Raw genomic sequence first — 136,791 nt, 5'->3', positions numbered from 1 at the left:
AACACGGTGAAACCCCGTCTCTACTAAAAATACAAAAACTAGCCGGGCGAAGTGGCGGGCGCCTGTAGTCCCAGCTACTCGGGAGGCTGAGGCAAGAGAATGGCGTAAACCCGGGAGGCGGAGCTTGCAGTGAGCTGAGATCCGGCCACTGCACTCCAGCCTGGGCGACAGAGCGAGACTCTGCCTCAAAAAAAAAAAAAAAAAAAAAAAAAAAAAAAAAAAAAAAAAGTCCCTCTCTATTCCCATTTCTCTGAGCGTTTTTGTCATAAATGGGTGTTGAATTTTATCAAATGCTTTTTTTCTGCATCAACTAATATGATCATGTGATTTTTCTTCTTTTGCTTGTCAGCACATTTATTTTTCAAATATTGAACTAGCCTTGTATCCCTGGAATAAGCCCCACTTGCTCATGGTGTATAATTCTTTTTATATATTGCTGGATTCTACTTGAAAATATTTTGTTAAGGATTATTGCACCTATATTTATGATGAATATTTATCTGTAGTTTCCTTTTTGTACTGTCTTTCTGTGGTTTGTGTATCATCAGGATAACACTAATTTCATAAAATGAATTGGGAAGTGTTACCTCCTTTTCCATTTTCTGGAAGAGATCGTGTAAAATTGATGTTAATTTTTCTTTAAATGTTTGCTGGATTTCTCCAGTGAAACTACCTGGGCCTGGAGATTTATTTTTTGGATGTTTTAAAATTGAAGATTTAATTTTCTTAACAGTTATGGGACTATTCAAGAGATCTATTTCAAATTGGGTGATTATAATAGTTTGCTTTTCAAGGAGTTGGCCAGTTTCTCTTATGTTGTAAAATTTATTTGTGTAGAGTTGTTTTGTAATATTCTCATATTATCCTTTTGATATCTGTAGAATATGTAGTGACACCTTTATTTCATTCCTGATACTATTAATTTGTGATTTCTTTCTCTCCCTTTTATTGCCAGTCTTGCTAGATAGAAGTTTGCCAATTTTATTGATGTTTTCAAAGAACCAGCTCTTTTTTTTATTGATATTTTTCCTATTTTTTTCTGTTTTCAATTTCATGAATTTCTGCTCTTATCTTCATTATTTCATTGTGCTGCTTGTTTTGGATTTATTTTGCACTGTTTTTTACAGGTTTGTGAGGGGGATGCTTAGATTATTGGTTGGACACTTTTCTCTCTTTCTTTTTTTTGGGGGGGGATGGAGTCTTGATCTGTCACCCAGGCTGGAGTGCAGTGGTGCAATCTAGGCTCACTGCAACCTCTGCTTCCCAGGTTCAAACAGTTCTCTGCCTCAGCCTCCCTAGTAGCTGGGATTACAGGTGCCTGCCACCACGTCCAGCTATTTTTTTTGTATTTTTAGTAGAGATGGGGTTTGACCATCTTGGCCAGGCTGGTCTTGAACTCCTGACCTCGTGATCCACCTGCCTTGGCCTCCCAAAGTGCTGGGATTACAAGCATAAGCCATCGTGCCCGGCCTCCTCTTTTCTAATATATGCATTTAGTGCTATAAATGTTCCTCCCAGCATACTTTAGCAGTCACCCACAAATCTTGATGTGCTATGTCTCCATTTTCATTCAATTATTATGTATTTTAAAAATTTCCCTTGAAACTTCATCTTTGACCAACATGAATTTTTTAAAGAAGCGTGTTAATTTCCAAATGTTTGCAGATTTCCCTGTTATCTTTTTCATTTATTTATTTTTTAAAATGTGACAGGGTCTCACTCTGTCACCCAGGCTGTAGTTAAGTGGTGGACTTACAGCTAACTGCAGCCTTGACCTCCCAGGCTCAAGTGATCCTCCCACCTCAGCTTCCCAAGTAGCTGGGACTACAGGTGTACATCACCATGCTTGGCTAATTTTTGTATTTTTTGTAGAGATGGGGTCTTGCCCTGTTGCCCAGGCTGGTCTTGAACTCCTGAGCTCAAGTGATCCACCCACCTTGGCCTCCCAAAGTGCTGGGATTATAAACATGAACCACCATGCCCACCCTCCTGTTATCTTTGTGCTATTGATTTCAACATTGATTCAATTATACTTGGGGAAGGTACTCTATATTATTTTAATTATTTAAAAGTGTTGAGGTTTGTTTTGTAGCTCAGGATGTGGTCTATGTCAGTGTACATTCTATGGGCACTATAAAAGAATGTGTATTCTGCTGTTATTGGGTGAAGGGTTCTATAAATGTTAGTCTATTGGTTAAAATTGTTTTTTTTTTTTTTTTTGAGGCGGAGTCTCGCTCTGTCGCCCGGACGAGAGTGCAGTGGCCGGATCTCAGCTCACTGCAAGCTCCGCCTCCCAGGTTTACGCCATTCTCCTGCCTCAGCCTCCTGAGTAGCTGGGACTACAGGCATGTGCCACCACGCCCAGCTGATTTTTTGTATTTTTTAGCAGATATGGAGTTTCACTGTGTTAGCCAGGATGGTCTCGATCTCCTGACCTCATGATCCACCTGCCTTGGTCTCCCAAAGTGCTGGGATTACAGGCGTGAGCCACCATGCCTGGCCATTATAGCTTTAATTTGCATTTCTTTACTGAGTGAGGTTGAATTTTCATGTGTTTAAATGTTATTTGTATACATTTTTGTGACCTCTGTTCATTTTTCTGTTGGTTTGTTAGTTCGTATATGGATAGATGGATTTATTTATTAGAGAGATTATCACTTTGTAGTATGAATAATTAAAATACTTTTTTTTCTAGCTTGTTGTTTTCCTTTTGACTTTGCCTATGCAGTGAAGTCTCTTGCTAAACTGCTACTCTGCTGAGGACTTACTCAGCTGCCTTTGGAGGTCAGAGAGGGTAGCTCATTTAAACCCACTCTGCTTTGGCGGGCTCTCATTAAACCCCATGAAAGATTCCACAGAACAGAGGCCAGAAGCCTGGGCTCCAGAGATACTCAGGCCTGCCATTCTCTATGTGATCTTAAACCAAATTTTGATAACTCTTGACATCAGTTTCCTCATTTACAGAAATAATAATTATTCTAACTTTATGTAGTTATTTGATGATTAAATAAGATAATGCATGTAAGGTCATCTAGCCACAGAGTGTGATCCACAGTAAAGGTTTGATGCATGGTATTTGCTTTTTAATTATTAGTGTTTACCAAGATCAAGCTAATATTTTGTGAATGGCTGCTATTTTATCCTGATGCCACTCCCCATCAGTGTACAGGAGAAAATTCTGTGACCACATGCCGTTGGCTCACCTGCTATGTCTGGTTTGCTTTGTGCATGGAGTTCTGGATTGCAGTCAGTACCATTGAGTCCTTTGATGAAGGTTGGCTGCTCTGAGAGTTTGAGTTTTTGCCAGGCTCTTTGGGTACATCTACCATAGCATTCTTTGTGCCTTTATTGTCCTGAGCTCTGCATGACTAGCCTTCTGATGGTCTTTCAGAAAAGAGAAAAGGAAAGAATGGAGGCATGGTTAAAGACCCCACATGGCTCACTCACCTGTTTCCCCTGGGATGATCAAAGTTACCTAGTTACCTGTCATCTGACCAGGACTCACAGCTGTGGAGCTGACAGGTATAGACTGGTCTAAGCCAGCCACTCAACTGGAATAGCAGGCATCAGAGTAGAGAGAATAAGCCTGAGCTCTCCAGAACATCCAAGGTCATAGAACAAAATGGCCTTAGGGGAACAAAACTGGGTCCCTGTACCTAGTTCTCCTCCTGTACTCTCTCTTAGAACCCAATAATGCTTACAATTTTATACATCTCTTCTGCAAGTCTGTAAGTTCCAAGAGGTCAGAGACCACATTTGTCTTGTTCACTACCAAGAATAGGGCCTTGATCTATGTGGTGGTTACCTAGGTATGTTTGCTTTGTGTTAATTCATTAGGCTCTTGGCACAGTGCCTGATGCCCAGTATTCACTGAATGGATGAATACGTGAGTCATAGAGTCTCAGGTATTCATTCAGATCATTCATCTACTACATGCTTAAATCCTTGCCTCATTCCTACCAACAGTTTGCCAGCATTTATCATTTAAACACCTCTAATGACAACAAGCTCTCTACTGCTCAAGGCTGCTGTTCATTTTCTGTTTAGGTCTCTTGCCTAGAAAGTTCTTCTTAATATTGAACTGAAATATGCCTCCTTGAGGCTTCTGGTTGGTATTCTTGTTCTATCCTTTATGGCCACACAAATCAAGTCTGGGTCTTCTTCACTATGACAACTCTTCAGACATTTGTGGTTAGTTCTCACACCCACTTCTCTAGATAACCACAAAATCATTGATTATATACACATTTGTTGAATGTCTGTAACATGGAATAGATTAGAGAACATACAGGTGAAAAGATATAATATCATCGTCTAGCGGTTACTGGTCTTGAGGGAGCCGGAGAAATTAAGACTTAATGTGCTAAATGTTAGGGAAATGGAGACACAGGAAAAGAGAATTCAAGCCTACCTAGGGGTCTTGGGGAAGGTTACAAAGTAGACTAAGGAGAGAAGGATGTTCCAAGAAAAGGGAATAGTACATACAAAAGTCTGGAGCTATAAAAGCCCAGGGCATGTTATGGGAACTCCAAGTTGTTCTAGATTGCTAGGGAGACCAGAAGACCCAGATTGTTAGAACAGATCAATTTATGCTTGCTGTCCCAGAAAACTTAATAATATGTCCTTAGTTTCAAAATCATCCAGATAGTCACTGTGAGTATGGTTGGGACATACAGTCTGAGAGTGAGGTGGAAATGGGGGACATGAAGGTGGAGAGAAGCAGCGGCTGATCATAGGGGTCGTTGTGGCCAAGTTCAAGAAAGGCAGTCAGTTAACTGGGCTTCTTATGGTGTTTTTCCCTTCAAGGTTATCTTCTCCAGATATGATCTGATTCACAGATAGATCAATACAGTCATTGATAGATGATTATTGCCATGGGTTGCCATTAACGGAGCACTTACCAGGTAAGTGCTTTCCACGTAGGCTGGGGTGAGGCCCAGGTAACCTCTGCTGACTTAGTTATGCTTGTCTTGTAAATGATTCCCTGTCAATAGGCCTTGGGTTTTGACTTGTTTTTATTCTTGTGAGGTCATGTCCTGAGACAACATTGGGCAATTCCCAAAGGGCCATCTGTTCCCAACTAGAAACTTTGTAAGCCTTCCCTGGAGGGGGACAGCTGAGGTCAGGAGATGGCTTCTAGCTATAAACAGTTTGTTTTAAAGGACTTGTATGATGTGTGTATTGAAGGGATTCACATGAATATTCAAATGAAATGAGTTGAATTTGTTCTAAGATGATGCAATAGCTAGGAATATTGAGTTAGATGTTTGGATGGGCAGCCAGAGCACATGGTTTAAACATTTGACACACTTGAATTAAATGGATAGTGGATAGTAAGAGTGGGCATTTGAAATATGTCTGAGTGAGTGGTTTCCTCTGCAGCACTCCTGCAACAGCTCTCCCTAAGTGGCAGGTGTGGGTTTATATCCTAAAACTGAGTGTAGCAGTGCCCTCAAGCAGACCCACAAGGACTAGCTTGAGGCTGCTTTGTCTCCCAGAAAGCCAGTTGGCAGCAGCTATCAGAGGGCTCTGCAGGCTTCCAAGTCCCCACCACTGCCCCAACACTTGGGTGCTCAGGGGGAACATGAGGCCACTGAGAATGGTCATGTCACCCTGCCCTTCCCATTCCTCCATTGCCAACCTACTGAGATTTGGGGCTAGCACGAGAATCTATTAGTGTTAGCTTGCTAATCAGGCTGTTGTAAACAAAGTGCCACAAACTGGGTGGCCTGCACAACAGAAATGGATTGTCTCCCATCTCTGGAAGATAGAAGTGTGAGATCAAGGTGTTGGCAGGGCTGGTTCCTTCTGAGAGCTATGAGGAAAAACACGTTTCATGGCCCTCCCTTAGCTACTGGTGGTTTGCTGGCAACCTTTGATGGTCTTCGGCTTATAAAGTTATCACTCTGATTGCTACCTTCATTTTCACATGTGTTCCCCCTCTATGCATGTCTGTCCAAATTGCATGTCTGTCCAAGTGTCGTTTTATAAGGACATCAGTCATATTAGGCTAGGGGTGCACCCTATTCCAGTAGTACTCAATCTTAACTCATTACATCTGCCATGACCCTATTTTCAAGTAAGGCCATATTCTGAGGTACTGGGATTGAGGATTTCACCACATGGATTGTTGGGGGACACAGTTCAACCCATAGCATTTGGGATAAACTGAAATAGCATCAGCATGAACACAGTCACTCTACTGGTTACTTCTGCCAACCAACCTTCAAGTCAGAAAGAATCCTGGGGTTAAGGGAAAGGTTCTCCAATCCAGTTGCAACAAGTTAAAGGTGTAGCCCACTAGATACGGGTTAGTTTGCCCTGAGCTCTGAATGTGATTTCTTCCCTGGGAATCTTGGCTTGAGGGTACATGTGGGAGCCTGCTTGCCAGGCACAGGGTAGCCTGTGGCTTTGGGAGTCTTGTTTTAATCTGCCCTGTCACTTTCCAAAGGTCCGTCTTCTAAGCTTATGCCATTGTTCTATCCTAGAACCAACTATTTTCATTCTTTGCTGAGTACCTTGTCTGCCCATATGAATTCTCTCCTAGCCATTCTCCATACCATGCAGAGGGATTGTTCTAAAACACAAAAGTGATATTGTCAGTCTCTTGAGTGAAAATACCTCAATGGCTGTTGTTCTTTGGATGGAGATCAAAACACTTTCCGACAGGACCTGGAGGTCTCAGACAGGAGGCTTGCCATCTGCATTTGCATTTATTTAAAAAACAATTGAATTGGTGACATTCTGTTTCTTAATCTGGGTGGTGCTGAACAATGGTGTTCACTCAGTCAATATTCATCTAGCTCTACACTTTGATTTGTGGATGTGTCTGTACATACAGTATATCCCAATTTTTAAAAATCTTCAAAACAACTGAATGAGTTGCCCAAAGTTCTGGGAGTTCCTTGGTGGTATTACACTTAATGATCTTTTAGATCTCTTGACCATCACCATTCAACTAGAGATTTTTTTCCCCCTTTCTATCCTAGGAGGAAAAAGATGGAATTAACAAACAGAGGTGATTCAGTGAGTTACACTGTGTCACAAGGTCACAAGATAAATTATGCACATTGCGACAAGAAAACTGCATGGTCCTATAAAATTATGTGCTCTTTTTGTCCAGAAATTATGCTGGCTTGCTATTTCCTGTTGTTAACTAAGAATAAAGAGGGACCTGCCTGTTGCCCCTGCCTGCAGCACCTGGAGGAGAGACAGAAGTCATGACTGGCCTCATTTCTGCCCCAGGGACTGCATTATTCCTCTTTGAAGCAACAGTCCTCCTGCTAGAGCTTGGGCAAGGAGAGGGGCTGCAGGCAACCCCTGTGTCTGCCCCAAGAAAATGGGAGTTCTGAGCAACTTGGGCATATGGAAAAAGGAGCACTCTCCACAGATGGCTGAAAAGCATTGTTGGTAACATCTGAAGCTTGAATCTAGGGGTCAATGGCAAGCCCTTTAAGTTGGCTCTGTCTCTTGAAGTGCTGAACTGTTCCCACTGTTTAACATAAAGAACCAAAGTAACCCTTGCAAAGAGAGTGAGAATAATCTCTGACTCTGGCAGGCTCTTAGGACATCATAATTTTAAAATTGAGAGAATTTTTAAAAATCTAGATTTCTGTCTTTCCTTGGAAAACTGAGATGCTGAACTACCCCACTATTCTATTTAAAATTGCCAGGTGTGGTGGCTCATGACTGTTATCCCAGCACTTAGGGAGGCTGAGGTGGGTGGATCACCCAAGGTCAGGAATTCAAGACCAGCCTGGCCAACATGGTAAAACCCCATCTCTATTAAAAATACAAAACTTAGCTGGGTGTGGTGACGTGCATCTCTAATCCCAGTTACTTGGGAGCCTAAGGCAGGAGAATTGCTTGAACCCGGGAGGTGGAAGTTGCAGAGAGCCAAGATGGCGCCACTGCACTTCAGCCTGGGTGACAGAGCGAGACTCCATCTCAAAAATAAATAAATAAATAAATACAATCACAGTATCCATGACATCTTGTCCCAAGCCCCATACTTTGTGCTTCCCTAACATTGCTTTGCTTCCTCTCTTTCCATAGCCCCAAGCATCTCCTAACTTACCATACACTTTACTTATTTATTATGTTTATTGGTCTGTCTCCTTCTGCTGGAATGTAAGTTGCATGAGGGCAGGGCTCTTTGTTTTGCTCAATGATCCATCTCAGGCCTTGAATATTGCAACCTAGCATTGAACAGTTGAATGTATGTATGTTGAATGAATGTAGCCTGAAGCCTACATTCCCAATTTGTAGCAGTCACATTACCTGCCTGGGCCCCTGAAGGCATGTGTATTTGCCATGCCTGCCCCTACTGACCTGCATGCCAGCTTTTCCCTTCTGTCCCCCTTAGGCTTGTTTCTCTGGCCACACTGGCCTGGCCTCTCCTACCCCACCACTGGCCCTCTGCACTTGCTCAGCCAGAATGCTCTTCCGGCCCCTCTCTGCCTGGGTAGCTCTGTTCCTGCTGTGTTCTCAGCTCAAGCTGTCCTTGATCCCTTTGCCTAGGTCACTCCCCCAAGCATAGAGAAGATTCTGCCCTTAGTCACTGACTAGAGAAAATTCCTCTTATTCAGTTTTAAGACATAAAAAGCTCTTCATCCCTTGTGAATTAGTGTGCCCCCACCCGGCTACCCTGACCTCTGAGCTTAGGATACAGGTGCTGCCCACACCCCTCTGAGTCAACCCTGGAAACCAGTTCTGCAGGGCCAGGCAGGGAACAACCCTGGGCCAACAGCTGAAATTACCCCACTGGTCCTCTGTCTACCCAGGACTTATATAATGCTTGGTCTCTTCATCATGTTCTATCTGTGTCAACACTCAGGAGGGTGGTGAGAGGGCCTGGCCCCCCAGGGCATTCTGGCAACGTGGTCATCCTTCACAGCAGGGCCAGGACAAACACTCCCCAGCCAAGTAACTACATGACAGAGGGCCCTTCCTGGGCACCTGGAGGCAGACAGATGGAGTTACCAAACAGAGGATTCTGGGAAGGGTAACCCCAGTGGGCCAAAGAGAACTCTAGACTGACAGAGGTGAGGAACAGCTTCCCCTCTCTACCCAATTTTGAGATTAGGAAATTGAAGCCCAGAGAGAGTTAATGGTGCATCCAAAGCCCCACAGCACAGTGTCCCAACAGCCCCACAAGAACCCACAAGCTTCACTACGTTTTCTGGGTCTGGGCTTCCGGGGCTGGAATGTCAGGAATTCTAGGTTCTGCCCCCATTAGCTGCAAGACCAAGGCTTAGAAAGAGATGAGAATGGATAGAATGTTGCAGCTCTTATCCAGGAATATACAAAATACAGATGACTGGGCCTCACACCTCATTCACTCCATCTGCAGGAGAGTCCTGACATGTGGATTTTGAAAGGCTCTTTGGAGATGCTGACAATCCGTGCTAGATGGGCATCTGGATGATGCTTAAGTCCCTTCTAGCTTGACAAGCCCTCAGCCATAGATATTAAAATGAGGCTTGTGCTGGAGTGTATCCCTGTCATCAGTCTACAAGAGAAGCTCTCACTGGGGCAGCCGAACTCCCTAGGGAGCATCCTGGAAATTAAAAAAAAACTTTTGGTTATCATAATGATGAGGCCGGTGGCTTTGGCATTCAGTGAGGAGAATAATGCGGTCCCTGGGGCAGAAATGAGGCCCATTATGACTTCTCTCTCTCCTCCAGGCGCTTCAGGCAGGGGCAACAGGCAGGTCCCTCTTTATTCTTAGTGAGGGATGCATCCCATCACAATGAAGAATTGTCCTGAGTCCTGTACATCTTTGGAATGCACTGTCAGAATATTCATAGAGGGGAAAAGCTAGTTCGTAGTCACGTGAGCCATAATCAACTTCTCTTTATATGTATGTTTAAAATATAAAAAAACACCCAGGCGCAGTGGCTCATGCCTGTAATCCTGAGGCAGGTGGATCACCTAAGGTCAGGAGTTCGAGAGCAGCCTGGCCAACCTGGTGAAACCTTGTCTCTACTAAAAATACAAAAATTAGTCGGGTGTGGTGGTGGGCACCTGTAATCCCAGCTACTCGGGAGGCTGGGGCAAGAGAATCCCTTGAACCGGGGAGACGGAGTTTGCAGTGAGCCAAGATTGTGCCACTGCACTCCAGCCTGGGCGACAGAGTGAGACTGTGTCTCAAACAACAACAAAACAAGACAAAACAAAACAAAACAAAAACCACAAAAAGACACATGATTTTATTATACAACCTACTTGGAGTACAACTACCATGTTGAGAGCTGCGTGTAAATTGTCCTGCATGTTGTCTGGAACGTTATCAACCTTAATCCACAGTTTTGTAAAATCACATCATCCATGGTAATGCTGCTCACATAGTAATTGAGTCACTAAGACACTACCTCTATACTGGTCTGTGTCTGCAGCTTTCCTATCCATGATGATTGTATCTAGTTCTGTGAATATCCTAACTGAGTCCTTATTTCAAAATGTCAAATATAAAGAAAACAGTGACAGCATTATTCAATTAAATATTGCCTTCCCATAATGCAAACATATCCATTGTAAGTCCGTGCCTCTGCCAACTTCATGTATGATTTTATTATCATGACATTCCTTTTTGAAATTATAGTGCTACATAGATTTCTAGACAGTAAAAGAGAGTTACAAAGCAATATTTGTTATAAACAGGGATGTTGGATCTGGTTGGTTTAGGACTTACTGATCTACAAGCAATAAAACCTGCAGGAAAACAGTAGATCTGTAGCTCTCAGAAAAGCCTTACAAAGGCCTAGCATGCCCTAGAGAGGGCAAGGGTCATGTTGGAAGGACTAATCAACTTGTTAGGATCAGGTCCTGATGGGGATCGAAATCAACCTATAGCAACAAGGTGAGAGGGCTGGGCTGGGCTTAGTCAATCACGGACTCAGATTGGAATCTTATCTGAGCACACCCTGGATGTATGTGGAGGGTGTTAGACCAATAATTCTTGGCCGGGTACGGTGGCTTACACCTGTAATCCCAGTACGTTGGGAGGCTAAGGTGGGAGAATCACTTGATCCCAGGAGCAGACTGGGCAACATAGTGAGGCATTGTCTTTATAAATTAATAATAATAATAATAGTAATAATTATGGAGTGCTTATGGTGGATCAGGCCCCATATGTGATGGGCACACACATACATCTCTTACAATTGCCACAGCAATTTACAAAAAAGGAAGCCCAGGCTTGGACAGTTAAAACAACTTGATTCCTGGGTAGAGACCTGTCTCCCTGCCTTCAGTCTACTGTTTTCCTATAGGCCACACAATGATTCCTGGGTAGAGACCTGTCTCCCTGCCTTCAAAGCTATTTTGTCAAAGGAAGTTTATATTTATTCGGTGTTTGAGAAACAGCTGCTCTCAGTTTTTGATGTTTTGCTAGGAGTGATTGTGCAGCCTGGATAGCAACAATGGTGGGTGTATTAGTCCATTTCACACTGCTATTAAGAACTTCCCTGAGACTGGGTCATTTATAAAGGAAAGAGGTTTAACTGACAGTTCCATACGGCTGGGGAGGCCTCAGGAAACTTACGATCATGGCGGATGGTGAAGGAGAAGCAAGCACCTTCTTCACAAGGCCACAGCAGAGAGAAGAATGAAGGAAGAACTTTCAAACACTCATAAAACCATCAGATCTCATGAGAACTCACTCAGTGCCATGAGAACAACCATGATTCAATCACCCACCCTCCCTCCCTCAACACGTGGGAATTACAATTTGAGATGAGATTTGGGTAGGGACACAGAGCCAAACCCTATCAGTGGGCTTCTTTAGGAAAGATGAAGTTTCTTTGGGAAATAACTCTTGGCTCTCTGAGGGCTTGGCCACTCTGACTTTGATCAAACTGGCAACTGGGTCACGTACCTGGGTGAGGCCAGGGGGCCCATGATAACTCGGTGACTCGCTGCCCCTTACTCACTCCAGTTGGCAATGTTGGGGCATTTGGTCCCTGCTGTGGCTGCTCCCACGTCTGTCTGGCCCTTGGCCTCTCCTCCCCTGGTAGCCAGTTCTGCTGTGATCAGCTCAGCCTGCTGCTGGAGCTATGTGCTGGTTTTCTGCCTCTTCTTGGGCATTCTGGGCTCCAGGAACTGTTTGTTGGTTTCCTGTGGGCCATTCCTTTCCAGGACAGACCCAGAGGCTGCAACCCTCCTAAGACCTGCCCACACCCCTGTCCTGAGGTGAGCTTTTCAAGAAGGTCCCTGGCTGAGCAAGGGGTGTCAGGAACAAGAATGGAGGCAGGAGAGTGTGTGCGCCTGCTTTTTAGAGTGGGAGTGTGTGCTCATGCACGATGGGGAGGCTGTCACTAACTTGGCCATGGATGGCTGCCATTTTAAGCAGAACCAGATTTGCTGGCATGAATTGTTTAAATGATGGTAGACACAAGCGCTGCAGGGAGATCCTCCCAGCCTAAATTAAAGAAGTCACAGAGGGAAAAAATCCCGGGCCATCTTGCTCCACACCTCCCTCCCCCGTCCCAAGCCTTCTGTCATCTGCAGGAATTTCAGTGCCTCGCTGACACCTGAATAACAATCTTTTGTCATCCTGGAAGGCACCATTATGGTACCAAAGGACAACTGGGGAGCATTGGTTCCCTCCCCAGCCCCACAGAAACTCATTCTTCATCAGCCTCCTTACGCCATCCCAGACAACCCACACGCTTAATACAACTATCATGCCTTCTATCTGGGCAAAGTGCCATGTGTCTGTAGACACAGCTACTCGGGAGGCTAAGACAGGAGGATCGCTTGAGCCCAGGCGTTTGAGGCTGTAGTGAGCTATGATCATGGCTGTGAATAGCCACTACACCCCAGCCTGGGCAACATATTGAGACCTGGTTTCTAAATAAGCAAACAAAAATTGTGCTTTCTCTGCAAATGGAGTGTCTAGGGAAGTACTTCTTACTTTCTTGTGGATTAAGATCATCTGGGGACCTTGTTAAGCTATAGATTCTGATTCAGGAGGTCTGGAGTGGGGCCCCAAGAACCTGCATTTATAAAAAGCTCTCAGGTAAAGCCAATGTTGCTCTCAGGGAAACCACACTTTCAGAATGGAAGCTCCAGACAGCCCTCCTCTGCCTCTGACCAGCCAGCTAAGTACCTCCTAATGTCATTCTGCTGTCAGAGAGAGTGTGGGGTAGGAGAGCAGGGTGGTCTGAAGTCTCACTCTCTCTCTCTGTCTCACACACACACACGTACACACACACACACACACACACACACACACACACACACAGCTGCATGGGCTCACAGAGTTGCAAACCCAGACCCATGTTCTAGGCTGGGCTCTGCCAGGAACTGCCAGGAGTCACATCTCTCTCTGGACCTCAGTTTCTTCATGTGTATTCTCTGGGGTGGAGCTGGTGAATAGTTGAAGAACCCTCTAGCTCTACCATTTTTTGATACTAATTAACCAACAAGCATATTTGAGGTCCTCCCTACAAAGCCTGAAGCCTTGGCTTCCCATCCAAACTCCCATGCAAACTCCACCCCATCATGGCTGTGTGTCTTTGGGAGGATCATTTCCTTCTTTGGTCTTGGTGTCCTTGTTTACAAGTTGAGGGATGATGAGAGTCACCTGATCTGGGCAAGTCAGGCCATAAATAAGGCTTGTATGTAAAGGTGCCTAGCATAGTTCTTGGCAGAGTAACGATCCGTTCAATATGATTGAATCCGTTTGTGCATCTGGGAAGAATGAGCAGACTGCATACTGTGTACTAGGGTATAGGGAGGAATCAGATGTGACCCTGCCCTCTAGTCATCTGGGTACACAGATTCTAGATTAAAGGATGTGGGGGTGGTAACTAACAAGGAGACGGAGACGAGGTGTGCAGTTCCTGGGGGATCTGACGAAGAGTTAAAGCAGAAGGGTAGGAGATGGAGAATGGGAAGGCATGCCCGAAACCCTAAAGTAACTCTTGATGAGTAGGCATTGGCAGGAGGCCCCAGAACATTTTCTGACCCTTAAACACTGAGGATGCATGTCTGCTGGGGAACAGTAGTGAGAGGGGTAAGGGCATGGGGGTGTTCATGCCTGAGTCGGGGGCTCTGGATGGTAGAGATGTCTGGGAGTTCTGACGGAATGGGGGTGAGGAGGCCTAAAGATAACCTGTTCATAGTCTTTCAGGGCCTTAACCTTTCTGGCGGGGGAATTGGGAAGTGCTGTTGGGGTATGCAGAGGAGGGCAGCTGTGATAGTACATTTCATCCCGAAAGCACTACATGATGATAATGACGGTAGTGATGATGATGCCCTAATTTTAGTGTCATGGCAACATTTTCCAAGGGGATGGAATTGGGTACCCTCATTAGTGCCATTTTTGTCTGAGAGATTTCAAGAGTCTATCTAGGTGTCATTTTAAGATCTATTGGAAAAAAAATTCTTGAATGCAGGTCACTGGTCAGTTGGTTCCATGTAACTGCACTGCCTTCTGCTTCCACTAAAGCCATGTTATGACAACATGGACAAGTCATGGGAAACCTATTTGAGACTTAGTTTCTTCTTTTTCTTTTTGGAGCTGGGGGTCTCACTATGTTGCTCAGGCTGATCTAGAACTGCTGGGCTCAGATAACCCTCTCGCCTCAGCGTCCCAAAGTGCTGGGATTACCGACGTAAGCCACTGCACCCAGCTGAGACTTAGTTTTTTCATCTGGAAATGAAGGTGAGCTTTGTGATCCCAGTGGGCCTTTGCACTTGTGTATAAGGAGATTCCCAGCACTGCTCATGAAAGTAGTGATGGCAGAATAGCCTCTGGGGCGCGGGGAGGGGGGGCGTGATGGAGGGAAGGATGAGGATGGTATTTCCATTAAATGAGTTTCCATGTTGCTTTTCTTCAGGCACCACTGACCTCGATGGAAAAATGAAGTCCCCGGCCCAGGAAAGAGACCCAACTCTGTGGCTGTTTTGGATTAGTTTGTACAATGCCCTGCAGACCTACTTTCTCAGGAGGCTCCAAGTGACCAAATGTGACCAGGAAGTTTTTTGTTAAAGGCAGTCTGGAAGAGAATTTGTGACCGTCGGCATCCCACAGCCGCCCCAGGACGGCCTAGTTGAGACATTCGCGGGAGGGCCTGGGTGCAGCCCGCTGCCTGGCCAGTAGGCGGCGCGCACACGCCGTGGGGCCCGGGTCCGGGCGTGCGCGCGGCTGGTGGCAGCGGGGCCGCGCACGCCAGGGTCCGGGAGCCGGGCCGGTGCCCCCGGAGCCATTTCCGGGAGGGGCGAGGCCGGCGGCTGCCGGGCCTCCAATCTCGGCGGCGGCGGCAATACGGGATCCTGGTTCTCGCGGCCTGCGAGTTTGTCGCGCGCTGAGGGAGACGCGGGAGGTGGAGCCGGCCGGGTGCTCGAGAGAAGGAGACGGGAAGCTGGTTCCGGCGTGAGGAGGTGGAGGGGCCGCCGCGGGCTCCGGGGGGCGGTGAGGGTCGGGACGGAGGCGCGGCGGGGTGAGGAGAGGGCAGGGGCCGGGTGGACCGGGGGCGCGCAGAGGCGGGGTGGGGGCGGCTGCAGCCGGGGCGGCGGCGGGCTGAAGGCGTGGGCACCTGCAACCGAGGTCCAAGCGAGTGGACGGCGGGCTGGCACGGGGCCGCGGTGGGGCGGGTCTGGAGCCCACGCCTGCCGCGGGGTAGGAGTGGGCGTGGGCGGCCAGGATTTGCTGGTCCTCCGACGGGAGGGGAAGGCTGTGAGGAGGGGATGGTGACAACGAGAACGAGGCCGTGCTGCTTCTAAAGGGAGTGCGAGGAGGCAGGACCCTGGCACCCTCGGCACCTTCAGCCCGGGTTAGGTGGCCTGGGCTGGGCTCCGCACCCCGATCGCGCGCAGACGGGGCGTTTCCCCTAGTTTCCACCTGGGTGGAATGCTTTGTGGGAGTCTGGGTCTGGATTAGTTTCATCAACTGTGGGAGGGAAACCTAGTTGCAGCAGGATTTTGATTCGCTGGTTTGGGGTGCTGGGGGTGGAGTGTGATATCTGGAGTGAAATCTGAGCCTTCAAAGGAGGGAGAGAACCATAACTTGGCTGCTCTGGCGAATCTAGGCGGGCCGGCGAGACAGTTTAAAGCTCTAGACGTAAACAAACCTGGTTCCCTTTTACAGAGTCTGAAAAAGGGGATCGCGGAGAGGAGGCTGGAAGAGGAAGATGCCTAGTACAGACCTTCTGATGTTGGTGAGCCTTTTGCAGACATCCTCCTGGTTCGAAGGCACTTGTCTCCGTTTTTTTTTTTTAGTCCAAAGGATCCCAGTGTGTAGATTTCACCTCTGATGCTTACTTTTGGTAGCTGAGCATTTCTGCCACCTTTTGTTTTTATTTTATTTTTTTTTGGAGACGAAATCTCACTCTGTTGCCCAGGCCGGTGTGCAGTGGCATGATCTTGGCTCACCGCAACATCTGCCTCCTGGGTTCAAGCGATTCTCCTGCCTCAACCTCCCAAGTAGCTGGGATTACAGGCGCACGCCACCACACCGAGCTAATTTTTGTATTTTTAGTAGAGACGGGGTTCTCCATGTTGGCCAGGCTGGTCTTGAACTCCTGATCTGTGGTAATCCACCTGCCTTGGCCTCTCGAAGTGCTGGGATTCCAGGCGGGAGCCACCGCGCCTGGCCAACCACCTTTTATTTTGGATGAATGATCAGGATGAATAAATAGCTGAATTAAATATATCAATACAGTATATGTAGAACTTAAATTATTGAAGAGTCTTTTTCAAAATTATTATTATTTTTTTAATGAGATAGGGTCTTGCTATGTTCCTCAGACTGGAGTGCAGTGGCTATTTACAGGCATAATCATAGCTCACTGTAGCCTGGAACTCCCATTTCAAGTGATCCTCTTGCTTCAGCCTCTGGAATAGCTAGGACTAGGAGTACAAGTCACCTCTCCTGGCTTTCTTTTTCATAATTCTTGCGGTTTTAATCCATCCCTTCCCATACTACCAGAGCAGTTTTGAAACCTCTATTATTACGTTTTATCAGGGTCTGCCATATATTGGTTTATCTGAGTGTTTGTCTTCCAGATTAGAGTTATGGTACCTCGGCAGGCAGATTAACATGTCTTCTTTGTTTAGAGATGTGTAAACACCTAGCATGGTGCTCTGAATGTGTTTAACAAAGTGTTTAACAAATGCTTGTTGGATTGAACCAGTCTGAATTTAAGTTCTTTTGTTGGGCAGAGAGGTATGCCTGCTTTAGAGCTGTTTCCTCTCCTCCTGAGATCTTTCCATGCTGTTTTACTGAGCAGGGAAGAATAGCGTTGCTAAGTGCGTTTACCAAAATGACATTTTATTTTTGGGACTTTTATGATTCCTTATGGGCTTTTTAGTGTGAGAGTTGTGGGGAGTTTATAGCTTTGAAATGGTGGTATAGATAAAGTGTCCAGGTTTAGTTTATTTTTTATTTTTTTGAGATGGTGTTTCGCTCTTGTTGCCCAGGCTGGAGTGCAATGGCACAATCTCAGCTCACTGCAACCTCCGCCTCCTGGGTTCTCCTGCCGCAGCCTCCGGGTAGCTGGAATTATAGGCGCACACCACCATGCATGGATAATTTTTGTATTTTTAGTAGAGATGGGGTTTTGCCATGTTAGCCAGGCTGAAACTCCTAACCTCAGGTGATCCACCTGCCTCCGTCTCCCAAAGTGCTGAAATTACTTAATTACTTATAGGCGTGAGCCGCCGTGCCCAGCCAAGTTTGTTTGTTTTTGTCACTTCTCTGAGTGCAAAATCAGTGGTTTAAAAACAGTTCATTTCTCTCTTTTTATCTCACTATCCCAGAGGGTGGGTTGGTGTCACTGGGAAACTGGCAAAAACTGGTAGTGAGATTTCCTTATACTGGGTACTGACATTGTAGTGGCATAACCTATAAGGTCTGCAGGGTGGATAAAGAAGAGAGAAACTAAGTTTTGATCCGTTGTGATTTGAGGCAGGGAACTAGGATAATTTTAGGTAGTATGTGAGAGACATAGATGAATACTTAGGTTATCCACAGATCCCAATGAAAAGTTCATCTAAGATAGTTTCTTGCCCCAAATTTCATGGATTTTTCAGTTTCAATTAATACCCTTATATAACTTAGAATTCTTATTAAAAGACCACTATGTTAGAAATACTAGAAACTGTAAGTAAGCAAAAGGAAAGGGGATTTGGTAATCTCCCCTATCTCCTACATCCCCTTCATTCCCCTCTACCCCGTGCAATAATTTATCACCCAGACAAAACCGCTGTGAACATCTTGTATAGTTAATGCAGAGTGACTTGTAGCAATTGACAGTTTCTGTTTATCCTCTTACAGAAGGATATGTTTATATAAATTATACGTTTTAAATATAAGGTATTTCCCCATGCACAGAGATATGCTTTTTACTTCTAGGGGCTGTGCATTTGCTTTAACAGTCAGAACAATGACTGCTTTTACTCAGAATATTAACTTTGGAATCATTTTTGTCTTGAGGTATTTCTCTAGCTGATGCCACCACCTTTCACTTCCTCACCTGTTAATTTAGAATGTTTAGGAGTGTTGCTTTGCTTGTTGCTGTAAGGAATTAATCCACATAGATGCGAGTGACCCTAGGCAATCATCACTTTCTGAAGACAACATATGTGTTGCATAAAGTGCTTTCACTGGAAAAGTTGTCATTCATTCCTTGACTGTAATGTATAATACTATTTGGAACTAAATGGTAAATAACCAATAACCAAGGCCGGGTTTTCAGTGGCACACTAAATCATCATTCTATGAGGTGTTTCTCTAACTTATATGATATGTAAGACACATTCTTGGCCCTCCAACTGGGAAGGAAGGACCTAAGTGAATGAAAAAATAACCTCAGTGCAGTGCAGCATCTCAGAATTAGAAATAATCTTAGAAGTCATGTGATGCAGCTTCTTTTTGTTTTTTAGAGACAAGGTCTCATTCTGATGCCCAGGCTGGAGTGCAGTGGCATGATCTCAGCTTACTGCATCCTTGATCTCTGAGGCTCAGATGATTCTTCCACCTCAACTTCCTGAGTAGCTGGGACAACAGGCACATGCCACCATGCCCGGCTGATTTTTGTGTTTTTTTGTAGAGATGGTAGTTCGCCATGTTGCCCAGGCTGGTATCTAGTTCCTGGCCTCAAGGGATCCAGCCGCCTGCCTTGGCCTCCCAAAATGCTGGGATTACAGGCGTGAGCCACTGCACCTGGCCTGTGGTGCAGCTTGTATTATACACGAATCCGTTGAAGAGTGTCTCTGATAAATGGATATCCAGTCTCTCATCTTTTCTGCTAATGGAATAAGTGAGCAAAAGCTAGGAAACAATGCAAGGTGGATTCAGGAATAGTAATGTTAACTCTGATAGCTAACATTTATTGATCGTGTATTACATGTTAAGTGTAGGAATACTGTATTTACTTATATTTCACAAAAACCTTTTGGCATCATTCTTTTACAGGTGAAAAACTAGGCCTGTAGAGGGTAACCACAGCAGTTGAGTGGTGGAGCCAAGTTTGACCTCAGTTGGTCTGACTTCAGATCCCTCCCTCTTGCCTACTTTGTGTCCTTACCCCTGGTAAGGGTAGAGGTTGCTGACCATTATGACTGATGGGAGAGGGTCTGTGTGGAGCAGGTGGGGTAGGATAGCTCCACCCTCTAGGGGGCACTTTGGGAGTGAGGGACTGTGGGAGGAGGGAATCTTTTTTCTTCTAGTGTAGTCTTGTCTGAAAATACATGTTTTATTATTAACTCTTGTTTATTGGGTCAGGCATGGTGGCTCATGCCTGTAATCCCAGCACTTTGGGAGGCTGTGGCGGGCAGAGCACTTGAGGCCAGGTGTTCTAGACCAGCCTGGCCAACATGGCGAAACTCTGTCTCTACTAAAAATACAAAATTAGCTGGGCATGGTGGCGCACGCTTGTAATCCTGGCTACTCGGGAGGCTGGGGCTAGCGAATTGCTTGAACCCGGGAGGTGGAGGTTGCAGTGAGCTGAGGCTGCACCACTACGCTCCAGCCTGGGCGACAGAGCGAGACTGTCTCAAAAAAAAAAAAAAAAAATTGTGTTTTATTTTCCTTTATGTCGCATTTAACGAATTATATTGAAATGTTAAAATTTGTGTCTGCAGATATAGTATTATAATCTTTAAATGCTATTTCAGAATAGCAAAAGGGCATTACAGAATATTTGTTATAAAAAAAGGACTTTGGGTCATAGGGTTGAAAACTACTGTGGACAGTATGCTGTGAGAGAAAACCTGGAGATGACCTGGAGTCCACATATACCAAGCCTTGAATCCGGACTGACGGGCTCAGGCTATCAGCCCTCAGTGTGTTCCTGCCCTCAATTTTGTCCTCATTTGATTAGGATCGTTTGCTTGCCTTTTTCCATTTGCTGTATGTGGCATGTCGTAGACTGCAATACTTTCCACCTGTGTCTCATAGAGAATAAAATAAGTATGTTCATCTGCTGAGAGTTGTGATGATGTCAGAGGGAATTCAAGTCAGGTAGCTTTTTTAAATTTTTTAAATTTTTTTTAGTAGAGACGGGGTTTCACCATGTTAGCCAGGATGGTCTCGATCTCCTGACCTCGTGATCTGCCTGTCTCGGCCTCCCAAAGTGCTGGGATTACAGGCTTGAGCCACCGCGCCCGGCCAAGTCAGGTAGCTTTGTAGCAGCCTTTCTCCCCTCTTGGCAACCATTCTTTTTATTCATACTCTCCTCCTTGGTGCTAAAGGGTGGTATCACTTTGCAAGTTGCCAGATATTTGTAGTTTTTAAGAAAAACGTACTTTATAAAACCAGTCTACCCCTTAGGTGGCTTTTTTTTTTGTCCCATCGGAAAATGATGACTAAATTAGCTGGTATTCATAGATGAATCAAGATTAGCATGTGCAGCCTGGTAGTGCTAGGTGGCATTTGAGTGATAATTACTTATCTAGGGCAGTGGTTCTTGACTAGGGGTGATTTTGCCTTCCGGGTGACATTTGACAATGTCTAGAGACATTTTGGGTTGTCACACCTGAAGGGTTCTGCTGGCATCTGGTGGGTAGAGGCTAGGGATGCAGCTAAACATCCTACAATGCAGAGTTTCCCGCGAACAAGAATTATCTGGCCTAGAATATCAATAGTGGTGAGAAAGTGGTCTGAAGTTTCTTACCATAGATACCTGGATATCTGTGTAGTCTATGCTTTCATATGGCTGGGGGAATGATTCCCTTTTTGGAGGTTAACATGTCTCTTATTGTCTCACTTGGGGTTATTTTGCCCATGGGTCAAGCCCTGGTGCTCAGGAATGTATATTGGAGATGGTGCAGCATGATCTTCTATAGCAGTGCAGAATTCTTTTTTTTGTTTTTGTTTTTGTTTTTGTTTTTGTTTTGAGATTTGTTTTGAGATGGAGTCTCGCTCTGTCGCCCAGGCTGGAGTGCAGTGGCGTGATCTCGGCTCGCTGCAAGCTCCGCCTCCCAGGTTCACACGCCCAGCTAATTTTTTTGTATTTTTTTTTTTTAGCAGAGATGTGGTTTCACCGTGTTAGCCAGTATTGGTCTTGATCTTCTGACTTTGTAATCCGCCCGCCTAGGCCTCCCAAAGTGCTGGGATTACAGGAGTGAGCCACCGTGCCAGGCCAGCAGCAGTACAGAATTCTTAAGAAAGGCTTTCCTTTGCAACATTTCTGCACCACTCTTTTCTTGATTTGCAAACAGCAAGCTTCCCTCAGTTTTGTTTTTGGGATTCAAAAATTGAATCTTTCCAGGTCCCTGAGCGTCTTTGTCTGTGACCCTTGAATCTTTTTCAGGGATGCTTTCTTTCTGAATCTCAAATGGGATTTAAGCAATAAACTGAAAGATTGACCTTAGTAGCTCTGTTCTATTATTTGAGCCTTGTGTCTTGTTTGTAGGATTTGCTAGAAGAAAGGGAAAATTCATTGGGATTGTTGATAGGACGTTAAAAAATTTGTTGACATTTGAGTGGCCGTTGCAGGGTGAGCACTGTATTTGGCATTCTCCCAATGTTGTAAATGAAACAGATCTATAATCATTTCCACAGCCTTTGGTTTAAAGGAAAAGGGAGTTATAAACAGAATCCGAATCCCAGTATTTGACTTAGCTTTTCAGTCTACGTGTCAGGAATTTTTAGTAATATTTACCTTCTTAATTAGATTTTATACAATGTAATATTATATACAGTTTGTGCACATTGGTGGCAGAATTGAGAATCAGCCTGGGTTTAAGAGTTTCCATAGGGAATTGATGTGAATCAGTCTGTATGCGTAAACGTACAGAACCCAGTTACTGAGAGAAAACCATGCTGTGGGGAAAGGGGAGATAAGGGCCCTCTGAGAAGATGGAATAGTGAAGACTGCGAGTAGTTTGTGGATATATCAGTCATATCTTGGCATAATCCAACAGCGTACTAAGGGATCAAGGCACTATTTACAAGGCTGAGCAGATTTAAGGAAAACATCTAGGTGAAACATCTAGGGGCTTGCTAGCAACAGGAGGGCCATTATCTTTTTTTTTTTTTTTTTTGAAATGGAGTCTTGCTCTGTCGCCCAGGCTAGAGTGCGATGGCTCTTGGTTCACTGCAACCTCTGCCTCCCGAGTTCAAATGATTCTCCTGCCTCAGCCTCCCGAGTAGTTGGGATTACACTCTTAAGCCTGTGAGAGGGCAAGGAAGGGAGTAGTTTCTGGAACTTTGAGAGAGTTGAGATGAAGGAGAAGGTAACCTGTAGGAATGCCAGCCAGTGACCCAGCAGGAAAGAAATCAAGGGGAATAAATACTGGAAACTTTTTTCCTACCCTCTGATCTCCTGCTGTAGCCTCCCATTGGTCTAACACAACTGGAAACCAGAGGTTAAGGAGTCTGGTTGATTTAATTCAGAGGGTGGCATCTGCAGGCACATAGCTGAGCTGGAAAACGCTGGATGGAGGATCTGGAGGAGGAGGTCATCTGGAGGGGAGAACACCCAGCATGCTGGAGTTGAGGTCAAGTTTGTCTTAAAAGGCACAAGTGAGGAGATAATTCTTGAACAGAATCTTGAAGGCGGATAGGATCTGGATTATTATAGAAAGGGAATGTTCCCACTGATTTTAACAGGACAGATTCAGAGGCACACAGTTGCCACAGCTTTGGCAAGCCCAGAGCTGCTTTGTTCCAGTAGTAGCCTTAGAATCTTAATTGCCTGAAGGGCCTTTAGAAGTCCTGCAGTCCAGCTTCTTGCTGCCTAGGGATCCTTCTACAATGCCCTGTCAGGAGTGAGGGCTACATGCTTTCTCAGGGAGTTCTTTCCACTGTTGGACAGCTTTAAGTTTTAGAAAAGTTTTCGTGTGTCCAGATCACTGAATGCATCAGCTAGAATTAGCTTTGAGTGTATATAACAGAACAACCTGAAGTAATAGAGATTTTTTAGAAGATATAAATATATTTCTTTAAGAGAAAACTGTCCCGGCGTGGTGGCTCAAGCTTGTAATCCCAACACTTTGGGAGGCCAAAGTGGGTGGATCACTTGAGGCCAGGAGGTCAAGATCAGCCTGGGCAATGTGGTGAAACTCCGTCTTTACTAAAAATACAAAAATTAGCCGGGTGTGGTGGTGGGCACCAGTAATCCCAGCTACTCAGGAGGCTGAGGCATGAGAATCGCTTGAACCTGGGAGGTGGAGGTTGCAGTGAACCGAGGTCACGCTACTGCACTCCAGCCTGGGTGACAGAGTGAGACTCTGTCTCAAAAAAATTACAACACAATATAATACAATACAACACAACAATACAGTACTACAATACAATAGAATACAATGCAATACCAATACAGTTCCATGCCATGCCACGCCATGCCGATAAGGCCATTCCTGGGTCTTTGAGGCACCAGGCTGCTTCTGTCTTGTCATTCTGCTGTCAGTAGTGCATCCCCTCTGGGGCCAGGGTAGCTGCCTGGGGCTCCACCTGTCAGGTTCGTGTTTCATTCGTGAAGAGGAAGAGGAAAGAGAAAAAGAAGGGCTTGCCCTCCATTTTAATTAAAAATTATTTTGGAATTTATTATATGTGCAGAAGAGTATAGAAAGCACATATCTACATTTTAATGAACAATAAGAAAACAACGATACCAGATTAGGAAATAAACCATTTATCTCTAACTCTGTACGCTCCACCCTGTTACAGATATTTTTTTTCTTCCCCTCTTGGGATAACCCCATCCTGACTTTTATAATTATTCCCTTGCCTTTTTAAAAATAGTTTTAACCACTTGTGTATGCATCCTAAGTTTAGTTTGTTTTTTTTTTAAACTTGATGTAAATGGATACATATGTATTTTTATTTTTGTGATTTTCCTGTGTTGCTCAGTATTCATGAGATCCATGTTATTGCATGTAGTTTAAGTTCATTTTTATTGCTGTATATATAGTATTTTATTGTGTGACTAAACTGCAGTTATCCGTTTGGCTTTTAATTCATATTTGGGTTGTTTCCAATTTGAGGCTTTTTCAAACATCACTGTTATGAACGTTCTTATATAACAAGTGATCACAAGTACAAGAGTTTTTCTGGGATTTATGCCTAGGAGTGGAATTGCTGATTGTAAAGGCGTACATGCCTAACTTCACTAGATATTGTTAAACTTTTCTAAAGAGGCCAATACAATTTATACCACTATCAACAATATATGAGAGTTATATCCACCCAACTTGGCAAACCTGATATTTATAAAGCTTATTTTTTGCCAATCTGGTAAGCAGATAAATGTAATTGTAATTTCCATATGTATTTCCTGATAATTGATGTGGTTAAGTACTCTTTTCAATGTTTACCGACCACTTGGATTTTCTGTTTTGTGGCTGCCTCTTCAAGTCATATGCCTTGTCAATTATTTCTCCTTTTTAGTTCTATTATTAATAGATTTTGCTGTATATTTGCTGAGGTTTTGTTACTAAGTGCATTCAGATTTAAAATTATTACATCTTGTAAGTTGAACTTTTCATATAATGTGCTTTTTGACATAACGTAATATAGCTACATCAGCTTTTTGTCATGAAATAGGAAACTGCAAATGTATGACAAATGAATGAGTTGCCTGTTAGTATAGGCAGAAACTGCAGAACAGTCCTAGCTCGTTATTCAGGCTTTATGTATCAGTGATTTGTTCTGTTATCCCATAAAGTGAATGAGTCATTTTTGAGTTTAAAAAAATCATAGGGCTTTTTTTTTTTTTTTTGAGGTCCAATTTGCATACAGTAAAAGGCATAAATCTTAATTATCTAGGTCAGTAAATATTTATGTATGAATATACTCCCAGATCAAGATATTGAACATTTCCAGCACTCCAGCCAGCTTCTTAATGTCCCTTCCCAGTTGAAACCTACCAAAGGTTTTGCTTAGTTTTGCTTATTTTGAACTTTACGTAAAGTGGAAACATACAGTATATTCTCTTTTGTGAGTGGCCTTTTCGCTCAATGTTGTGTTTGTGAGATTCAGTCATGTTCTTAGGTAGCATTAGTTTTTCTTTCTTGTTGCTGTGTAGTGTTACAATGTATAACTGTATTGTAACGAATTTGTTCTGTAGTTGTAGAACATTTATATTTCTATTTTTTTAGCTATTGTGAATGACGCTGCTGCCTTCTTGAACGTGTCCTGGTAAACATAAAACGTAGAGTTGCTGTGTGGTAATGTGTGCTGCCAGATTTCCAAGGTGGTTGTACTAATTTACACTCCCAGAGAGTTTTCATATATAACTTATTGATTTAGCTTTGGGCAGCAAATGTTAAATTTCTGTCATCTACCACACATGGAGGAGAGCACTGAGAGCTCTTTCCTGAAGCTGTATAGGCACTTTTATTTTATTTTTTATTTTTATTTTTTTCTGAGACAGGGTTTCACCCTGTTGCCCAGGCAGGAGTGCAGTGGTACGATCATGGCTCCCTGTAGCCTTGAATTCTGGGGCTCTTACCATCCTCATTGAGAAGCCTTGGCTTCCTAAAGTGCTGCAATTATGAGTGTGAGCCACCGTGCCCAGCCTGTACAGGCAATTCTAAAATACGAAATGCCCTTCCTTTTCTGTAATTTCCCCAGAGAGTAAAGCCTACTACATTCTTGTTTATCTAGTCTATAAATGTTAATACACAATTGGGTGGGAACAAAGCAACCTTAGTTCTTTTTAAGTATGAAAAGGGCCGTGTTAAGGGCAGAATTTAAAATATTTGTAGTAGTTAATTCTCAGGTTAAAATCATAATCTTCTAGAATGCTTTAGATTTTTAGTGGCTATTGTAGTAACACTTTATACTCAATATTGGGGGACCATGTTGTTTGGAGGCTTTTGCTGAAGCATTTAATTTCATTTTTTTGAATTCATTTTGGCAGATGGGCCTAAAAAGGAATAGATCAATTCTATATTGAGTTCCAGTCTTAATGGCACCGAGTCTTTGAGACAATTGAGGCAAATTGAAAATTCTGTTTTCACATTCTTCTGAAAGGGGATGTAAGGCAACTATGAGGATGCCGTGGTAAGTCTGCTCCCTGTCTGACTGTATTGGGCCAGTGTGGAAGAAGGCCTGAGACTCTGTTACCCAGTCCTTTCTGAAGACGTTTTCAAATGCTTTCCCAAGAATCATGACCACAGGAGCCAACAGTCTGTTTGGATGACTGAAAACACAGAGCTTTATGATCTGTAAAGGTAGTCGGTAACTGATTTAATCCTGTTTTTTTTTTTTTTTTTTTTTTTTTTTTTTTTTGAGACGGAGTTTCGCTCTGTCGCCCAGGCTGGAGTGCAGTGGCCGGATCTCAGCTCACTGCAAGCTCCGCCTCCCGGGTTTACGCCATTCTCCTGCCTCAGCCTCCCGAGTAGCTGGGACTACAGGCGCCCGCCACCTCACCCGGCTAGATTTTTTTTTGGATTTTTTAGTAGAGACGGGGTTTCACCGTGTTAGCCAGGATGGTCTCGTCCTGTTTTTATAGGTAGGCCAGAGGGCACTCGAAGCCTTCTGATTGATTTAATAGATTGTTGAAGGTTAAGAGTTGACTTAACATCTTTCTTAGAAAACTGAGAAATAGCTCATTACTAGGTGTGTTTTATTACCACCGTCCGTAAGAAAAGCAACATAGGCATGGGAATCAAACTACCTAAAGCCTCTTCCAGGTCCTTTGTGACTGGGAAGGTTGCTTTTCCTTGTTGCTTATTGAAGAGAAAAGGAAAATGTTTATCATCAGAGAATTCAGGTTCACTAAATATTTAATGAGTGTTTATTATCTGCAGTCATTTTCTTATTACCTTATCTCATTTAATATTCACAACAACCCTGTGAGTGGATGGTGGTATCTTTTTTTTCCTCCTGAACTTTTTGTTGAATTATCCCAATGGCATCTATTTTTGCAGATGAGCAAAATCCAGTTGCATAGAGGTTTAGTGTTGTGCCACACATCACACAGCTTCTAAGTGAGAGCTAAAATTAGAGCCGAAGGTTTTGATTGCCAGTCCAGACTTTCTAGGACATCACAGCTGCCTTTCTGTAGAACACATTAACATGACTCTCAAAGTCCACAAGAGTAGTGGTGAGGTGACAGTTCAGGGGAATACTCAAAGGTCACTGTCCTTTTCAGATATCTGGGTAGTTGCTACAGTATGTGCTTAGGAATTGCTGGGAAAAAAATAATATTCTTTAAAAGTTCATCATTTTAGCAGTTAATAATCCTGGTTATAAACGTGTAAAAATATACCTTTAGAGAAGTTATTCTTAGGTAGTTATGGTTGCTTTCATTTGGAGTCTAGAGGTTTACTCTCTGTTTCTGGAATTGCACTTTCTGCGGTGCTTGGCACATTTAGAAACTTTTTCAGAAGGCCTTTTAAATTTTATTTTGTATTAAAAGAGAGCCTGTGAATCCAAAGAATCTTAGGTGGTTTCTTAGCTGAAGGGACATTTGGTGAACACAAATGGAATTGTTAGGTCATGGTGCTTTTTAAAGTGTACAGCTCTGGTGTTTTGTATATTCACAGTTGTGTGTATATTCACAATTGTGTGTATATTCACAGTTGTGCAGCCATCCTCACGATCAGTTTTAGGACGTTTTCCAAAGAAACCCAGTACTCAGCAGTCACTTCCTTATTTCCTTCTCACCAGTCCTCGGCAACTACCAGTCTACTTTCTGTAGATTTGCTTTGTCAGGACACTTCATGTAAACAGAACCATAAAGTAAATATGTGGTCTTTCCTGATTGACTTTTTTCACTTAATGGTTTCAAGGTTCATCCGTGTTGGAGCATGGATCAGAGCTACACTCCTTTTTATTGCAGTTAGAGGGCTTTTCCTACAGAATTTTAAGTAACGGATATATCTAACAATGTCTCTTGTTCTCACCTACAGGAGACACAGGGTCTTGGGCTTACTTTACCTATGTAGGACCTTTGGTAATACTGAGGCTATTTCTATGATTTATTGTAGAACAGAAGTTATTAACTGGGGAATATGGACCCTTATGACTGGCCTTTGGGATGTCCTGAATTCTTTGTAATTATATAAGATTTTATGTTTGCAAGCATTTTCTGGGGGTTAGAGGAGTCTGTGGAACAGCAGAGATCTCTAGCTTTTGTTAAAAGATAATTTTCAAAACTAATATCCTGACTCTCATACAGATATAAAATGAACATATGTTGAATATTTTATTTTACTCCAAAAGAGGAAACCAGGCAGATGTTGTAACTGGTTCAAAGGGAAAGTCCAAAGAGCTGCTGATTTATAGATCAGGAATATCAAATGAATGTGCAAATAGAGGCAAAACAACTCTCTGTCCTAGGGGGAGGAAAGTCAGCTGAACCCTTCCGTGGCAGGGCAGAATTTGCGTATTTAGGGATCTAGATTACTTTGCACTGCTGTCAGTTATCTACAACTTTCAGAGCTGTAAACAGCCTCCTCATAATCAGAATCTGGTAACCTGGAGGGGCATCCCAGATAATGCATAATTTTTCATTGGAAGCCGTAGGGAAAACACTCTCTCTCCTGTACTCTCACACCCCGACAATCAACATGGAAGACTTCCGTGACCAAACGTGTGGGATTTTTTTCCCCACACTCCAAGCAGTAGACATCACTGGGTGTCCTCTAATTCAATTCTGACACCGTCTACCTGGAGATAGCGTCAGATCTTACGGGTTGAGGGCTCAGTCCCCAAGACTTCCCCAACCTCAACCTGTCACAAGTCTGGTCCTTTGAAATGTCTGACTGACTGTCTTCAAGTTGAGGTTCCTACAACCTCCTCTTGGATTCGATTAATTTGCTGGAACAGCTCACAGAACTCAGAGAAACATTTACTTAGGTTTACAGGTGTATTTTAAGGGATACTGCAAAGGTTACAAATGAAGAGATGCATGGGGTAAGGTATAGGGAAAGGGGTGTGGAGCTTCCATGCCTCCCTGGATACACTACCCTCCAGGAACCTCCATGTGTTCAGCTATCCAGAGGCTCTCTGAACCCTGCCCTTTTGGGTTTTCATTACATAGGCATGATTGACAACCATGTAGAAATGTGACTGGACACAGGAGGCATAATCTCATACTAATAGACTGACCGGAAACCCAGCACGGCCTGTCTGTTTAGGTTCTTGTTGGCCTTTCTGTGCAGCCTTCTTTCCCCAGAATATGGGGCACAACCCTCCCAGGAATAAGGGTTTTTTGGCCCACAATTGGACTGGAGTCTTGCCTTGATGCGGGTAAAAGGAGCACAGGAGAAGGTCGAGAGAGATTCTGTTTCCTGAGGCCCAAGGTGCCCCAACACTATAACAGAAGACTGTAACAAGGGCTATGGGGTTATGAACCAGGAACCGTGGATGAAAGCCAATATATACATATAACATCACAGAAGTACACTTTCCCGCTCACTTTCAACAGATATCACAACGTTTGAAACTCTTCCAAATATTAATTTTAAATTAAATTTACTCAGCTGCTTACTTCAGCTTTTAAAAGTAGGTTCTTGGTAATTTCGAAGGTACACTTTCCAAAGGGTGTTTAAATAGGTTGAAGGTCAGAGTCCTAGGGATAGGTCCCTGCTTATTCTTTTGAGCAGGCTTACATGTTGGAAATCTCTAGGGAAATAGCTTTAGTTAGGTTACACTTCTCTGCAAATATACAGTATTTCTCATCTCTAATAGCAGGGTGACTATTGTAGGGAAGAAATTTCTACAAACGGTTATGAAAAGTCTAAGTGTCTTAACTCCGTGACAAAGACAGAGAATTGTTAAGTATGGGACGGGAGAAGTCAACTAACCTCTGCCCTTCTTTCCCAGGCTTGATATGCTCAGAGAAGTTAAGACTTCTTTCTGTGTGAGAAATGCGGGATCTTTTCCACTAGATCTTGCTTATTATCCAAGAAAATTATCATTTCTAGTTTTTAGAGAATGATGAAACTTGTTTGTACTTTGAAATATAACCTCTATACATGTGCACAGAAAGTCATTTAACTATTTATTGTTGGAGACTCTGGGAGTTCCTAGCAAACTTAGCAACATTCCATGTGCAAATTTATATATTTTTCCCCCCATATCTTACCTGCTTGCCTTAGGCTGGGAGTCTGTTTTCCTATATAACTGGTAATTGCTCTTATCTCTGTGTCCTTCAGTGTGTTGCTCTGCTTATTGAATTCAGTTTTATGCATTTTAGTCTTCTCTCCTAGTATAGGCTCCTCCTGATACTTTTAAAAATGTATTTCAGAAGAGAGGTGCTCAGAATTGTTACTTAACAGAATCAGCGTCTGCGTTCACTTGTCTTGACCACAAGTAAATTAATAAAGTGACCATTTAGCAGTGTTTCGGGTTCAGCTTTTAGGAACTTATAAGCTTTAGTTTTCCATGAGTGCGCTTCTGATGACTTGGAAACATTTCATATATGTGTCCTTTCTGTGGCCAAGATGTTTTTCTTATTTCAGGGATGGAAAGATGCTTTGGCTGAATACTCCTGTGCTAAGTGTAGAGCAGTTAGTGCTTGGGGAATGGTACCAAGTGTACGTATCTGGCAAGGCCTGGCTAGAAGGGAAAATGTAGACTCTTAAACTTTTTGAGACCAACTTCTCAGATACTGGATCTCTTGACTCACATAGTGGAATTTTGGGGGAAGTATGTGGTTTTCTTTTTGTCTCCTAAGAATTGATGATTCAGTTTCCTCAAACATTTCTCATAGTCACTACTGGTTGCTTGGAATGGCTGTCTGGTTTTGTTGCTCAGTTCTTCTTTAATGACCCAAGGAGATTTTCCCTTTCGGGTTGTGATGTGTTTTTGATGATAAACTTTAATGCCTTTGGAGGCTATAAAGACAATAGTGTTTTCTTACCTGTTTACTTGAGTTCTGTAGTAATATGTAATATGAAAGAAAATCAGATTAAATTAGCTTTGCTTTCTGTGTTTTTTTGGGGGGTGGTGCAGAAGTTGATAAGAATAAATATACTAACTCTCTGAGTCTCTTCTGTATTTTAACTTCACTCCCTAACCTGAAGCTGAGTCCTTAGAGTAACATTTGAACTGGGTAGAACAGATTTTTCTTTTCCTCAACAGCCCATTCCCGCTTTAAAGCTCAGATTTATGGTCCTTCTGGAAGAAGTATTGAGTGTTGAATAGTTCAGGAAAACAAATAACAAATTCTGTCGTCTTTGCAAGATTGTGGGGTAGAAGATTTTGATTTTGATTAATATCTGGCCAAAGAAAAAATATTAGCTAGGAACAATGATTTGATATCTAGTAGAGTGACGTGACTGGGCCCTGACTTCTAACACTTCCCAGGAAGGCTCGGTGGGTATCTTTTCACTACTACCTGAATACCGGGTAGCCATTACGTTTGGTGATTGGGTGTCAGTAGTATGTTAAGTCAGCTACTGGGTCATCTTTTAATGAAAGAAAAGGATGGGGAAGAGAAGCGATTCTTAAGCAGGGTTGCCTGTCAGAATCACCTGAGGGAGGTTTACAAAATACACATTCTGCACTCAGTGACCCTCTGGGTGGGGTATTCTGACCAGGAAGATGATTCATTCCAGGAATCGTGCTTCTTGGATGATATCGATGGACCCCGCTGGCTTCGTGGAAAGAACATTGAAGAAGAAGTTAGATTCTCATGGGGGCTGTGCCTCTGGTTTGAAACCAGGGAAGGCACATTTTGGTATTAGTCTCTGGCCTCAGTTTCTTCATCACTGAAATGAGATTGGATGATAGGTGGTCTCTAAGTTTCCTTCAGACAGTAACATTTTGTGATTTTGAAGACAACTCTTCTGAAGTACTTTTCAAACTAATTTCTTTCCGTCTTTCTTTTGTAAGCAGATAAGTAGTTTGAGTGTAAGTCTCTAGCTCAGAGAAGAATGAAGTTTGCCGTTCGAGGAGGCCGTACGATAGCAGTTCACTTCCCCAAAATGCTCAGCCGTTGTAGGACGCTTTTAGGTCATCTGGAAGTTCTGTATGCCTTCATTGGGAGTGTAGTGAAGATGAGAGCCTTTCCTTTGGCTCTTGGAGTAAACTGGCTGACAGGACTGTGAGAACTGTTGATCTCCTGATTTGTGCCACTGATAGTTTGGCTCTGAAAAACTAGGCAGTGGAAAAAACAATGCATTTTGAACCAGAAGATTTGAGTCCCGGCCCCACTATTTCCGAGCTTTGTGACCTGTAGGCCTCAATGTCTTCATCTGTGAAGGACAGATTCAGCTCTGATGGCCTATGATGTGATGAACCTTGTGAACTTGTAGGCAGAGTGCCGCTGTGTGCAGAGTCCAGTTACAGTTAACCAGCCATTCTCCTCTGCAGATTCAACCCACTGCCACTGTGTCTTGTTAAGCTTAAATAGGATAGATGTGGGAGAGGGGGCAGAAACATCCTAGGATCTTGCAAAACAAAACTGTCAAAAGTATAGGCAATATCATAATTACTTTACTTTATTTGAATAAATGTTGAGTTCCTGGTGTGTTGAAGATGCTGTTTTAGGCAGTATAGGAGATATAAGACATATCCTCCTCCTAATTTGTACTCTTATCAGCACCTGTTACCATAGAGAGTTCATATATTAAAATTATTTGGTTATTCTCCCTAACCAGAGTTGAATTCTTTCCTTCTAGGACAAATTAACTGACAATGCAATAGGCTAATGCAGTTTGACCCTGAGTGACTCTTGAGAAATACCCTGATTTGAGGCACACTGGAAACGTGGCACATTAGAAATGCCAAGAAGAGGCCAGGCACAGTGGCTTACGCCTGTAATCCCAGCACTTTGGGAGGCCGAGGAGGGCAGATCACGAGGTCAGGAGATCGAGACCATCCTGGCTAACATGGTGAAACCCTGTCTCTACTAAAAATACAAAAAATTAGCCAGGCATGGTAGCAGGCGCCTGTAGTCCCAGCTTCTCCAGAGGCTGAGGCAGGAGAATGGCGTGAACCCAGGAGGCGGAGCTTGCAGTGAGCCGAGATTGTGCCACTGCCCTCCACCCTGGGTGACAGAGCGAGACTCTGTCTAAAAAAAAAAAAAAAAAAAAGAAAGAAAGAAATGCGAAGAAGACATTGTACAGGAGAGTGAAGGGGAACTTTCTGTAGGGAAGTAGCTTTCCCGGAAACTTGACTCTGTAATGAAGCTATAGAGATCAGTGAAATCATTAGGGCATTACTGTTTTGAACATTTCCTCAAGTGAATAACAGACTTACACTCAGGGCCCTATGTCTCTGTTGTGGCCCAGCAAACCATATTCAGACAAGGAGTCAGTTTGAGAGGTACAAGTTGTTATGGAAGCCCAAGGAAACTGGTTTGTGTGCACTTCAGTTTTGATGATACAACCTTCACTCACTTAGCACTGTGCAATAATCCACTGAGCAAAATTGCCACATTTTCCTTGGCAGGGAATCTGTGTGCCTGTGGCAGTTCAAAAATTATTTGTAGAGTGGGTCAGCCTGTCAGCAGGAATGTTTTTCTTTGATCTTCAGCCTGTTTTTCTTTAATGTGAGCAAAACAGTAAAGAGACAATACATTGGAATATCTTGTTGGTTCCCCTGTTTGGCTTTACTTATAGTTCTTTGGTTTTCTTCTTTTAGGTCATACTTTTCCAATTAGTATGTAGATATTTATAATGTTTTGAAGCCTGAGGGATGGTTCCAATATCTTGTGGAATTCAGCTCTGAGTATGAAGTCCTGACTTTGCCTCTTTCTGTTTGACCTGTAAGTTTGACCCAGCAAGTCACTTAACCTTTCTTGACTTCAGTTTTCCCCATCTATAAAGTGATACTGCACGTAGGTTTTTTTTCTTTTCTTTCCTTTTTCCCTTTCCTTTTCCTTCCCTCTCCCTTTCCTTCTTCCTTTGCCTTTCCCTTTCACTTTCCTGAGATAGAGTCTCACTCTGTTGCCCAAGTTGTATTGGAGTGCAGTAGCATGCTCATAGCTCAGTGAGGCCTCAAATGCTCAGGCTCAAGTGATTCTCCTGCCTCACCCTGCTGAGTAGCTGGGACTACAGGAGTGTGCCACCATGCCTGCTTTTTTTTTTTTGTCTGTTTGTTTTTTAAATTTTTTTTTGTAGGGATAGGGTCTTGTTATGTTGCTCAGGCTAGTCTTGAATTCCTGGCCTTAAGGGATCCTCCTGCCTTAACCTCTCAAAGTGCTGGGATTACAAGTACTTTATAATGTGTAAATGACCTATACATTCTGAATCTAATAGCCTCATGAAGTTATAAAGTACAAATAAAACAACATGAAAGCCATTTAGAGTTTTAAAGTTATATAAGGCCATGTATTCTCATTAAATTAAATTTTAATAAATTTAAAAGATAAAATTATTTTTATAAAATAAATTTATTTTAATTACGTTAAAAAGTTAATGCTTTTTTTGGAGACAGAGTCTTGCTCTGTCGCCCAGGCTGGAGTGTAAGGTGCGATCTTGGCTCACTGCAACCCCCGCCTCCCAGGTTCAAGCGATTCTTACGCTTCAGCCTCCCGAATAGACAGGTGTACACCATGTCTGGCTAATTTTTGTATTTTTAGTAGAGACAGGGTTTCCCCATGTTAGCCAGGCTGGTCTCAAACTCCTGACCTCAGGTGATCTACTCGCCTTGGCCTCCCAGAGTGCTGGGATTAAAGGTAGGAGCCACTGTGCCTGGCCAAATTAAAAAGTTAATACTTTTTAAGTGCTTCACTCCTTCCTGTGCATGTTGTCATGGCCTCTTTTTCTAAATTAGTTTTATTCTATCTATAATCGGGGGTCACCAAATCTGAGTTTTAGAGGGAAGAGAAAGTTTTGAGTGAAACAAGTGGATGAACTCTGATCCCTATAAAATATTGCCTTCATGTAGTAGGCACTCCAAAAATAATTGTTGAATGACTGAAACTCTTAAACAGCAGTAGGCATATGTATAGCAGAGACAACATTACAGAGCAGAGCTCTTTCTAGGTTGGCATGGTAGATAGCTTTGAGGGACTACCTGAATGGAGATGCCATTGCTTTTGAATAAAACAAGTATACATGGTGTCTTAGTCCATTTTCTGCTGTGATAGCGGAATACCACAGATTGGGTAATTATAAACAATAGAAGTTTATTTGGCTCATCGTTCTAGAGGCTGGGAAGTCCAAGAGCATGGCACTGATATCTGGTGAGGGCCTTCTTGCTGAATAATAACATGGCAGAAGGGCAAGTGAGCACGCGAACTATAGGGGATGGGCCAAGACATCATCCTTTATCAGGAGCCCACTCCCAAGATAATTGCATTAATATACTCATGAGGACATAACACTCCTAATCTAAATCACGTGTTAAAGATCCCACCTCTCAACACTGTTATAATGGCAATTAAATTTCATTGTGAGTTTTAGGGGGGACACTCAAATCATAGCAGGTAGTTAGCCCTGTTGAGTAATGGAGAAAGGATTGTATTAGCTCCAAGGAAAGATGCATCATCCAGTGTGGGTCTGGAAATGTTTGCCAGAGGACTTTTCTCTTTTAATAATATTCATTTGTAGAATGTTTCTTTAGGTATCAATTGATGCTGAAGTAATTTAATAAGGAAAAAAATCACTGCCTAATTGGTATTTGGTCACGAGCAGTACCAGTTCTTAAGATTTTTTTGGAGGTAGCAAGGGGTGGGTAGTGCTACTATTGGAAGTTTGCTTCTGGAATCTTTTGCTCTCTTGAAGTGATTTGGAGATTAAAAGAGTTTAGTATCACTGGGGATGGCTGTGTTCTACTGTTAGGAAGTAACTCATGACTTCAGATCATATTCTTGACCTCACAAAAATGTTAAGAAAATAAATCATAAGTATAAAAAGCACTGAGATTGTGTAGAGTGGAAAATAACATTAGTGTTAGCTCCCTCACACAACCACATTCTAAATTTAAGGAAGCAAGAAGTAAAATCACTCTGAAGCACTGGTTTTAAAACTGCAGATTATGATCCATTTAGAGGGACACAAAATCAGTTTAGTAGATCAAGCGTTAAAGAAGGAAGAAATAGAAATGTGAGTACGTTACAAGTAATAAGGTGCTAAGTATTATTTTGGAAACTTTTGGTTTTATATCTTTCTGTTTCTACATGTATTAGATTGTGTTGTAAAATAAATTTACAACACAATCTCATACACGTAGAATCTAATACACATATTGGAACAGTTTGAAACTCAGTGGTCTAACAAGTAGCATAGCCCAAATTTACAATATTTGTAGCCTTCTGCTGTTGATTACATTCACGAAAAGGTCTTGCACCCTTAAAGTGAAGGCTGAAAGAGTTTTATGTCATTGGGGAGATTGGGCTACCAAGCTCCCATAAATTCTAGGAGCTGCCTTTTGTCTAATGATTAGGATTATTGAGTACTATTTTGATGCCTTTTGGGTATCATCTGAAATCTAATCATTGGATTGGAAATGGAATAAACAAGAGAAAGGCTAGTTTACTCATTATTTGACAATAGCTCTTTAAAGTAGTTAATATTATGAATATTCCTACTGCTAAGGTTTATCAGAGTTTGTTTTTTTCCTTTAATATTATACTTACAAAAATATTATTCATTCACTGGGCAAATAATTTTTTGTTTGTTTTTTTATTCTAGAGGAATACCTTTCCAATTTTATAACATTGAAGGAAGGAATGTTTTACTTCTAGAAATTACCAAAACTACTGTTCTATTAAGCAAGGGTTGGAGATAAACTCCCCTGTCCCCTATTCCCACCCAGGCACACACATATACAGATGCAGCTTATTTTATGACTGTATTGTTCTTAATGTTTCTTCTTCTACATAAAAACATAAAAGTTGGTGAAATAATTTACCTGGAATTGCACAGTAAGCTAATGGCCTTCATGGATGACCATTCACAGTTCTTGTATTTCCAGAGACACAATACGTTGATAAAGTTGAAATAAATAGAAGCCTAAGAATTATAAGTATATATTCAGAGATACATAGACAAAAAGTACTGTACTGCTATAAGTAAAAAGACATAGTGGGAATAGTAATTATAATCACATTAACTTCTGTGCCATCTCTATCTAGATCAGAGGTGTCCAATCTTTTGGCTGTCCTGGGCCACATTGGAAGAAGAATAATTGTCTTGGGCCACACGTAAAATATACTAATGATAGCTGATAAGCTTAAAAAAAATAAAAATTGCAAAAAAAAATCTCATGATGTTTTAAGAAAGTTTACAAATTTGTTCTGGGCTACATTCAGAGCTGTCCTGGACTGCATGTTGGACAAGGTTGATCTAGATGTTTATCTATAGTCATGACCTAACTGTATAATTTTAGTATGTTATACATGGTACCATGTATCCAAGGTAGATCCTGTCAAGAACATAAATTGTGAAAAGAAAACTCTTGGGATGCTGCTGGATTGTAATGTGTTACTCCTCTGCCTATGAATACTAAAAATCAAGAATTGAAAGAGTACTGAATACTGAGTCAAGAGGCACGCGTTCCTACACTCCACTTAAACACAAGCATGTCTGTATGAGCATAGTCTTGTCATTTCACTTTGGGGTCTCTGCTTGTAAAATGAAAATGTTAGACTTGATCTTCCAGGTTCCCTTCAGCTCTTAGATTCTGTGCTTCCCAAGGGCTGGAGTATTGCATCAGGGCCCAGCCTGGGGTTTGTACTGTTTTCAAGGCCCTGAGGAACTGCATCATCCTTTATTCCAAGGAGATAGGATGCATTACGCCACAGAGCCCAATAATTCAGTGAGCTGTCAGTGTTGTGAGTTGCATCTGCATTGGGGACTGAGCCTAGGTTGTTTGTAGTAACCTAGGAGGACCTTAGAATGATGCCAGGAGATGTAATTTCTGTGATCAACTAGTTGACTACTCAAAAAGCTTGTCAGGACCCATCCAACTACAGTGTCATTCTGTCTTTGGTGTTAAAGAATTTAGATATATCTCCTTTTAAAGGATCCCCTTTGAATTTAAGAATTGCAATTATCTTTGTAAGAATCAAAGCACATACAAAGAAAATATATTCTTGCTAAATATAATTTTTTAAATGTTAGTGAGGAATGTCTTTATATCTTAATTTTAAGGCTTCTAAAAATTAGTTCGCATTTGCTGGTTCTTTGCTGTCACCCTAGTCCTAGTTATATTACTTTTTTATTCAGTGCTTTGAATTGTTCATATTATCTATAGTCATCTTTTGACATTGGTAGCCTCTGTTTTCTGGGTGAATTAAGAATTAGTATCACCAGAAGAAAAGCTAATCTGAATGATTGTTCTTTCATCATCTCGTTCATACACAGTATTTAACCATCTGGTTTGACCACAACTTTCACACTAGACGAGTCTTTATAATGATAGAAATCATGACATACTTTTGATGATAGACTCCTCTGGTCTTTCCCAGGTTTTGGCTGGTATTGCCATTGCTTTGGATTGAGGTAGTTGATGCAGCAGTGGGCTCTGGGGAATGGCCACCAAGAACTATTGGGGAATTGCAGATAAACTGTCTCCATGGGTAGCCCTCCAGGGAACCTGACAGTTGTCTAATGTTAATTACCTTATACCACAGTCTAATTACTAAGAGTATTGTCTGAGTCCTTTCAGGCTGCTATAACAAAACACCATAAACGTGGTGGTATATAAACAAAAATCCATTTCTCTCAGTTCTGGAGGCCAGGAAGCCAGGAAGCCCAAGATCAAGGCAACAGCAGATATAGTGCCTGATGAGGCCCTCTTCCTGGAAGGTGGCCTTCGTGAAAATGGTTCATAGAAAATGTCTTCTCACTGTGTCTTCACATGGTAGAAGGGGCAGATTTGCTCTCTGGGGTCTCTTTTATAAAGTCACTAATCTTATTCACGAGGTCTCTGCCTTCATGATCTAAAGACCTCCAAAGGCTCCCTCTTCCACCATCAGCTTGAGGGTTAGATTTCAACATACGAATTTTGGGAGGATGTAAACATTCAGTCCATTGCAGGTATAAATGTTTTCAACAAACATTTGTTGAGTATCTGTCCTTTTTCTAAGCTTTCATGTTCCTACTAGAACATTGGATGTGGTTATCCAATAGGAATATATTTAAGTCAGTATCATTATCTTTTTCTCAAAACATCTTCTACCTTCTTTACTTTCCCTTCCTCTTCTAGTCTTACCGTAGTTAATAGTGATATTAACTATTAACATCATAGTTAACCAGTCTCTTGAACTTGAACTTGAAAATTTTGAATGATCTGTACCCACAACCGACAAAATTACTCACGTACTTAAAAATCTATGCCCTTTGTTTTGTTTTATTGCTGCTGTTTGTAATTTACTTATTTTTACCTGATACTATGTTCTGGAAATTTTTCTACGTAGTTCATGTAGATCTGTCTTCTTTTTAATGTTTCATAGTGTGGGTACATAAAATGCACGTATTACAGTTTATTTAACCATTCTTCTGTGGGTGGACATTTACATTATTTTTTCCCTTTTGTTATTACAGAGAATACTGAAATGAATATCCTTGAATGTGTTTATTTGTATACATTGCAAATTGCTTTAAAAAAGTTCCTATCAGTTTATATATCAGTTTTTCTAAGTCCTTTTTAAATATGGACTGGATTAGCCCATTCTTGCATTGTTGTTAAGAAATACCTGAGTTTGGGTAATTTATAAAGAAAAGAGGTTTAATTGGCTCACGTTTCTGCATATTTGTACAAACATGGCTTCAACATCTGCTTCTGGTGAGACCTCAGGAAGCTTACAATCATGGTGGAAGGCAAAACTTGAGCAGGCATGTCACATGGCAAGAGTGAGAGCAAGAAAGAGAAAGGGGGAAGGTCCTAGACTTTTAAACAACCAGATCTCACGTGAACTAACTGAGCAAGAACTCATTTATCACCAAGGGGATGGTACTAAACCATTCATGAAAGATGTGCCCCCATGATCCAGTCACCTCCCACCAGACCTCATCTCCAACACTGGGAATCACATTTCAACATGAGATTTGGAGGATAGGTATCCAAACCATATCATGAACCTAGCATACTTCTCCCAGCCTCAGGTCTCTGATTTAAGTGTTCACTCATTTACTTGGTCACTGTTACTTGGGCACTGTCAGCCACTGTCCATGTTTGTATTCAGTATAAATTGTGTGCCAGGCACTCTGCCACATGTTGGGGATTTAGCACTGGATGAGACAGAAATGGTCCCTGCCATCATGTAGCTTACACTTTGTCACATAGAACTTTTGCCATATGCAGACTCTTTTTATGCATTTGCAGCTACTATCCTCTCTTTCTGGTGTGATTTTTTTCCTTTTAACTTTTCTACTTAGAGAATTTTCTTTCACCCTCTTAACCGGCTTAAATTTTACCCTCTGTCATTATCTTTATCTCTTCAGAGTTAAATAGTCCTTCCTCAGTGCTTCATCTTGGCACTTATATGCTTTTTGTGACTATTCCCCTGAGAAGTTTTAGTGATTTGTTTATGTATGTACATGCCTGTGTGTGTGTATGGACACACATCTACCTCTTGCATTAGACTGTAAATTCAGTATAGACTTGGAACTATGATATGTACCTGAACACTTCCCCAGCTTACTGCCTTCAACCCTGGAGATGCTTAATCAATGTTGATTCAGTGAATGAATAGTAAACTATAAAACAACCTTAGTTTGTACAGGGCATTGTAGGGGATTGTACATATGAATAGAACTGGTCTGTCTTCAAGGACCTAACCATATAGTAAGGGAGATAAGAAACAGATGAGTAGACTGCAAGGCAGGTTGTGATAAGCTCTGTATAGGACTTATCACAAATGAGTACTGGAGGATAATTTAAAGGGAGAGAGGAATTCTCGTGAATGAGATACTCTGGTAAGTTTACAGAGGACATGTTTTTTCTTGCTTGTACCAGGTGTTGTGAGGAATACACATGATGATAAGATATGGTTGCTAAGAGTCAAGTAAGGCCTTAGAGCAGGCATTGGTAAATTGTGGCCTACAAGCCAAATCTGGCTCTTGCCTTCTTTTATATGGTCCTTGTGCTAAGAATGATTTTTACATTTTAAAAATTGTTAAAGAATATTTTGTGAACATGAAAATTGTATGAAATACAAATTTTGGTGCCCATAATTACATTGTATTGGAACACAGCCATGTTCCTTTGTTTACACACTAACTGTGACTATATTTGCACTCCAGCAGCAGAGATGAGTAGTTGTAAAGGAGGACCTTTGCTTCGCAACACTTAAAATATAAAATAATTTAGTATCAGGCTCATTACAGAACCAGTTTGCTGACCACTAGGGTAGAGAATAGGAAAGATTCAAATAGAGAAGAGAAATATGACATTCATATTGGGGGTATTAGTTTGAGTTAAGAGAGTGGAACAGTGATTCTGGCAGTCATATAGAAACTTTAGGGCTGAAGGGACGATCTAGCTTAACCCTTTTACTGTATAAAATAGGCACAAGATCAAAAATAGTCTCAAAGTCCACTAGCTGCTAAGTGGCAGTGGAGTGCTACCGGAGTGACTAGTACAGAAGCCTTGAGGGCTGCAGATGATAATAAGATTATTGCTGACCTTGCCCTTGAAAAATGCGAGTTGAAGTACAAACTAAGAACAGACTTCTTTTCTCTCTCTAAATGTAATATTTCTATTTTTCTCTTGTATTTCTAGAAGGCCTTTGAGCCCTACTTAGAGATTTTGGAGGTATACTCCACAAAAGCCAAGAATTATGTAAATGGGCATTGCACCAACTATGAGCCCTGGCAGCTAATTGCATGGAGTGTCGTGTGGACCCTGCTGATAGTCTGGGGATATGAGTTTGTCTTCCAGCCAGAGAGTAAGTATGCTGTCTCCTCTGTAAAGATATAGTGGTGTGTCACTAGCCTCAAACTAATTGCTGACAGATAGGACTAATTTATTGCCTTTTGGTTGTTTTTTTTTTGAGACGGAGTCTCAATCTGTCGCTAGGCTGGAGTACACTGGCCTAATCTTGGCTCACTGCAACCTTTGCCTCCCAGGTTCAAGTGTTCCTCCTGCCTCAGCCTCCCAAGTAGCTGGGACTACAGGCATGTGCCACCACGCCCAGCTAATTTTTGTATTTTTAGTAGAGACGGGGTTTCACCATGTTGGCCAGGATCGTCTCGATCTCTTGAGCTCGTGATCCACCTGCCTCGGCCTCCCAAAGTGCTGGGATTACAGGCATGAGCCACCATGCCTGGCCCTGGTTTGGTTCTTATTTTTAAAATCTGTTTAAATGTGAAGTGGTACTTTGTCTTCTGATTGGTCACGTTACAACAGGACTCTTGTGTAACTAATACTCTTTACATTGATTTTTTTTTTGGATTTGTAGTTTATGTAAAAACACCTTAGAATTAATCATTGTAAGGATCCACAGATATCTCCGTATGGCTTCAACCTTTGGTACCAGTTTCTTCCCTAGAACATAGTTATGTCACCTGGAGTTCCCAGAGCAGGAATTTATTGCCTTTCATTTTGTGCTGTCCTTTTCAGTAAAGATTAGGTGAAATTGGAACAGCACTTATATGGTGACCATTTGAGTGCTTGTTATGTGCCACGGACTGATCAGGCTGTGGAGATATCTGCACAAGTGGTACCGGATCTCTCTCCTCTTGGAGTTGAACTTCTGGTATCAGGGGATCATATACTTTGAGCGTCCTAGAAGTGACTCAGTGCCAGATCAACATGGGGAAGAAGAGGCCACTTCTCAGGGTGCAGAAGATGAGCAGTCTCAGTGATCTGCTTCTGAATCTTCCACCTTTGCTTAGGATTAAGCCCCTCTCCTGCCCACCCACCTTTTTCCCACCTAGAAACCTGGTTGCGTGTTATCTTTCTTATGAGTTATTTTCCTCTGCAGTCTGCGCTTGGTAAGTGTTGTTAGTACCTAAACACAAGTAGTAGATTTGGTGCTGGATGTTCTGTAACACTCCCCTGCACCCTTTCCCCACTCTTAGTAGGGTATCGGAGTTAACTTCCTTGAGATAAGTAAACAGTAACATTGAAGATAATCATTAGCTGTTTCTCATTTGCTTGAAATTTCCCCACCACTTTGCTTCCCTGATAACACCTGTTTAAAAGGGCTCTTTTACTGTGTTTTTTCTGCTTTTCTTCTCTTGTTCAAGGAAAGTCAATTTAGAAGCCAGATTCCATTTTCATCTCTTTACCCTGCAAATAGCTTCTTAGCCATTTATGGCGCAGTAAACATTGCAAAACATGACAACCAAGAAGCAAGTTCCAACTGCTTAGAGTTTTTAAATTAAAGTGAAAATGAGACGTGACTCTCCTGTGTAAATCTGTAGCTCACCCCGGCTTTAAAAAAACCTTGTCCTCAGTTGCTGCTCCTAGTCCTTGCAAGATTTTCTGATAAACTCTGAGAAATTAGACTGGCCAGCCTTTCTGCTGCATCTGCTCAATGGTTTGGATATGGATGTAGTTCGTGTCCTTCTGCTCATGCTTATTCCTTTCCTAGGAGGTATTCAATTCAGTGAGTAAGCGGCCCATTTTATAGGACTCTGAGGGTAGCAAGAAATGTACTTTCTTTTTATTTTTTAACTTTGCATTAAAAAAAAAAATCAGTCTCTGCTTATCCATCTTTCTATTATAATAAAATATATATAACATAAAATTTACCACTTTAACCATTTTTAAGTGTACAGTTAGTCGTGTGGCAGAAAGTACATTCACATTATTGTACAGGCATCACTACTACCAGAACTTTTTCATCGCCCCACTGGAACTCCATTTTAATAAACATCAAATAATAACTGCCCATTACTCTCTTCCCCATCCCCTGGCAATCACCATTTATTTATTGTACCACCTTGTTTTACAAATGTATGACCATTCAAAAGTGGTACATTTATGAAACAAGGCAAAGCTTAGAGATCTGAGATGTATATGTTACTTGCTATGATTAGTATTAACTTTAGGTATTTACTTTTTTTTTTTTTACATGTTATTTGTAATTTTTTTATTTTTATTTTTATTTTTTAATTTTTTTATAATACTTTAAGTTCTAGGGTACATGTGCATAACGTGCAGGTTTGTTACATATGTATACTTGTGCCATGTTGGTGTGCTGCACCCATCAACTCGTCAGCACCCATCAATTCGTCATTTATATCAGGTATAACTCCCAATGCAATCCCTCCCCCCTCCCCCCTCCCCATGATAGGCCCCGATGTGTGATGTTCCCCTTCCTGAGTCCAAGTGATCTCATTGTTCAGTTCCCACCTATGAGTGAGAACATGCGGTGTTTGGTTTTCTGTTCTTGTGATAGTTTGCTAAGAATGATGGTTTCCAGCTGCATCCATGTCCCTACAAAGGATGCAAACTCATCCTTTTTTATGGCTGCATAATATTCCATGGTGTATATGTGCCACATTTTCTTAATCCAGTCTGTCACAGATGGACATTTGGGTTGATTCCAAGTCTTTGCTATTGTGAATAGTGCCGCAATAAACATACGTGTGCATGTGTCTTTATAGCAGCATGATTTATAATCCTTTGGGTATATACCCAGTAGTGGGATGGCTGGGTCATATGGTACATCTAGTTCTAGATCCTTGAGGAATCGCCATACTGTTTTCCATAATGGTTGAACTAGTTTACAATCCCACCAACAGTGTAAAAGTGTTCCTATTTCTCCACATCCTCTCCAGCACCTGTTGTTTCCTGACTTTTTAATGATTGCCATTCTAACTGGTGTGAGATGGTATCTCATTGTGGTTTTGATTGGCATTTCTCTGATGGCCAGTGATGATGAGCATTTTTTCATGTGTCTGTTGGCTGTATGAATGTCTTCTTTTGAGAAATGTCTGTTCATATCCTTTGCCCACTTTTTGATGGGGTTGTTTGTTTTTTTCTTGTAAATTTGTTTGAGTTCTTTGTAGATTCTGGATACTAGCTCTTTGTCAGATGAGTAGATTGCAAAAATTTTCTCCCATTCTGTAGGTTGCCTGTTCACTCTGATGGTAGTTTCTTTTGCTGTGCAGAAGCTCTTTAGTTTAATGAGATCCCATTTGTCAATTTTGGCTTTTGCTGCTGTTGCTTTTGGTGTTTTAGACATGAAGTCCTTGCCCATGCCTATGTCCTGAATGGTACTACCTAGGTTTTCTTCTAGGGTTTTTATGGTATTAGGTCTAACATTTAAGTCTCTAATCCATCTTGAATTAATTTTCGTATAAGGAGTAAGGAAAGGATCCAGTTTCAGCTTTCTACTTATGGCTAGCCAATTTTCCCAGCACCATTTATTAAATAGGGAATCCTTTCCCCATTTCTTGTTTTTGTCAGGTTTGTCAAAGATCAGATGGCTGTAGATGTGTGGTATTATTTCTGAGGACTCTGTTCTCTTCCATTGGTCTATATCTCTGTTTTGGTACCAGTACCATGCTGTTTTGGTTACTGTAGCCTTGTAGTATAGTTTGAAGTCAGGTAGCGTGATGCCTCCAGCTTTGTTCTTATGACTTAGGATTGTCTTGGCAATGCGGGCTCTTTTTTGGTTCCATATGAACTTTAAAGCAGTTTTTTCCAATTCTGTGAAGAAACTCATTGGTAGCTTGATGGGGATGGCATTGAATCTATACATAACCTTGGGCAGTATGGCCATTTTCATGATATTGATTCTTCCTATCCATGAGCATGGTATGTTCTTCCATTTGTTAGTGTCCTCTTTTATTTCACTGAGCAGTGGTTTGTAGTTCTCCTTGAAGAGGTCCTTGACATCCCTTGTAAGTTGGATTCCTAGGTATTTTATTCTCTTTGAAGCGATTGTGAATGGAAGTTCATTCATGATTTGGCTCTCTGTTTGTCTGTTACTGGTGTATAAGAATGCTTGTGATTTTTGCACATTAATTTTGTATCCTGAGACTTTGCTGAAGTTGCTTATCAGCTTAAGGAGATTTTGGGCTGAGACAATGGGGTTTTCTAAATACACAATCATGTCATCTGCAAACAGGGACAATTTGACTTCTTCTTTTCCTAACTGGATACCCTTTATTTCTTTCTCTTGCCTGATTGCCCTAGCCAGAACTTCCAACACTATGTTGAATAGGAGTGGTGAGAGAGGGCATCCCTGTCTTGTGCCAGTTTTCAAAGGGAATTTTTCCAGTTTTTGCCCATTCAGTATGATATTGGCTGTGGGTTTGTCATAAACAGCTCTTATTATTTTGAGGTACGTTCCATCAATACCGAATTTATTGAGCATTTTTAGCATGAAGGGCTGTTGAATTTTGTCGAAAGCCTTTTCTGCATCTATTGAGATAATCATGTGGTTCTTGTCTTTGGTTCTGTTTATATGCTGGATTACGTTTATTGATTTGCGAATGTTGAACCAGCCTTGCATACCAGGGATGAAGCCCACTTGATCATGGTGGATAAGCTTTTTGATGTACTGCTGAGTCCGGTTTGCCAGTATTTTCTTGAGGATTTTTGCATCGATGTTCATCAGGGATATTGGTCTAAAATTCTCTTTTTTTGTTGTGTCCCTGCCAGGCTTTGGTATCAGGATGATGTTGGCCTCATAAGAAGAGTTAGGGAGGATTCCCTCTTTTTCAATTGATTGGAATAGTTTCAGAAGGAATGGTACCAGCTCCTCCTTGTACCTCTGGTAGAATTCAGCTGTGAATCCATCTGGTCCTGGACTTTTTTTGGTTGGTAGGCTATTAATTATTGCCTCAATTTCAGAGCCTGCTATTGGTCTATTCAGGGATTCAACTTCTTCCTGGTTTAGTCTTGGAAGAGTGTAAGTGTCCAGGAAATTATCCATTTCTTCTAGATTTTCTAGTTGATTTGCGTAGAGGTGTTTATAGTATTCTCTGATGGTAGTTTGTATTTCTGTGGGGTCCATGGTGATATCCCCTTTATCATTTTTTATTGCATCTATTTGATTCTTCTCTCTTTTCTTCTTTATTAGTCTTGCTAGCAGTCTGTCAATTTTGTTGATTTTTTCAAAAAACCAACTCCTGGATTCATTGATTTTTTGGAGGGTTTTTTGTGTCTCTATCTCCTTCAGTTCTGCTCTGATCTTAGTTATTTCTTGCCTTCTGCTAGCTTTTGAATGTGTTTGCTCTTGCTTCTCCAGTTCTTTTAATTGTGATGTTAGAGTGTCAATTTTAGATCTTTCCAGCTTTCTCTTGTGGGTATTTAGTGCTATAAATTTCCCTCTACACACTGCTTTAAATGTGTCCCAGAGATTCTGGTATGTTGTATCTTTGTTCTCATTGGTTTCAAAGAACATCTTTATTTCTGCCTTCATTTTGTTATGTACCCAGTAGTCATTCAGGAGCAGGTTGTTCAGTTTCCATGTAGTGGAGCGGTTTTGATTGAGTTTCTTAGTCCTGAGTTCTAGTTTGATTGCACTGTGGTCTGAGAGACAGTTTGTTATAATTTCTGTTCTTTTACATTTGCTGAGGAGTGCTTTACTTCCAATTATGTGGTCAATTTTGGAATAAGTGCGATGTGGTGCTGAGAAGAATGTATATTCTGTTGATTTGGGGTGGAGAGTTCTATAGATGTCTATTAGGTCCTCTTGGTGCAGAGATGAGTTCAATTCCTGGATATCCTTGTTAACTTTCTGTCTCGTTGATCTGTCTAATGTTGACAGTGGAGTGTTGAAGTCTCCCATTATTATTGTATGGGAGTCTAAGTCTCTTTGTAAGTCTCTAAGGACTTGCTTTATGAATTTGGGTGCTCCTGTATTGGGTGCGTATATATTTAGGATAGCTAGCTCTTCCTGTTGAATTGATCCCTTTACCATTATGTAATGGCCTTCTTTGTCTCTTTTGATCTTTGATGGTTTAAAGTCTATTTTATCAGAGACTAGGATTGCAACCCCTGCTTTTTTTTGTTCTCCATTTGCTTGGTAGATCTTCCTCCATCCCTTTGTTTTGAGCCTATGTATGTCTCTGCATGTGAGATGTGTCTCCTGAATACAGCAGACTGATGGGTCTTGACTCTTTATCCAGTTTGCCAGTCTGTGTCTTTTAATTGGAGCATTTAGTCCATTAACATTTAAGGTTAATATTGTTATGTGTGAACTTGATCCTGCCATTATGATATTAACTGGTTATTTTGCTCGTTATTTGATGCAGTTTCTTCCTAGCCTCGATGGTCTTTACATTTTGGCCTGTTTTTGCAATGGCTGGTACCGGTTGTTTCTTTCCATGTTTAGGGCTTCCTTCAGGGTCTCTTGTAGGGCAGGCCTGGTGGTGACAAAATCTCTAAGCATTTGCTTATCTGTAAAGGATTTTATTTCTCCTTCACTTATGAAACTTAGTTTGGCTGGATATGAAATTCTGGGTTTAAAATTCTTTTCTTTAAGAATGTTGAATATTGGCCCCCACTCTCTTCTGGCTTGTAGAGTTTCTGCCTAGAGGTCTGCTGTTAGTCTGATGGGCTTCCCTTTGTGGGTAACCCGACCTTTCTCTCTGGCTGCCCTTAAGATTTTTTCCTTCATTTCAACTTTGGTGAATCTGGCAATTACGTGTCTTGAAGTTGCTCTTCTCGAGGAGTATCTTTGTGGTGTTCTCTGTATTTCCTGAATTTGAATGTTGGCCTGCCCTACGAGGTTGGGGAAGTTCTCCTGGATGATATCCTGAAGAGTGTTTTCCAACTTGGTTCCATTTTCCCCCTCACTTTCAGGCACCCCAATCAGACGTAGATTTGGTCTTTTTACATAATCCCATACTTCTTGCAGGCTTTGTTCATTTCTTTTTCTTCTTTTTTCTTTTGGTTTCTCTTCTCGCTTCATTTCATTCTTTTGATCCTCAATCGTTGATACTCTTTCTTCCAGTTGATCGAGTCGGTTACTGAAGCTTGTGGATTTGTCACGTATTTCTCGTGTCATGGTTTTCATCTCTGTCATTTCGTTTATGACCTTCTCTGCATTAATTATTCTAGCTATCAATTCTTCCACTCTTTTTTCAAGATTTTTAGTTTATTTGCGCTGGGTACGTAATTCCTTTAGCTCTGAGAAGTTTGATGGACTGAAGCCTTCTTCTCTCATTTCATCGAAGTCATTCTCTGACCAGCTTTGATCCGTTGCTGGCGATGAGCTGCGCTCCTTTGCAGGGGGAGATGCGCTCTTATTTTTTGAATTTCCAGCTTTTCTGCCCTGCTTCTTCCCCATCTTTGTGGTTTTATCTGCCTCTGGTCTTTCATGATGGTGACGTACTGATGGGGTTTTGGTATAAGGTGTTCTTCCTGTTTGATAGTTTTCCTTCTAATAGTCAGGACCCTCAGCTGTAGGTCTGTTGTAGATTGCTTGAGGTCCACTCCAGACCCTGTTTGCCTCAGATGAAAATGCAGAAATCACCGGTCTTCTGTGTTGCTCGCACTGGGAGTTGGAGACTGGAGCTGTTCCTATTCGGCCATCTTGCTCCGCCTCCCTAGGTATTTACTTTTAAAATTTTTGAAAATTAATTGGCAAATAAACATTGTTTATATTTGTCATGTACAACATATTGTTTTGAAATATGTATACATTTTGAAATGGCTAAATTGAGCTGATTAACATGCATTACCTCCCATATTTTTCATTTTTTTTGTGGTTAGGTATTTACTTCTGCTTTCAGTTCTGCAGCTCACTGTGCCATACATTTTGCTTAGCTAATAGTAGAGATACAGCCATCTTAGGTTCTGATACATACCTGCTTTTAGTGGTCAAAAAGGAATATGCTGGCCTCTAGAGGCCAATTTTCCATGAGAATATTGTTAGTCATTGTATACTGATGAGATATGCCATTTAAATCCTTGTGGGCTGAACTCCAAGCCATTTGAGGTTTTTTTTTTTGGGATGGAGTCTCGCTCTGTCACTCAGGCTGGAGTGTGGTGGCACGATCTCAGCTCACTGTAACTTCTGCCTCCCGGGTTCAAACAATTCTCTCTGCCTCAGCCTCTTGAGTAGCTGGGATTATAGGTGCCCACTACCACACCTGCCTAATTTTTGTGTTTTTAGTAGAGATGGGTTTTCGCCCTGTTGGCCAGGCTGGTTTTGAACTCCTGATCTCAGGTGATCCGCCCGCCTCGGCCTCCCAAAGTGCTGAGATTACAGGCATGAGCCACCATGCCCAGCTGAGTTGTTTTGTTTCTAAAGATGTATTATAAAACAAAAGCAGTACATATTCACTCTGGAAAAGTTGGACAATATGGATAAATAATAAGAACAAGATTAAAATCTTACTACTGAAGGATACCACTATTTGTTTTTCTCTCTTTCTATACCTGAATCCAGTTTGAACCATACAAAAATTAATTTTGTTAAATTGTCGAATGTTGACAATTTTGTACAATTTAGCACATACACACACAGCACACTTTCATTTGGTAACTTCCAACTTGAATTTTAGACACAGATAAGAATGTCTTCCCTCCAGAGATCAGGGATAATTTTGATAGAATATTCACTTTTTTAGCGCTTGCTCACTTGCCATGTGTTGCTGAACAGTCGAGTTATTTTTAGTTACACTGTACTAGAGGAGTCTGAAGTCTGGACTAGTGATGAATTTTGCTGATCTTCCAACACTGAATCCCTCCTGAGGGAAGAGAGTAGTTCTGGAACAAAGGATGGAGCCTGCGGTAGAGGAAAAATGGGCAGCGGCATGAGCTGGGCAGGGGTTTAGCAGCCTCTTCCTTCAGTCTGCTCTGTGATTATCAGCTCACAGTTTATTACTTTTACTTTAACATTGATTTTAACTGTGGGTTGTCCATGGTTTACCAACAGAAATTAGCTTTATGTCATGGAGGAAATGATAAACTCTCAGTTTCTTGTTGTGCCACCTTGGGCAACACCCTTAAGCTCTCTCAGCCTATTTCCTTGCAATAAAACGGACATCATAATAGCTGCTTTACCTTGTCATGGGTAATATGAGGACTGAATGGCATCTTTTGCATAAGTGGAATTTGTAAACTGTTAAGTACCATGCATTGTCCTTACACTGGCGTTTTCTATTTTGTTATCTTAAAATTTTTAAATTCTTTTTTTAAATTAACAAATAAAAATTGTATGTTTATGGTGTACAACATGATGTTTTCAAATATGTGTAAGTTGTGGAATGGCTCAATCAAACTAACGTGATTACCTCACGTACTTTTTTTGAGACAGAGTTTTGCTCTGGTCATGCAGGCTGGAGTGCAGTGACGCAATCTCAGCTCACTGCAGCCTCCGCCTCCTCAAGCAATTCACCTGCTTCAGCCTCCCGAGTAGCTGGAATTACAGGCGCATGCCACCACCCCCAGCTAATTTTTGTATTTTTAGTAGAAACAGGGTTTCACCATGTTGGTCAGGCTGGTCTTGAATTCCTGACCTCGTGATCCACCTGCCTTGGCCTCCCAAAATGCTGGATTTACAGGTGTAAACCACCACACCCAACCTCATGTACCTTTTTTAATGGTGAGAACACTTAAAATCTACTTTCTTAGCAATCTTTATGTATGCAACACATTTTTATTTACTATGTCACCATGATCTCTTGAACTTATTGCTTCCATCTAACTGGAATTTTCTGTCCTTTTGACCATCTCTCAATCTTCCTTCTTCCCCTTACTCTCAATCCCACTAAAAAATTCTAATTACTTTTCTTTCTGTACCTCTGGGGACTTTTGCGATAATCCTTTTAGGTCATGACCATGGGAACTTTTTATTTTTAGTTTCTTCATCTCTGACACTGTATTCTGTTCTTTTTATCCTTTACCATTTTTTTCTCACAACTTCCACAAAATTAGTTTGTTCTTTTATCCTCCACTTAGTCACATTACTATAGTTCTGGACAGCTGGCCCAGTTTGCTGATTTTTAGACTTCTTTTTACCTCATTAATTACTTTATCAAATAAGGAAGCAGTTCTGAATCTGTACAGCTTTAACAGTTAGAAATAGTTGAATAACAAGAAGCTAAAATATCCAATATTACATTATAGTCATTTGATGTACTATTATAACATTAAAAAATATGTTTAGAAAGAATTGTTAATAATGTAGAAAGTGCTATCCGTGAGGAGGATACAGTTATTTTACATTATACAGGATCTCAGGTATGTATTACAGCATGTAGAACATAGGGCTAGAAGGAAATACTCCAAAATTTAAACAAAAAGTAACCACAAACAAGTGGTTTCAGTCCCTTTGTCTTTTTATTCAGTCTGTGTCTTAGTTACCTGGTTTTGTCCCAGGTGTTTACAGAATGTGGACTCTAGGAAGAGTTAGAAAGAGGGATGCAGCTGAAGCAAAAACAGCTAGCAGAGATACAAGGCATGATGTGGTAGATACAGAAAGGGGGTACAGATGCATGCCGTGGTTGTTGAGTGAAGAGGGAGCTCCTTCTGGCCAGGAAAGTGGGAATTCCCAGACTCCTAGGAATGCAGTAGAAGTTCATATTCAGTTCACACCTTGGATAAAAAAGCCAGGCGTAGATTCTTACAGACTCAGACAGAAAATTCCTGTGGTACATTTGAAGCAGTGTAGAGTCCTGGGAATCCTGGACTGAAAATACCAAGACCTCAGTTAAAACTTTGCTCCGTCACTGATTTTATCTGTGGCCTTGAGCAAGTTTTGATGCTTTGATCTTCCATTGCCTTTTATGTCACTTGTGGATTGTATATAATGCCTTCTGTGCCAGCTTCAGAATGCTGTTGTCACAGTCAGTCGAGATACATTGATTATGAATGCATCAGAAGGTCTAGTAGTCTATTTAGATGCCATGTATTTATGATTATTATAATCGACAGGATTAGCATTCCCTATTTGTTCTGTGTACTGCCTGACAGAGTGGACTCTGGCATCTATGATTTTTCAAACTTTTTTTTCTTTTTGTTGAGACGGGGTCTCACTGTGTTGCCCAGGCTGGTCTCACACTCTTGTGCTCAAGCAGTCCTCCCACCTCGGCCTCCCACAGTGCTGGGATTAGAGGTGTGAACCACAGTGCCTGGCTAGCATCCACAATTTTGAGGGCATTTGTAGGTCCAGAAAATGTTAGAATCTGTGTTGGATGAGAGGCTGGACATAGATCCAAGAAAAACAAGCTAAAAACAGGGGCTGGCCATTAGTCTTGGGGGAAGGAAGAGAAATGTTGAACATCTAGAAACCTTAGGAAGGTCAAGAATTCTGCAATACATATGTCATTTGACCTAGTAGTTCTGCTTGTGGGAGTTTATCCTGTAGGTGTGCAGTGTGGTGTGTGTTACAAGGTTATTTATTTCAGCCTGATTTGTAATAGCAAATATTAGAAGCAACCTATATATCCATAATTAAGGGGCAGGTTAAATAAATTTTGGCACATCCATATAATGGAATACTCTGCAGCTATAAAAATGAATGAGGATGCACTGATCTTTACGATAATACTTCTAAGTGGAAAAACAAGGTCTACCACAGTGCTAGAGTGTGCTACTTTTTGTTCAAAAAAAGGGAGACAAATAATATTATAGCTTTACTGTTGCACATGTATGCATAAAGAAAGTGGGAGGTAGCATGAGGGTCGGGGGGATAGGTTTGAGAGAGGGAAGCTTCACTGCTCTACTGTGTGTGTATGCGTTTGTATTTTTAAAATTTTGAACCATGTAAATATAGTACTTATTCACAAATATAAATTTAAAAGTTTTTTTTTTATTTTTTAAAGGAAAGAAACTTTTGCAATTGGAAGGCAAGTGAGGTTGTGGAAGACACGTTTGAGTGTTTGCTATATGCAGGTCATATCCATGGAAATTTATTTGAATAAGAGAACCATTTGTTTCTTTTAGGTTTATGGTCAAGGTTTAAAAAGAAATGTTTTAAGCTTACCAGGAAGATGCCCATTATTGGTCGTAAGGTAAGTAGAATCTGTATGTCATCTTTTTTTTCCCTCCTGATAATCATGCCTCTTTCTTTCTATTTACTAAACCTAATATTCTCAAAGTGGAGGGGTGATTTTGTCCCTTACCTCCAGGGGACACTTGGCAGCGTTTGGAGACGTTTTTGGTGGTCACAGCTTAGATGGAGTGGTGCTCTTGGCATGTAATGGATGGTGACCAGAAATGCTAAATATCCATATTATATGTATACCATAAACACTAAATATCCTACAATGTACAGGACAGCCCCCCGCCCCCCAAACAGAATTATCTGGCTGGAAATGTCAAAATGGCCAAAGTTGAGAACCCTGACTTAACCCTTTCCCCAACGTAACTGGCCAAAAGAGAGATGAGAAGCCTGTTAAGGAAGTAAGAATTTGAAATGAGAAAATGAGAAAATCTGACTGTATTGTTAGGTGCTTTGAAACAATATGCGGCTGGCTGACTTTAGATATTTATCTAGGAGTTGGGTGCTTACATGGTTTAGGTCAGGGGTTGGCAAATGTTTTCTGTAAAGGGCTAGATATGAAACATTTTGGGCTCTATAGGCCATATCATTTCTGTTGCAACTCCTCACCTCTGCCCTTGCAGACGGACAGCAGCAAGAGGTTCAGGAATGAGCCTGGCTGTATTCCAATGAAACTTTCTTTACGAATTCAGGTAGGCCTTAGTTGGTTCCTGGCTGTAGTTTGCTGATCCCAAGTTGCACAGCGCTGTCTCTTGCTCTTTGCAATTATCTGTATTGTAGTATGTCCCCTTTGTTATGTCACCTTTGCCCTCACCCATGCTGAGGATAAGGTAGTCACCTCTGCGCCTCCCACAGGTTGTCACAGATGAAGATAAACAGGGCAGGCCACTTGACAAGCTCTAAGGAAGGCATATGAGTCCTTGGAATCTTCATCTCCTCCAGTGCCCTCCCCAACCCCCTTTGGTCTTTCCCAACTTTACCTGCCTTCCAAGTTTTCTTTTACTTTTGGCTTTCAGTTCCCTTTCCTGGCTATACCAGGGTTCATTTGCCAACCCCTGACCTAAAGTTTGTCAGTTATCTTTAACCTTTGGCTGAAATCCATTCAGACAGAGATATGTATCTTCAGGTTCATTTCCTGTAGGGGAGTGGAAGCAATAACAGGTGGTGAAGGGGAATGTGAGCACATAGGCTTGTGTTTGCTCTCCAAATTATATTAATCCCTAAAAGTAAATCTAGTCCTTATGGAATATTAGGGATGGGGACAGGGAAGGTATTGTAGAAGATGGATTGTAGCACAAAGAACATTAGGATTTCCCCTTATCTCCTGATTTTTTTTTCCTTCTCACTTCTTCAGTTTCCAGACTTTGAGACAAATAAATGCTAGGGTTCCAGAACCCACTCTTAAACTTATAAAGTAACAGAATTGGAAGATCCTTAGCTTGCTAAGGACTATCTAATCACTCTCCATTTTTCAGAAGCAGGTTCTGAGGCTTAGAGACGAAAAGTTACATGTGTATATGTGTGTGTGTGTGTGTGTGTGCGCATGTGTGTATGCCTCTGTCATTTATTCACTTCACACATGCTTATTGAGCCACCTGCTCAGTGTCAAGTACTTTTCTGGATGCTGGGGATATGGTAGTGAACAAGACCAAATCCTTACTCTCATGGAACTTACATTTTAGGTTAAGACAGAAAGTAAAGAAGTAAACAAATTGTGGAATTTTATTTTGAAATAAACGCTTTGAAGAAACTATATTGGGTAACATAATACAGGCTTTGAGGCAAGAATTGGGGGTAAGGAAGTCCTTGCTGTGCTTTCTAATATACCTCTCTGTCACTTTTTGTGTTTATTTTATGGCAATAGCATACTCTATACATGGAAGCTCAGCTTTCATAGCCTGTTCTGTTGCATGAGTCACCATTTATGTGAATTAATTTTTAAATTTACAACTTAAAAAATATCTTCACGTCTGTAGCATGCCCGGGCATTGCTCAGGAGTGTAGCGTCTGCTCCCTGCCAATGTGGGCCTGTTAGACTATTGCAGACATGCCTGAAAGGAGTGGCTTTCCCTGTGGTTTCATTGAGGGCCATATCTAAGAAGATCCTCTTGTATTCTGATTATCCATAGCTAGAGATGAGAAAATCTTAGTGTGAAGCGAGTTCTTGAGTTCTATAACAAATATGTTGCTGAAACAATAGCAGGCTGTGACATGAACAAATCGTGACATGTAGCTTCTCTCCCCAAACCTGCTACCCAAGAGTCTTTTGCTATAAGTAGCAGCCCCTGCCCTTCTGCCTCTTTACTATTTTTTTCCCTCAGCACTTTTTGTTACCTGACTTATTTTCTGTCTCTTCTGCTGAAAATAAATGTCATGAGGACAGGAGGGTTTTTTTTTTCCCTGTGTGCTCCATTGCCTAAGTTTGTTTTGTTCACTATGTATCCCTAGCCTACATATTTGTTGAGTAAGTGAATAAAAGAAAACAGCTCAGAAGCTGTGGCTTTGAGGATGGAAAAGAAGAGAACCGTAGTTGATAAACTGCCTAGCAGAAAGGGCCTTAGTTCCTCTTAACATTTTGGGGTCAGACAGTGCAAGCTGTCAATAGCAGCTTAAGGAGATACATTGGAGTGTTCCTAGCAATTCTTAGAATGCCCTGTGCTTGTGTTGCATGGGGCCTCCAAATTCCTAGTGTGCTGTGTGCATGTCTGTTGAAGGAGCTCATCACTTGCACAAGGACCAGAATCCCTTTTACTGTGGCATCGCCAGTTTTCTGGCTACTGTTCCTAGTTCTACCTTTGATTCTTTTACACACACACTGTAGCTGCTGCCAAGGCAGGATCAAAGTCCAAATATTGCCCTCAAGGATGTACTGACTTTAGCAATGCCAGCCAAGTGAAGTAGCAGTGATATCAATGTGGCAGAGAAAAGGGTTATGGGGAAATTGGGTGCTTCTTTTTTTTTTTTTTTTTTTTTTTTAAGACAGAGTCTTGCTCTGTTGCTCAGGCTGGGTGGAGTACAGTGGTGCGATCTTGGCTCACTGCAGCCTCCACCTCCTGGGTTCAAGTGATTCTCATGCCTCAGCTTCCCAAGTAGCCGGGATTATTAATGCCTGCTACCATGCCTGGCTAATTTTTGTATTTTTAGTGGAGACGGGGTTTCACTATGTTGGCCAGGCTGGTATCAAACTCCTGACCTCTAGTGATCCGCCCACCTCGGCTTCCTGAACAGTTGTGATAATAGGTATGAGCCACTGCGCCCGGCTGAGTGCATCTTGACCTTTAGAGAGAAACGTCACTTTTCAAATTTTTAAGAGGCTGTTGTACATGCCAGAAAGTAGCTGACCAGTCAGAATATCACCATATATCTTTAAGAAAATTGTTAGTCTAGTTACTTGTGCAATGTCTAGCATTGAGCAGTTGCTTGAATGTCATAATGATTCTGCTGTCTCTGCTGTACGCTTCCATCGGGATAACTTTGTCTTTCTTACCTTTGGAGATTCAAGACAAGTTGAACAAGACCAAGGATGATATTAGCAAGAACATGTCATTCCTGAAAGTGGACAAAGAGTATGTGAAAGCTTTGCCCTCCCAGGGTCTGAGCTCATCTGCTGTTTTGGAGAAACTTAAGGAGTACAGCTCTATGGGTATGATGCTTGGCATAGACATGCTGTCTACTTCCTTAAAGTGACTGTTTTGTCATTGTTTAATGTTCATATAGGTTAAGAATAACTCATCATTGGTTCTTACATGTTTAGGAGGACCTACTCTGTTTCACAGGTTGAATTTCATATTTTTAAAATTATGTTTAGATTCATCCGTTATCCATAAAGCAAGCAAATCTCAGAGACAGTGGAACTTGGCTTTATTTCCTTTTGTAAGCATGAATAAAACAATTATGTTAGTGTTTAAGAAGAGAGAATATAAGATATGTAATACAAATGAAATACAGATTCATGTAAAAATGTGAAATCTGCATAAAGGCACAAAAGAAAATAAGTCACTATAATTCCACCATCAAAGATAAACAGATGGTATCTCTTTCTGCATGTAGCTATAGGTAGAGTTGTCTGTATAGTTTACATCTATCTATATATGTATATCTATCTGTTTCTGAGAATGCTAATAGTGTTTGTCTGTGTGTATACACATATATGCATGACCACATATGGGATGGATAAATACACCAAATAGCTTGGTGCTTAAGAGTGTAACCCTGGATTCATATAATGTAAGTCTGGATTCATATCTTGGTTTGCCACTTAAAGTATGCCTTTGGCGAGTTACTTCTGTATGTCACAGTTCCTGTATCTCTACAATGGGGATAGTAATAGTAGTACAGTACTTACTTGAAAAGATGATTGTGGGGATTAAATGAGATCATACATGTGTAAATGTTTTATAGTGCCTGGCATATAGTAAATGTTCAGTAAATGTTAACCATTATTGCTATTATTAACTCAAACGGATTCATGTTTGTTACTGATTAAGATATTACAAGTAGTTTTTAAAAATAAGCTTTTTAGTTTGATATATTTACAGAAAAGTAGCAAAGATGATAGAGATTTCCCTATACCCAGCTTCTCCTGATGTTAACATCCTCTATAACCATGGTACGTTTATCAAAACTAAAAAATTAACATTGGTACAGTGTTATTAACTACACTACAAATTCTATTTCTAGTTCATCAGGATTTTTATTTTGTTGTTTTGCTTTGTTTTATTTTAAACTAATGTTCTTTTTTCTATTCTAGGAGCCAATCCAGGGGCCATGTTGCATTTTGACAAATACCCTTATTTTTTATTTTTTGAGACAGAGTCTCACCGTGTTGCCCGGGCTGGAATGCAGTGGTGCGATCTCAGCTCACTGCAACCTCCACCTCCCAGGCTTAAGCAATTCTTGTGCCTCAGCCTCCCAAGTAGCTGGGATTACAGGCGTGCGGCACCATACCCAGCTAATTTTTTGTTTTTAGTAAAGATAAGGTTTCACCATGTTGCCCAGGCTGGTCTCGAACTCCTGAACTCAGGTGATCTGCCTGCCTTGGCCTCCCAAGGTGCTAGGATTATAGGTTTGAGCCACTGTACCCGGCCTTGACAAATACCGTTACAGTTTCTGAGTGACATGTGTTGAGGTCTTGACATTGAATAGTACAAAATTTGATATAGTCTAGGATGTAGGTGAATACAGGAGGGGTTAGCACTCTAAAACCTGTGTGTTAAAGATTTCCATGATTATGAGAGCTGGTCGCCACCACCATATTGCCTTCTCTTTAATGTTTAAGTCATTGTCCATTGCTGTATTCTCTAGCATGAGTAAAAGAACAGGAAATGAAACCAGTTATCTTATTTTCAAAAGGCTGGTGACCACTGGTCTGAAGCTGTGTATAGTACAGAGCAGTGTCCTCTAAGGAAAGAGAGAGTCAAACAGGCAGCAAGCCAGAGCTTGGCAGATTGCTGTGAGAATGAGTTTGTTTGTATATTTACCACTTAGTTTTCTGTTCTCAAGAGCTGAAGATCTTTGCTTTGGAGAGCCCATGGCTCCATGCAGTTTTTAGTTGGTGTGTTTCTGTAATAGCTTTCTTACTACCCACTTTCAATAGGGCACAGCTGCATTGTAGCACAAGGACCTGAGACACCCACATAACAGATTTGTGGGTAAAATGAAGACTGTCTCAGGGAGAGAGGAAAGTGAAAAGTCAGATCTTATATTCTAGTCAGGAACTTTACTTTTCTTTCCACACTGGGATAAAGGAGGTTTATCCCAATGTTGACTGTGTTCCTGATCTTGAATGCTACAGCATGTGCTGCTGGAAGCAAATAACTAGTTCTATGTGGGTTTCCAGGCTTGGCTTAAGGGAGCCGGTGTCTGAGACCAGGGTGCTCATGGTTTATTCCTCATTGTGGTTTGTTTGCTGGTTTCATCTGTGATGATAGTGTGCTGACATTTCACACTTTTCATCTTGGTTTCTTCTGCCAACTCTGTGCATAACAGTTCTCAAAATTCCTAGGACTGGATAGGAAGGGAGAGAAGAAGGAAGCTATTGCAGAAAAAGGCCACTCCAGAGCCATATAGAGAACGAAAAATAAGTATAGACAAAGGCAAATGTTCCTGCTGTTAGAAGGTAGTTGAGGATGAGGACAACATTGTTATCAGACTGCCTTTATTGTACCTAAATGCTATTAATATCTTTTTCACATTGCTGATAATAATGATTTTTCATCTTTATTTTACTGTGCTAACTCTTTATTGAACTTTTTTCTTGACTTGCTATAAGAATGCTGTTGGGTTTCCACTCAACATTTTTTTCTTTTGTACCCAGAGGGGTTTCTTCCTGTTTCTTCTTTATGAGAACCTGTCTTCCCAGAGATTCCTGCTTATTGACCTAATGACCTTACCTTTCTCTGCAGATGCCTTCTGGCAAGAGGGGAGAGCCTCTGGAACAGTGTACAGTGGGGAGGAGAAGCTCACTGAGCTCCTTGTGAAGGTGAGCGTCCAGTTCTTGAGGAAAACCTATGAGGTCTGTGCTAGTTTACATGACCTCCTTTTTTCTCCTTTTGTAATTAGAAAAACTACTTAAGGAAAGCTTATTGTTACAATAAAACCATAAAAGTTTCTCTTCACACAAACATAGGCAAATATGTATAATATTATCAAAGACATCTTCAGTCTGTCAAATAGTAGTGTTATTTATGTTTTCAGTCTTTGCAGATGTCCTGTCTAGAAGGCAGACTACTAGGGAAGATAGTCCTGTCAGATGAGATTTGTTATAGTGAGACAGATTTTGTTTGATAAGGAGAGATAGGATAGGGAAACTCTTTCATAATTTTCTCAAATCCTGTGACCCGAGATGAGCAGTGGTCTTATGTAACTTCAAATCATTCTCATTCTTAGCTGCTTCCATTTCTCATCACATTTATTTTTATTTTATTTTATTATTTTTAGAGACAGAGTCTCACTCTGTCACACAGGCTGGAGTGGAGTGGTGTGATCATGGCTCACTTCAGCCTTGACCTCTTTGGCTCAAGTGATCCTCCCACCTCAGCCTCCTGAGTAGGTGGGACTACAGGCATGCATCATTACACCCAGCTAATTTTTATATATTTTTGGTAGAGATGGGGGTCTCACTCTGTTGCCCAGGCTGGTCTTGAACTCCCAGCCTCAAGTGATCCACCTGCTTCCTGCTTCGGCCCCTGAAAGTGTTGGGATTACAGGTGTGAACAATTGCGCTCAGCCGTCATTTTTATTTTGGAAACTCCACTTCATCATTTAAAATTGGGGTTGTACTGATGATCTCTAAGGTCTTTGTGTTCAATTATTAAAAATATGGAAGTGTCTCTTAATAAATATGACAGATTTTGCGTAAGTTGGTGTAATGCTCTGATCTTTTGTGCTTAAAATCTTTAAGTACTTTCCCATTATCTACTGGATGAAACTCAGGTTCTTATGCAGCAGAGAATACAAGTTTCTTCATGAGCCAGCTCCCACTTATTTTTTCTTAACTACTTCTCTTTATTTCCCACGTAAACACTAATCCTGCCTTTTTTCTTTACTAAGTGTGTCGTGCTCTTATCATGTTGTTTTCCTTCCCTTCCATCATTTGTCTTGTTCCAAATGATGATTCCTACTCATCTCTCAAAGTTCCACTCAGCAGACACTTCTAGACCACTCAGAATGTTGTTCCCTCTTCAGGGTCCCTTAGCACTCTGTACACAAACCTGGTATTGCAATCGATAACAACAGCTGCTTTGTGCCAGACACTCTACTAAGTGCTTCACATGCATTATGTTATTTAATGATTGCTAGAACGCTAGAAGATAGCTACCATAACTACTTCTGCGTATGAAGAAACAACCTTAGAGTATGTGACCTACACAGCTGAAAATAATAGGCAAAGCTTAGACTCCCTGCTGGGTCAGTTTAGTGTTATGGTCTGAGCTTTTAACCATATTTATACTTCTTTCTTCACCATATTGTAAAATTATTTATTTATTTATTTATTTATTTATTTATTTTTTTGAGGCAGAGTCTTGCTCTGTGGCCTGGACTGGAGTGCAGTGGCCAGATCTGAGCTCACTGCAAGCTCCGCCTCCCGGGTTTACGCCATTCTCCTGTCTCAGTCTCCGGAGTAGCTGGGACTACAGGCGCCCGCCACCTCGCCTGGCTAATTTTTTTGTATTTTTAGTAGAGACGGGGTTTCACCGTGTTAGCCAGGATGGTCTTGATCTCCTGACCTCGTGATCCGCCCGTCTCGGCCTCCCAAAGTGCTGGGATTACAGGCTTGAGCCACCGCGCCCAGCCTGTAAAATTATTTATTTACATGTCTGTCTCCTCCGCTGTGTTTTGATCTTCTTTAGGTTGAGGAATATATCTTACCTTTTTTTCCAGTTTCTGTTGTTGTGCCTAATACTTAGAAACTGTTGTTTAGTGCATGATTCTTTGTCCTATACAGTGTAATAGTTTTAATTTCACCTCTGCTTGCATTTCTTTACAGGCTTATGGAGATTTTGCATGGAGTAACCCCCTGCATCCAGATATCTTCCCAGGACTACGCAAGATAGAGGCAGAAATTGTGAGGATAGCTTGTTCCCTGTTCAATGGGGGACCAGATTCGTGTGGATGTGTAAGTATATGCAAGGGGCATCCAATACCCTTATTTTTTAGGTTAAAATAGAAGAGTTTTTAATATTAATTATATTTTAATAAATAAAAATATTAAAAATATTTTACTACACAAGTAATATTTGATCATTGTAGAAAGATCATTTTACTACACAAGGAATATTTGATCATCATAGAAAGATCCTAATTAACTGCAGTTTTAAATGTTACTTGTAATTTTGTAACCCAGAGAATGTCAACATTTTGGTATATATTCTTCTAGATCTTTTTCTCTTCACCTTTTTATTTTGAAAAACTTTGAACCAACATTCAGTTTTTAGGATAGCTTAAAGAACACCTGGATTCCCTAAATGTAAATATGTTGCTATATCTGCTCTCTACACTCCTTCCCTCCCTACCCGCTTCTTCCCTCATCCCTCACCCGTACACTTACCATCCCCCTATTTATCTATGTATACTTTTGTTGTACCATCCAGCAGTGTTTTTAATATACTTCTGGTTTTACCTGAGCCAAAGTTTAATTTATTATTTGCTGTAAACAGAACCTCATTTAGTTGCTATTAGGCATAAAGAAAGGAGGAGGACATCATAATATTTAAAGAAACACATGAAGATTCTTTATTTTACCTGTTCTTTCAAGTAGATGGTTGTTAGTTTTTCTAAACTGTGATAGATAAACTTCTCTTTAAATCTGTTGTCTTTAGAAAAAATGAAATCTCAGGTTATGTAGGATAGATAGATTTAATTCAATATGCTGTAATGGTGTCTTAGAGGTGCTAATCCTATTAGATACTCATCATATTCGCAGTCATTATAAAGACTGCAGATAGAATTATTGAAGGGCCCATTCGAAGACAAGAACACCTGATTAGTTTCTTTTTGTTTTTTTTTTTTTTTACAGGAAGCATTGTTTTTGTTTTATTTTGTTTTTGTAATATGTTGGCGCTATGAAAATCATCATGTTCAAGTATTCAGTAGTAATAAAGGTGATATGCCTGGCATTCATTTTGAAAACAAAATACTGAAACTGTTAAAAACAGAACCACCCATAATATAGCAGCAGTTTCCCTTAGAGTATTGAGGTGAACAGGGTGGCTTTCAGAGGGAAGATAATAATGTACTTACAGTATATTCTCCTGTACCATTAGACTCTTGAAGAACTTGTAAGAGGCCACAGAGTAAACAGCCACAGAACAGTTTGGCCTTATCTGGTAAATCTGAAGATATATGTATCTTATGACCCAGAAATTCTGCTACTCAGGACATACTCTAGAAAAATTAGTACACATAAATACCAGGATATATGGACATTAATATTCATAGCAGTATTATTCATGGTAGCTAAAAACTGGAAATAATTCAAATGCCTATCCACAGGACACAGATGGATAACTTGTGGAATGGTGTGTGTGCCTCAATCCATTGTAGCTGATATTCAGATTGATGCACAAATTACTTCATCCATCTTTGGCCAGTGGGAGCATCTTCATATTGGCTCCAAGGTCCATTTACATGACCCAAGTAATCTTTGAAAACCTTTTTTCTCTTTCTTTCCTTTTTTTTTTTTTTTTTTTGACAAAATATTCCAGGTTCAGGTTCACTTTGTCCATTTCCTGCTCCAGGCTTACAGTCAGCCATTTGTCCAAGGAGACCTGGTTTATTTTAAAACTAGGTAAAATAATTACATAGCTCCAAAGTCACATTTATGGAAAAAGACGGATTAAAAAAAAAACCAGAATGCAGTCCAGAGAGACAAAGAAATAGAAAGTATGAAAGAGAGGCTAAGAGATGCAAAGGATAGAATGAGAAGGCTAACACGCGTCTAATTGGTTTTTGAGAACAGCCAGAGAAAACAGATTACCTATAAAGGCATAACTGTTAGGACAACTGATATTCTCAATAGCAACGATGGCTGGGGTGGTTGGGGGTAGATGAAAGATTGGCTGTAAATTGAAAATTGCTAGAGCCTGATGATAAGTAGAAGCCCATTGGGCTTTTATTTTATTTTTAATTTTTTTTTAATTATACTTTAAGTTCTAGGGTACATGTGCATAACGTGCAGGTTTGTTACATGTGTATACTTGTGCCATGTTGGTGTGCTGCACCCATCAACTCGTCAGCACCCATCAATTCATCATTTATATCAGGTATAACTCCCAATGCAATCCCTCCCCCCTCCCCTCTCCCCATGATAGGCCCTGGTGTGTGATGTTCCCCTTCCCGAGTCCAAGTGATCTCATTGTTCAGTTCCCACCTATGAGTGAGAACATGCGGTGTTTGGTTTTCTGTTCTTGTGATAGTTTGCTAAGAATGATGGTTTCCAGCTGCATCCATGTCCCTACAAAGGACGCAAACTCATCCTTTTTTATGGCTGCATAGTATTCCATGGTGTATATGTGCCACATTTTCTTAATCCAGTCTGTCACAGATGGACATTTGGGTTGATTCCAAGTCTTTGCTATTGTGAATAGTGCTGGGCTTTTAAATTTTATTTACTCTAATTTCATTCTTAAGAATTATGTTTTGTAGTTCTCCTTTTATTTTATTATTATTATTTTTTGAGACAGGGTCTCAGTCTGTTGCCCAGGCCAGAGTGCAGTGGTACCATCTCAGCTCACTGCAGCCTTGACCTCCCTGGGCTCAAGCGACCCTCCCACCTCAGCCCCCTTGAGTAGCTGGGACTACAGGCGTGCACCACCATGACTCACTAATTTTTGTATTTTTAATAGAGATGAGGTTTCACCATGTTGCTGAGGCTGGTCTTGAACTCCTGAGCTCGAGCGATCTGCCGCCTTGGCTTCTCAAAGTGCTGGGATTACAGGCGTGAGCCACCATGCTTGGCTGTCTTTTTTTTTTCTTAAATCTGCTTGGTTGTTTTTTATAGTCCCTTTCCTTGGCTTAACTTTTGTTTACTTAAATATATTACACGTAAATATCTTGTATTCTGTGTCCGATAATTCCAGTATCCATGAGCGTTACCTGATTCTGCTGGCTTCAGTCATGGTTCTTTGTTTCCTTATATTCGTGATTTTATTTTATTTTATTTTATTTTATTTATTTATTTTTTTATGAGCCACTTATTTTTCTGGGAACCTAGGGATTCTTTGAGGCCTAGATTGAAGTTAAGTCTGGAAGTTCTCTGCTTCCAGAGAAGATTTGTCATACTTTTGTGAGTTGTTGGGGATTGCCACCACACTGGAACCAAATTAAGTCAAATCCTTAGCTTGTCATTTTGTACCACAGAGGTAGTGTGAATTCTGACCTCAAACTCACGTAAAGGCTTCCTTGGTACACATTCTTGAAAGATTACTATTTTTCTTTACTTGAACATCAGGGTTGATAAAAACAGTTTTTCTTTTTCTTTCCTCTTTTGCAGTAGTGGGATTGATTTCTTGTACACTTGAGAGTGTGGTTTTTTCCAGCCATCTCCTGTTGGACTCCTTACCTTGGGCAGTCTCTAATGTATCTTCTGGTCCATCCCTTGCTCATCTGTCATTGTAGCAGTTTGAAGTCTGTAGGGGTTGGTGCCACCCTCAGGGTGAAATCTAGTTTTGCCACTTACTTATCTTGCAGGATTCTTGATTTTGCTTTGTTTGGGGGTTTAGTAAGAGTTTCTTTATGTTAGCTTAATGATAGGTTTTAAATTTTTTTTTGATGTTTTGTTAATTTTTTTATTTCAGTTAGGAGGGTTGCTCAAGGTATATAATCTATATTGCTCAAAATGGAAGTTTCATAATTGTTTTTTCCGTGTGATAGACCTTTGTATGTTTGAAAGCCCCTTTGTCCCTGAATCTTCTCTGCCCCACATTTTTCTGGGTTACTCAGCTGTTCATATGATTTCACAGACTTCCAGTCTTTGTAGTCATTCTCTGAATGACTTTTGGTTGCTTCTGGCCAGATTGAACACAGTTCTCCACATGGGGAGTGGCATTGGTCTTTCAATCTGTCTTTTTAAATCTGGGTTCAATAAACTTATCTCAGACCTTTTCCTTGAAGTCAGCGTTTTTATTCTCGGCAATGTTTATTTTATTCCTTGCTGTTCCTAATGTCTTTGTTAGTTCTGTATGGATGCTACTGGCTTTGTTTTTTTTTTTTAGGTCTGTAGCTCATTCTGTTGTTTCATGGTCTAGGTTTTGAACTCTTTGTTTTCTTAAATTCATGTTCTTATGATACTTTCCTATAGTGAGAAAGTTATAAGGGGTTTCCTTCTGTCCCTTAGCTTGTTTCCTTCTGAGTTGGGTTTTTATTTTGCGTGCTACATACTACCTTTTCCCCTGCCTTTTAGTATGTTTGCATAGTTGCCTTGCCATTTTCTCTCATCCTGGGGTGGCATTCTCCAGACATTGTTTTTTCTTATGCACTGTGGGTGCTTCTTGTCTGAGACCATTGGGTTGGGGACAAAGCTCAGCCAAAGCTTTGTTCTATCTGTATTAGAATATCTGGGTCTGTTCTGAGATTCTCTTCAGTTACCTATCAGAGTTCACTCTCTTATTTGGGAGAGATAATACCCTTTGATTATTTAATTCACTGAAGTCTTCACTCTAAAGAGCCAATCCTGATGTTCTCTCTCCCGTTTTGCTCATTTCTCCCTAGCAGCCATGTTTACCACTCACTCGTGAGAAGAGGAAGAAGATAAGGAAACCCCCTCAGCTTGCCTCTCTGCAGATTTGGGGGTATGAAGGAAAATTCTCAGGATTTTGCTGACTTTGCAGTATAGTTTCAAGGGCTGATTAGAAACTAGTGTTTTACTTCTGCTCTCTGCTGTTTCACTGTTTCTTTTGTTTTTGATTGCCAATATTCGAAGTTTATTGTATTAGATTATTTCTCTTTCCTTGTTTGGTTGTTGTTACTGTAGGTTTTGACTCTCTTTCTCTCCCTGCCCTCACCTTTTTTTTTTTCCTTCCCATCTTACTCCAGAAGTCCAGGCCTAGGGGTTTTTTGCATTGCTGCAATTAAACCATATCTGTATTATTATGATCTTCTTCAGCACATGTGTGAGGGATCAGAAGAAGGATAGAGTCTGATTCCCAGCCTCTTCTAATATTTAGACTTTTGTAAAATAACGAGTCAGCACTGGTGTTGTCTTTTTCCCTCTCCCACTCTGTCTCCCCCACTCCTCCCTTAGCTTCTTATTTTTCTCTCTGGATGAGCTGCTTTTAGTGAAGAAAGAGTTCAGTGTTCAGAGCTGGGAAGCCAGAAGATAAGACCAAATGGCTGGGCAGTCTTTAGGCTATTCCTAGCTGAGAGTTGTAAGCTCTCTCATTCTTTGTTCTTCAACCTTAAACTATCTTTCCTAACTTTATTTGTCTCAGTTACAATGATAGAGGTAACTTCACATACTAAAAGAAATTAGGTTACCATGTGAAACACTCTTCTTGGCTTGTGCTAATGTCGTCAGATCCAAACAGCATCTGAAAGAAAATTTTCCAAGAAGATGATATTCTCTTGTTTTCTGAAATACGTATCGTATGTTAAAGTGAGAGTGTTTATACATATTGAAAGAAGTTGAATAACATAACAAATAGTTACCGAGGCCTCCATTTTCTTACTTCACAGTGAAAATTCCTGTTTTTCTTTGGGTATAGGAGGTAGAAAGAAGTGGGAGAGTAATAGCATTTTAAAACACAGAATCAGAAATACAAATTAAAAGTAGAACCTAGGGCCAGGCATGGTGACTCATGCCTATAGTCCTAGCACCATGGGAGGCTGAGGCAACTGAATCACTTGAGCCCAGGAATTTGAGACCAGCCTGGGCAACTTGGTGAAACCCCATCTCTACAAAAAATACAAAAGTCTGCCAGGCCGGGGGGCGTGTGCCTGTAGTTCCAGCTACTCCAGGGGGCTGAGTTGGGAGGATCTCTTGGGCCTGGGATGTGGAGATTACAGTGAGCTGAGATCATGCCATGGCACTCCAGTATGGGTGAAAGAGTGAGACCCCATCTCAAAATAAACAAACAAAAAAGTTGAATTTAGGTATTCCTACTTTTACAGTCAAAAGTACACTGGTGTTTGCATAACAAATAATGATGTTTTGACTAGTTATTGAACTAAAAATAGGACACATGAAGCAGGTGACTAGGAATTTGGAAATATTATTGCTTAGGTCATTACTGGACCTTACGAAGAGATTGACGCACTGGAGACTTGGACTTTGCTGGTCCCTCCCCGACTTTCTTCACAGCTGGCTTGGCTCTGCTTGTGACATTCTGAGGTTTTATCCTAACCCCCAGGACATGCTGATGTGCAGAGCTGACCTCAGCTATAAGTACTTTTGTCTTCTGCAACATAGAAATGTAGTGATCTACAAACAAGTGTCCCATGCCCAAGTTCGGTGCATTATTTTGTGGTGATGGTCACATGTTTCATAAAGACTTCCTGAGTCAAGAAATGACTTTTCTCAGTTCATCTTCCATATAACTCCTGGCCACAGGGATTTTGTATCCAATGGTATTTTTGTCCTGTATGTGGATATTATCTTAGGAAAGTTCAGTGATTACTTTATCTGATTCCATCTTGTATTAAGCTACACTAAATATGAAAATGTAGAAAGTTTTACTTCTTGTCAACAGTTGCTAATGTATGACATTGAGTGAAACACTTTTAATTCCTCAAGGGCTCAGTTTTCTCACCTGTAAATTGAAAAAACCTTTCAAAGATTGTATGAATCTTCAGAGATGGTAAGTCTAAGAAATTGTCCAGCTAGTTTAGTACTGTGGCTTTTTGTTTGTTTTGGAATGATTCATTCTCATATATTATTTTTTTTTAAAAAATAGCCAGATGGCTATGACATGCCTGTGTTGGTCAAGGTTTACTGAGAGTCAAGTCAGACACTAAGAAATGTGGAGGCCAGGTGCAGTGGCTCACGCCTGTAATCCCAGCTCTTTGGGAGGCTGAGGTGGGCCGATCACTTGATGCCAGGAGCCTGAGACCAGCCTGGCCAACATGGTGAAACCCTGTCTCTATTAAAAATATAAAAATTAGCTGGGCATAGTGGTGGACGCCTGTAATCTGAGCTACTCAGGTAACTATGGCAGGAGAATCGCTTGAACCCAGGAGGCAAAGGCTGCTGTGAGCTGAGATCATGCCCCGGCACTCCAACCTGGGCAACAGAGTGAGACTCTGTCTCAAGAGAAAAAAAAAAAAAAATGGATTGAGGGTTTGTTAGGTGTCAGCGACTATGTCAGGTGCTAGGAATGTTGAGGAATGTTGTCATGAACAGACTGGTCCCTACCTTCATAAATGTATAGTCCAGTGGGGAAAATAAGATGAATAAAAAGACCCCTATGTCTTTTGTTTGAACTCTGGTAAAGAAATGTGTTTATCAGAGGGGCTAGGCCAAACATTAGGAAAACATTTTACTTCATTTAAAAAGGATTAGGATTTTTGTTTTATTTCAAACAAGGCAACAAACTTCCATCAAGTAGAAACTTCTGCTTTTCTCTTTCAAACTTGTCAAAACCAGCAGTTTACTTTGGAAAGTCTGAATGTCTCTTCTTAGTGTATTGCACAGTTTACTAGAATTGTAATCACAATTTCACATTCTTTAGCAGGCATTGAAAAATTTAAATTAAAATTCTGATATTTTTGAATGACATAAAATGCCGTATCTTATCTGAAAATTGAAAAATTAATACACAAACATAAATGGATTGTGAATGGGTGGGATCTGGGCGAATGTGCATTTGTCTAGACAGTGCTGAGTTTCTGCTCATTATTTAGTAGCTTTCATTCTTCTCCTGAGCCAAAATTAGGCTTAGCCAATGAAGCCAAATTTTCCTTCTGGAAGACATGGCAGTGTCTGCCTTGCAGCATGCATCCAAGACCTTATCTGTTTCTATATCAAACATTGTCAAGATCAGGGCATGAAGAATCGGGGCATCCCTGACTCCCCCAACAGATGGCATCTCTTCTTTATTATAGGTGACTTCTGGGGGAACAGAAAGCATACTGATGGCCTGCAAAGCATATCGGGACCTGGCCTTCGAGAAGGGGATCAAAACTCCAGAAATGTATGTATGTGTGGCTGTTTTGTCCCCTTCTGAATTTGTCTGTCTGGAGTACTGCTTTATGAAACTAAACCAGATAATCAATTTTCCTGCTCCTTCTCTTCCTCTCGTAATTCTGGCCCCCTTCCGCCCTGTCCTAGCCCCTCTGCCCTTATCCTTTTACATTCAGTAAAATTCTAAATGGATCAGCCAGTTATTTTTCAAGATAATTCCCATCCTGCCCCACCCCCAGATCACACATATTATATACTACAAGCAAAAATAAGATCCTTTTTCCAAAATTGAGAGTTTGAGGACTACATCTTTGAATCCTGTGGTATTTGCAAGTTATTTGGAGCCTAAAGAAAGCTCTCTAGGTACTTTACTTCTGCTTATCTTAGAAAGTTACTTAATATTATAGGCTGCCTCAGGGTACTCTCTGGGAAAACTTTAGTGTGAGGGCTGTTTTCTGGGAGGAAGAATAAAAATATCTTTTTGAGATTTACCCACATTGCCTTCTTTGGACATAAATTTGATGTTTGGTTACATTATTTTTCCTAGACTATTCCCTTGTACAGTATGTTTATCCTACATCTTAATATTTTTACTGCAAGTGTCACTGACAAAGGGGATTTATTGCATATGGTCTCATGCTGTGGTTCATATGTAGCATAAGAGAATAAACCAGGCTACCATTCTTTCTTCATACGTTGATCTTTGGTGCTTGCAACTTCCTCAGTAGTAGAGATTTTTCTCCTTAAAGGGAACAGATTTGTTGTATGAATGGACTAGTTGAGGAAAGTCTTAAAGCAAATACCCGTGAACTTGTTTTCTCTTTCAACACTGTTTGAAATACTATTTTCAAATGTGTAGGAGAAATGGGGATTTTAGTTTCTTCAGGTTTGTGGTCTTTCAGAGTTGGAAGGGGCCACTGAGCTGATGCTTGGCCGCTGTGTTCACATTTCTGCTTGAACATGCATTGTGCCGGGAAGCCTTCTTCTCATTCTCACTGAGGTGCCTGTCTTTGGTAGGCAACTGTTAGCCAGCTCTGCCTTGTGTTGCTCTCACCCAAAGTCTCTGTCCCCCAGCTTTCCGCCTGCCAGCCTTGCTTTATGCTTTGGATCCCTCACTGTGGGATCACTTCTGAGTCCTCTTCCTATTGCCAGAATGATTTCCTAAATAGGAGGGAAGTTTCTGCAGAAAATCAGTGGGCCTCTTTTTGGGTGTGCTTAAAAAGAAAGCAGTATGAACACTTTTAATTTGGGGGAAAATAATCAGAATTTACTCCCGGTAATTTAGATTAGCTGCTAATGATGTTTTCTGTTATTTTGGCCTGAATTTCATTATTATTCTCTTCCCTGTCATCTAGTGTGGCTCCCCAAAGTGCCCATGCTGCATTTAACAAAGCAGCCAGTTACTTTGGGATGAAGATTGTGCGGGTCCCATTGACAAAGATGATGGAGGTGGATGTGCGGGTGAGTCCCTCTGGAGGGCCCACTGTCTGTGCTGGGCTCTGATGGCAGAAAGGTCCTCTTGTTGAGTAGCTGTTTACAGTCACACTCAGACAGGTCTGACTGCCTTTGATTGTGGCAGCCAGAATATGAAAAACCACTGATAGTGGTGACTGACTGCAGCTTCAGTCTTTTCTTTTTCTTCTTTTTTTTTTTTTTTTTTGAGACGGAGTCTCGCTCTGTTGCCCAGGCTGGAGTGCAGTGGCGCGATCTTGGCTCACTGCAAGCTCCGCCCCCTGGGTTCACACCATTTTCCTGCCTCAGCCTCCTGTGTAGCTGGGACTACGGGCGCCCGCCACCACGCCCAGCTAATATTCTTTTTTTGTATTTTTAGTAGAGACGGGGTTTCACCGTGTTAGCCAGGATGGTCTCGATTTCCTGACCTTGTGATCCGCCTGTCTTGGCCTCCTAAAGTGCTGGAATTACAGGCGTGAGCCACCGCTCCTGGCTTCAGTCTTTTCATAGGTTCATGAATTCTGAAAGGGAGGTGATCTAGTCACTAACTTGGGACTTGAGAGACAGAGGTTTTGCTGTCAGCACCATCACTTTTCCTTTCTTTTCTCTATTTGTAAAATGAACATGGACTCAATTCCCTTAAGACTCTTACCATGGCCTGGGCATGGTGGCTCACATCTGTAATCCCAGTACTTTGGGAAGCTGAGGAGGGAGGATTACTTGAACCCTTGAGCCCAGGAGTTCGTGACCAGTCTGAGCAACATAGTGAGACCCCATCTCTACACAAAATTTTAAAAAGTAGCTGGATGTGGTGGTGTGCACCTGTAGTCCTAGCTGCTTGGGAGGCTGGGGTGGGAGGATCACTTGAGCCCCAGGGGTTTGAGGCTGCAGTGAGCTGTGTTCACACCACTGCACTCCAGCTTGGGTGACAGAGTGAGACCCTGTCTCAGAAAAGAAAAAAAAAAAAAAGACTCTCACTGTGGTTTAGATTGGCTTGAATTAATACCATTGTCATTATAATAGTGATTATTTTTATGCCTCACATTTGTGTAGAGGAATTTTCTAGTTTCAGTGTTCTGTCAGAATCCCATTTGAGCTTTATGACATTCCAGAGAGGTTGATGAAGCTGTTACATTTTTGTAGTTCACAGATAACAGACTAACAGACTGAAGTAGTGTACTGAGGGTTTCACTGCTGATAGGTTGTGGACTGGGGTTCACATTTGGCTCTTTGGCCTCTTAGCTCAATATTGTTTTCGCCCCCACAGCGATTCTTTTCTTATTTTGTGCTCAGACTATTCTCCAAATGGACTTACCCGGACTTGCCTGTGTCCTGTCACCATGGTGGGATGCAGTCTTCTCCCAGTTGGAGTGGTGAAGGAGGGGTACTAGTGGAACTGGAACTCTAAGCTGGCAGCCCAGATTGCTCTTGGCAGCAGAAGAGAAGAGTAATTGTGACATAGATTCTCATTTTCCTTTAAACTTTAAATCCCTAGGCAATGAGAAGAGCCATCTCCAGGAACACTGCCATGCTCGTCTGTTCTACCCCACAGTTTCCTCATGGTGTGATAGATCCTGTCCCTGAAGTGGCCAAGGTATATGAGAGAAATGGGCTGCTATGGCAGGCAAATGGATATTTTAAAACAAAGCCTAATGGGGCAGTACTTGGCAAATAGAAGTGATTTTTATTTTTGTGTTCGACCACGGTAGTGATGAGTGGCTCTCATCAGCCCTAGGGGAAGCCCTGCAGCTCTGTTTGAAGCCTCTAAAAGTTGCTAGTCTCTGCTGTGGGGGAGGATAGTACAAGGCTGAGGCCTTTTAAACTGGATATTCTGACATAGTATTGCCTTTTAGATTGAGATCTGGAAATAATCTGCATGTAGGAATGTGCCCACCAAAGGGTGATATTCCATAAGCTGCCCCTCAGCACCTCCCTCTCCCTCGCGCCTCATCTTGTAGTGACTGAACAGGACCTTTCCCTTGTGCCAGAGGCAGCCTAAATCAGAGCTCTACTCATTTCCTGCTTGATTTTGCAGGGAGTTTGAGGTCATGCATATTTAAATACAAAATACATACCATATTTCAGATGAATTATTTTGAAGGGAAAACACATTTGAAAGATAAATTTTGTTGGGAATGTTAAAAATAGCCATTTTTTTAAAAACATGGGAGGCATAATACAGAACAGCCTTGTGTTTATAGCCCATTTTTCCACCCATGTCTTGCAGTTTTTATTATAGGGCTATAAAGGAAATTCTCTTATGTTCTTTGTTTTTTGGAACAAGCTGGCTGTCAAATACAAAATACCCCTTCATGTTGACGCTTGTCTGGGAGGCTTCCTCATCGTCTTTATGGAGAAAGCAGGATACCCACTGGAGCATCCATTTGATTTCCGTGTGAAAGGTGTAACCAGCATTTCAGCTGACACCCATAAGGTGAGCTAAGGAGGAGATCAAGTGTTACCAGTTGATTATTTTGACTATTATTGATAAAATAAATTGGTAGCTTCCCCCCAAAGTATAAAATTAACTATAGAATTCTCATCAGAGGCTTGTTTTAAACTCTCTCTTTGCTGTCACCAGATCAGCTGGTTCAGGTGATGGGGTATAGTGGTAGAGGTAACAAGCAGTAGTGAAAATGAAACTATTACCTTTATCTCAAATTGGCTAGGAGAATTTCTGTATCCACTGACTGTGTGTAACTAGAGCATGCTAGTGTAGTGGCCCTTGTTTAAAAAGCTCCCTGAAGCCTTGAGCTGATTTGAGGTGGAGGGTAGAGGAGTGTGAGGGTTGGTAGTAGAGTTCCCATGCTGGTAGATAACATCAGAGCTGCTGTGCAACTGGGCTGAGCCTACATGACAAGCGAATGTTGACGTAAGAGTCCTTTGGGAAAGGGGAAGAACCTGTGTGCTCAGGAACATTCAGCATTTGAGATGGCCATGCCTGCCACCCTTGGTGGACTGAGACAAAGTCTAGATCAGTAGATAACGCTATTGAATATACATCCAGATGTGGAAGAAGTATTAGCAGCCTCAGGAATGTGTACCTTGTTTTGATTGCATTTTCAGGGCTTGTTTTAAACTCAAGTATATTAAAGACTTGTTTTTCAAAATCTGTGTGATCTGCAGCCGATTTTCGGTCAGCATCTGTTTTTTCCTTACCACCCAGATAGCGCCTGTGTCCTTTTCCCATAACCATCCGTTTCTGGATGGTTCAGGTAATGAAATTAGTTCCATGTTAGTTTTAGTAAGAGTTAATTAGGGGGTCAGATGTTCTATAAGGAAACCAGTTACATAGTTCATTTTAAAGCTGGATTAAGTAGCTTTTAGATTCTGAGCACCATTATGTTCTTATAAGCATAATATTCTTAGTAATACCAAGCAAAAAAGATGGGAAGGGGGTCAGATGGTGATTTTAACTCGAAGTGTCAAATTCCATCTCTTCATGGCTTCCACTGCAAACTTATTCTTGTTTTCATCCCAACATATGGCCCCCAGAGAAATATTTTAAATAAGGTAAACCACATGCTGGGCAAGAGAGGGAGTAAACTGATTAACTAGGCACTGTTCTTCCCTGGGTCTCAGATTCCTCTTTCCTAACATAGAGAATTTAAACTCCATCTCTTAAGTTCCTACTACCCTTTAGCATTTTAAGTTTGAATCCTTAATGTGAGTGGGAAACATAACAGAGAAACTGAGAAATATATAGGATTTCCTTTGCATGATGAGAGTTCTAGGACAAGGTCTGCCAGACAGAACGATACTCTCACTTTTCTTGTCTGCTGCTTCGTCCACAGTATGGCTACGCCCCGAAAGGCTCATCATTGGTGTTGTATAGTGACAAGAAGTACAGGAACTATCAGTTCTTCGTTGATACAGATTGGCAGGGTGGCATCTATGCTTCCCCAACCATCGCAGGCTCACGGCCTGGTGGCATTAGTGCAGCCTGTTGGGCTGCCCTGATGCACTTCGGTGAGAACGGCTATGTTGAAGCTACCAAACAGATCATCAAAACTGCACGCTTCCTCAAGTCAGAGTATGTGTGGAAGACTGGGGTTCTGCCTTATCTGTTGCTTTTTTTTTCCTAGTTGGCTCAAGGCACCTGCCTGGCTAAGTATTCATAGCCCTAGCCCACCTGTTGTCTCCCGCAAGACAGAGGGTTTAGGGCAGCAGCTAAGGAGTGTGGTGCTGGCCTGGGAGGATAAGCTCCCTTTCTCTGCCCCGACTTTTGGAGGGTCTTCAGAGACGGGGGCCTCATTTGTAGGTTGTCTCATCTCTATGAATGTCGTAACAACTGGCAGCTCTTCCCCTAAAGCAGCTCTTCCCCTAACCGTTGTACAATTTAATGGTTAGAACAGTGATTCCCAAACTTGAGCATGCATCCTAATCACCTGAAGGGCTTGTTAAAACATAGATAGCTGGGCCCACCCCTAGAGTTTCTGATTCAGTAGAACTGGGATGGGGTCTAAAGATTTCCATCTCTGGAGATACTGATGCTGCTGCTCCAGGAATCATACTTGAAGAATCATTGGAATAAGAAAATAATTAGAAATGGGTCAGAAGGAAAGAGGAAAGGAGGACAATGAAATCTTGGGTTAAGCCAAAGCCAGAACAGGCTGCATGCTTTGTCTCATGTATCTGTTAACATCCTATCTGCCCATCTCTCTATGTGTCACTTGGATTGGGGAGGCTCTTTAAGTATACTGAGGGGGAAGGAAAGCTGCCAGCAGGCATTTCTCATTTGACAAAGGTCCTTGGCCAGGTGCGGTGGCTGAGGCCTGTAATCCCAGCACTTTGGGAGGCCAAGGCAAGAGGATCTCTTAAGCCCAGGAATTAAAGACTAACGCGAGCAACATAGTGAGACATTATCTCTACAACAAATTTAAAAATTAGTCATGAGACCAGGTGCGGTGAGTCATGCCTGTAATCCCAGCACTTTGGGAGGCCGAGGCGGGGGGATCACCTGAGGTCCAGAGTTCGAGACCAGCCTGACCAACATGGAAGGACCCCATCTCTGCTAAAAATAAAAATCAGCCGGGCGTGGTGGCGATGCCTGTAATCCCAGGAGGCTGAGGCAGGAGAATTGCTTGAACCTGGGAGGCAGAGGTTGCAGTGAGTCGAGATGGTGCCATTGCACTCCAGCCTGGGCAACAAGAATTAAACTCCATCTCAAAAATAAATAAAAATAAAAATTAGCCACATGTGGTGGTGTGTACCTTTGGTTCCAGCTACTCAGGAGGTTAAGGCAAGAGGACTGCTTGAAGTCCAGCAATTTGAGGTTACAGTTAGCTATGATCACACCACTGCACTCCAGACTGGGTGACAGAGCAAGACCCTGTCTCAAATAAGCAAACAAATAAATAAAAATTATATATATATAAAAGGTCCTCCTATAGCTCTGATAGGGCCATTGTTAAGACCTGCTATGCTATGTCTTGCTTTAGGGATTACATATGACTTTTTAGAACTGTGGAGATGAGCAGATTATTTTTCCAGAAATTTTTTTAGTACATCTTTTGTGTCTCAGAAACATCTAGGGGAATATGATGGGTAGTTGGGTAGACAGTTGTGAAGTCAATGAATCTGAGTCATTAGATCTAGATGGGGTTTGGGCCTTGGAGTATTTTTATTGTTTCATCTATGATTCTGATCTCAGTGAGAACCAGTGATGCCAGCGTAGCCTTCTTCTTTTTGAAGATGAGAAGACTAAAGCCCAAAGGGTTCGATTGCATTCATTATAAGGAAGACTTTGAATGATTAAAGAGATAGTGACCAGAGGACTGTATGTGACTGAGTTTACTTTTTCTTCCTTCCTTTATTTATTTTTTTTTAAGACTGGAAAATATCAAAGGCATCTTTGTTTTTGGGAATCCCCAATTGTCAGTCATTGCTCTGGGATCCCGTGATTTTGACATCTACCGACTGTCAAACCTGATGACTGCGAAGGGGTGGAACTTGAACCAGTTGCAGTTCCCACCCAGGTAAGCTTGAAGAAGCCTCTTTCCGTTATTTTGCTCCATGACTTTGGAAGAACTTGGGTACGGTAACCTGAAGTATAGAGTTTGACTGCTAGAGGCTAGTACTTTAGTAGCAACTGTAATATCTAAAAGATTTCTCTCTTATCACCTGGAATTATTAGATACAAAGAACAAGACCATTAGCTTTAAACTCTGGCAGAATTAGATGACAACCTCCCTAGACCAGTGGTTGGTCATGAGGTTTTTCTCCCGCTCTCTAGCCTCTCTACTCTCCAATCCATCTTGTACACAGCCATTATAAAATACTCGTTGTCTGGCTAATATTTAGTTCAAGACCTTCCCAGGGGGTCTCTGATCATTCAGACCTGCTACTGCCTTCTTTAGTAGACTTTTCTAACCTAATCTTCCTTGATACCTTTGCGTAAATGCACCACTCCAACTGAGTATAGGTCTGTTTATGTCCTCTGTGTACAACTTAGCCTTCCACACATTGGTGCATTGCCAGTCCCATCTGGACTATCTTTTTCCCTCTTCACAATTCCACTAAACCCCACTAAATTCCTCCAGGGCGAGATAGAATTTCTTCTGTGCTCTGAAGTCCTTTAAGACCCCAGCCATGTGACCCTGTCCCCATGAGAGCACATGGGGGCTGATTATCTAAGATAAAAGTGTTCATTGACGGCGACGTGGTTGAAGCAGTGGTGGTGGAATTTGTGAGGGGATGGGTGGGACAAAGCAGCCAACCCTGTTCATCCTCTTAGCTTGGTTCTCAGTCACGCTTAGAAGCTCTGAGGCCAGCCCATGCCTGACACCCCAAGCATCAGACAGCCCAGATTCCCGGGACTGGGAACAACTTGGATGACTACACTTGTCAGAAGTAATGTGAAAGGGCAACCAGGACATTCCCGTATTTGGGGCTGTATTATTTTAGAATCTTTTTTCTTTCTTCAAGGTTCATCTCTCTCTGTCTCTTCTTTCCTAGTATTCATTTCTGCATTACATTACTACACGCCCGGAAACGAGTAGCTATACAATTCCTAAAGGACATTCGAGAATCTGTCACTCAAATCATGAAGAATCCTAAAGCGAAGACCACAGGAATGGTAGGGACACTTGGAGTTTTTTTTCTTCTCTTGGAAATTTAGGTGTTGGTGGAGAGTTTGAAAGAATTAAATGACTTGGAGTCTGTTCCTGGCTCTGCCCCTTTGCCACAGACATCTTTTATTTGTTGACTGGAGCTGATGATCTCTGTATCACCCACCCCTTAGGGTTGCTGAAGTCTCAAATGAGCTACACTATAAAGCACCTTGTAAGTTAGAGACTTCTATATAAAAGCAGCTGGTGGTAGTGTCCATTTGAAAAGAAAATTTTGACACAGGAAAGATAGTAAACATGTTTTCTCTGGAATTTTCTTAGGCTAGTCCCTTTATGCAAAAGGGCCGACTGGGAAGTCCCTGTGAAAAATTGACTACGCCACCTACTTTTCTGATAGAATGATGGGATGCCTAAGGTGGAAATGGGGTGGGGCAGCGCACATGCGACGCTAGGATTCGCTCATTGCTGCAGTTTTATTCTTGCTTCTGGACCCGGCCTCACTAATAAATGTCTCTTTGTTTGGATTTGTAGGGTGCCATTTATGGCATGGCCCAGACAACTGTTGACAGGAATATGGTTGCAGAATTGTCCTCGGTCTTTTTGGACAGCTTGTACAGCACGGACACTGTCACCCAGGGCAGCCAGATGAATGGTTCTCCAAAACCCCACTGAGCTTGGACCCTTTCTAGTCTCAAGGAGCTTCCAGCCTTCAGAAGGTTCTTGGGTATGAAACAGGCCGTGCACAACTTTGACATCTGGTCTCCGCTCCATAGAGCACAACTCAAGATACACCATGAGACAGCTTGAGCCTCAGGATTCTTGTTCTTCCTCTTGTCTTCCTTTTATGGTTTTTAATTTGAAGACCCCAGAGAATTCCATTACATAATGATTTTGCCCTTGTTAGAAATGTTACCCTAGGAATTGTTTTAACTATTTCCTTTTCTAAACTCTACCTTTCTACTTCACTTAAACACTATGTGGTAGCTCTGACCTGTCCTGATTCTTTAGAGAAGCTGGGGTACAGTTTATGAGATAGATAGAGTTTCTTTGTTATCTCAGGCAGGAGGCATTTACGTAACAGATGTTTCCCCAGCTGGGTGTGAGGTGTACTTTAAGCAGGAGGCTTTATCAGCTCTTTTTTTTTTTTTTTTTTTTTTGAGATAAGAGTTTTGCTCTTTTGCCCAGGCTGGAGTGCAGTGGCACGATCTCAGCTCACTGCAGCCTTCACCCACTGGGTTCAAGTGATTCTTCTGCCTCAGCCTCCCAAGTAGCTGGGATTACAGGTGACCGCCACCATGCCCGGCTAATTTTTCTATTTTTTTTTTTAGTAGAGACAGGATTTCGCCACATTGGCCAGGCTGGTCTTGAACTCCTGACCTCAGGTGATCTCCCCGCCTCAGCCTCGCAAAGTGCTGGGATTACAGGTGTGAGCCACCGTGCCTGGCCCTCTTTCTTAAGAGTAGGTTCGTTGTCTCTCTTAGAATCACTTCTATTGCAACTCATTTCTTTTTCCAGGACACAGATCGACCAAGCTGCTGTTCGCTATTCTGCAGGACAGGATTATTCTAACATACCTGCTTCATCCACTCAGGCAGGGTTTGGGGTGGTCTCTTCTGTGCCTGCAGTCCCCATTTGACACTTGGTTGCCACCATCTTTGGAGATTATTATTTGGAATGATGCTCCCATTGGCTTGTTCTTGTTACCATGGACTAGGAAGAAAACATGGTTTCCAAATAATAGAGGAGCTTTTGGCCATGGTGCTACCTTCCTGAACTGGCAGTGGTCAGAACACATCTGAACCCTGTCCTGGGCTGGTGATGAGCAAACACCAGGCCTTTTTCTATGCTTTTCTGAATATCAGAGTAGGATGAACACCCAGATTCAAATATGTCACCAAAGTTGGTGGTGATCCTTCCCTGCACCCTTAAGCCATTATGTAATGAAAATATGTTTGCTTGAAGGAACAGCTCAAAGCACCTTCACAAGTTGCCTTGACTTACCCTAGGTGGGTGTGAAAGAGCACCCATAGCAAGGAAGATTTTTTCTGGTAGTGTGTTCTTCTGCCTCTTCCCCCTTGATTCAGCTTTCAGAGGTACTATGGCAGTTTTGCCTCAGTTGCTGGACAGTTCTCAGCCTTGGCTAAAAGGGAGCAGTACAGGAGAGAAACAGGATAGGAAAGCAGAATGGTGAGCAGCCTATGGCCCAGGGCCTGTAATCCCTTCCCAAGACTCGCTGCTCAGGGCGGTGCAGGGACAGGACCAGACCCTGCGCCCACTTCCTGCCCTCTTTCCCCTGTAGGGAACTCTCCTCTAGGCTGAGCCACTGTCTTGCTCTAATGACATCGTATCATGTGCCTTTCTCCACAGCAGTGAGCAGTGAGCTACTCCTGGCCCAGGCCCTAGGGAAAATGGATCAGTCTTTGAGGTTTCTATTTGGGGAGGGCAGTACTTAAGACGAGTCAGGAGACACTTTCCTCTGTTCCCTTCCCCATCTCAGGGACTCCTGAATATTCAGCCTCTCCAAGCTGGTATCTTCTAGTTTCCTCCCCTGGGAATGCTGGCTGGGAGAGCCATAACTACCAGACTTTTCCTCAGGCTCCTTGGCATGTTAGTCTGAAGCGTTCTTGAGCACTGTACTACTAACCCAACAACTGTGACTAGCTGGTCTTGCCATTCAGGGCTGGTGTGGCATTCGTGTGTGTGTGTGTGTGTGTGTGTGTGTGTGTGTGTGTGTGTTTCCTGTTTGCCCCGCAGTGCGTTGTGGAATGCAAGAGTGGGTAGTGTGTGTGTGTATGTGTGTGTCTGTGTGTGTGTGTGTGTCAAAGGGAGACCTGGCAGGCACCTCTTTGAGAGTAGCTGTGGTCAGAGCTGTGTGGTCAGTGCATTATGTTGGGTGAGGTCCAGGAACCCAGAGCCACCCAGCAGACACCACTGTGGCTTGCCAGCTGCCAAGATGGAGAAGCATGTGCCCCTATAGAGTGTCTCCCCAGGACCAGACCCTGAGCCACTCACTTCCTCTGTGCTGTGACAACATTGGTGCCAGGGGAGATGGTGTTTTTCAAAGGGACCTACTGTAGCCACTTTAATTTACAATTAAGAGCCTTAGTTTGACTTAAGACTTTTGTAGGCTTTTCATTTTGTATTTTTGTGTATGTGTGCATATAGCAGCTACTCTGTAGCAGAGGTGGGTAGAGAGTCTTAATAGTATCATGTCGTATGCAGATGTCACGTCGGCCTCTGCAAAATCTGTACTGTCTTGTTTCTGCATCAGACTTAAGTAGTCATGTGAATACACTGCTGAGTCACTTTTAATATTACGAGTTTTATACTTGGAAAATGGTACTTGCTTCTTTTAAATCTCTGTCTTCTCTAACCTCCCCCTTACCATTTCAATGCTCCTTTCCTAATTTCAGCAATAATTTCAAAAAGCAATTAAATAGTTAAATGACCCTAATTGTAATTACTGTGGATGGTTGCATTCATTTGATTACTTGGGCGCACACGAGATCACAAATGGGGCAGTGGCCATGCTTGAATGGGCTCCTGGTGAGAGATTGCCCCCTGGTGGTGAAATGGTCGTGTGTGCCCACTGATACCACGACCAATGAAAGAGACACAGTTAAGCAGCAGTCCGTCTCATTTCCAGGCATTTTAATAGGTTGCTGATTGGTCCCTGTACTGGGAGTGGTAGTCGTACCTATTTCAGAGAGGTCTGAAATTCACACTCTTAGTTTGCCAGGGACAGGCCCTATCTTACATTTTTTTCCATCTTCATCATCCACTTATGCTTACAGTTTGCTGCTTATAGTAACTTAATGATGGATTGAGCTGTCTGGGTGGTCTCTAGCCATCTGGGCAATGTGGTTCTGTCTAACCAAAGGGCACTGGCCTCAAGCCCTGCATTTGGTTTAGGGGCTGACAGAGCTCTTCAGATAATCTTCACACACACGTAACTGCTGGACATCTTATTCTATTATGAATAAGAAATGAGAAGTTTTTCAAAGGGTTAGTCAGGATCTGAAGGCTGTCATTCAGATAACCCAGCTTTTCCTTTTGACTTTTAGCCCATTCAGACTTTGCCAGAATTAAGCCAAGGACTGCTTTTTTGCTACCGTTTTCTGCCAGATGGCCTAGTTCCTAAGTACCTGGAAACCAGAGAGAAAGAGGATCCAGGATATGCTTGGATGAGGAGGCCTGGCTCATCTAGGAAGTCATGTCTGGGGTGCTTATTGCTGCTCCATATAGCTGTACGTAAGCCCCTTGGCCTTCTCTGTAGGTTCTTGGCAGCAATGAGCAGCTTTCAGCCAGTGACACAAGTAATTACTGAGTCCTAATTTGATAGCCACCAACTATACCTCGGTAGGCAAAGTCAGATTTTTGAGAACCTTTTCTTGATTTGAAGTTTTAATTGCCTTATTTTATTTTATGCTTTCCTCTGTCTTGTAATCTCTTCTCTTCTTAATATCCTTCCCTATAATTTCAATTATTTGGATTAATTTTAGAATAAACCTATTTATTTCTTTTAAAAAAAAAAAGTGTTACCTGTGTCTTTGTCTCACATAAATGTGCTTCATACAGCTGTAGTGCTGCCAAGGTTGGCTTTATTTTTTGGAGACGAAGTTTCGCTGTCACCCAGGCTAGAGGGCAGTGGCATGATCATCACTCACTGTAGCCTTGACCTCCTAGGCGTAAGTGATCCTCCCACCTCAGCCTCCCGAGTAGCTGGGACCACAGGTGTGCCACCATGCCTGGCTAATTTTTCTGTATATTTGGTAGAGACAGTTTCTCTATGTTGCCCAGCCTAGTCTCTAACTCCTGGACTCAAATGATCCTCCCTCCTTGGCCTCCCAAAGTGTTGGAAGTACAGGCATGAGCTGTCCCTGCACTGGGCAAACATTTTTCAACCCTTGACCCATGAAAATAAGCAGAGGCAGGAATGTAATGTAACAGTATAGTCCATACCTCGGCATCTGGCATCTGTCCTCCAATCCGCTAGTCATCAGATCAAAGCACACTTGGAAAAATTCTTTACTAGCGTATATGCTGGGAATGGGGTGCTACGAATCCCTCTTATGAACAAGAACATTATGCTTATTTCTCAACCTCCAGCCTCTGCCCCTTTCCTGGCCTTTGCTGGGGGACCAACTCATCCAGGTTGACTTGTGACATTGCTAGATTCCTGCTCCAAGGGACCCTGGCATTTACAAGTCAGCTTAGTACTTGGGTTAGGAGACACGGGTGAGAACTATTAGGAAGAAGGCTTCTCAGCCTCTCTGCATAGTGACATATGTGAGGTGAAATTTGTGTAGCCTGCACGTGGGGGTAGAGATGAGGCTGCTCTCAGTGCCCCCTTCTTCATGACACAGCGTGGGAATATTCTGTCCCAGAGAGTTCCTGGCTGGGGAACTGACTTTGCAAATCATCTCTTTAACTGCTCCAGTGATAAATAGCCTGCCAGCTCTAAGCTGCCTATGTCTTCTCTCTTGTGGAGTAAAACCAGGCAAGCCCTAAGAACTTTGCTAAGATTTTAAGAAATCTGAAGAGACCATCAGGATTTGAGATCTCCCGTATCTGATATGATAGGCCTGTTGTGTATTAGAATTCTCCAGAGAAACAGAACCAATACACAAAGAGAGAGATTTCTTTTTTTTTTTTTTTTTTTTTTTTTTTTTTTTTTTTTGAGACGGAGTCTCACTCTGTCGCCCGGGCTGGAGTGCAGTGGCCAGATCTCAGCTCACTGCAAGCTCTGCCTCCCGGGTTCACGCCATTCTCCTGCCTCAGCCTCCCGAGTAGCTGGGACTACAGGCGCCCGCCACCTCGCCCGGCTAGTTTTTTGTATTTTTTAGTAGAGACGGGGTTTCACCGTGTTAGCCAGGATGGTCTCGATCTCCTGACCTCGTGATCCGCCCGTCTCGGCCTCCCAAAGTGCTGGGATTACAGGCTTGAGCCATCGCGCCTGGCCACAAAGAGAGAGATTTCTTATAAGGCATTGGCTCATGTGATTATGGAGGCTGACAAGTCCCGAGATCTGCGGTTGGCAAGCTGGAGAACCAGGAAAGCAGACAGTATTGTTACAGACCGGAGGCTTGCAGCCTTCAGACTCAAGGAGAGTGGATGTTTCAGTTTAAGTCCGAAAGCAGGAAAGGACCAATGTCCCACCTCAAGGCAGTCAGGCAGGAGGACTTCCCTCTTATTTGGAAGAGGGTCAGCCCTTTTTAGCCCTTTTATTCTATACAAGCCTTCGGCTGGTTGAATGAGGCCACCCATGTTAGGGAAGGCAGTCGGCTTTACTCAGTGTACAGATTCAAATGTTATCCTCATTCAGAAACACCCTCACAGACACACCCAGAATGCTTGACCAAATGCCTGGGCACCCCATGGCCCAATCAAGTTGACATGTAAAATTAGCCATCACAGCCAGGAAGAAAACACAGGTTGAGTATCCCTTACCTGAAAGGTGTGAGACCAGAAGTGTTTCAGATTTTGGATTTTGGAATATTTGCATTATACTGACAAGTTGAGCATCTCTAATCTGAAAATCAGAAACCTAAAATGATCCAATGAGCATTTCTTTTGGGCATCATGTTGGCATTCAAAAAGTTTCAGATTTTGGATTTCTAATTTTCAAATGAGGAATGTTCAACCTGTAATATGGCCCCAGACTACCTTTCTAGACATAGGCTTCTAGACATAGGTTCCACAATGCATATAATACCTGTGCCCTTACACACCCTTATCTGTGTTCATGGTGTTTTCTCAGCCATCTCTGCCTCTCAAGAATCCTACTCAGGTCTTCAAGGCATAACTCAAAGCCTCCAGATTTGCCCTTTTCACCATTAATCACTTGTGTTCCCCTTAGCTCATTTCTTATCCTGCCATCTAGCATTAATTCACCCTAGTAATAGTTAATTAGTACTAGTTAATTGGTAATAGTTAATTGTGTTCCTGTTTGATGATAATCAAATTATATCCCCTAGATGATAAAGAATCTGAAGGCAAGGTGGTCTGGTCCCTCTCTTTTCCCAGTACCTTGAACAGTGCCTAGCACAGAGGAAGTGCTTTCATTTAAATGCCTATTGACTCCAATTTGGATTGACCTGTGGAAAGTAAGTTTCTAGAGTCTGAGACCAAGTGATATAATAGTTTTATTTGAGACATAAAAGCACGTGTTTCTGTTACATAGTGTGGGGTTTAGGGTCCTGGTTTCTAAGACAAGACTTTATTTCACCCTGTATCACAGCTTCCTGGGAAAAGAATTAGGGAGACACAGCCTGGCAAGAAAATCATTGTTGCTGGGGAGTTGAAAAGAAAGGGGAGAGCTTATTCAAATTAGTGTAACAGAGCCCCCAGGACGAAGAGAGTGGTGCAGGGAAAAGGTCTAAATTCCTGGTGTTGGTGGGGACACTGGCACATCCCACAGCAAGGACTCACCCCTCAATGGAGGCAGCTGGGTCTTGGGAGGGGAGTAGGGGGAGGCCGAGGGCTCCTCAGCTCCCTCCCTAGATTCCCAGTTCAGTCACCCCTTCCCCCTGAAGAATTCAAAGAGGAAGGGCAGGGTCTATGTCATGGACACTGCTACTTGTTCGATGAAGCTGGCCAGGTTTATGTCCCGTTCTGAAAGGCCAGCACACTCATGGGTGCTCAGCGTGATGTGAACCTGAAACGAAACCAGAAGTTCTGCTTCCACTGACTTCACTTAAGAACAGGAGGGAGTCACCAGCTGCTGGGCTCAGCCCCGCTAGGAGCTCCAGAATAGCAGTTGGTCACTACAGCCTCTCCTGGGGACTCCTTCCTGACATGTCTGTAACAACATCTTCTACATCTCCCCTTTGCTGTCTTTCAAAAATAATCGTGACTTCAGCTATAGAATAAAAACTTAACATCCAACTGTCAAGAGCAACCTAAAAGCTAAAGACAAAACCAAAAACCAATGCCAGCTCCCAAACACTATCCATTCACAGATGGCCTCTTCCACCCTTACTGTTTTTATAAACAGAGACTGCAGAGTTTTTGGCACATGGTAGACATTTAATGGCTGTTTCCATTCATTAAGCAAATAATTTGATAGGTTGGCTATATGTGTGTATTCTTAGTTCAAGTTTATTACTTTTTCATTCTTCCATACCTCCAGAAAGATTAAAGCCATTTAGAACTATGAACACTGAATAAGTATGCCTGATTCCCACAGCCTTTCCTTTCTTGGGTTTTGCCTTCTTAATGTCTACTTAATGTCTACTTTAACCACAACTACCTCATGCATCTTTTAATTTGCATTTCTTTATAGTTGACTGATTTTTTTTTCCAGGGGTATTTTTGTTGATTCTAGGCATGTGCAATCTCAGTGAGATTGGAAATGAGATGACTGGATGACCTATGGGTCAGGAAGCTGCACTGTTAAGTCCAAAAGCCTTCAGAATGTGTCAGAGTTTGCAGTATTTGGGTGGGGGCAGAGCACAACAGAGGCACACAGCATCACTCACCTTATTGTACACGTTAAACCATTCAGGATGGTGGTCCAGTTTCTCAGCCTGCAGGGCCACTCTTGTCATGAACCCAAAGGCCTATTTAAGTGGAGTGAGAGCCAGGTTAGTGTTTTAAGAGAGAGGACTTCTGGACATCACCAATTCAAGGCCTAGACGAAGGAGGATGAATTAACTTCCCCCCAGGAGACTCCTTTATCTTTAATCATTTCCCCCTTGACATTCTGTCACTGGTTCTCAGGCTTGAGTTAGAGATTGTCCCTGCAGTAGGAAGAAAGTCTTGCTATTTAGGACGCCAACAAGGTGCAAACACCACAACAGGCTTTTGGTCTGGCCAGTCTTGGCTGTCGGCTCACATGTCTTCAGCTGTGCATGTTTTCTACTTGAACTGTCTCCTGAGAGGACTGCTGCTACAAGTTCCAGGAAGGCAGAGCCCAAGACACATCCTCCTACTCTCCAGTCCCCAAACATGATACTTTCTGAGTTAGGCAGGAAAACAAATATCCCCCCGGCACAGATATCCAAATAACTGGATGAGTGTGGGGTCTCAGAGTCTTGGCTAACGAGACGTGAAGGGAGAGAACATGCTTTGTAAGGTGACCCCATCAGCCCCCGTCTCAGAAAACTCTGTCCCGCCCTGGTGCCATACCCTGTTGAAGTCTTTGAAATGAAACTGCTTGAAGATGGCATCGCGGCCTTCCAGCTCATTCCACCCCACGGCCCTCAGGTTTGGCAGCAGCTGGTCCCTCTCCTCAGCACTCAGCCTGTGTGCTTTGCCAGCCTAGAAGAGGGGAAAAAACAGAGGCCCAAGAGCATTTCTTTTTATAGGTCAAAACAGAGGGGGTCCAGCCTTTAGGGCAACTTAGCCAGCCTCCACTGGCTGCTTTGGACGTGGGTGACCAAGGGCAGCAGGTCTTTGAGCAATAAGCTGGAAGTCCTCAAGGGTGGCACTCTGCCCAGGAGGTGGGGTCCAGGCTTGTCCGCTGATAGGCTCTCAGGTCTTGGGCTTTACACTCCACACAGAGAAAGGAAATCCCAAAAGCAATGCAATTCATATGACGGGGACAGAGATGCACTCTTCCCCCACCCTGCCCTCAAAGCCTTACAGACCTTCCCTCCATGAGATCTATTACATCAGTGAGGGTGTAAAAGCACAATAAATCCCAGATGCAAATATATTACTCCACAACCTCTGAGGAAGAGTACCATGACTGTCCCCCCTTCCTTTTCCTATTATGTACTTCATCATATGCACCCCACGTCCCTACGGTAACTTTCATGTGTATTGAAGAGGAAACAGGCCTAGAGAGGGGAAACGACTTGTCTGCTGTTCTTTCCTGCCCACCCCTAGCCAGTGATGGCGCAGTGTTGTCTGTGTGTCAGCATCCCTGGGGCTGGACAAAGGAGCTGCATTTAAAATAAGTGTCCAGCCCATTAGCCACACTGTAGCTGACCGTGTTGGCACTACCTCTAGTAGGTCTTCAGTCATGCTCCCAGGCAGCCTCTGGTCCTGAGCCGCGAGGGCTAGGTTCTCCGGTTTTTCATCTCTTTTCTGGCTGGTTGGGAAGCTCAGGCCACAGAACTCAGTCCCCAAAGTGGAAGGAACTTGGCCAAAGGCAGCTGGCAAACCTAGTGCCCCGTCCTATTTACCTAATGTGCAAAGTGCCCTCAACACAGCCCAGATTGGCACAATTCAGGCCATGAGTGGAACCTCAGAGAATGCAAGGAAGCAAGGGTCAGTTTCATCCTAGGAGGATCCAGGTCTAGGAGCTTAACGGATCCCAGAACCTAGGCTTCTAGAGTAGCACCAACCCAGGGCAGAAATGGAGTGCCAAATTGAAAAGAAATACTTAGGGGTAGGGAGGGAATGTGAGGGAGGTTAATTTAGCTTTTATGAGGCAGCTTGCAGACTGGACACCATGTGTTGATTGGCAGGAGGTTTGAGCCCCGCTTTCACCATTTACCAGCCAGGTGGCTGTACCTCTCTTGGCAGAACCTCTACCTCCACAGATCATCATGAGGTGCCAATGGGACACTTTAGGAAACTCCAGTGCTCTAAAGCAAATGTCACCTGCATTACAAAAAGATACCTCTTAAGGCAAGTAGGCTTGTGATGAGCCTGGTAGCATTTGCCGTAGCTGAAGCATCCCAGTGCTTTCCTAAGTCCGTCTTTTTTCCCTCCTGTTTCCCTCCTGAAAACGTGAGCTCTCTCTGGACTGAGGGAGCTTGGCGCCTCTCCTCTCCTCGGCTCTAGATGGCTACAGGGATTGAATGGCAGCAGCGATTTGCATCATCTGCCCAGTGGGGAGGTCTCTACTCCAGAGCTGGCCCTCTCCCCGTGGCTGACCGCCTGGTCCGTGTATCCAGACAACCAGAAGTCAGCCAAAGCATCAGAGCCCACTGTTTACTTCCTTGGCTCTTAAAGGGGTGCGTGAGTCCAGGTGAGCTCTTAGGAGGCTTCCCTTTCTCGGTAGAGCCTTCTGGAACCCCCAAGTCGCACAGCCTGGGGCTGAACAGACAAACCTTCCAGGTGCCGGCTCTGGAGAGGGGGAGGGTGCCCTGTTTGCTTAGTAAATCCCCGCCAGGTCTTGCCTCCTCTGGCGAGGTGTGGGGAGCGGTTGCCGATTTCCCAAGCCTGCATCTCTGGGGGCCTCAGCGCCCCTCACAAACAGCCCCACTCATCCTCCCTCCCCCAAGTCCCTCTCCCATCAAAAGGCCCTCCCAGTCTTGCCTGCTCCGAAGGCCTGTGGGCCAGAAATGGTCTGATAAAGCTCCCGAGCTTGCAGCAGAGCAAGGGGTCCGCCCCCGCCCCGGGGGTGGGTGGGGGAAGCTCACCCGGGAGGAGGGCTGCTCCTGCGCCACCAAGCCCCCGTGGCCCGGCACGGGCCTCAAACCGGCGCGGGGGCTGGCTCTGGAGCCCGGGACAGCACACGGGCTCAGAGCGTGAGTCCCAGGCAGACAGACCCTGTATCCAGAGTGCGAGCGGGAAGGGGCAGCGGACAGGCACGCACAGGAGCGCGCAAACTCAGCCTGCCTCTCGCTCCCACCCCAGTATAAAGCCGAATCGGGCCACTAAGGGGACGAGATCTGCGGACTCTCCCACGACGGTCCTCCCCGGCCCCGTAAGGTCGTAGGCCTCGCACGCGGCAGGGTCGCGGAACAAGCACTGGCCTGGGTCAGGGCAAGCCTGGCCTCCCAACTGGCTGGGACCGGGACCCGCCATGCCCCTCTCAGGGCCTCAGCTTCCCCTCCCCGCCGCCGGCGACAGGGACCCGGGCAGAGACCCCACTCTCGGACCCCGGCGGTTCCGCAGGGGGCTCGAAAAGACCCTCCCCCGCCCCGTCCCGCTCCCACCTCGCCCGCTGCTGCCCCGGCCCCGCTGCCCCGATCGCGGCGGCGCACCCCTGGACTCACCATGGCGCGGGCGGCAGCAGGTGGCCGGCGGAGAGGGCAGGCGGCGGCCGGGCGCGCAGGCGGCCGTCCCGGGGCGGGGCCGCGCTCGGGCCGCCCTCCGGTAATGATTAACGTCCCCAGCCAGGGACGCGCTCGGCCTGCTTCCTTCCAGTACTTTCCTCGCTGCTCAGAGTCAATCCTCCGAGCTTGTTTCAGGGAGCTAGGGTGAAGCATGAGGGCTCCAAATGCCCGCTTCAGGGTTGGAATCCCACCCCGCCGCTTACAGCTCGGTGGCCCTGGGCGCCAGAATACCTATTTATTTCTTTATAAAAATATTTTATTTGGATAGAATTGACATGCAATAAGTTGCACATATTCAACGTGTACAATTTGATAAATTTTAGTGTTTCCCTCGTGAGACCATCACTGAGATCAAGATTATGAACATATCATCACCCCTGCAAGTTTTCCCATGTCCTTTGGTAATCCCTTCCTCTCGAAACCCCCTGCCCAGGCAATCACTGATGTACTTTAGGTCACTATAAATTAGTTTGCACTTTCTAGAATTTTATGTAAATGAACCATACAGTATATACCCAGGATAACTGTTTTGGGGTTCAGCCATGTTGTTGCCTCTATCAATGGTTTCTTTCTTTTATGGCCAAGTAAAATTTATTTTATAGTATTGCATTGTACAGATAGACGACAATTTGTTTAGCAATTCACTACTGGACATTTGCATTGTTTACCTTTTGGCTGTTACAAATAAAGCTGCTATGAATATGGTGCACAAATCTTTGAAAGTACATACGTTTTAATTTTCCTTGAGTAAACACTTAGGAATGGAATGCCTGGGTCATATGGTAGGTGGACTTTTATAACTTATTAGGAAACTGCCATACTGTTTTGCAAAGTGGTTGTATCATTTTACATTTCCAGCAGCGGTGTATGAGGGTTGCAGTTCTACGTCCTCACCAACACTTGATATAGTCAGTCTTTTAAATTTTAGCCATTCTGATTGGTGTGTAGCAGTATCTCATTGCGGTTTTGAGTTTCCTTGATGACTAATGATATTGAATATGTTTTCATGTACTTATTTGCTAAGGATAAGTCTTTTTTAGTGAATAGCATGTTTGAATTTCCTGCCCATTAAAAAAGAAATTGGGTTGTTTGTTTTCTTATCGAGTTTTGAGGGTGTTTTTTTCTGGATATAAGGACATGATCAGGCAATGATTTTCAAATATTTTCTTTGAATTATCTTACGCTGCCTTTCAAAGAGCAAACGTTCTTAATTTTGATGAAATCCAATTTATCAAATGCTTCTTTGATGGATTTCTATTTTGATGTTGTATGCATAGAAATCTTGGCCTAACCTAAGATCACAAAAGTTTTCTCCTATGTTTTAGAGCTTTGGGTTTTACATTTAGTCTGTGATCCACGTTGAGTAAATATTTTTGTATGGTTCAAGTTATAGATCCAGATTCACTTTTGCATATGGAGATTCAGTTATTCCTTTCTCCACTAAATTGTCTTCGCACCTTTGTAAAACATCAATTGACTATATATGTGTGGGTTTATTTCTGAGCCCTTTCTTCTGTTCCGTTGATCTGTTTGTCCATCATGACAGGATGCTACCTTGTCTTGATTATTATAGCTTTATAATAAGTCTTAGAGTCAGGTTAGAAAAGTCCTCTCACATTTTACATTTTTTCTGTTAACTTTTATTCTTATACTCCATTTTTATTCCCCACCCCCCGCCTGCCGCCACCGCCCATAGCAGCCTCTCTAATGTGTTAATGTGTATTTTTGTTTGCACATGTTCTTGCAAAATGTGTGGTGTTGTTTCGTCTATATGTATTTTTAAATTTATGTAAATGGTATTATGTAAATATATTACATTTCCCAGTCTGTTTCTTACAAAACAGAGTATTTAGTGGAAAATTAAGATCTACCCATGTCGCTATATGTATATTCAATCTGTAGCTTTTAACTGCGGCCTAGTATTTTGTAATGAGAGTCTGCCGTGGTTTCTTGTTCTATCAGTGATGGATACTCAGGTTCCCTCCAACTTTCTGCTGCTACCACCACCTCCCAAACCCGTGAGTATGTGGGCACACACACACATACACACACACAGTTAAACAACAATGCTGCTATGGTGAACATCTCTAATAGCTCCGGGGCTGTGGGCAGTTTCTTAAGTATATTCATACCCTATGAATCCAGCAATTCCCCCCATGGGTGTGTATCTCAAAATAGTTCCAGATAATGTCCAGAATGGGGACACCAGTCCTCATTCTCGCCCGCACAGTGTGAGGGGGTACTATTTCCATATGCACCTTACACATACATACTCACACTTCCTGTTAGCCAGCTTTTTATTTTTTGTCAGGCTAATAGCTATAAAATGAGAGTTTATTGTGATGCAGGATTTTTCTTGACCCCTTTGCTGGGGTTGCAGCAGGGAGTGCCCTATCTATTCAGCTTGCAGGCCACATCTGGTTTGTGTTCCGGCCCACGGCTCACGTGGCCACCGCAACTGCATGCTCAGCCCCTGGCATGAGGGAGCATGTGAGCGAGTGATGCAGGGTTTGGCCAGCTGCATCTAGCCATGACACAGGAGCAGGCTCCGTGCGGCGCCCACGGCCAGACCAGATGTGTCATCCCAAGGAGACTGTGGCAGCACCCAGGCAGGGGTGCCTGAAGCCCCAGAGAGGAGTGTTACAGAGCTAATTAGCTCTTTTAGCTCCACCATCTGCAGCCTGATGGACAGCAGCATGTTAGCAGCTCTGTCAGCCCCTTTCTCTGCTCTGGCCTGTGGCTCCAGGACCAGCTTGGCCCTGCTGCTGCTTCTGTTCTGTGGGGCAGCTGCCTCCACCAGTGAGGGCAGAAGGCCAGTGTTACAGCATTTGTGGGTGCCGTTTGGTGGGTCCTGAGCTCTTGTCCTGCATCCAAGAAGAAAGAGGTCATGCTGACAATTGAAGGGTGATGAGGATGGATAATTTTATTGAGTGATGAAACAGCTCTCAGTGGAGAGGGAACAAGAAGGTCGGGTTGTCTCTCTCAGTGTGGCTGAGTCTAGGGGGTTTTATAGGCACAGGATCGGGGCCGGGCGGGCTGTAGGTAGTATTAGAAAAGGCAACATTTGATTGGTTAAAAAGTGTTATTCAGAAAGAACCAATCAGGAAAGAGTGGGCAAACAGGAACAGAAGTTCTCTCCCTGGGTTGAGGGGTTTTATCCCAAACCAGCAGTCCAGGCTGTTTTTGGCTTGAATGTGGGGTTTCACTGGGGACCCGCCCTATCTACTTAGGTATTTGTTTGCCTCCTGCTACTCTCAATTGTTTTACCCTACATTGTTTTCTGATGACCAATGAGTTTGAGAACCTCTTCATATGCTTGTTACCATTTGGAGGTTACTATTTGTGAATTGCTTTTTAATATCCTTTGCCAATTTTTGAGAATTTACAGTGCTCTCTTTTTATAGTTGGTTTGTGGGTGTTTATATAAAATCTAGACATTAATTGCTTGTCAGTTTTGATATTGCTAATATCTCCTCCCATTCTGCCACCTGTATACTAACTTATTCCATGAGATCCATGATGTCTATGGGCAGAAATCTTATATTTTGGTGTAATAAGATTTATCTTTTTTCCCTCTGCCTTATAATTTTGTGCATTTGAAAATTTCTTTGATAAGTCCTCTCCCCACCCTGCTACAAAAATATACTCCCTTTTCTTTTGTTAACTTTATATTTAGCTAGATTTAAGACCTAAATGTGAAAGTTCCCTTTTGGTATGTAGTGTTAGGCAGGATGTTAGTCTCCAAAGATAGCACCCAATGAACTGTAACTCCCAATATTCACACCCTGCATAGTTCTCACCCATGTTGAATCTGGGATGGCCCAGTGTGGCCAATCAAATATGGCAGAAATGTCACCATGCAACTTTGTTTTGATATAGTGTCTTGCTCTGTCACCCAGGCTGGAGTGCAGTGGTACAATCATAGCTCATTGTAGCCTTGACCTCCTGGGCTTAAGCAATCCTTCTGCCTCAGCTCCCCCAAGTAGCCACCATGTCTGGATAATTTAATTTTTTAAATTTTTTATAGAGGCAGGATCTTTCTATGTTACCAGTCTGGTCTGAAACTCTTGGGCTCAAATGTTGGGCCTTGGCCTCCCAAATGTTGGGATTCCAGGTGTGAGCCACCACACCCAGCTATAACTTCTAAGACTAGGCCAAAGAAACCCTGGGATCTGTTAACCATTCGCCAGCCATGTGAGTGAGCCTCTTGGATGCCCAGACTCGCCAAACCTTCAGATGACTTCAGCCCCAGGAGACATCTGACTTCAATCCCACGTGAGGCTGCAAGTGAGACCAGTTAACCCATGGAACCATGAGCAATCATAATTTTTGTTTTAAGCCACTCAGCATGGTGATTTGTTCTGCAGCAATAGGAGCAAATGGCAGGAACAAAAGTTGGTGCCTGGAAGTGGAATGTTGCCATAAAAGCAACCTAAAACATGTAGCATTGGGTTGAGAATGAGTGGTGACAGTGGAAGGAAAGATTTAAGGACAGCAAGAAGTATTCGCCTTCCACCCAGGAGGCAGAAAGACTTGCTCTCATACTTAACAATGAGAAAAGACTGTAGGCACTACAAAGGCATCACTTTTCTTGAGCTCACCAGGGAGCTGAGCTCATAGGGCAACCAAGTATCCTGAATTCCAAGAGGGCAGGTCTCTCCAAGGAGAGGCAGGATGTGCAGTCTGGCTCACTTGGGCAGCACTTGGAGGAAGGGACAGCCTTCATTAAAGTGGGTAAGAAGAAAGAAATCAGTTCAGTTTTAACGAATTGTTGGGAGCCAGGTGTGGGCTGGCATGTCGGTCTGAGATAGCAGGGGGCCCAGACAAGGTGAGAGTTTGTACACACTAACCGCCTCTTCTGTGTGCATGCTCGCAGGTGCTCCTCTGGTGAGGGAGCGGGGAAGGATAAGGGAAGGAGAGGGACCCACTCAGTGGTGTGGGGGCTGAAAGGGCTGTTTTTGCTGTGGGAAAAGTGCCCAACCCCCTGTCCTAAGCCCCCTGTTCAGTGGTGCAAAAGTCTTAAGCCACAAGCTGAGGCCAACAAACCCTGTCACTCCCAGGGCACAGCCCCATGGTGGCTTCATTTCCGGTAGGAGAACCCCCCTACCCTTGGGGGAGGTTCAGGAAACTGTACTGGGACCAAGATCCTATGTTAATATCATTCCAGGTCAGCTCCCTCTGGGGCAGAGTGGGAAGCTCTCCCACGAAGGACCTGCCCCGGATATAAGGCAGGGTCCACTGCACTGAGGCGGATGGGTGGGAAGGCTGAGAAAGATCCACCGTCCCGGGCATCTGAGAGCCTACGCTTACCTCCCCACCACGAACCTGATGGTGGGCAGCAAACCTGGTAGTCACCACCAGGAGAAGGGCAAGAGTATGGAAAATATGAAGAAAGACACCTCCTTCCTGTTGGGCCACTGGGGACATGGCAATTACTACCACAATGAGAGATTACTGTACACCTCCAGAACAACTGGATAAAAGGCCACCTGACCCTACCATGTGCTGATGAGGAGGTGGCATCGCTGGAAGTCTCATACTTTGCTGGTGGACATGAAAAATGCTTCAGCCACTTTTTTTTTTTAGGTACAGTTAAATTTTCTGTATATTTTGTGGTTATTTGACTAGTGTCTGCTGTGTTAGCTTCCTAGGCCTGCCATAACAAATGATCACAAACTTGGTGGCTTATTCTCTAACCATCCTGGAGGCCAGAAGTCTGAATGGAGGCGTCAGCAGGGCCATGCTTCTCCCGAGGGCTCTAGGGAAAAGCCCTTCCTCATCTCTTCCAGCTCCCGGTGGCTCCTGGAGTTCCTTGGCTTGTGACAGCATCACTCCTATCTCTGCTTCCGTCTTCACATGGAAGACGTCTTCCTTCCCTGTGTCTCTACATCCTTTTTTTTCCGTGTCCAGAGCCCAGGAGCACATTCTTCACTGAAATCATTCTCTGCTGCAGCTTTTGGAATCCGGTCACTCTTGAAAACACCAAAGGCCACTGGCACCTACAGCTGCCCATCATGTCAGGATCCGCTGATATCACGGTAGCACTCAGCAGTGGCAGCCCATTGCTTCAGCTGCTGGAAAAACAAGACAATCTGCTGAGTCAGAGGTCCCACCTGAAGCCAAGTCAGCCACTTCTGAAAACCATTTGGCAATTTCAATTTCTTATGAAGTGGAACAGACACTTACTTATGTATCAGCAACCCCACTCCAACAGAAATGAAGACACATCCACACAAAAGCCTATGTGCTAATGCTCATGTTTGTGGCAGCTATGCTTGAAAACAATCCAAATGTCCATCAACAGGTGAATGAATACACAATGTCGTATGTCCATAAACTGGAATACTAATCAGCAATATAAAGAAATGAACTACTGACACCTTTAACCACATGGGTGGATATCAAAAGCATTATGCTGTGAGTAACAGCACAGAAGGCTATGTGCTGTATTATTCTTTTTCTTTTTGGGGGGGGCGGGAGGGGGAACGGAGTTTCTCTCTTGTTGCCCAGGCTGGAGTACAGTGGCGCCATCTCAGCTCACTGCAACCTCCTCGTCCTGGGTTCAAGTGATTCTCCTGCCTCAGTTTCTTGAGTACCTGGGATTACAGGTATGTGCCACCATGCCTGGCTAATTTTTGTATTTTTTGTAGAGATGGGATTTTGCCAAGTTGGCCAGACAGGTCTCAAACTCCTGACCTCAGGTGATCCACCCACCTCAGCCTCCCAAAGTGCTGAGATTACAGGCATGAGCCACTGTGCACGGCCTATATTATTCTTTTTATATGACATTCTGAAAGCCACAAAACTAGGTATAGGGGGAGAAGAGATTAGTGATTGCAAGGGGCAAGAAGGGATGGGAGGGAAGGCGTTGACTATAGAGGGGCACAAAGGAAATTAATCAAAATAGTCTATGTATCTTGATTGTGGCATGATCACATGACTAGATGCCTCTGTCAAAAGGATGAATATGTAAATTATATCTCAACAAATCTGACTTTAAAAAGAAAGCTAATCTATCATGCTAAGTCTGCAGATAATTATTACCACTGGGGAGTTAGTGCTGGAAAGAGACTATGAATGGGTTTCTGGTAGTACCCTGTGTCTTCATCTGGCAAAGTTGGTCTTTGGGTGTGTACGTCTGTCAGTTTACAAAAATTCTTCAAGCTGAATCCCTATGAATAATGTACTGTTATATATGTAATATTTCAATAAAAAGTTTTTTAAAAGACAGTGAGAAAATATTATTGGAAAAAAAGATTCAAGAACAAGTAGGAACACTGTCTCTTCAGTAACTTGGAAGAGACGAGTGGTACCTACTGAACTCATGCTTGGCTTCTAGCAGCCTAGAATACCATTGAGAAGACGGAGAGCAATGAGCTAAAAAGAGAGCCTTTTTAGCTTCTCAGTTAGCAAATGATTCTAAAGGTAAGAAGTGGCTTCATGGTAAAGATCAAGTCAAGGGGAAAGCTGTAAGGCTCCTGTTATGATCTTAGAAAGATTTAAGATTCTGTCTTACAGATACTTTCAGGTAAACAATAGGGCTTCTAAGAATCTTCTTGATATGCCTCCTAGACCAACTTTGCCAGGCAGGAGGGCTGTTAAAGACCTTAAGAATTTTGTTTCTCAACACCCTGACTCTTGGACCAAGGTACACAGGAGCCTCTCTTCAAGAGATTTGTGGCTGTAATTCTTGTCCAATAGAAGGAACCTCAATAAGGTCTATAGGAACCTCACAAAGCTTTTAGTAGAATTGTATTTGTACTGGCACTGCCAACTTGAACTAAAGACAGAGACAATTCAAAACAAAAAGAGTCCACTGTACCCCCTACCTTTCAGGATCAGACTGAAAAGCTACTCCACTTCAAACATGGACATATCTAAAAGAAAAGATAAGTCAGATTTCAGAGATAAGAGCTTGGCTTTTTGAGCCAAGAGCTATAATCACTTCCAGGGAGCAGGACTGGGCTATCAATCACTGGGGAACTGGCAACATGTGCCCTGCTGGATTTTAGAATTACCGTGGGCCCAAAACTGCTATGTGCAGTCTTCCCTTTTTTTTCTTTTGAACAGGAGTGTTCAAGTTGTCTGGGGCCCCATGTTGTGCTGAAGTAGCCTCAACTTCCCTCTTTTGATGCCTCTGTCTGTCAGGATGGGCTGGGTAATGCTGCAGTAACAAGTAACCCCCAATCTCAGTAGCTCAACACAACAAAAATTTCTTTTTTTCTCTTATAACATGTTCAATACAGGTAGACAGAGGGACTCTATGCCTTGTAGTTACACAGGAACCCAGGTTGATGGAGGATTCATCTCTCATATATTTGCATAATCACTGCAAAAGTGGGGTGGGAACATGTAGGGGTTAGCAGCAGTGGATCTTAAGTTTTAGCTCACATGGCTGTGCCTAGCTTCAAAGAGAGTGGGGAAGTGCAAATCTACCATGTGCCTGAAAGCCGAGTGCTGGAATTCTGCATTTGATGAATGATATGAAGGACTTTCATAGGGAGCCACTACCCTGTGATGAAGCACCTAGTGAAATCTGCTGCTGGCCCAGGTAGAAAGAGAAGTCACCCTTCAGGCTACACATCCTGGGAATGGGGACCTGGGCCACGTGAAGCTCTAGGGTGTGGTCTGGTCTAGGGAAACTATTGTCCCCCAAGGGACTTCTGGGCCACCCTAGTGGAGTCTAGAGGCTGGTAATATCTAGATTTCTTTAGGCCATCTCCTGATCATCCCGTTCTACCCCCTAGAATTTTGCCTCTCCATTAAAATAATTAAATAGTCACCTCTTCCGAGGGGCAGGGGCAGACCCAGAATTTTGTATGAGCCTGATGCTTAATGGAATTTTGGACACCTTCTTTAAGAGAAAGAACACAAATTACAAAAACAAATTAAAGTACAAATATAAATATTTACTTAGAAGGAGAAAGGAATTAACAACAAATTGTAAGTTCAAAAGAACTTTTACAAACATCACAAAGTTCAGAAAAATAATATTTTTACGAGCTGCCTGACACACGCCTGTAAGTTTTCCTTTCCTACGGTTTTGGTGACATTTTCATGGCCTCTTCATATGATGATGATTTGGCATTAGCACTTCTAAAGAGAGAATAGGATGGTAAATTTTGATAATCAAAAAAGGAAATGAATGCTAGAAGGAAGACTGATTATTTTTATTATTGATAGTTCGAATGTGTAAACTTGATGGCACACACATACGTGCTTGCTGGTTGGACCTAATGAAGGGTGAAATTCTGATACATTCTTTTTGTGCAATTAAAAAAAGAAAAAAGTGATCGTGTATTTACCATTGAATATATTACATTATTAGGAATATTTCTGGCCAGGCCCACGCTGTAATCCTAGCACTTTGGGAGGCTGAGGTAGGTAGGTTACTTGAGGTCAGGAGGTCAAGACCAGCTTCGCCAACATGGTGAAGCCCTGTCTTTATCAAAAATACAAAAATTAGCCAGACGTGGTGACGGGTGCCTGTCATCCCAGCTACGTGGGAGACTGAACCAGGAGAACTGCTTGAACCCAGAAGGTGGACGTCGCAGTGAGCCAAGATCTCGCCACTGCACTCCAGCCTGGGTGACAGAGTGAGAATCTGTTTTCTTTTTTTTAAAAAAAAGAAAAGAATACTCCTAATAAGAGGAACCATCTATTTTGACTAGGTGTTGATGAAAATGAAACTGTCTGCTTAGAAATATTGCACACCTGATAACTGGGAGAATTTTCCAGAGGTCCGATGCCAGCTCTGTACATATGGAGCCTTGTTTCCCTGCATTACCCATCTTTCTCTGCCAGAGGCCATGGGACATATCTTATAAGTGTGTACATTCCTAGAAGGCACTTCTTTTTTTTTTTTTGAGATGGAGTCTCACTCTGTCGCCCAGGCTGGAGTGCAGTGGCCGGATCTCAGCTCACTGCAAGCTCCACCTCCCGGGTTTACGCCATTCTCCTGCCTCAGCCTCCCGAGTAGCTGGGACTACAGGCGCCCGCCACCTCGCCCGGCTAGTTTTTTGTATTTTTTAGTAGAGACAGGGTTTCACTGTGTTAGCCAGGATGGTCTCGATCTCCTGACCTGGTGATCCGCCCGTCTCGGCCTCCCAAAGTGCTGGGATTACAGGCTTGAGCCACCGCGCCCGGCCAGAAGGCACTTCTATAACCATGATGGCTAGCAACAAACTTAGATATGGTAGTGGCAGAGAATGTCATAAATGTATCCCTCTAAACCCAAATGAAGTATATCCTCAACTCACCTGGCCCTCCGCCAGGTCTGCAAACATGCCTGGCATCTACTCGGATACCACCCAACGGGAGGGGTGTGACATGGGGAAAGTTGGAGTGGAAAAACAAACTGGGCCTGACCTAGTCACTGGGCCTACACTGAAACTATCTTTCTGTAGAAAATTTTGCAAAAGTATATGACCATGTTGGTTCCTAGGTAGGACCCATTCAGGTGAAGGCCCCTGAGGCTCAGACTTTATTTGCTTCCCAGGAATCCCACGCCTGCCTGGGAGCCTTCACTGCTGAACCCGCTCGATTCCTGCCCACGCTGTAGGTCTCTTTCCTCAGTGCTTCATTTCCTTTTTCCCTTGCTCCTGAAGGGTGAAGAATGACATATCTTTGAATCTCCCAGGGCGTCTGGAAATCTGCCCTGCACTTAATACATTCTCAACAAATGTTTCCCAAATTCATGTTTGTGTATTTCTACAGGGAGCTGTGATAGCTACTCAGCACCATATAAACTGTATTCAAGAAATATTGTTCAACAGTGACAACCCTGAAACACTAACATTTATGTAGTATAATATTTTGCCAGGTCCCACGCTAAGGATCTAAAAAGATTTATAAAATCTTTTTTTCAAATTATAGAAGGAGCATGTACTGATAGTAAAAAAAGAAAGAAAGAAAAGGTGGGCCCATATGGTTGGTATAAAGAGAAAGGTAAAAACCCCTTCTGCCACCCTGCTCTGTACCCACCCCAGGTCGCCAGGCAGAGGTCACCACGGCCTCTGGAGGCAGTGTCTGCCGTGAGGTCTGGCTCTTCTGCCTGCTTAACCGGGATCTTGAGCAAGTTACTTAACCTTTTGCAATATCAGTGTCCTCAACTGTAAAATGGGGATAATAACAATAGCAGCCTTGTGTGAGGTTGTAATGATTAAATGAGACATTTCATGTTGAGTGTCTGGCACTGCCCCCTGTATCCTCTCAACCCCACCCTGAAGGTGAACTTCAAGAGCAAGACTTTCTGCCCCTCTCTGTCCATCGAACATGCTCTGCCCACATGCTGGACAGGCTGCAGGTGACAGGGAGTTAAGACCCTACTCTCAACCAATGTAGGATGGGGGTTGGTGGATGCATATCCACTTCCTCACCCCTCGGTGGAAGGATTCTGGTGTGTTTCCACCATCGCTCCGAGGGTCCCCAGCAGGACTGAGTGATAACCTGCTCATTCGTGCTTACTTACTCAGCTCTCCTCCCTCCCCATCCTAACCTGCTTTTTTTTTCTTCTTAATTAAAGGTTGTCCTTTTGTTATTGGTTTGTAGAATTACAACCCCTTGTTGATTATCTATGTTGTAAATATTTTCTCCTAATCTCGTTTGGTGTTTAGCTTGGTGACATAAAGAAATGTTTAGTTCTTAGATAGTCTGCTTGACTTTTCCTTTATGGTTTCCTTATGGTTTTGCTTAGGAAGGACTTTCTCACCTCAAGATTAACAAATAGCTGTCTCTATTGCCTCTTAGTACTTTTTCAGTTGGTAAAAAGTTGGTAAAAGTTTTGTTAATCTCTTTGGAATTTACTTTTGGGTATGATGTGAGATGTAATAAGAAAAGTAACAATTATTTTATTTCCAAATAGATAAACAATAATCTCACACTATTTTTTTAAATACAAAGAATAGGCCATCCTTTCGTCACTGATTGGAAATGCTACTTTTGTAATATACTAATTTCCCATAATCCCCATAGCTTGGTTTCTGGGTTCTTTGTTCTGTTCCTTTGATCCATCAACTCCATCCTGTTTTAATTTCTCTAGCTTTATAGTTCATTTTGATATCTGGTACGTCAAGTCCAATCTCATTTTTCTTCTTCAAAATGTTCTTGCCTATTCTTGCTTGTTTACTCTTTCAGATGGGCTTGAAAATCAGCTTGTCAAGTTCTATAAAAATCCCTTTAGGATTCTGATTGCAAATGCATTAAATTTTTGGGAAGAATTGACATCTTCATATTATCAGGTCTTTCTATCTTGGAGTGTGATATATCACCCCATTTATTCAGGCCTTCTCTATGCCCTTCAGTAAAGTTTTACTGTGTTCCTCATGCAGGACTTGGACATGTCTCATTCAGTTTATTCTCAGGTGTTTTATAGTTAGAGTTGGCTGCTGTGCACGGGATAATTGCTTCATTACATTTCTAATTGGCCTTTGCAGGTATACAGGAGAAGTGTGGATTCTGATATGGTGTCTTGTCTCCAGTCATGCTGATAAACTCTCTATTTAGTTCTAATATTTGTCAGTGGATTAGAAAAACTTTGAACCAGTCATGCCTGTCGCACACGGGATGGGCCTCCAGGGAAGGGCAAGGAGCTCCGCAGTGCTGATGGCCGCTATTGAATCCGCGGATCCTGTTAGGGCTGCTGTAGAGACTGCCGTGTGTATGGGGCAGAGCTTTGGACAAGACAGCCTTTAGATCCCTTCCCATTCTAAGCTTCTAACATTCACAATTCCAGTGCCTGTCTGCTTCATGCACTGTCTCCCAGTTGCATAACGACCAAAGCCATGTTCCCTTCCTTCCCTCCCTCCTTCCTTTCCTTCCTCAACTATACTGTTATTTCTACCTGCCAAGCTCTGTGTCAGGTTCTGGGAAGGTGGGGAGGGAGAGATCACGATGATTGTTGCAGAGATAAGTGCTCCACACCCTTGGGAGGCAAGCAGTGTTACTTAAATCGTCTCAAACTAGAACGTGGTAGAACCCTCATGCCCTGCCATGGGCTGGATATACAATCTACACTTGAGGGCCTCCTACCCCATCTCTCTAAATGGTTCATGAACCCTAGGGTTTTCCCAGTCCCAAAGGAGGGCTTCCACTCTCAAGGAACCCAGAGCCACGCTGCCTCTCCCCACTGCTGTCCTTGCCTTTGCTTCGCAGGCTGCCGCCATCAGGTCCTGTTGTGCCTCTGCTCAGGGAAAGTCTCCCAGGCTCCTGTCCAGGGGTGGCAGCTCTCTGAGCCGCCAGCCTTCTATGCAGGTGCCCCCAGGGAGGGCCCCTATCCCTTGGCAACCAAGGCTGCTCCTCAGGGGCCCTCTCTGCAGTTCTCCCAGGGCATCGGCCCCAGAGCCTGTGGATCAGGATAGCAGGGTCAAGCCCCTGCCTTGTGAACTTTGAAACCAGCCACCTCTGGCCCCCTTCCTGGGCCCACAGAGCTGCCCAGGGCTACTGCTCCCCTCCCTGCATCCCCGGCTCTTTCCACCCATCTCTCACAGGGGACTGTGATGACTGCCCATCAGAAGGGCCCAGAGTGGTGGCTTTCCATTGGGGTGGCAGTGAATTTGTCCCCCAGGGAATAGGTGGCAAGGTCTGGAGATATTTTTGATTGTCACAACTGGGGATGGCAGTGCTGCTCTTATCTAGTGAGTGAACCAAGGACACTGCTGAACATCCTACAGTGCATGCAACAGCCCCTCACAAGGAAGAGTTGTTCAGCCTCAAATACCTGGAGTGCTGAGGGTGGGGCCCTGGTCCACTGTAGCAATGGCCAATAGAAAGATAACGGGAGCCACAAATGCAGGCTCCGCATGTGAGTTTACACTTCCCGATAGCTACATTTTTTTTTTTTTTGAGATGGAGTTTCACTCTTGTTCCCAGGTTGGGGTGCAGTGGCACAATCTCGGCTCACCGCAACCTCTGCCTCCCAGGTTCAAGCGATTCTCCTGCCTAGGCCTCCTGAGTAGCTGGGATTACAGGCATGCACCACCACACCTGGCTAATTTTGTATTTTTAGTAGAGACAGGGTTTCTCCATGTTGGTCAGGCTGGTCCCAAACTCCTGACCTCAGGTAATCCACCCGCCTTGGCTTCCCAAAGCGCTGGGATTACAGGCATGAGCCACCGTGCCCGGCCAGATAGCTACATTCTTAAAAAGTAAAGAGAACTATGTGAAATTGCTTTTAATTTATTGAATGTTATTTAACCCAATATATCCAAAATGTTATCATTTCAACATGTAATTGATATAAAATTGAGCTGTTACATTCCCTTTTTTCATATAAGTCTTCAGAATCCACTGTGTATTTTACCCTATGGCACACCTTAATTGGAACACTAAATTTTTATTGGAAACACTTGATCTGCATTTAGATTTCATAAAATTTATGGTTGAAAAAGTAGATTTACATGTCAAATTGTTTATCAGTGTTTAAATGTAAATTAAAATGAATTGAAATTAAATAAAATATCAAAATAAATTCCTCAGTCACAGGACATATTTCAGGTTCTTAATGGCCACAAGGCAGCACAGGACTAGACATTAGAAATGGTAAGTTCCAGTTTCCTCCTTAGGGAGGCAGAACCTGCCACCTCTTCCTCTCTGATGGGCCAGACTGCCTTCGCATCAGAGAAGGGCAGAGGGAGCTTTTGGCAATAGTGGTAGAGACTCGACACATGACTTCAGTTCTTAGTGTGTCCCTGCCGTCTTCTCTCAGGGACCTTCTGATCTAGGGAAGGAGATGATCACACCAGTGCTACAGGTGACGAGTGCTCTAACAGAGCCCGTGAGGCCAGGCTGCAGTGGAGTGACAGCAAGTCTACATGTGGGAAGCACTCACACTGGAGGGGGTGCTTAGAGTAAGCTTGAAGATTCATTAGGAGCTGGCCAGGCAGAGGCAAGATCGGGCGCAGGGGATGACCTGGATGGGCACCCTGGCAGAGAAGGTGACTGAGCAAAGGCCAGCCGGTCTGCGAGGGTGTGGTGTGCTTCTCTAAGCGAAGACCTGAGAGCACTGAAGAGGTTGGAAAGGCTCATGGCAACAGGCTCTGCATGTTTCTGTGTAGGTTCCCCTGGGGAGCCCAGTTCCCAGCTCTGCTCCATGAAGGAAGTAGACTTGGACTTGGGCCAACTTGCTTACCACCCTCCCTGCAACACTTCTGTCCACCAGAAGGGGGCAGGGCCACCTCAGGAAACCAGACCCATTCACTGGGACTCAGCCAAGGTTCAGTCCTGAGTTAGGGGAGACCTTTCAATCCTCAGTGGACAGGTACTGAGCTTCAGGCCCCGTGCTGGGACCTGGGTGCACAGGCAGCCCCACCCCTTGCAGCCTGTGTCCGCAGTGTCCCAGGCCAAAGGGATTGTGGGGGTTTCGAGGAGGCAGTGGACAGCTTTGCCTGGGGGGAGGCCAGAGGAAACTGAGGACCAGCTCTCTAGAGGAGGCAACTCTCGAGCTGAAGCAAGAGAAGAAGTTGCCTTCTCGGCTGACAGGGTTGTGAGGTGTGCCACTCTGAGGGGGTGCAGCAGGCGGCATGGAGGTGTGACCGTGGGCATGGCTGGTTGCTGGCTATGTCCTGGATCCTGGAGCACAGGGTGCAAGGGGCTGGGGTGATCGGCCATGGCTCGTGGAGGGCCCTGGAGCCACACACACGAGCTCCATCCTGGTGCAGCAGGGAGAACAGACAGAATTTCCTTTTTAAAAAACAAAAAACCATTTCCTTATGAAAACTATCAAATAGGCACCAAGTACAGAGAAGAGTTCATGGACCCCTATGTACCCAGCACCTGGCACCAACAAGGATCTAACAGCTTCTCATCCATTCTCCCTCCACATTTGTACAAACCTTTCATAGACAGAAATTGTTAAACACACGGAAGTAGGGAGACTGGCATAATGATCCCCAGACGCACCAGCCAGCTCCACCAGGAACAGTTTCCAGGCTGGTCTTGGCCGCCCACTCCTTCCCACCCTCAGATTATTCTGAAGCAAATCACATAGCATTTCATATTTTAATATTTCAGTGTAAATCTCTAAAACTGAGAGGTTCTTTAAAAACACAGACTGCACTACTACGCTCACACCTGAACAATGTGCACGCCATCCTTTCACACCATGCCATACCAGGACTGACAGATTTCAAACCCAGGAATGGCCAGGTTCAGATTGGCATTGCAGAAGGGTGCCCTGGCAGGGCGTGGAGGAGGAAGCCGGGGGAGAAGGGGCGAGGCAGGGCGTCCGCAGGAATCTTTGATGAGGGTCTGGGGGAGAAGCAGCGAGGACGTGGACTTGGCTGAGGCTGAGCTGTGGAGGGAGGAGGGGTGGAAAGCTTACCAAGTGCCAGACACTCTGCACACATTGTCTTAATTAATGCTCACAAATGCCCCCCGAAGGAGATTCTATTATCTTCCCCTTTTACAGACAAAGAGACTGTGGCTCAGAGAGATGAAATCGCTCAGAGCGACATAGCAAAAATCACAGAGCAAAGTTGCAGCACTGGGCTTCAAATAGGCTGCGTGGTCCCACAGCTCCGAAGCACAGCCTCCTGCAGCCTGGCGGCCACAGAATGGGAGAAGGCAGCTGTGCAGGGCTGGTCTGGAGGCAGCGCCCACAGAACTTGACGCCTGCTTCGATGTGAGGGCTGAGGTGGGGTAGCTCCACCCTCGGCTACAGCCCTGTGGAGCCTGGGAGCAGGTTTCTGAGAGGCAGCCTTGGGATCGCCCTCCCTGCCTCAGCCACTTTCCTCATCTTTCTTGAGAATCAATCACGTCTTCCTCTCCAGCTCCTGCCCCATGAACAATTCCACTAGTCTCCAGCCCTGCCCACCTTCCACCTCCCCTCCACCCCTGGCAGGCCCGTTCATCTTCATTGGGGCCTGGGAGGAGCAGCCCTTCCCACCTGAGCCTCCCAAGGCCTGGGTACCCCGGGCGGGAGCTCTGGGTCCTGTGGCTTTGAAGGGAGATGGACGCGGCCTAATTGGTCTCTCTTTGTAGCCCAGTGGCCCCCGATGAGGCCCAGCAATCGATGCTTCTCGATGTCTGAATCAGACTCCTGCACACCCCAAACCAGCCCGAACTGCAAGGGCTGCCCCTGCGGGAGCCACAGGGAATCATAGCCACACCGGGGCCAGAAAGCCCACTAGGAAGATTCACTTATTCTCTAGAGGAGACAGACAACCAGAGAGTGAAGGACTTGCCCAAGGTCACTGCCAGCTGGGGGTGAGGTGGGCCAGGGCTGGAGTCTACTGCTGTCCTCTTCCTGCATCCTGCCTGCCTGGGCCCCTCACTCCACAGTAAGCACCCAGACAAACAAGGGCTGGACGGGGCTCCCCGGCCTGAGATGCCTAGAGGGGCTCTGGTGGTTTGGACTCTGCTGTCAGACCCCGACTCTCGGAGACCTCAGCTACCTCAGAGCCAGAGAGCACTTTAGATCCCACCGTGTCCAGCCCCATCCTCATGTGACAGTGGAAGGGGTGGGGCAAAGAGAGAGGAGGGGTCTGCCGTGTCCATGAACCCACCGAGATTTCCTGTCCATGGGGGCCGTCCTATTTCTTCTTATTCTCCTCCTTTCCAATCACCTGTGGGCCAAGGGAGGGAGATGGCCACCGCGGCTGCCCCAGGAAGTGGGATCCCAGAGCAGAGTGGCTTTGGCTCTGCCCCGTCCCCATTTCCCTGCAGGCAGGTATAACACGAAAAAGTCTCCCTCCTCCTGTTAGGTACTGGGCTCACCTCAGTGCTCCTTCTGGAGCCTCCCTGACTCAGCTTTGGGGTGGTTGAGGGTAGCTGCTGCCCTGGTTAGAGCACTGGATGGGAAGTACAGAGACCAGGATTCAAGTCTTCAACCTGCTCATTGCTGTGTGATCTTCGGTAAATCACTTCACTTCTCTGAGCCTGCACAGTGGTGATAATTCCAACAACCCTGCCTCGTCAAATGGAGTCAAATCTGGATAAAAACCCTGGACAAGTGTAAGGGTGGGCCTGTCCTGAGATGGCCAGAGAGAATGTCCCGAAAGTGGCCCTTCCTGGGCCCCAGAATACTAATTCCAGTTATGTTGCTGATCTGCTGTGTAGCCCTGGGCAGGTGGCCAACCCTCTCTGGGTCTCATAAAAACGTGGAGATAAATGCTTCTCTCTGCTGTGGTATCGACCTCCTGGCAACAAGGGGAAGTCAAATGTAGAAGAGCTTTAAGAGCCTTAGAAGAAAGGCCGTCTCTAAATGTGACAGATTATTAACACTATCCAATAATCATGCTGTCTGCTGACAAAAGTAATGACCCCCTGAAGCTGGGCATGGAGAGCAGTCATGTCGGCACGCAGCAGCTCCGAGCGGGGCTTCCTCTCAGCTCATAACGCTCTGTGTCTGTTTATGTGGAGTTTTGCCTCTACAAACCAACCACAAATTAGTTCCTCCATGGGTGTGCCCAGAAGGGAGGCAGGAAGGGCAGGGGATGACGAGAGCTGGAGCCCCAGGAAGCGGCGTCTAGCCCGGGCACCCAACCAGGTAAGGACGGGTGGGGCCAGGAACAAAAGGTTCTCCTGGTTCTCAGTGCCCACTTCTGCTGCTTGCTGTCCTGAGCACCTGGGCAGATAGCGTTCTCTCTCTGGGCCTCAGTTACCCCACTAGGGCTGCCAGTGGAGGAATGTGGGGAGGCATTATGGATGTGTGACCTCAAATCACCTTCTGACTTGCCCACTCCCCCTTTCTTCTCTGTCCTGCTGGAAGCTTGGTGTTGGCACAGGGAGGTACCTTTTGCACTTTAACTCTGAGCCTGGGGAATCCCGCGGTGGGTCGTCTCTGTGGCCACAGCCTTGGCGGGCCCAGGAGCCAGTAGCATGTCGGGGACTCTTTGAGCCTCTGTTTCTCACCTGTCCCCACCCTGCCAGGTAGGAGTGCCCAGATCCTGAGCGCAGGGAGTCAGACCTGTGCGGCCTTGGGTGGGGTTATGATTCTGCAGCCCTTCCGCAGGGCCCAGGCTGAGCTGTGGGACAGTCCTCAGCCCAGCAGGCCGACCCACGGGTGGCAGGGAGGCTGCCTGAGTGGGAGAGAGGCCATGCCTTGCCGCTGTCATTTTTTATCCTTGCCGAGGCCTGCAGGGCCTTTCCCCCATCCCCGGCTCCGCTGCCTTCTCTCTCTTTAGACAACTGCCCTCATTCTGTCTCCCGCTCACCACACTGCCTATTTTTAACTTTCGGCTTTGGGGGAGGTGGAGGAAGGGAGACCGGGTGGTGTTTGTTCCTCTGTCCTCCTCCCTGGTCTCATGTCCTTTCTGGGTCCTCCTCTGGAGGTCCTCCTCGCCGTCTGCCCTCTCTGGGCTCCTCACAGCCCTCCTGTCCTGCCTGCCTCCTTGCCTGCTCCTCTCCTCCTCTCTCTGCCTCTGGTCTCTTCTGCCCAGGCCCCTCATCTGCTTCTGTTTCTGCTGCCCCTCCCAAGGGACCCTCGCAGACCCCAACCCTGTCCCCGTGGCTTCTCCTCAGTGGCAGCAGTTGGTCGGAGCACTTGCTCTTGCCACGATCCCTCCTGACAGCTAGTGGCGGCTGACACAGGTGACCTCTCACTTTTTCTGGAAACCCGACCTTTTCCTGGAGTCCACACCCTTCCAGGTACATGTTTGTTGGGGACACTTAATTCCCCCATTAACGCTGGTGCTGGCTGGTGAAGTGGGCAGCTGTGGGGGTGCCTGCCCAGCACGCTTCCACCTTCTTTGACTGCCAACACCTAGATTTTCCTCGGACCCCTTCCCCTCTCACTCACCTCATTGTTTGGGTGGGGCTGATCCACGTCCTGGCTTCAGAGGTGTGCTGTCTCCAGGTCAGGCCAGGGTGAGCCCAGCCTAGGTTTCTGCCAGATAGGAAAAGGGGTCTTCCTCTTGATTATGTGGTAAGATATCAACTTGGAGCTGCCTAGGTGTCTTGGCCACTGTAGGGAAAGCCTGCCTGAGGAAGAGGCTAACAGGGAGGAGAGCACAGCCAAGTGACAGATGGAGAAGGAGAGATTCCCGAGCTCTCAACTGAGCACCTGGACCCAGCATTCCCTGATTTTGATGTTTTGGTTCCATCAACTGAAGTTTTTTTCCCTTCAGCCATTTGAAGTTTGTTATTTGACACTGAAAAAGTTCTGACTGTTCTGCTGGGATGCCGTCTGCTCTCTTCCCAGTCCACCCTCTGCCCTGCCGCCCTGCTCCACTCTATGGCTTCCCCTGTCCTATGGCTGGTCATAGTCCTAAGTCCGCAGCCCAGAATGCGCTCCTGGAATTCAGGCCTGTGCTATCAGTTGCCCCTAGACGCTTCTGATGGGTGCCTTGTGGAGGCCCTCAAAATGCAACATGCCCCAAACAAAACTCATTCTCTGTCCTTTGTCTTCCAAGGTTTTCTAATTGGCAATGAATGCTTCCTTCATTCCACCCATCTTTCCATCCATATTCCTTCCTTCCTTCCCTCCTTCCTTCCTTCCTTCCTTCCTTCCTTCCTTCCTTCCTTCCTTCCTTCCTTCCTTCCTTCCTCCCTCCCTCCCTCCCTCCCTTCCTTCCTTCCTCCCTCCCTTCCTTCCTTTCTTCTTTCCATCATTACACCCACCATGGTGTAATGTTCCATCCATCCATCCATCCATCCATCCACACACTCACTCACCCATTCATTTCACCTCCTTGTCCTCATAACAACAATGATAATAATAATAACCTATGTTTATTGAGGGCTTACATGGTGCCAGACACTGTTCTAATCAATTTACACATACACATTTAACCCTCACATACACATTTAACCCACACATACACATTTAACCCACATTACACCCACATCACACATACCCATGTAACCCTCAAAACCAACCTGTGCAATAGGTAGTCTCACTGACTTGGAGGTGAGGAGCCTGAGACATAGAGGGGTTAAGTAGCTTAGTGTTAGTGCACAGCCAGGGTTTCTCATTGCTGAAGCCAGACTTGGGAATTGTCCTCATGTCCCCCCATCATCCTGAGCATTTGGTAACCACATCCTGCCAACTCTGCCCCCAAAGCTCCTCTCAAACTAGCCTGTTTCTCTCAACTGACCTACCTCAGGGCACCCCATGCCTTTCTGAGATCACGGTCCCAGCCTCTAGGCTCCCATCCCCCTCCACTACCCCATTCCTTCTCAGCCAGGCCCACCCTGCTGGGTACCCTCTGTGAGAGCCCATGGCACAGGCAGGTGGGCCTTGCTGAGGATACCTCTGCTGCAGGGCCGAGGCCACATCTGGGCTTTCACCGTCACATCCCCTGAGCTCCGATCAGCCTCTGGCTCAGGCCAGGCACTTAACAAATGTTGTTGAGTGAAACGAGGCATGGACGGCAGCTTGGGAACCGCCCAGGGGTCCTGAGCACACGTGGAGTTGGCCACTGGCTTTCAGGACGACATGCCCCCGGTGTACACTGAAGGCCTCAGTCACAGGTTCTCGCCTCCTTCCATTCCCTTCATTCTGGGATGGCTCCAGCCGCCTCAGCAGAAGTTCTTGCTGATGGGTGAGTGCTATGTCAGGAACAGCTGAATGTCTCCGGGCTGTTGTTCAGCTAAACACTTCTGTCCACCCACCTCCAGACAGTCTCAATCCCTCCACCCCCATTCCCTCTTTGATGACTTATGGGCGGAGAGCAACCAGAGCTAAGTGGGGACAGGGGGACTCTGTGGGCCTGCCGCCACCCCTCGCCTCAGGTGGGTGCCCTCTGTGTTAGGCCATTTTGCGTTTCTATAAAGAAATATCTGAGACTGGGTAATTTATAAAGAAAAGAGGTTTAATTGACTCACAGTTCTGCAGGCTCTACAGGATGCATGGTGCTGGCATCTGCTCCTGGTGAGGCCTCAGGAAGCTTCCAGTCATGATGGCAGGCAAAGGGGGAGTAGGTGCATCATAGGGTGAGAACAGGAGTGAGAGAGAGGGGAGGTCCCAGACTCTTAAGCAACCAGAGCTCAGGTGAACTCACGGAGCAAGAGCTCGCTCATTACCAAGGGGATGGCACTAAGCCATTCTTGAGAGGTCTGCCCCCATGATCCAAGCATCTCCCACCAGATCCCACTTCCCACAATGGGAATCACATTTGCATATGAGATTTAGAGGGAACCAACATCCAGACCATGTCACTCCCTAAGGAGGGAGCCATCAGCAGATGTGAGGCAGGAGGCTGAGGCTGGGGAGATCTGGGGTGACCAGAGACCCTGAGTGGGCTACTGCTTGCGGTCCACTGCAGTGAGTCTCAGGGCTCCTTCTGGGGTCTGCAGGAAGGTGTGCCTGAGGCTGGGAGCAGGTCTGGGAACCCCATGTCCTCTTCAAGGCCAGCTGCCCAGTCTGTCAGCAACACTACCTTGAGGTCTGTCCCTGCAGAGGAGATGAGGCTGCTGAGCTGTGCCAGGGCTGCCTCAGCAGGACTAAGCATGTGGGAGGAGGCTCACATTCCTGGGTGTGCTCCCACAGCAGGTGGAGTAGACCTGTTCAACCTGGAAGGACTCTGGCCCCAAGGGGTCAGAGTGGCTGCCACCGAAGGACACCACTCCAGCCTTCCTTCAGGAGAGGCCACCCCCAAGCTACGTGGCTGACCATCCCAGGTGCCGCACCTGCAGGCCCCACTGTGGTACTCATTCCCAATGCTTCCTCTCCCTGGACTGCCCCTGCTAGTGGCTGAGCTCGCGAGGTCATTTGTAGATGTGTCCCCACCCGAATCTCATCTAGAATTGTAGCTCCCATAATCCCCATATGTGGTGGGAGGGACCCAGTGGGAGGTAATTAAATCATGGGGTCGGTTTCCCCCATGCTATTCTCATGATAGCCAGTGAGTCTTTGCCTGGGTCTCCGGGAGAGAGTCTTTGCCTGGGTCCCTGCCTCACCTGGCTGAGGCATCCCTAGAGCGGTGTAGGCTGAGGCTCGTCCTCCCAATTCTCTTTTCTGCCCCCATCCTTGCAGCTGTGACAGCTGGATGCCAGGGTCTGAAGCCTCTCCTGCCTATTCCTGCTCTGTCTCCCCTTTATCCTTCAGAGGTATTTCTTGGAAGACCCCAGATGACTCAGCCTGAGGAAGGGACAGTCCTGCCAAGAGCCAAGGGGCCCATAGCACCACCCATAGCCCTGGCAGGTGTGTCTGGCATTAGATGCTGCCTGGAGACAGGTGGAACTGCCCATGGCAGCACCCCCAAGTCCAGCCTTTGAAGGGGCTTTTGGGGGCAGTGCTTGGAAGTTCCCACACAGCCTTGGGCCTGACTCAGCTTCACCCACAGCCCTCAGTCTCCCCATTGGCAAATGTGTGCTCATCTGGGCCCCTGCCTGAGATCCCTGCTAGCCAAAGCTCCATCTCGGTTTATCTGGATCATCTTCTCCCAGAGCCTCCTGGCCCCTTGTGGGATTGAAAGGATGTCGGGGCAGGAGGGCCTTCAGACTCTATCAGGCTCTACCACTTAAATCTATAGAGAGGCACAGAGAGGGTAAGTAACTTGTCTGAAGCCACACAGTAGGTCTGAAGCAATCTAGTCAGGACCATGGTTGTGTGATAGTCCTTCCAGGTCTCTTCTCACCTGGATGGGTGATTTCTTGTGGCCTCAAATCAAATCAGAGGTTATTGCCTCCAAGGGCCATCCATATGCAGCCCAGACCTCTGAGGGGAGGGCAATGGGCCTTAGCATCTGCCTCCCCAGCCTGCAGACCAGACCCCTTCACTGACATTGCCCGGGCATCCCCAGCCTGGCTCAGCTGCCTCACCTGGTTCTCCCAGGCCCACCTCAGGCTTTCACTCACTCCCTTGCCCTCCTGGGGGACCTTTTCCTCTTGACCCAAGTATTAGTCTGTTCTTACGCTGTTAATAAACACATACCCAAGACTGGGTAATTTATAAAGGAAAGAGGTTTAATTGACTCACAGTTCAGCATGACTGAGGAGGCCTCAGGAAACTTACAATCATGATGGAAAGGGAAGCAAACATGCCCCTCTTCACATGGCGATAGCAAGGAGAATGAGAGCTGAGTGAAGGAGGAAGCCCCTTATAAAATCATCAGATCTCGTGAGAACTCACTGGCTATCATGAGAATAGCATGGGGGAAACCGCCCCCATGATTTAATTACCTCCCACTGGGTCCCTCCCACCACACGTGGGGATTATGGGAGCTACAATTCAAGATGAGATTTGGGTGGGGACACAGCCAAACCATATCTCTTCGAAGGTTTCCACGACCCCAGCCTGAATAGCCTGCCCTGGGCCTGGGCTTCTTGCTTGGCCCTTGGTGTAGCATGTTCCCCACAGTGGTCTTTGCTTCACGAGCATCTTCTGCCTCAGAACCAGCCTGAATGCACCTTGAGGGCTGGAGGTTTGAATCCTGGCTGCACCTAGCCCAGGTGGCTGACATTCTCAGCCCGTGAGGTGGAGGTAAGAAAGTGCATGGGCTCTGGAGTTAGGCAGACCTGGGTTTGAGTCGCAGTGTGGCTGGGGTGGTCTCCTCGCATCTTTGTGAATCAGTTTCTTCGCATGTTAAATGGGGAAGCTGAAACCCATCTCGGATATGTGAGGATCATCTGGCTAGTGTATGGAAAGTGCTCGGGATGGTACCTGGCCCAGCGTCTCTCCCCAACCATCTAAGCTGCCTCTCCTTCCCTCCCTGCCTTAGGGTCTGGCTCAGGGCTGAGCACCCAGGAGATGTTTCAAATCCAGAAGTGCAATTGTGGGGAACTAGTGGAGGAGGCCTTCTGGGAGGGGTCTGCTGGGGAGACAGTGAATTCCTGTCAGTTCACAGTGGAGCTCAGAAACACCGATTCAGCACTGGCTTCCAGAGTGAGAAACTCTGCAGGGCTGGGAGTTGTGGGGAGAGACAGAGGAGACAGGAGGTGGTGGGGTGGGGGTGGGGGGGAATGAGGGAAAGAAGAGACAGAGAGAGACAAAGAGGAACAGAGGCAGAGAGAGAGGAGGTCAGAGATACAGACAGACCCAGAGGGAGAGACACCAAGCGACTGGCAGAGAATGAATCAAATAAACACAGAAAGATGGAGAGAAATCCAGACAGAGAGGCAGAGAGCCAGGAGAGAAAGCGTGCAAGCTCAGGAAATGGAGAGAGAGAGGGAGAGAAAGAGAGAGAGGGAGAGGGAGGGAGGGAGGTTCTGGGGGTACAGTTTGCAGGCCAGGTCCCCTGTGCCCTGCCTGAGCGCCTCTCCACAGGGCAGGTGGGGAGATTTCCTTTTGGATGAGGACCTTTCGGGCTGTCTTTTTCCTGGTCAAAGGCCACGTCCACTCGTGACCCCTGTGAGTGCTGCCCTGCAGTCCTGCCGCCTGGGGCCAGCAGCAGAGTTGGCTGCGGCCTGATCCATGGGGGCTCTGAAAGCCCTGGAGCTTGGTGATGAGCCGTTCAGAGAACGCCTCCAAATGCCAGTGCCCCCAGTGTAGGGGCTGAAAGCAGGGCAGGGAAGGGACATCTGTGGACTTGTATTTCAGGCTAGCAGGCCTTGAGGTGAATGGAGGAGGAGGAGGGCGAATGCTCAAGTGTTTAATCTCTCTGGGGTGGACAAGTCCCCTCTGCCTCATTCTACTGTCTTGGCTTGAGTGCCTCTAGGGCCAGGTGGCTCCCGCACTCCCTGAGAAACCCTGCTCTGAGAGTGAGAAGGTCTTCATTAGGTTGGTGCTGCCACTCTGGCCTTGGTTGTGGGGTGTGTGTGTGCGTGCTTGTGTGAGTGTGCACACAGGTAGAAGCTGTAAGCCAGCAGGAGACCACAGTGCTGTCTGTAGGGAGAACTTTTCTCTGCTCCCCCAAAGGAAGCAGGGTCATTTCTCTTTGGGTTCCTTAGTTGACTTCAAGCCTCTTCAGTCTCAGAAAGAAATTTTGATAGATTGATTTATACTGAAATGCCAAGAAATGACTTTATAATTTCCTCTAAAGGGGCAGTTTTAACCTAAATCATCACTTCTCTCGGGGGCAACGGCAGGCAGTGGGGTGGGGAGAAGTTAGTGAGGGCTGCGCCCTCTGGCTCCCGTTGTCACCAGAATCCCTCCTCCCACCTCTACAGCAGGCCCTTGGCAAGTGGGGACCATTTCTTCTGTTTCTTCTGGGTCCTTCCTAATCAGGGCACAGTGAGGTCCCTCCAGAGGTGGCTCCCAGTGAGGGGCAGAGATGGAACAGCAAGAAAAGCCTTTGTACCCATGAGCCACATCACCAAGCAAAAACTAAGGTGTGAGTCCCAGCTGTGGGTGGCTGCTGTGTGGCCTTGGACAAGTCATCACCCTCCCTGGGCCTCCATTGTCCACCTGGGAAAGACGAGGTTTGGGAGAGTGATGGTCATTGAAGGCTCCTCTGGCGGAGGTGTCTGAGGTTCTGGGTCTTTCACCCTCCTCAGGTTGCTAGTCAGCACCTGGGCCAGGCACTGATTGCCACAGGGCCGGGTGATGGACTCTAGATGGCCCAGTGGCCCCAGACCAGCCAGGCAACCAGACTCTTCCATCTGGCAATAGTGCAAACACTCTTTAGATACCCCCTTGTCTGACTCCCTCAGTGACAGGTGGCGAGACCGAGACTTGGGTAGAGGGGTGGCTTGCCGGAGTCGCACGTCATGTGAGCACTGAGTCCGAATTACAAACAAGTCTCCTGCCACTTTGCACAGCTGGTTGAGTCTTAGGGGTAAATCCTGGTGGGCTCCCTGAGAGAAGTGAAAGCTAAGGTATGTTCTGAAGGAAAGTGTGAGTGGAAAGAGATGGGAGCAGTGGGTATCATTTGCAGGTCTTACAGAGAGGGGCCCCATCTTCTGCCCAGAAGCCAGTTGGGAAGGGAAAGGGGCTGGGTGATCCACCTGCCCTTGGCCTGTGTATCTCCTGCACCCTAAGGCTCCAGAAACCCCTGGCAAGGGCTGGCGTCTAAGCTGGCTGCTCTGCATTTGGTCTCTGGTATGAGTAATGGAAGACACCTCTCCCTGTGGGCTGCCCCTGGACCAGTGGCTAGACTGGGCTGGCCACCACCGTAAATTACCCAGGGAGCTGGACTAGTGGACATGGTTTATGCATCCCAGGCATCCACCCTGCAACTCTGAGAACGGGCGGCAACATGTCATTTTAACAAGGTTGCAAATTTCCTTGTCACCCAGGAGGTGAACAGCCATGGCCAGCACCACCTCACTCACCCCCAGACCCCTCCAGGACATCCCCAGCCTGGGCAGTGAGTGCAGAAGGTGAAGGCTGACAGGTCTCATCACTAGATCAGGGAGAGGCACTCACCTCCCCAGTTGAACTGGCCTCTGAGATTTGGTCCCCCCTGACCTCCCACTCTACCTCCTACTCTCTTGACCATCTCTCAGTGGGATCTCAGCAGATCCCACTGTCCCTGAGTGTGCTGTGCCAATTTCTCCCCCAGATGTACTCACACTGCTCCTGCCACCTGGAACACATTCTTCTCTTCCCCTCTATCTGGATTCTTCTTTCAAGGCCTAAGTGAAGACTTCTGCCTCCAGGAAGCCTCCTGTGGTTGTCCTAGCATAACCCTTAGACCTCTGAGAGCAGGTGAGCCCCTTTTGCTTGCTAACTTTGGTGATCAGGCTGGTTGCTGCCTGGAGCACCTGATAGAGGCCGCATTCAGGCTCAGCTGGAAAGAGTTGCATGGATTGGCGAGGTCTGCCAGGGTCAGAGAGAGGGAGGCTGGGGTGGCTTACCTTTGCTTTCCCTGCTGATGCATCTGGGCCATGTGGTCACTGTTCATACCCTTTGTGCACGCAAAACTTCTCTCACCTCTTTACCCCCTGTCTGCTCAGGGGAGACATAGCCCCCTGATGGCAGGCACCCTGCCTCATGCTTCCTCTGTGCCCCTCATCATGCTGGGCACACATAAGTCTCCATAGACCTGAGTCAGATGGAGGGGCAGAGCATAAGATGCTATCACGTTCCATGGGGAAACTGAGTCACAGAGTTTCAGAGCCATTTACAGGGAAGGGACCTGGGGCTTGGAAGGGGAAGGCATTTTCTCACGGCCCCAGAGGGAGTGCTGGGAAGGCTCTACCAGAGACTGGTGGCTGAAGTGTGGCTTCCCTGCCTGAGGGGTGTCTGGCAGTCCAGGTGGAGCAGGGGTCCCGATGCTGCCTCCCCATGCCCCCTGGCCCTGCAGAGCCTCCTCCTTTTTTCATCAAAGCTCTGAGAGCATTAATTAGTGCACTTTACTCCCATGTGGGGTATCCATGCCTTTCATTATTCCCATTTTACAGATGAGTATATGGAGGGAGCACAGGGTTCATGCCTGGACCCCAGGTCTCATCTGGCAGGTTGCCAGTGGCTATAGTGACTCTGGCCCCAAACATGGGCTGACCACAACCCTGGCTCAGGTTGGGCCCCAGGCTTTTTAAGGAGACTTCTCCCCTTAGGGGATCCCCATGCAGAGAGTGTCTGAGCTAGAAAGTCACTTACAGGTTATAGATTCTGAGCCCCTGGTGATCCAGATAGAGCAAATGAGTCCCAGAGAAGGTCAGGGGCTGGTCCCAGACTACACGGCTTCCCTTCATGGACAGGCTTCCTGACAACCAGGTCTCCCCCAATCTTCCCAGAATGCAGAACAGAGGGAGAGCTGTGGCTGTGTATCTGGGTCCTTGCTGCAGCTCCATCCTGCTCAGGCCCAAAAGCACTGGAAAGGACACCTGGCAGGATGCTCCAGTAGCCTGCCCTGGGCCAGCGAGGTACTGAATCTCTATAGTCTCACCTAGTCTCAAGTTCTCACTATAGTGTAAATGACTGATAGCAGAGCCTTTCCTGCAGCCATGTTGGCAGGAGGCGGAAAGGAGTCCCTGAAAGAGGAAATGGGACGCTTCTAGGTGTTGCAGGGATGCGTTGTGATGTAGTCCAGAGAGGGAGTCTGGGGGCCTAGACACTCAACTTCTTCTGAGTCCCACTCCCAGATTGGCCCTCCTCCTCTCCCTCCTCTTCCTCCTCAGTCTTTCCGTTTCCCCTCCTCTTGTCCTCTTGCAGCAGCTGTTAATCCAGCCTCCCCTCTGCATGGTGCATTGTAAAGAGCTGGCCCTCCGCCAGATTTGCATTCGTAGTTTATTGATTTAATTAAGCAGGGGCCGTAAACAGTACCCCCTCCTCAGCCTGAGGAGCATCCGCAGGGCAGCTGCCTGGCATGAAAGACCCGTGGAGGCCGCTGACGGTGGAGGCAGCCTGATTTAGGGACCTGTGATTCCCGTGACCTTCGTTCCTCCATCCCTCTTGGATTCTATCAGAAGTGCCATCACAGTGGCAGTGGTGGCTTAATCATAGCCCAGTGCCTCTGCCAGGCAGAGAGGGCCTCAGCGGACAGCAGGCAGAGGGTCTCGGGAGCCCTGGTTCGCAGTCTGCCCTGTTCCCTCTCTCTGGCCCCACCAGTCTGGGGCCCACCCCAGCTGTTTCCGCTCCTGCTGCTGCCCTGCCCAGCTCTGGGAAGGCTGCTCTTCTGTCCTCAACAACAGAGCCGCAGTTCCAGAGGCCCATGGTGGACTTTCCCATGCCCACTCTTGTCTGGCATCTCCAGATGCCACCATAGAGCAGGCATTTGCTGCATCTGCAAAACAGACAGGAATGACTGTAGGTGACCGCTGTGTGCCCCACTCCCTCCCAGATCAGGGAGTGCTGGCCTGGGAGACAGAGACCTGGGGTAACTGTCCCATCCTAGCCCCGACTCTGTAGCCCTGCCTCCCAGCTGTCTCTGGGCTGCTCCTTCTGGTTGTGGGTAAGGGGATGGAGTCGGCACTATCCAAATTCCCTTGTAGCCTGCTAGTCACCTTTCCTTTTTCATGGGGAGATGTTCTTATGCCAGGGAAGGCTGGGCACTGGGCCAGGCAGGATTCTCACACCTATAGGGTCAGCCGATCTTCACACCAGCTCTGCAAAACAGTAACCTCGTCCCCCACCCGCCCCTTAGAGATGAGCAACTCAGACGTTGAATGACCTGCCTCAGGTCACTCAGCCCTTAAATGCAGAGCTTGGTTTGAGCTGAACTAGTGCTAGGAGAGGTGAGGAAGACATTACTGGATCTCCCCTGGTATCTGCCCCCGATGCTACCTCTCCAGTCAGTTGTAAGGCCCCCTTCCCCAAAGCCCCAAGGAGAGGTCTGACCTGGAGGAATGGAGCCTGGGTGACAGAGAGGCTGTAGGAACGCAGCCTGGGCAATGGAGAGGCAGCAGGAACAGAGCCTGGGTGACTGAGAGGCTGCAGGAACAGAGCCTGGGTGACAGAGAGGCTGCAGGAATGGAGCCTGGGTGACAGAGAGGCTGCAGGAATGGAGCCTGGGCAATGGAGAGGCTGCAGGCATTCTTTGGCCCCTTCCATTGTTGAGGAAGACCCAGGCCCAGGTCAGTGTTTAGCAGCTGGCCATGCTTCCCCTCTGGAGCTAGGAAGCTGGGCGAAAGGGGTGGAGCATCTTTGCAGGCGTGGGGCTGGGTGCAGGGGACATGCCTTGTGGCTCAGAGTCTGATGGCTGTAAGAGTCCTTGGAGGCCCACTGCCCAGATGAGAACACTGAAGCTCAAGGCCACGCAGTCCGGGTAGGGGTCTCCCTGGGAGAGGCTGGCCCTCTCTCTGCTGATCCTCCTCCCATTTACAGCCCTAGGCACCTGGACCAAGGTGGGCAGAATCAGCTTGCTGGGCCTCGGTGGCGGGGGGTGGGTGGGTATGGGGGCAGCAGGCAGTGAGGGGAAGGGAGGAAAAGGCAGGTGGGAGCTGATGGTGGCAGGGACGCGCCCCGCAGGTCTGTGTTGCGCCCCGCAGGTCTGTGTTAGCCGTGTTTGTCTGGAAGTTCACAGCTGCTGGCAAACATCTGCTCTGTCTCCCACCTCTCACCACTGCTTCCCGCCTCACCGCCCCCGCCCAGCCTCTTTCTGGGGTGTTCCCTGTCGTCCCTCCTCTCCCCAGCCGTGCCCTACCTGATTTCTGCTTTTCTCAGTTTTGTTGCCTCTCCATTTCTTTCTCTCTTCCCTCTTTCACACTCTGGGTCTCTCAGAATTGGTCCTCCCTGCCCGTCCCCTGGGAGGCAAGCCCCTCCAGCCCTCCAGGCCTGGGGAGGTGTGGAGGTGAATGTGATCAGCTGGGCTTGGGTCTGCAAGGCTGCGGCCTTTGCCATTCTCTGGCTGGCCTCTCTGAGCTTCTGCTGCCCCATCTGTAAGATGCGGACTGAGAGGCGGGGATAGTGAGGGCTGAGGACAGTGCCTGACATCTTGCAGGGCTCCCTCTCTCCCATGTCCAGGTGCGGAGTTACTGCCACAGTCATCCAACCTGCATGTTCTCAGGAGACCTGGAGGAGCACCAGGACTCCTGGGAGCCCTGAGAGGTTACAGATTACCCAGCCCATTCTCCCAGCGCCATCCAGCCTGGTGGGCCCCACCCTCCTGCATCCCTGCCACGTTGTTCCTCACAAGTGGTCATCCACTCCTAGCGTGACATGGTCATCGATAGGGTGAGTTGACAGACTGGGGTTCTAGCACCACCACTCAGCTCTTGGAGCCCCAGTTTGCTCATCTGCAAAATAGGAAGAATAAGGTCTGGTGGGTCGCAGTGGCTCACGTCTGTAATCCCGGCAATTTGGGAGGCCAAGGTGGGCGGATTGCCTGAGGTCAGGAGTTTGAGACCAGCCTGGCTAACGTGGAGAAACCCTGTCTCTACTAAAAATACAAAAATTAGCCGGGCGTGGTGGCGGGCGCCTATAATCCCAGCTACTCAGGAGGCTGAGACAGGAGAATTTCTTGAACCTGGGAGGCAGAGGTTGCCGTGAGCCAAGATTGCGCCACTGCACTCCAGCCTGGGCAACAGAGCAAGACTCTGTTTCCAAAAAAAAAAAAAAAAAAAGAATCAGGCCTGCTTCATAGGCTTGATGAGCACTCCCCACTCTGACCTCTGTGGCAGTGCAGGATCTACCATGGACCTCAGAAGACTCAACAAATGGGGCTGACTGTTCTTGTTGAACTCCTCTGGGGTGGGGAGCTCACCCTGTGTGAAGCTGCTCAGAGTATTGGAATGGGATTCCCAGGGTGCCTGTTCTAGATAGTACCTGGGCGTGTTGAAATGCTTCAGTGCCCCAGGGGGTTCCTGCCCAGCCTACTCCAGTGGAACCCCTCTTCCTCCTCCCAGCACCTGCCCCACCACCTGCCCACACTGCTGCCACCTTCCTCTGGCCTCCCACAGCATGACTGGCCCCACCCACACCTGGCACCTGTTTCCCGCTGGTTTACTCTGGTTTACTCACTCTCCCTTCCTCATGTTGCAAAAGCCTCCCAAGTGGTTATGCTGCTTCTCTCACCCTCTCCACTCCAGTCTCCACCTCCACCTGGAGGGATAGAAAAAAAAACCACTTTATTGGGGTATTTCTTAGTATAAAGTGCTCACATTCAAAGTGTGTATATATATACACACACACATATATACACACTTGATGGATATATATATATTTATATATATACACACTTGATGGATATATATATATATATTTATATATATACACACTTGATGGATTTTCACATGTGTATACAGCCATGTAAAAGTCTCACGGATCAAGATATAGAACAATTGCAACAGCCCAGGCAGTTCCATTGTGCCTTTTCCAGTCAGTAACCTGCCCAGAGGTAACCTGCATCCAGGCTTGGATCCCCAGGGTTCATTTCATCTAACCTTGAGTTTCATATGCATGGAACCACTCAGCACACACTCACTTCTGTCTGCCTTCCTTCCTTCAGCATGCACACTGTGAGATCCATCCGTATGGCTGCATGCATCTGTAATTTCTTCTTTGTCATTGCTGCATAGTATTTCATTGAATGAATGTACCATGATTTGTTTATTTATTCTACAATAGATGGGCATTACAGTTGTTTTCAGTTTTGGGTTATTACAAATAAAGCTTTGAGGATGATTTTTGCACATGTCATTTGGCAGTCACTTGCTTTCATTTCTCTTGGGCAAACACCTATGGCTGGAATTGCTGGATCATATGCAGGCATGTGCTTATCTTCAGTAAATATTGCCAAATCACTTCCCAAGTGGTTGAAGCAATTAACACTCCCACCAGCAATGCAAGAGTTCTGGGAGCTCCAAGCTCTTGCCAAAATTCAGAATTATCATTTCTTTTTAATTTTAGCTTTTTTGGTGGGAGTATAATGGTATTTCATTGTGGTTTTAATTTGCATTTCCCTAATGATTGATAACGTTGACAACTTTTCACACATTAAGTGGACAGCTGGGTATTATCTTTTGTAGATGGTCTATTGAAGTTTTTTGCCAAAGTTAAAAATTGGATTGTCTATTTTGTTCTTGAGTTTTTTCTCTCATTCTTTTTTTCACATATTCTGGATTTGAGTCATTTTGGGATATATGCATGGGTGATGTGCTTCTCTATCTTTATTACCTACTTTCCTACCCTCTCAAAACTCCTCACCCTGTCTGAAAGCTCACTGAGCCTCAGCCTCTCAATGTAGGGTTTCCTCTGCCAGGAGGGACCTCACGCTCTTCTCTCCTTCATCAGGGCTTGCTTTTCAAGACCCCAATCAAACCCCACCTCCTCTAGAAAGTCAGCTCTTCCTCTCACAGCCCTGGTTGATATTCCCTGGTTTTGGAGGCATCGATGCATATGGCCCATTGGATGCTGTGAAAGAACAAATCTTGCAGGCAGGGACTGTGTCTTCTCTTTCATATCTGCCCCCCGTCTCAGGGGATGCTGGAGTTCGATCAGCTTTTGTGGACTTTCGAAGGTAGGGTCGAGGTGTGGCCCCATTTGCCTGAGACAATCCCAATTGCCACCTATTGACACAGCATGGTTAATAATAGCCCGTCCTGAGGGCCAGAGGAGAGGGGAGCTAAGATGGGAGCCAAGCGGCCGATCCGGAAGAGAACACTTGTTTCAGGGACAGACCTGGGCCTAGTCCTGACTACCTTCGGTGTGCTGTGTGCTCTCAGATGAATCCCTCATCCTCTGCGCCTCAGTTTCTTCTTCTGTACAATAGAGAGAATAAATCTTCACCTGTCTCACTGGGCAGTTATAAGGGTAAATGAGACATCAGATGAGGCTGTGACAGGAGACAGTGCAAATGTACAGAGAAGCTGCTCCTGTCCTCCCATGGCCCTGCTCACGATGGGGAATGTGGTCACCTACCCCATGGCAGTCCCATGGGCCCTGGGAGAGGGGCATTCAGCATGCTCAGGGGAGGGACTGGCGTGTCCCAGTGGGGGAAACCTGGCCGAGTGTTAACATCAGTTCAGTCCAGGTGGTGACTAAATGTTCTTTTTTGAATGTTCAAAATATTTCGTGAATAATTTTTTTTCTTTCAGCTATAATTGACAAATAAAATTGTATATATTTATGCTGTACAATGGGATGTTTTGATATGTGTGTACATTGTGAAATGACTACTACAGTCAAGCTAATTAACATATCCATCACCTCACATAGTTACTTTTTTTTTTTTTTTTTTTTTTTTTGGTGGTGAGAACATTTAACATCTACTGTCTTAGCAATTTTCAAGTATCCAATGTATTATTATTCACTATAATCACCATATCATACAGTAGATCTTCAGAGCTAATTTGGCCTGCCTCACTGAAACTTTGACCTACATCTAAGTTTAATTTACATTTTTAAAAAATGTATTTAAAATATATTTTTTAGTTTTTTAGAGACAGTGTCCCACTGTGCTGCCCAGGCTGGAGTGCAGGGCTGCAGCCTCAACCTCCCAGGCTCAAGCAAGCCTCCCACCTCAGCCTCCTGAGTAGCTGGGACTGCAGGTGAGAGCCACTGTGCGTGGCCTAATTTTTTTTTTTTTTTTTTTTTTGAGACACAGCTTTGCTCTTGTTGCCCAGGCTGGAATGCAATGGCTCGATCTCAGTTCATCACAACCTCTGCCTCCTGGGTTCAAGCCTCAGCCTCCCGAGTAGCTGGGATTACAGGCATGGGCCACCATGCCCGGCTAATTTTGTATTTTTAGTGGAGATGGGGTTTCTCCGTGTTGGTTAGGCTGGTCTTGAACTTCCGACATCAGGTGATCCACCCGCCTCAGCCTCCCAAAGTGCTGGGATTACAGGCGTGAGCCACCGCACCCAGCCATTTTTTTTTTTTTAACTGTTAAAGAAGTGTTGACTGGGCTCTTCCAGTGCTCTTGGTTGCTATGAGGAGCCGCCTGCCGTGTCATTCAGGTGTGGTGTGTTTATGGAGCCGGGCTCTGTGCAGGATGCTGCATCTGCACCATCAGGACCCAGCTCCCTGGTCAGAGGATACATGCCCCCATGTGAATTAACTGTGTAGACTCCTCGGATGACAGCTGCCTGGGGACAGGTGTGTGAGGGGTTGAGGGAGAGTGACTCAGCACCTGGGGCTCTGCCAGGGCTGGGTGCCAGTCCAGGTCAGGGCGGGGCTGGAGGTGACAAAGGCAGGTGGGGCCGATCTCATGGCCAGAGTGGGGCTTCCTGAAGCTGACGGCCCTCAGGTCTCTCATTGTACAGATGGGGAGACTGAGACCCAGAGGGCAGAAAGAACTTGGTCGAAGTCATGTGGAAAATTTGGGGGCCCAATCTCCACACTGATTTTATTTCCTACTTTTGCCCACTCTTGCCAGGGACATCCGGAAACATTGTTCTGGGTTCCTTCAGTTTTCAGAAAGTTCCAGGCTTGGATTGGCCTTTGTGTCTTTGGCCTGTGCTCTAAAGCTTAGAGGTCCTTGGGGGTCTGGGGAATGGGTCCCCAGAAGAGCCCAGGATGTGGGATGGGCACTCTGGGTGCTGGAGCTGGCTCCCTGGCTTGTGGAGTTTGTTATGCACATCTCTTCCCAGCTCCGAGCTCAGGGACTCAGCTGGCACCTGAAATGGCTGCGGAGGGAGTGTTTACACCACAGAAATTGGCCGATGCTACAACCCAGAGCTTTTCTTCCGAAGCTGGGAGTGGAACATTCAGCAGCACACCACTGCCTGGGCCCCATCCGCCTTCAACCAAGGCAGCTCCATGTCATCTGTTTTATGCATTGGGTCTGGGGGAGATTTCATTTGAGGGAGGGTTTAAAAAATTTTTTTAAAAATCATTTATTTATTTTAATCAATCCTGGGTATACCAAGTAAACCTATGCATTATGGACTAACCTGGGCTCACTTGTGTGTTTTGAACCAACCTCTGGGCTAGCAGGTATTCCAAGCCAACCCAGGTATTCTGGGATACCTTGTGTTTCTGAGCTGGCTAATATGTGTGGTTTGTATTAAAGTGTGACTTCTAGGCTAGTCTGGGCTAAGCGATGTGTTATGAGATAACGGGCATATTCTGAGATAACCTGTGGGTTCTGGGCTCCCCTAGGAACTTGTTCCAGGTCCATCTGTAGACAGGGAACAAACTCCAGTCCCAATCCCCTCTTAGTTCTTTAATGGTGGAGAGAGGCCCTCAGTTTTCCTTCTGATAAATGAGAACTAGAAGCTACCAAGAAAATTGGAACTCCTTTGAAAGTGAGTGTCTGGGGTGACTTGAAATGTCCAGAGCCAGACTTCTCCTGGACTTCTGTGGGAGGGAGAAGACACAACTGCTCCCGCCTGGGTCAGCAAGGCTGGGCTGGGTGCATGACCCACTGTGGGACCATTGTGGGCTCTGGGGAGGATGCCAGACAACAGGACAGCTCTCTCCCTTTCTGAGTTTTCTTCCAGAAGGAAGGCAGGGACCTCTTTAAGGACGTGGGTTCACCAAGTCGAGGATTCATTTTGGAGTCATTGGTGCATATATGGAACTTAGAGCTATGAAGTTAGATGGGCTTAGAGATGTTCGAGGCCTGCTACCCAGGACATTCGACTTTAGGAGCTCAAGGATATGAGGAGACAGGGGAGCAGCCACAGGGCCGATCAAGGGGACAAGGCACTGGGGCAGGTGCCTGGAGTTCAAGAGAGAGGAGGGCTGGGACAGGTTCCAGGAGGCTGGGGCACAAGGGCCTTCGAAAGGTGGAAAGGCGGAAAGTCTGGGAAGTGAAGTGTGGGCTGTTTCACAGAGGGCTCTGAGTGTCAGCACAGGGAAGGATTACTCCATTCTATCAGCAACAGGGAGCCATCGAAGGTTGGTGAGTGGAAGACAGGCATGAAAGACATGGCAGGCCTGGGGGCCCACTTGGTGACTGCAAATAGGAGAGAGGGAGGGCTGGAGGTGGGGACTAGGCTGTGCCCAAGCTAAGGTCTCGACATTAATTTAGGTTTTGGGGTAATCTTGAACGTCAGTTTCCTTTTATTTCAAGTGGGGTAACAATTCTAACCCTGCCAAATGGGCTGTTTTGTGGTGGGGGCGCTGACCGGCTCTATCTTCTCTGGGCGCCACGACCTGCCATTCCGACTCTGGCCGCTGGGTGGCAGCCTGCCCCCAGCAGCCCCACCCGCAGCCCGAGGACTGGGTCAGGGGGACTTTCCTGCGCTGTGACTGGGCTCAGGACCACCCCCAACCCAGCCTACAGTTTCCAGGTGGAGCCTTCGCTCCTTACCCTCCCACCAGCTCTTGTCCACTTGAAGGTTCTAGGGGCCTCAGGGCCATGAATCAGGAGCTCACTGTCCACACTGCCCGTCCACACTGCCTGCGTGGGGCCTCTCTCTGGGGCAGCTCTGTGCCAGGCATGGGGCATAGGGGATCTCTTCATAGGGATGCCAGATTTAGCAAGTAAATGCAATAATTGGGATATAATTGTACTAAAAATTATTTGTCATTAATCTGAAATTCAAATTTCTCTGGCAACTCTGCCCCTATGCCGCTGGTCCCTGTCGGAGGAGGCCAATCATTCTCACATCCACCCTGACCACAAGGTGCCTGCCAGCCCGGGCTGTCAGGGCCGAGGGCTGTCAGAGAGGGAGCTGGTACAGTGCTGCGGGGACCAGCCTCTGCTCACAGTCAGCTCCCTGGATGCTGTCCACCTGCCTGTCCACCTGTCTGACTCCCCTCTCAGGACAGGCTGGGCTCTAAGGATGCAGAGACCACCACCACTGTCCTCACGTTCTCTTGGGCTCTATTTCTGTCCTTCCAGGTCCCAGCCACCCGGCTTCTCTGCAAGGCCTTTGCAGAGTCTGGTGTGGAGCCAGATGGAACCCATAGCTCCTGCCTGCTCTGGGGGCCCTGCCCTTGGCTCAGCCTCTGTGGTACACTCTGCGTGGGCTCATGCACTCCGCTCACCACCCCTCAACTGGACCAAGGTAGCCAGAGGGTTGCCTGGGTGGCTCAGTGTCCCTGGGAGCATTGGCAGTCAGCCTTCACCAGGGTAGTCACGTGCCTAAGCAGGACTGGGTGGGGTTGGGGGGGTACAGAGAAAGGAAATGGGGAGGCTGGGGCTGGATTCTGAGGCACTGAAAATCAGCCAGTCAAGAGGAGAGATCTTTCTAGCACGTGGAGACATCATCCGTCTCTCCCCTCACCTCAGAAAACATGAGGCTCTGAATCCAGAAGTCCAGCTCTGGGACGCTTCCAGAGACCAGCTGGCCTCGCCTCCTGCTGGATGCTAGATGTGGAAACTGAGTCCCAGAGATGGTTAGCAAGCAACACAAGGGTTGTCCGGCCCCCTGTCTGAGCGTGGTCTCTGCCTCCTCCAGGCTGGCATCCGCCTCCGGCTCTTGGGCTTCGCGAGGCACTTTCTGTCCCTCGGGGTCCCCAGCAGACCATCTGCAGTGATGCAGGCCCAGTCCGGAAGACGTGGCCTCACCCACCCTCTTCACTAGGAAGAAGATTCACGAGGCAGGTGAGTTGGTTTAAAGGAACCTGCAGTCTTTTTATCACCCTGATGGCTACGATGGATTTTGTTTCAGGGAGTATCTGTAAGACTTTAATTAAATCAGGAACTCAGGCCCGGCCAGCTTCCCTGCTGCTTATCAGCTTCTTAAGGCCGTGATTCATTACCCAGGATTATTTTTTTCATCCCTGAAATAATCTTTAAAGGCCTTCTATCAGGGAGATTAAAGCCATAAGTCATACATGCCCACGTGGATGCTTTGTTTTCTCTGCACATGGGTGGTGTAGAGCCACCCAGAGGACTGGGCCATGGTGCTACCCCAGCCTCCTGGGCTCCTGCTGGGCCCTCTGCTGCTTGGACTGGGAGTGGGGGGAGTATCTGGTTGGCATGGCTCTCTGGCTGGGCAGAGGTTCGGCCATCATTGTCGGGGCTGAGGTAGCCTAGGCAGGTGGGGAGTGGGTGAGAATGGAACTCCCTGCTTTATGATTTTTCTCCTTTCATTTAACAAATGTTCGTTGGCCCCCGAGCCACTTCCTGTTCTGGGTGCTGGGCAGAGCAAGACAGATGACATGGCTTTTGGGGATACAGACAAGTAAGTGAGCGATGACACCACATTTCTCACTCTGCCTCCAAGCCTCTTTATCCCTTTGCCTTGACTCTCTCTCCCTCTGTCTTTCTCTCAAATCATAGAAGCAAGGCTTTCTTTTCCAATGGGTGGCAGGATTGCTTTGGAGGTAGTGGCTTTTGATCTCATGTTGAATTATTCACTGTGAATCTCCCTTGAGCCAGTTTCAGGGGCAGGATGGTCTCAGTCTGGATCGCCAAGCCCTTAAGAATTAATAAAGCCTCCAGTTCAGCCTCTAATGGGGACAAAGGTAACTGGGGATTTAGAGAGAGGAGGGTGGGCTGCCTGGAGGAGGTGGCCATGGGGACTTGGAGGTTGGACTGCCAAGAACTTGAACCAAGAGCATGACCCCTTCACCGGTTGCAGAAGGAGCCAAGTGGATCCTAAACCCTTGGGCTCAAGTGCCTGCCTCGCCTCTTTTTGAGGTAAAATATGTGCTGCTAAGGTTCAGCCCTTGATAGGCCCTCCCATGTGTTGGAGCCCTGTGCCCACTGTCCATTAAGTTGCTAGTCACACGGCCAGAGTCACACGGCCAGAGTCCATGGCTTCGGCAATGTTACTGTATTTGTGCAATGTTGTTTTGAGTCAGTTGCTGGCAGGGTCAGTGGACTGCCGCTGATTGTGGCTGCTGTGTGTGCGGAGGGGAGCAGGAGATGGAGCTGGGGAAAGCCTCCTATGAAGTCCCAGGGGACTCAAGAGTCCCACTGCACCTGCTAGACAGTGGGGCAGGAGTAGCCCCAGGCGCTTGCTTGCATGAGCTGATCTTTGAGGAAAGTGTGTATGGGAAGAAGAAATCTCAAGCATGGTTGTGAGTGGACAGAGATAGGGTGAGGGGTCTAGGGAGCTGGGGATCTGAGATGAGAGTCGGCCCCTTCCCCCCAGCTCAAGGCTGCGTCAGACTCCCTACTCCAGCATGTGACTTTCCTTCCTTTCCTTGAATGTGTCTTGTCTTCTTTCCCTGCCAGGTCTCTGCGCATCTCTTTCTACCGCCACATCACCTGGGGTCATCTGTCCGTCTCAGTGTGCCACACTGCCAGATGAGGTCAGGCCCCTGGAGTGGCTTTGTGGCATGACTTTGTGGGGCCAGGCTGCCTTTGTGGTTGTCAGTCCCATGAGACTTGGACTGTGGCTATTGGTTCATGGCTGTGCCCCTCTACCTGGCACAGAGCAGACCCTCAAAGAGTGTTTGCCAAAGGAAAAGATGAGCTGTGGGAGGTGCGGTCACACTGGATGGCCTTTGGAGACAGGAGACATTGGGGTCCCTGCTTTAGGTCCCTGGTGGTCCAGCATGGCTGGATCCAGGGAGAGAAGCATCTCCCAGCCCACTTCTGTCCAGAACACAGAGGGCCTCATGACGCACAGAGGACTGAAGGGTTGACCTGGGAAGGGATCAGACCTGGGATCCCCGCTCCTTTCTCATGAGGCTACACATGAGGCCTGGGCATAAGCACATAAGAGAGGTCCCTCCCTTACCCTCCCTGGGCCCCCCACATCTTTCTGGGGTGGGGTGGGGGCTGCAATGAAGCCGGTGGAGACGGTGCAGCCCGTGATCTGGGGGTGGACACTCTGTGACCTCCTTTATCCCACACTGGCCAGGTTGGAAGACATTTATATTTATATTGATTTGTGTCACCCACGATGACTTCACTTTCCAAAACAAAACTGAAATACATGCAGAATTGTTCCAATCGAGGCCACGCTGATTTTCTATAACATCTGCTCCCAATACTGTGTTGCACAGTGTGTGTGTGTGAGGAGCCTCGGGATTTTATTAGACAGTGATTGAGTTTTGGGGAGCTGTGGGCTGACCTGCAGTTCATCTAGGAGTTGGGGGGGGAAAGCCGACCATGGAGAGGCAATTAACTGGCGATTCTCCAGAGGCAAAGCCTCTGTCATCCCAGCCCCTCTCACCCGCGCCCAGGCTGCCTCCGTGTTCCAGGCTGTGTGTGCGCTGCTTCCGACAGCCTCCCAGCAATCTTGGTGGGTAGTTGCCACTCTCCCATTTGACAGATGAAGGAACAGAGACCCCAGGGTGCCTCATTCATTCATTCATGCATGCATCCATTCATCAAAAGCTTTATTTGGATCCACTGTGTGCTGGGCCCATGCTTGGAAGCAAGGGAGCTGGGCTAGAACTCAGCCCCATTGGGACCTGAGCTGGTGCCCTGCCCTGTCTCAGGCCTTTCCTCTCCCTGCAATGCTGCCGCCCAGAAATGGGCACCTCAGAGGCGCCTGATAAAAACGCGGGGACTGACCAAGTTAACAAGCCAAGGAGATGGCAGTGCAGGTAGATGGGGCCTGGATGGCTGGGCTGGACCCGGGCTCAGAGGTACAGGCACTGGGGTCTGGCCCTTGGGATGCTTAGAATCAGCCCTGTGCTGGTCCCAGCCCTGTGCCATCTCCTTTGCAGGCTCCCCTCCCACTAAATCCTGCTGGAAAACGGAAAACCTTAACAGTCCTTCATCTTCCTGCGTCCCCTGAGCCCTCGATTGCCCCCAATCGTCGTCTCGTCGTCGCAGCAGCCCAACCCCCTCGGTCCCTGCCTTGGATACAGCACGTTGAGGTTCTCAAGACTGTTTTTGTCTTGTGTTAGATCAACATAGCAGGAGCGGCGGCAGCAAGGGTGATGAAATAGTAAGACTGCTTATGTGTTAGGCTCCGTTTCCTAGCCACAATCTCAGTCTACTCAAGGACCATAGGAAGGGAGTGCTTTGATCATTGCACCCATTTTCAGCAGAGGAGACTGAGCAATGACTTTCTCTTCCCCGCAAAACATGGCCACAGCAGACACCGCTTTGGCTTAACAGCCGGGGCAGGAGAGCTGGAGGCAACAGAGGCTTAGAGCTGAGAGGAAAGAACAGATATTCGGAGTCCAGTGTTGGCATTGAACCCTCAACTGCTCAGAGCCTTGGTTTCCTTGCCTGAGCAATGGGCCAATGAGCGCTCCCTCTTCATGTAGCTTTTGCGAGGTTCATGAGATGGTGTGTGGAAAGCCCCAGGCTCAATGCTGGCACAGAGCAGATGGGGACAAAAGGCACCAACGAGGAGGAGAATGGAACAGAGAAGGCGAGACAATGATTCTCTTTCTCTGTAAGACAAGCCAAAAAGCAGTTCCCGGTCCTGCCTTTCCAGCCCCGGAGGGAAGGGAGACCCGAGACACCAGGTGCTAAACCAGGAGTCCTGGGGGTTGGGCTGTGTGGCCTCAGGCCAGATCATCTCCCTGAGCCTCAATTTCTTCCTTAATGAAACAGGACAGGCTGAGCCTCATTGTCCACCTCTTTAGGGCATCCCAGTGGCTCAAACAATGTCAGATAGGAAAGTTCTCTGAGAAGTTCCTGACATTGCTCAAATGGGAGGGCAACTGGCTTTTCCAGCACTATAAATAATTTACTCTGTTCTACCTCTCAAGTGATGAAAAAGAAACTTCTGCAAGAGGATGCTTCCAGTCTGAAATGATTCATCCCCTCTGTGAGATTCCTGTGGCTTCCTGACACACCATTGCACCTGCCTCCTGACACACCGTCGCACCTGCCTCCTGACATACCAGCGCACCTGTCTCCTGACACCAGCGCACCTGCCTCCTGACACACCATCTCACCTGCCTCCTGACACACTGTCTCACCTGCCTCCTGACACACCAGCGCACCTGCCTCCTCACACACCGTCGCACCTGCCTCCTGACACACCAGCGCACCTGCCTCCTCACACACCGTCGCACCTGCCTCCTGACACACCAGCGCACCTGCCTCCTGACACACCGTCGCACCTGCCTCCTGACACACCGTCGCACCTGCCTCCTGACACACCAGCGCACCTGCCTCCTGAGCTGCCGGGCCTCGTTGGTCTTGCATTGTCCTTTGCTGTTTGAGACCCTGGGGTCCAGTGCTTTGGCTCCTGGAGGTCACAGTGCTACCGGCTTGTTGGGTGGCTGCTCCCACCTCAGAGCCTCCTTTCTCAAATGGCTGGGATTGTCTGCAGGATCCAGCGTGATGGTGTACAGACACGGTGGCTGGTATGCAGCTCACAGGAGATGCATAAGACATGTCAGGCCACTCTTTCTTAACTCCTCCACCCAGTGCCTTCCCCTCCTTCCACATCAGCTTCCTCATCTATAGAATAAGGAGTTTAGAACTTGAACGACAGCAAAGTGTGAGGCCATACTTGGGGCTGCCTCACATTCTCTAAGGCCAATGGCAGCCATCACTCATCAGCCTGAAGCAGCTACAGAATCCTTAATCCAGGACCCAGAGAGCCTCAACCCAACAGTTCATGGAGGGCTGGAACTTCTAAGCCATGGATTTCTAGGGTCTGAAACAGTTTTGAGGTGGGATGTTCGAGGATTCCACGTGGGGGAGAGGATCTCAAGCTTGCTGGAAGGAGAAAGAAGAGTGGGAGAAGGAAGAAAATGATGATTCCCCATGTGTATAAGCCTTGTGGTTTCCAGAGCATCCTCACCTCAAGGGTGCCCTGTGATACAGGAGGGCCTGCCTGACAGGGAGGTGAGAGATGGGGCTGAGAGGCCCAGGCCTTGCGCTCTGCACCTTGTGACCCTTCCCCAACTCATGGCCCCAGACAGGCTCCAATACCTGTCATGGCCACCATCCTTTACTGAGGGCCTACTGTGCACTCGGCCCAGAACCAGGCATGCCCATCTATGATCTCACGACTCCTCACAGCCACCTGCACCCCCATCTTACAGACAGGCAGGCAGAGGCTGAATTGCCATGACTTGGTCATCAAAGGCTGCACAGCTAGATGGGAGCTGAGTGGGTGAGCTCCCATCTGTTCCTGCTGGATTTGCCCAGGCCATTAGCCAGGTCCCCGACATCAAATGAATTCTATAATTTGTAAACGCAGCCGAGTGGCTTTTACAGAGGAATGTCGGGAAGTGATAAAAAACACCTCTGATAGATTTATGGAACAGCTGAATGCCAGCAGCTTGCCTCTCTCCTGCTAGCTCCAGGAGCCACGTGAGGCTGGAGCGGAGGCCGGAGCAGGCTTTTGTGGCTGACAGCCAGGCCTTTCATCGGCTTTTACAAGACAGGTTTACAGCATGGAGGAGATGGGGGCACAGGGTGGGAGGAGGGAGCCACCTCCATCTGGGGCTTGGGCGGAATAGATGACAGATCAGCCCCTGAAGCCTAGGGGGTGAACAGCCCTTGCCCTTCCCCAGGGTTCCATACCCTCCCTGCCAATGCCTGGGGCCTCAAGGGCTGGGGGCATCTTGGGGTGGGGCTAGGAACCTCAGTCCTGACACATGGTGTGACCTGGGACCCTCGGTTTCCCTTTCTGGGCCTCAGTTTCCCCATCTCTAGTGCAACGGGGTTGAACTAGTGCAGTGGTCCTCAACTCCCACCGAGCATCAGAATACACACCCAGCAGGCCTGCCCAGCAGGGATCTGATTCAGGAGCTCTGTGGGGTGGGGCCTGGTGAGGGGTCTGCTGTGACTCTGATGGACAGCTGGGGCTGATAACCACTTCCATAGAGGGAGGAGCTCCAAGACCCGTGGGCCAGTTGACTGGTGAGTTCAGGAGGCTGCGGTGCTGTCTGGGGTCCCATTCCTTTCCTGAAACCCACCTGCTGGGAACAGAGTCACCTGGGCCCAGGAATGGTGGAGGGCAGGGAGACATGTCCAGCCCCCAGGCCTGAAGGTGGCAGCTGCACTCAGGATGCTCTCTCCATCCCCACCACCCTCCAGGCTCAGCATCAGCTGATGTCAGCTGGGAGTGTGTGGAGCAGCACTGGGGACCAGGGACCTTCCTATGTGCCTCCTTTTCCACATTACTGTGTTTAACCCACTGCCAAATCCTTCAGAGTCCCCCTTCTAGATAAATCTAGGATCCATACTGTGCTCCATCACTCCTGCCACGGCCTTCTCCAAGCCACCACCATGGCTTCTCCTGGATGCCAGCAGTAGCCTCCCCAGTAGTCCCTACCTCCTGAGGTGGCCTGTTTCCCCTACAGTGGCCAGAATGAGCATCTGCAGACACAAACCAGCCCCTGTGGCTCCCCCAAAGGCTGCTGCTGCTGCCCTCAGGATGCTCTCTCCCTGCCCTGCCCTGCCCTCCAAGGCCCCACTCTGCTCCCTTTCAGGAAGGGGTGGCTGGGTCCTGATGGAATTCACAGACAGAGCTCCAGAAGGCATGGAGCAGGGGAGGGGGTGAAGGCAGCAGGGTGAAAGTGGGGCTGTGATGTCCCCTGGTGTCCCCTCTCTGCTCATCACCAGCTTATCAAGGCTGGAAATCACTCGCTAGAAAAGACAAGCCCGAGATGCCCCAGGGGTGTG

At 45.4% G+C, this 136,791-nt stretch overlaps 2 protein-coding genes across 6 annotated transcripts; one reads left to right on the top strand and one right to left on the bottom strand.

Moving 5' to 3' along the window:
- Positions 1 to 15,162: 15,162 nt before the first annotated feature.
- On the top strand, positions 15,163 to 83,819 carry SGPL1 (sphingosine-1-phosphate lyase 1). Of its 5 annotated transcripts, none has more exons than XM_010362855.2 (15): positions 15,163 to 15,390; positions 16,097 to 16,166; positions 42,026 to 42,191; positions 54,104 to 54,171; positions 57,657 to 57,804; positions 60,566 to 60,642; positions 62,650 to 62,778; positions 70,698 to 70,786; positions 72,132 to 72,237; positions 73,724 to 73,822; positions 74,513 to 74,662; positions 76,023 to 76,261; positions 78,060 to 78,206; positions 79,186 to 79,306; positions 79,830 to 83,819. In XM_010362855.2, exons 2-15 carry the CDS (start codon positions 16,140 to 16,142, stop codon positions 79,968 to 79,970), a joined length of 1,707 nt encoding a protein of 568 aa, XP_010361157.1. In that variant the 5' UTR covers positions 15,163 to 15,390; positions 16,097 to 16,139; the 3' UTR covers positions 79,971 to 83,819. The 5 variants fall into 5 exon arrangements, with proteins under 5 accessions (XP_010361157.1, XP_030796468.1, XP_030796467.1 ...); XM_030940608.1 differs by having other exon boundaries at positions 15,179 to 15,382; XM_030940607.1 differs by having other exon boundaries at positions 15,179 to 15,421.
- Positions 83,820 to 86,425: 2,606 nt separating this feature from the next.
- PCBD1 (pterin-4 alpha-carbinolamine dehydratase 1) lies at positions 86,426 to 91,441 on the bottom strand. The gene is made up of 4 exons (XM_010362856.2): positions 91,193 to 91,441; positions 88,428 to 88,559; positions 87,779 to 87,859; positions 86,426 to 86,955 (listed from the first exon to the last, which is right to left on the bottom strand). Exons 1-4 carry the CDS (start codon positions 91,403 to 91,405, stop codon positions 86,857 to 86,859), a joined length of 525 nt encoding a protein of 174 aa, XP_010361158.2. The 5' UTR covers positions 91,406 to 91,441; the 3' UTR covers positions 86,426 to 86,856.
- Between the last annotated feature and the right edge of the window lie 45,350 nt (positions 91,442 to 136,791).

The sequence above is a fragment of the Rhinopithecus roxellana genome, chromosome 11 (genome assembly GCF_007565055.1).
Source record: "Rhinopithecus roxellana isolate Shanxi Qingling chromosome 11, ASM756505v1, whole genome shotgun sequence".
NCBI classification, from domain to species: Eukaryota; Metazoa; Chordata; class Mammalia; order Primates; family Cercopithecidae; genus Rhinopithecus; species Rhinopithecus roxellana.
This window is presented reverse-complemented; position numbering and strand designations above follow the sequence as displayed.

What these genes read in the sequence shown, in the direction of transcription:
- SGPL1 (XM_010362855.2), top strand. Translation starts at nt 16,140, where the DNA reads ATGCCTAGTACAGACCTTCTGATGTTG. An exon ending in GGGATCAAAACTCCAGAAAT is followed by an intron (nt 70,787 to 72,131) that starts GTATGTATGTGT and finishes CCTGTCATCTAG; the next exon opens with TGTGGCTCCCCAAAGTGCCC. An exon ending in AAGCGAAGACCACAGGAATG is followed by an intron (nt 79,307 to 79,829) that starts GTAGGGACACTT and finishes TTGGATTTGTAG; the next exon opens with GGTGCCATTTATGGCATGGC.
- PCBD1 (XM_010362856.2), bottom strand. Translation starts at nt 91,405, where the DNA reads ATGCTTCACCCTAGCTCCCTGAAACAAGCTCGGAGGATTGACTCTGAG. An exon ending in CTGCTGCCGCCCGCGCCATG is followed by an intron (nt 88,560 to 91,192) that starts GTGAGTCCAGGG and finishes CCCCTCTTCTAG; the next exon opens with GCTGGCAAAGCACACAGGCT. An exon ending in ATTTCAAAGACTTCAACAGG is followed by an intron (nt 87,860 to 88,427) that starts GTATGGCACCAG and finishes CCACTTAAATAG; the next exon opens with GCCTTTGGGTTCATGACAAG.